Here is a 136,669-nt window from a genome sequence, read left to right on the forward strand (position 1 = left end):
CACAGAAAACAGATAAGACATGTCTGAAATCAGTGAAAGGAGTAGTACTTCTTTCACTTTTTTCTTCTTAGCTGGAATCAGGAAGCTGATTTTTTTAACAGCACTTTGAGTGTTTTTTAATGGAGGGAACTGCTCGCCATTACTGCTCCTCCACAGCTTCGTAGTCTGCCCGACGTGTTACAGTCTCTCCTTTGGATTCCCCTACGAAGCACAATCAACGTTCCAGTGCCTGTTTGCACAACAGCAAGTGTGTTTACCCGCAGCTTTTCCAACTCGTGCGCCCGAACACGAGCTGAGCCACAATCGTGAATCCCAAAGTCGTACAAGTTCAGGGTGCCGTCGTGCGGGAAAAGCTTCACCTGTCCTGAGGTGTGAAGTGTATAGTCTATGTACAGCACAATACAGTAGACTTTATAGTCTGTATAATATATTATGGTAGAACAATGTAGCTATCATGTAACATATAAAGTATAATAGACAAAAAATCTACACAGTAATATTTTGGTAGGCTATAGTCTGTAAAGTCTTTATCTACATGTGATATTCAGTCTTTGTAAACAGCAACACATCCAAAGTTCATACAACATGACAGAACAATCCCATTTAACATTTGAGTGAGAGAGCAGAGACTTCTGGGAACATGGATACGCCGCCACGCGATCCAGCAGTGTTTCAAGAGTAACTTAACACTCGTATGAGTTAATAAGCAACACCTACACTCGGTTAGTTCCAATCCCAGTCTGACGTGTTCATAGCCAGAGCCGTCATCAAACTGAACTCCTGTCCAAAATGTGCGTGTTGGGTGTGACTTTGGTGTTTATGTAAAAATACTGCAGTAAAACAAGTGGAAGATGATCCCAGAGGTACACGAGGACCTGCTGGATGAGAACGTTGAGGAGTTTGTCTCATCGCAGTTTGATTTTTATAGAGTATATATGCTGTTGAAATGAAGGGGACGTTGTGATCTCAGCATCTGATTATTAAAGATGTTGCAGTGAAAGAACGCAGGCGTGACGACAGGTGTGACTGATCAACAGAAACTATTTTAATGACCCGAAATGACAGCGAAACGTGTTAGTCTCGCCTTGTTAGTCACAGGAAATCCGCCTGCTTTTGGCGCTTGCTGGCTTTTTTGTCTGATTGCTGATAAAAATGACTTCAAATTATTTTTTTTCATATTAGATTTATATTTTGTATTAATAATTCATATGTGCAAAGTAACTTAACTTAATAAATGTAATGTAAAAGTATTTAGTGCAGTGAAGTGTAAAGTAGCAGAAAATGGAAATACTCAAGTACAAGTATTGTACTTAAGTTTGGCTAAACTGACTTGTTTAACGTTCAGTCCCCCGCCGGTTATCTGAAACTTTTACACTAACATTTTTTTATTTTCACCACAAATGCACACCAGGCCAAACCAGGCCCAAATGTGGCTTATCGATATCAGCTGATCCACCACACGTTTTCAGTCGTTGATCTCTAAAGCAGTTCTGGTGGCTGTTGACACTGAGTGAATATCACACTGATATGATTGTATTTAGAGTTTATATATTAACGGACTAAAGTCTACTGTACAGTCAGCGTCAGAACGAGCCGCGAGTCGTCGCTTGCTCTGCAGTGTTACAATAACAATCGGCGATGGATGTCATGTGACCTCCTCACCTCCGACCTCAGGTTCCCACTGGGAGTCCCTCTGTGAGGTCCTTCACCTGCTGTAGGATTTCTCAGCCAATCAGAAACCAGCCAACCTGCTGCTAAAATTTTTTTTAAAGCAGTCATCAGTGACATGATGACAAAGCTAATGTCCCTCCGCCGCGAGAAGTAGTTCCTCTTTCATTTTTCCCCCAGAAGTTCTGCCTTCTGTTACCAGTCACGGGTTAGACAGATTCTCTCCCACGTACAGAAATATGTTTAATTAGCAGTGGTCAAAAGTACAGTTACTACATTTACAGTGCTTGGATACAATTTTGAGGTACTTCAGTTAGTTTCAATGCCCTACCTTTCACAGAGAATTGTTGTACATCCCGCGTCACATTTATTTAGGATCTTTGGTTACTTGTCAAATTTAGATCCTGCACACAAAAGCCGAGTTCATGAGCTGATCAGTTTTTACAGATTAAAAAGTAAACGCCACCTTCATGTACTCACAGTGGCCACAAACTGCACTGTGAGTACATGATGTTAGTACTTCTGTGCTTCCTCCACCGCTGCTAATTCAAACACTGGAAAATGGAGACAAAATGGCCACCCAGTCTGAGCGTTAACAAAGAAGAGAACGATCGTACAAAAAGATGGAATAAAGAGCCAAAATGGCTGCCACAGCGATTACTGACTTTACCATCGTAACGCCTCAGCTTCCTGCTGATTGGCTGAGAATCCTGGCTTTCCAACCTGCTGTGTGAAACCTTCCTCCTCCTGATCTTCACCTGGTTTTAACAGTTTTATGATTACCCTCCTCCTCCACCTCCACCTCCTCCTCCTCCTTCTTTCTAGCTTCCTCTTTTTACAGTATGTTTGTAGTTTCTTCTGGAGTGAGTGGTGTGTGTGTACTTGTAGTTTTTTTCTTCTTCCCTTTTCTAAAATCTAAAGAGCACACAATGACAACTGATGAGCTCGGCAAGGCAACAGATTGTAATCTTTATAATAAACTGTCATTTATTACAAAGTTAAACGCTCACTTCCTGTGTGGTTCTTTCACATTAAGAGCTGCTGTGGGTTTGCTCTGGAGTCAACAGGTTTAAGGCCTCTGACCTCGTTTGGACATTGAATCTTAAAGTTGAGTTAATGAGTGACGGGTTTCACCTGAGCAGCAGACAGCAACACCTTGAGAGGACGTGACAAACAGCCATTTCATGTCCAGTATCGGCTTTGGACGAGCAGCTTGAAACTTTGAGGAATGTGCTGAAAGTCGGATGGGAATCTTGATTCCACCCTCATGTCTGCCAGTTAGCTTAGCTTAGCTTAGCACAGAGACTGGAAATGGGTGGAAACAGTTAGCCTGTCCGAAGGTAACTCCACCTGGCAGCAGCTCTAAAGCTCACCCTCCGATTGCAGGTGGGTCGTGAGCCAAATCTGCTGGTCCCCCGGCAACCACACAATGACAACAGTACAGTACAACCGCATGCGACTGACAAACGGAGGACGACGGCAGGACTTTACAGTTGGACAGGAAGTACACAATGGCTAACAGGAATACTGTAGTATCTTGGCAGGTGCAACTACTATCATCCTCTGTGCTTTACTTCTTTTTGTCACAGTTTTCAGTCCTAATTGATTACTAATGATCAGTTATCTGCTCTGGTCCAGGTGCACTAAGACGGAAACACACAGAGGTGAAGGACGCCTGACGTGTGGCAGCCACACACACACACACACACACACACACACACACACACACACACGCTCTGCAGCAGCAGGTGAACCTGACCGGGGAGTCGAACAGGATTTGGGGTTAAACCTGAGCTGAAACCTTATTGGCTGTTTATCACCTCCTCCTCCCTGCTCTCCGATTGGCCGGTGGACTGTTGACCTGAGGCCGTTTTCAGATGAGCTGCAGAGTCAACGGCACTTCACTGATCACCAGCCAAGGTAGGCCACTCTGAGTGTGTGTGTGTGTGTGAGCTTTGCTAAAACACTCACTTATTCAGCCAGTTTCTGTGATTTTATTGTTTGTTGGTCAGTGTTGGGAAATAACTAAGTACGTTTACTCAAGTACTACACTTACGTACATTTTTTTCCACTTTTCTTACTTGAGTATTGTAGTAATGCTGTACGACTTCATACTTCTACTGCAGTGTTTCTCCAGCTGACGGCAGCTTTAGTGTCTTTTCAGATTACGTCTTTCATCAGCTCAGTGAAAAACATGTTTCTCCAAGTGTAAAGTGTTTAAAGTGTTTCTCTTGAAGTACAAATACTGCTTCTGAACTCTCAGGTGTTTCAGTGGTTGGCCTTACAGTCTGGGCTCAGTTTTGAGCTCAGATCCACAGAAGGAACATCTGACTGCGGCATAAAAACATTAAACAATAAAACTCAGCTGGGTCTATAAAATGTCAGCAAATTGGCAAAAAATAAAATTATATCCCAGTCAGAAGTTGACACCTTCGAATGTTGAACGCGTCCAGATGTTTATTCTGCTGCCACAGAAGGCTGACGAACCTTCACCCTTCAGGACTCGGAGCCTTTCAAGGCGTCACGTTCGATGCTGCTGTGGAAAACTGAACTCGTCTGCAGCGAGTCGGGTTTGCGGGCTCATCAGTCCACTTTGTCGACATGTGACATCACTAACGTGCTAACGTTGGCGCAGTCTGACAGACGTGATGTTTGTTTCCAGGCTGACATGCTGTCCATCCCAGAACTGATCAAGAAGAAGAAGGACGGAGGAGCACTGAGTGATGAAGACATCAAAACCTTCATCCACACTGTGACCAACAAAACCATCCAGGAGGCCCAGATCGGTACGACCGGCTGAGGACAGACAGACAGACATACGGGCAGATGGACAGACAGACAGATTGATGGACACTTTCCTGAGGTCTCCCGTCACCTCCCTCTTTGATCTTCTCTCTCTTAGGCGCCATGTTGATGGCGATCTGGCAGAAGGGAATGATGGACACGGAGATCGAGACCCTGACCAGGGAGATGATGTCATCGGGGAAAGTGATGTCATGGCCGAAGGAGTGGGCGGGGCTGGTAGTTGACAAACACTCGACAGGAGGGGTGGGAGATAAAGTCAGCTTGGTGCTGGCGCCTGCACTCGCCGCCTGCGGCTGTAAGGTAAACACACACACACACACACACACACACATTTTCTCTGTGATGTCATAACCTCAGGTGTGTGCTTGTCAGGTGCCTATGATCAGTGGGCGGGGCTTGGCTCACACAGGAGGAACCCTGGACAAACTGGAATCCATTCCTGGATTCAACATCCACCAATCAGCAGCTCAGGTGAGACAGACTGGACGAAGTGTCAGTCAGTCAGTCAGTGAGTGTCTGTGAGTCTGCACACTTCGCTTACAGGAAACACACACAGTAAAACTGAAGGCGGCGAGCGACGACCCATCAAAACACAGAACCGTACCGCTGTGGGCCGGCAGCCGCGATGTCCCACTTTGTAACATTAAGGCCATGTTTTTAACTGAACAAAGTTCTCAGTACTGCAGTACCGTGATACTCGTGTGTACTGCGTGGGTGTGAATGTGCCGACTGTGCAGATTCTGGACATCCTGGCCTCGGTGGGCTGTTGCATTGTGGGTCAGACGGAGGCGTTGGTTCCTGCAGATCGGGTCCTGTACGCCCTGCGGGACGCCACCAGCACCGTGGACAGCCTGCCGCTGATCACCGGTACTGAAGCGGTCTTACCGCCACACGGCTGCTCGCGGTTCTGCTGCCGAGGGACTTAAGTGTGTGCTGGTGGTTTCAGGTTCCATCATCTCAAAGAAAGGCGCTGAGTCGCTGTCCGCGCTGGTGCTGGACGTCAAGTTTGGACGAGCTGCTCTCTACAAAGACCTGCGCAGCGCCAAAGAACTGGCACAGTCACTCGTGAGTCCACGTGGGTGGTTTAGAGCCCGCCGAGCCGGAGCGCCGCTCCAACACTGTTGTCCTTTTTGTTCAGGAATCAGCTGAAGTCTGGTGACGTTCTGTCAAATTCTTTTTCTTGTGTGTGTGTGTAATTCAGGTGGCTGTCGGAAACCGTCTGGGCATGCGCACGGGGGCGGTGCTCAGCCGTATGGACTCCACGATCGGTCGCTGTGTGGGCAACAGCGTGGAGGTGATCGAGTCTGTGGAGACCCTGAAGGGGAGGGGACCCGAAGACCTGATGGAGCTGGTCATGACTCTGGGTAACCCTGAAGTCCTCGTCTGGTCTGAATGTTGGAATGAAAACACATTCGGTTTAATTTCACCAGCAAACCCTGACGACGGAGAGGCTGGACTGATCGATGGACAGACGCTTTATTGATCCGCAGGGAAATTCAAGAAAATATGAAAAGATTTTTGCTTGAAAAAATGACTTAAACAGTGAAAATACCTGCAGGTTTACTCTCACAGTCACTCAGAGTGAGTTTGTTTAATCTCGTTAATTAACTTTTAAATTGAGCCTGTCGTCACAGAATGAAAAGCACTTCGTTACCATCCAGTTTCATTAGCGTTTCATCTGAAGTCTGTTTTCACGCAGTCCATCCGAGTTTGGAAAATCTGCTCGTCAAACTTCAGGAAACTGTGACGAACGTCTTCTGACGGTTTTGATCGGTTAATGAAAATAAAGATTAGCTGCAGAACTTGAACAGTTTCAGTCAATTAACCAACCAACCAATCGTCTCGGCTCACGTGACACGTGACGGCGCGTCCGCTGTTCAAATCGGTCGGGAAATGTGGTCACGCGCTTCGTGTCTGATTGGCTGGACTCAGACAAGATCACCACAAATAATCAATACGGAACAACCGACCAATGATGTCTCCGTCACGGAGCCGTCGGTCGGCATCCAGTCCAGCCGCAGTCCACGTGAAATGTCCAACATCCATTTGTCTCAACCTGACGACCCTCATCATCTTCACTTGCTAAAATAATTGGTTGTACTTAGAAAACTGTAATTTAAATATGTTATTATTTAATATTATTATATATTTCAATAATTTCTTGATAACTAGCTGCCTCACACACATGACATCCTTTTTGTTTTACCTGTCGAGAAAATGAAAAATGTGCTGTTCCTGCAGGCGGTTTGCTGCTGCTGATGACTGGACTGGTGTCCGACCTATCAGAAGGCAGACGACAGATTTCTGATGCTGTGATTGGTGGAGCCGCTCTGTCCAAGTTCCAGGCCATGATGGAGGCTCAGGGTGTGGCCAGTGAGACGGCTCGGTCGCTGTGCTCCGCCCACACAGACTACTACAGCATCCTGAGAAAAGCTAAGCATCAGATCCAACTGGAGACGCCTGCAGAGGGTAAAACATGAACAGAAAGCACGCAAATAAGCCATCCATCCATCATCCATTTTCCATAGCGCTTGTCCATCAGGGTCGTGGGGGAGCTGGAGCCAATCCCAGCTGACTACGGGCGAGAGGCGGGGTTCACCCTGGACTGGTCGCCAGCCAATCGCAGGGCCCAAATAAACCAAACTATCAAACAAATACTGTTCACGTCACTCCGCACAGCTCTGAGTGTGCTTCATTTATATTAAAATGACCTTGCAGACACAAATAGTTTAAGATATTCTTTCTTACTTACATTCTACATTTACTTACCTGCTTTTTTACTTTTTCAAGTGTGACGTTTTCTAGAAAAGGTACGACGTTGAAGGAGCTGCAACGTCTGATCGTTTGGATTGTTAGCGTCCATCACGTTTGATGGGACTGATGAGTAATCGATTGTGTCATCCTGTAGGTGTCGTCCTGGATGTCGACGGTTTGGTTTTAGCTGAAGTTCTTCATAAACTGGGGGCGGGACGATGTAAGGCCGGAGAAGCTGTCAATCACAGCGTGGGGGCGGAGCTACTGGTGTCCCTGGGTCAGAGGGTCAAGAAAGGTGAGAGGCTGACGATGATGATGATGATGAGTTCAGGGACGGCTTCCGGTTAAGCTCTTCATGGTGTTTGTTGTGTTTTAAGGCGTCTCCTGGTTGCGGGTCCACCATGAGGATCCGGCTCCGACTCCAGACCAGATCAGTCGACTGCAGAGCGCTCTGACTGTGGGAGCACACGAACACACACAAACACAAGAAAAACCGACTTTGGTGGAGGAACTACTGCTACCTCATCAACACACGTCCTAACTCTGTTATTTATTAACACATAAACACAAACAGTAACACCCTGGTGAGTAGCATCATGTGACCTAAGCCCCGCCCCCTCAGTTATTGTTGCTAACAGTGACGGGTTTACCATCTAAAATACCTCTCACAGCTTCTCCACGTGAGCAGTTAATTGTCGAGTTTGCTGTACAATCATCACAAATACGTGATGTATCCAAGTCCTGCATTCAAAACATATGTGAAGTACCTGAAGTAGAAGTACTCATGATGCAGAATGACACATTTCATAGTGTTGGATGTCATCAATGTGTTCATCACCTTAATGTTGAATCTGGTGAAGGTGGAGCTGATTTTGTTCCTGATTTTGATTACTCCTGGTGGCTTTTAAATGTGACAAACTACTCAGGAAATATAAGAAAATAACTGATAAGTGATTAACACATTAATGTATTTATAGTATACATTATCCTGAAATACACCTCTCTGCATACTGAGTACTTTTACTTTTAGTACTTTTAGTATCTTTTGATGCTGGTGCTTCTACTTTATTGCTTACTTTTGTTACATTCTTTTACTTGCTTTCACTTTTACTTTAAAAATTCAATCCTTGACTTTTTTACTTTGGGGAGTATTTCTACACTGTGGTACTGCGATGTTTACTTAATTACAAGATGTGAGTATTTCTGTTCTGCTTCCTGCTGAGACGAATAAAAAGCTTCCTGCATTGGCGGTTGGTCCCTGAACACAACACGTCAGTCTCAGGTTGTTCTGATGCGCGCGTTTCAACAGGTGGTGACCGCAGACGGTAACTGCTCACCTGCGGGACTACACGTTCACATTTAAGGTAAATAAATGAGTCGCAGCAGCGCCCGACAGTCCGGGTGGCTTTCGTGAAGCACATTTCGATTTTCATTTGAAGAAGAGATTAAAGCCTGCAGTCTTTAACGAGAAAACAGTTAAGATGATATTTAACCGCTTGATCAGCTCGAACTGATTACGAACTCGCTGAAAAACATCAGTCATCGCCACATTTTATAAACTCAGTTTATCAGAGCACAAATATTCAAGATTCCAGTAGTTTGGGTTTTTTCTATAAAGTTTTTAAGTAGATAAAAACATAATGCAAGACAAAGTATGACAGTAAATCAGTGAAGATCTTTCTAAAATAATACAAGAGGCATCAAGTTTAAATAAAACACCACATGAAGGCACAAAACAGTTAGTAGTTTGCATACACGTTAAAACAATCAGACCAAACTTCATAACCTTTCAGCACTTTTCGTGCTTATAGCAGGGCGGCAAGGTGGCGCAGTGGTTAGCGCTGTCGCCTCACAGCAGGAAGGCTCCGGGTTCGAATCCCACAGGGACATGTGAGTGGCTGTCCGTGTGTTGGCCCTGCGGTTGGATGCGATCCAGATGACCATGACGGATGAGCGGTATAGAAAGTGGATTCCAGCACACATGCGGCCAGCAGGGGGCGCTGAGCGCTCAGCTGGACACCACCTTAACTCATTTACAGAACTGACTCTGAGTACTTAGCAACCACAACTGAACAGAAACAGACTCAAAGCATAAAAAAGTTCATCTAACATCTCTAGGAATTCTTTATTTATAAAAAAATACAAACAAAAATAAATCACACAGCCATTTGTTGCCAAGGAGACAAGAGAGATTGTGTGTGTGTGTGTGTGTGTGTGTGTGTGTGTGTGTGTGTGTGTGTGGGGTCATCAGTGGACAACAGAGTTGAGCGGCTCAGCTCTGATGTTTCCTAAATCCAGTGTGGAGTCTGTCTCCTCGTCAATCTCCCCGATCACCGCCCTGAAACACACACACACACACACACAGAGTCAATAAACAGGTTAAACTTATAAAGTGCTTCAAATTCTTCCGTCTGCTAGAAAACCAGCAGTTAAAAACATGACAACGTTCAGTTCAAGTGAGAAAAGCAGCACGTGTTTGTTTTAAGAAGCTGAACCAGAGAACCTCCACGCTGCCATGATGGATTCACACAGTGCGGTAACAAACAGGTCAGAGGTCACTCACACGTTGTCTCCTCTGACGATGTACAGTCCCAGCACCACCTGCTCCACCCCCTGACTGGAGCTGAACACCCGCTCATGACTCTCATCCAGGATGAGGTTGATGGTCTGATCGAAGCCCTTCAGAGTGCCCTGCGCGCACACACGGTGACCCAAAAGTCATAAAGTTAGAGCCTGTAGAGCTTTACAACATATTAAAGTAAGAAGCTCCAATGTTTATGAACCCTGATTTTCTAAAGGTACAAGTTTCCAACAATGAGACTCTCGACACGCGCACAGGTAGTGAAGGATGTTTAACTCACCACAATCATCCTGCCGTCTGAGGTGACGATGGCCACAGTACCTGAATCACACCGAGTTAAGGGAACAACACACTTTTTCTGCTTAAAACACTCATTAAATTGACATTTTTAACTTAACAAAAAAACTAACCGCACGGCTGAACCTAACGACAACTACTAACGTCCATAAATACCTAAACAATTATCACTCCTAGCTTGAATGCTAAGCTGAGTAGCATTTATTCATTCATTCAGTTCGGAAATTAGCATGTTAGCCAGCTAGTGGCGGCAGCAGGATACGGTTGATGTAGCTCTCCAAGGCAGTAGACATGCTTCCTGCTGGGCTCGACGTTTATTTATCCAGCAGAAAGGTCGATTAATGTTTCCACTGGCTGGTAGGCGATGAAACGGCGCAGAATCGTCAAAGAAAAACAGCACCAAGGTGCTAACAGCGACAACACACCGGAGAACAGACCGAACTAATCCACCACCGATTCACAGGGCGAGCAGGCAAGGAGAGCACCGAAACGTCCGGAACGACTGGAACGTCACATCCGGTTTATGTTTAAAAGGAAATAATTTAACAAAAATTACTTTCGCTAAATATAATGCGACTGTTAATCACTGTTATTTGCATTCACATCATAATTTTTATAGGTAAAATTTAAAAAGTTTGTTCCACTCATAAAATATCATTGCATTAAAACCAACATTGAGCATGAAGTTTTCTTACATTTTAAATCCTTTGGCTCTAACAAATCAAGAAATTCGGTTAACAACACTTACCTTTGTTTTACGGTATTTCTAACTCTAAAATGTAAAAAGAAAAAAGAAAACCTGACCTGTTGTCCCCAAGCACAATCTAAACAAAGATGGCAGCCGGAAATCAGATCACATGTCCTGTGTTACAAGTGTAGTAGTTTACTTGAGTATTTCCATTTTTCTATTTCTTAATATTGTACTTCATACTCAACAACATTTATTTAATAATTCTGCCTGCTAGTTCGGGATACTTTTAGTATTCAGATTCAATAATATTCTGAAATAGTATTTTTCATTTTGGTACTGAAGTATATTTTGATACTATTACTTTTGCACTAACAATGCGTTTGCATGCAGGACCTTTACCTTTACTTTTAGTATTTTTAATTTTTTTTAGTATTTTTAATACTACTCTGTCGTATTAAAAGCAGACAGGATACTACAAAGTAGTATTAAAAATGATTATGTTGTGTTTATTTTAAGAACAAACATGGAGTCCAGTCCTCCCAGCACGTCTTCATCTTTATTGTTGCTCAGTAGTCGTCCATACAAAGGGGGGGTGGAGGAGAGCAGTGGAGCCCAACAGGACAAATACCAGGAACGTCATGCTACCAAAGTATTAAATTTGTACAAAAATACTTTACAACATCCCTGTTCCTTTAAAGAAAAATACAGTTTGGTTGGTTGGTGAAGCTACATGGAAACTAATCTGACCCACTATTTCAAATGGCAGTGCAATGCATTGTGTGTGTGTGTGTGTGTGTGTGTGTGTGTATGTACGTCTGTGAGTCTGTGTGTGTGGACGTCTTGCTGAGGTGAATCACTAGAGTGCAAATCCCTGCAATGTTACACACTCAAACACATGCACACACACACAAACGCACACTGTAACACACACACACACACACACAGTTAATACATGTGCACAAACACAGTGTGTATGGCTTTAGATCTCACTCATCAAACCCTCCTGAAGCCACATCCCTCAGCTCTGTGGCTTTTTCAACATTGGTGGAGCAGTTTATCTCAGCTAATAGTGTTTATCACCTGGCAAGGCTGTTTCTAGTTACCACTACCATGCTAACTACTAGCAGGTGTTAGCTCTGCTTTAGCCACACCCCACAACTATGAGCAATGTTTAACAGATGCTAGTTTTGAGATGGCTATGTGCTAGCCAAATATCGGCAATGTTTACCATGTGTTATCCCTGTATTAACCTTGCACTGGCCAAATTAGTCTTTCATTGGCCACCAGGTTTACCAGATCCACTCCTGTGTTAACCTTGTCTAAGGTGTGTGCTGACCACATATTGCCTATGTAAGCCAGATGTTAGCCCTGTGTTAGCTGTATGCCAACCAAATATTAGCTTTGTCTACTAGATGTCAGCCCTATGTTAGCCTTGTGCTTGTTCTGCTCATACACTGGCTGTGTTAGCCAGTTGTAGGCCTGAGGCTAGCTTTATGCTAACATCTAGATATCATCATTGGCTATATGTTATCCATGTGTTAGCTTTGTGCTAACTATATATTTGCCAGAGGTAAATGTATGTTTGCTAGTTGGTAACCATAGCTAGTGCTGGCCTTGTGCTGCAAGTGTTTACCCAAATGGTAACCACATGTTAGGCTTATGCTAGCCCTGTGCTCAGTATCTGCTAGCCACATGCTAACTACAAGATAGCACTTTGCTTCAGACTCAAAACGTCACAGTTAACAAAGTTTAAGACGGAGCCGAACAATCAGTCACAAGTATCCACACAGAAACAGCTGCTGCACAATCACAGCCAATCACAGTTCTCCAATCCAAATCACAGGACCTTTAGCACAGAGCTAATGGCTGAGGAGGGAGGGTTTCTACTGGTGGCTGATGCTGAGGGAGGGCTCTGATTGGCCAGTTTAAATAGTGAGTTCAGACTGAGGTGAGAATAGGAAGATGTTGACATCACTCCAAAATAAACACACTCACACTCACTCACACACACACACACACACACACACACACACACACAGATATTTACTGTCACAGGTTTCCTGTTATATCAGGATTTTTTTTCTTGTGTAACATTGTTGTTTTAGTGGTTATGATGTGAATGTTTTTAGGGTTTGATGGATTTGATGTGAACAGCGATGGGACTGAACCATTTTTTTAAATCTATTTTACATCTTTTCAGGTTCAGTCATCATGAAAACAAACAAACAGAGAAAACTGACAACAGTCAATCAAAAAACACACCAATCGATTAGCATAATAGATCACTGTTACTGGGAGGGTCAGGGGAGTTAGGATGGGGGCATGCTTGGCTTTTTTCTTGGAGTTGATTGATCGATCTGTGTGTTGGGGAGAACCAATCACAGACAGGCAGAGACCTTTTTTTTCTGATTGGTTCCAGCCAATCAGCTGAATCTCTCAGAACTGCTGTCTGTCATCCTGGCTACTTATTGGTCAAGGGAAGAAGTAGGGAACAGGACAAAGCCAAGACGAGGAGTTGAGGTGGGAGGGGCTTAACTGGCCTTGTGTTTAACACACACACACATAACATACAAACACACACACATACATACACACAGTGTGGCCAGTCCACCAGGTGTAAACAGTAGAAAAAGATTCTTATTGAACTGCTTAGTGTCATTATCATCATCAACAACATGATTATTATTACTCTTCCAACTTGCAGCTTGTTCATGGCACAGAACTAAAATCTTAGCAGTAAACCCTCAGTCTTTGATGCTCCGATCAGTATCAGCTGATGATTATTGGAAATTACTTGATTTTTGTTCTAAAATCATAAACTGTGTCAAAGAAATGACATCATCCACTGGTAGGTGGACTACAGTTTCGAAGCCTCGAGCCTCATTACGGCCGTTGCCATCTTGGTTTTCTCAGTGCTAAAAGTGACCTTATTTGGACAATAGGGTGTAGCTGGGGAGGCGCAAGGGGTGCAAGCGATTTATGCAAACAAAATACACCCACACTTGGTCATGTGCAAGAGATAAAAACAAACAGGTTATCCTAACAGTTTTTCTTGTCCAAATAATGTTTTGTGCCACTTGAGCATCACATAGTTAGCGTCAAAACTTTCAGAACTATCAAACCAGGAGTTGCCTATTGTGACTTTCAAAACAAGTACCAGCATTATATGCTCATATTTTTGACCAGTGAGATTAACATTTTTGATATAAATCACAGTGGTGGGCTTGTTGAAGAACTGAAACCAGTCAGCAATCAGTATCATTTCGGATGATCCCAATGGCATCAGCCACAGTTTGCCTGATCGGAGCATCCCTATTCTCCTTGGCAATCTGTCTGTCAGCAAGTTCTGAACCCTGGAGTCCCATCAGTCTTTGTGCTGCCGTGGTTCTTTGCCAGTACAGCCACAAGCCATGGTTCTGGTTCTTGTAACAGAAGACCAGGAGCCACACCTTTGGACTCATAGAAGCAGTGGCCATGGCTTTGGCTTAGTACTCACAATTCTGTGACCACTAAGACCACGGAGAAGAACCATTTCTTGGACCAGTAAGACCATTGGCTCCGGGTGGATCACTACCTATGGTTCTTTCACTAAGACGAGACCAGTGAGATCATTGACTTACTTCAGTGGGACCAGTAGCCTTAGTTATAGGCGTGTGAAACCGGTAACCTTTAATCTTACACAGGTAAAACCACTGACTGTGGCTTTAGCGAAATCAGTAGCCATGGCTCTAGGGGAACAGGACCAGTAGCTCCAGTGGTTTCACTTGGATCAGTAGTCATAGTTCTAGTTCCAGTGACACCAGTAGGACCAGTATGCGGAACTGGTTTAGATGCAAATATGAGGAGTTGTTCCAGTCCATTAATGTGCTTTCAGGTTGCTTTAGCAGTTCAAAGGTCAAACTTTAGTGGTCAAGGGTCAAAGTTCATCCAGAGGGTGTGTAGCACCATGGGGGTGGGGGGTCCACTTGGAACTGGTCTGGATAAGTCTAAACCACTTTAATTTGACTTATTTATATTGTACTCCTTTTGACCTCTCCAGTCCAGTCTGGTTAGAACTGGTTTAATCCAGTTTGATCCAGTGTTGTCTGCTATAAGGATTTATTATTCACCTGCCCCACCCCAAGCCCTGCCACCAGCCCATCTCCTGGTTGGCTCCACTTGATTGCTCCACCATCCTCTCCCTGGCCAGTGGAGAGCTCTGACGGGCCCAGCTCGCTGCCGATTGGCTGAGGGGAGTGACCGCTGTTGGTGTTGCCGTCAGTGTGATTGGCCAGCAGGGAGGAGGAAGAGGAGGTGGGGTTTCGGCTGATGACAAGCTCCAGACGGTTTGGAGACTCTGCGATCAGTGGAACAACGAGACAGCAGTCGAAGTCCCTGGTCCGTACATGGTTAATCTGGAAACCATAAAATATAAATGGTTTATGTGGATGGAAGTCAATGTCCTCTTTTGTTGAGGGATTCAGACAGTGTGTCCAAGAGGTGTGTTTCTCAGGGGCTAGTGTGTCTGCATTTACTTGCGCTTTTGTACCTGTAGTATTCGGTCATAAGCTCGGAGACCCCCCTGCTCGGCTGGGCCTCCTGGTCGGATGTTGCTGACGTAGACACCACGGTCCAACAAACCGTCAGACACACTGAAACCAAAATCCTCCAAATCTGAGGCTTTCTCTAGAGTCAGCTACAAACACAGAAACACACTTTGTTACGATCACAAGTAGTTTAGTGTCACACTGAAGTGTCAGGTCAAAGGTCACCTTATGGAGTTCCACAGGGTTTTGGTTTAGGATCTCATTGACTTCCTGCCTCATCTTCCTCATGGCAAAAGCTCGGCGCTGGGGGTCAGAGGGCAGAGTGTTGGACCGGGCTGTCACCTGAGAAAAGCACAGGAATAATCCTTTAAAGACACACACACTCACTCACTAACATATCTGATAAAATAACACAGGTACAGTCACGTGTAACAGGTACTCGTTAGGTCAAAGGTCAGCACGGGTTACCTGTGGTCTGGAGTTGCTGCGCTCTTGGAAGCTCGCCTGGCGGCCCAATGTGCTGCGCAAGGGGGCAGGGTCATGGTTCAGACTGAGGCTGGAGCCTGACATGATGGTTGCCTGGAGACAGCCAATCAAAAACACCCAAACACAGGCAGCCAGTCAAACTGCTGCTTTCACCCTTCAAAAACATGGAGGTCAAAGACATCTGGGGAGTCCGACCTTTTGACCCCAGTTTCTGTGATCACACAAGGACAGGTCCCTGCTGACTGGAGCAGATTCTACTGATTCTTCTTCTGGTAGAACAGATTCTCCTGCTGACTTCCTGTTTCTAGGATCTACCCTGAATCACTGAATTACTCGGACACTCAGAATCGAGGACTCATCAGACGCATGCATGACTTGACAGATCTGCTTCATGACTGGCAAAACAAACTACCCATCAGGCCTTGCACAAGCTTTCCCAGCATGCCTTGCTCAAACTGCCATGCCTGGTGCAACATGACTCTGCCACATGATTGGTCAGAAGCTGGGTAATGTCGCTAAGATGTCACAATGGCGTCACCAATGACCTGTGGCTTGCTTGCTGCTGGGGTGCAGTTAGAGTCACATTCAAAAACTGCTAACATATTTCACAACGCTAAGACTCCAGTGACAGAGAGGAGAGAGGAAAGGACAGGAGGAGAGTTAGTAGTGGAGAGGAAGGAGGATACCAGAGTGAGGAGGTGCGCTTCCTGTCCAGACTCCTGGAAGAGAAGGAGTCATTTCTCTTTTCAGCTTAATTACTCCAAACATGTAGTTCTTTCAGCATGAGAAGAGTATATACTGTTACAAATAGTACCTAAAATAAACTACTACTACTACTACTACTAATTCTACTACTGCGCCTAATGATTGTAACTTTAGCAGGACTTCTCACCTCCAGCTCTCTGAGGATGCCACTCTGGCCGCAGGTCTCCAGATCCTCCAGAGCCTGAGACCAGAAGTTCTCCTCCTGGTCCGGTTCTGTCCCATCATGCCCCACAGTGAACCTGAGGGAAAGGTCAAAGGTCAGCCAATCAGAGAGGAGAACATCACACACACACACACACACAGGAAGGAGGATTGGTGACAAACGGGTCATGCTGGTGAGTGTTTTTTCGACAGGTGGGGGACACGTGACAACACACACATCCATCAGGTGTTCGTGTGTGTCAGTGGGGTCAGAGGCCACCAGGTGAGGGTTTCTGCTGGAGGGGTGACAGAGGACTGTGTGGGGGTTGTTAAGGGTCGAAGGTCAGTTTGATACCTGCTGTCACTGATTAGACCGCTGGGCAGATTACAGGCTCTGCAGACAGAGACACACTGCTGTTACTGCTGTTAGCTCGCGGCTAGCAACTCCCACTAATTTGAAAGAGGAACGCTAACATGCTAACATTTGGCAGGGGATTCAGAAGTGTAACATAAATTATAATCCCAAAAAAAAAAAAAAATTATTTGTTGTTATCTGCTTAAGGGCTGCTTCTTTTAAACTACAGATGTGCCAGTCTGCTGAGAGAGTTATTTATTAGATTATTACTGAAGTATTATACACTAATCTGATCTCAAAGAGTACGTGTGATTTTACTGATCTCAGAAAATTAACGCTTTAATGTGTTTGGCAGCTTTGTATAGAACAAGTACTTCATAAGTACAGTACCTGAGTAATTGTACTTCCCCCCTCACACCTTCAACACCTCATGAATGCTGTATTTTCCGACATCCTGCTTCTATCCTTCCATATTTCTAATCATGCATTTTAATTCAGCTGCTTCTACCATCTGATAATCACTTTCATTTCCTGACTTCTGGTTTCTTCCTCCTGAACCTGATAAATCTCATCGAGTATGTTTTTGTATTCTGTTAGATATTTGTATTCCATATTCATGGCTGTATCAGCTTTGCTGTTTCTTTTGTAAAGAAACTTTCATTTGTTAAACAGCAGGTGTGATTTTGGAAGGTCAACTCTTTACCTGCCCAGTTTTTAACAGTGTCAGTAATCTGTTATGAGATACACTCCAGTATGATTTTGTGACTCCTTTTTTTCTCGTTTAATTTTTTGTGTCTTTACTGCTACTCCTGTTTCTGTCTCACCCGCCGAGAGGTGGGCGGTCCCAGTCGTCGTCACTCAAGCCCAGATCTGACAGCGGGTTGGCTCTCTGGCGAGTGGATGAAGATGATTGGCTGTTGGCTGTCTTGGCGTTGCGCCACTCGTGGAAACTGTACTGAGACGACTGAAAAGGTGGAGCTACACACACACACACACACACACACACACACACACACACACACACACACACACACACGGGAATATTTTATTAGTACGGTCATTAGCAGCAGTTTGTACTCAGACACAGTTGAAACATGCTGTTAGCTAGAATAAAAGAGTTTGACTTTTGCACGGCTCAACAGATTATATTCTCATTCAGAGTCATTTTTAGACATTTTAGTTTGTAAATGTTACATGTTAAGATCAGAAGGTCAGAGGCCAGTTCCCTACCCGGGATGGTAAAGCTGCTGTCCATGTTGGATCCGTCCCACGACTCCACAGCACTGTCCACGGACGGCAGCGTGCTGAAAGCCCTCTGGCTTGACAGAGGCGCCACCATGACCACAGGCTCCTCCTCCCCGTCCTGGTGCTCCTGACCAAGCCCCGGCCCCTGGCCTGGACCAATCACACAGGACTTCGGGCTCGACACTAAAGAGAGATAAAACGTGCTCATTAGCAACACAAAAGTTTAGTTTTGTGTGTGTTTGTTCTCTCAGTGTAAAATGGGAGTTTTGATGGGCCAGCTTGAGTCGTTTTCACAGAGTAAGTGTTTAACCACGTAAGATACACGATCCAAACGTCCCAGACCTTTGCATTCACTCTATGGAGGAGAAGCACCGATGCTCAGAAAAGTGTGAGGTATTTTTGCAAATACTTGGACTTTTTGAAGGCACTTTGTCTGACATGGACGTGAGCAGCATCTGGATTACCGTCAGCCATCACTTCATTCGTTTGCACGTTACGTGACTTTTTCTGTGTTAAAATCCAAGGAGTCTGAAATGTTGGGGGATGGTGGACTTCCTGAAACATGACGAGTGTGTGTGTGAGTGTGTGTGCATACGTTCTCCCTGCTTCTTGATCTTCAGTGTGACCGTCTCTCCTGCTTGTTGCAGCAGACTGATGGCTTCGCTCAGAGGTTTCCCCTTCAGACTGCTGCTGTTGATCGCCAGAATGCGATCTCCTACGTGGATGGCACCGGTCCTGCAGCGCACAACAACACACACGAACACAAACGCAGCACGTCTTCAGAATGCGAACATCGAACATGTTTTCTCAAGTGAAAAATACAAATAAGGTTTAATGATGTTAAGGTGTGTTATGGATCATGAACAGCAGAGGGCGACATTCTCCTGCTCTGACCATTCAGTCCGCCGGTCGCTGCAGGATCAGACAGTTAAAGTTTCAAGAGACAAAGTAAAAGTTCACGCCTCTTTGTTTGAGTGTAAAATAAAAACACAAAAACACTCTTCAACATTCTTCTTCAGAAAGCCACCGTGTTTGATGTTTCTGACATTTCTAAATGAAGGAGCTTACTGACTGTTTAAAAAAGGCTCACATAAATACATTTATTACAGGAACAAAGTCAAGACTGTGTTTGATTACTTAGTTATCAGACGGCTGTTAGTTTAATTTAGGACCCAAACGTACACAAGAGGCCCGCAAGAGCACTGCAACAGCCGTGCAGGAGACCACTTGTCTTAAAGTAAGAAAATACTGCGCTGTGTGTGTGTGTGTGAGAGAGAGAGAGAGAGAGAGTGTGTGTGTGCACCTCTCAGCCAGCCCTCCTTTGCTCAGTGAGGAGATGATGATGGGGTCAAAGGGCTCCTCAGTGCCAGAGATGGTGATTCCCAGCGGGCCTCCGTACCTCTGCAGCTCCACCGTGTAGATGATGCTGCCGGACACTTCCTGTTCATCTGAAACATTCGATAAAGTTTCATTCAACACAGGCTGAGCGCTGAATGCCAGTCATTAGCTGAGCATCCAAGTCGTTTGTTTACATTTATGCTCCAGTAGTCAGTCCCTGGCTCCTCCTTCCTGGTGACATCATACAGGTTGTGGAAGACCTGCGCGAGCTACGATTGGTCAGGGACCAGCAAGTCGTCTGTTTTGTCTCTTTTTATTATAATTCTGACTCTACAACCTCCCGATCCGACACAGGGACCATCCTACGAGACACAAACGTCGTGCAGCCTGAGCCCGGCGGGAGCCTTCATACCTGAGTTGTCTTCGTCTTTTCGGATCTTCAGTTTGACGAGCTCCTCGCACTGCTGGAGGATCTGAACAGCTTCCTCCATGGAGCAGCTCTCCACCCGGATGTTATCGATGGCCAGCAGCTTGTCTCCCAACTCCAACGTCCCCGTCCTGAGACACAAAGCAGAGACACACGATCAGATGCTTGAGTGTGTGAGAGACACAAACAGCTGTGACCTGCTGGTTCACCAACAGAAGCTTTCTGCTTCACACTCCAAATCACATGACCCATAAAACACACACACACACACACACACACAGACTCACAGACTGTGCCGGACTGTTAGCCTAATTAACCATCCAGCTACAGCCAGCTGACACTAGTTCAGAGTACATTCAGTACTGCACTGAAGTACAATCTTTGAGGTATTTCACTTGTGTGTTTCAGTATCCTGCTGCTTTCCACTTCTACTCCACTGCGTCTCAGTTGTACTTCATTACACGCATGTGTCAGCTGTGGTTACTTCACAGATTCACATTTTACACACAACATGCAATCGATTTATGCAGTAATGACTTAACAAGCAGCTGTGTGTGTGTGTGTGTGTGTGTGTGTGTGTGTGCGCGTGTGTTTGTACCTGTGAGCGACGCTGCCTTTCTTGATGTCAGAGATGATCAAAGGATCACCTGGCTTCCTGTTGGATGGAGCTGGAGACAGACAGATAGACAGAGAGACAGACAGGCAGGCAGGCAGGCAGACAGACAGACAGACAGACAGACAGAGAGACAGACAGGCAGGCAGACAGACAGACAGACAGAGAGACAGACAGACAGGCAGGCAGACAGACAGACAGAGAGACAGGCAGGCAGGCAGACAGACAGACAGACAAAGAGACAGACAGAGAGACAGACAGGCAGGCAGGCAGGCAGACAGACAGACAGACAAAGAGACAGACAGACAGGCAGGCATGCAGACAGACAGACAGATAGAGAGACAGGCAGACAGACAGACAGACAGGTAGGCAGACAGACAGATGTGATTAGAAGTGATTTCACACATACAGAAAAGTTGAAACAGACATCGGTGAATAATTTAGTTTGTTTACTCCTTGACTTGGGGTAATGATTAAATGTTAAATAGAAAAATGAAATCAAAGCAGGTTATGTATTATTGAACTGACAAATGTGTATCACAGCATGAGCACAAGGGCTGAATCTACTATGATGAAATCATTCATTTAAAATAAAACTTTTCATTTCCCAGACGTGTGCACATGATGTAAGAACAAGTTAAAAATTAACTTTCATGATTAAACCACAGTCCTGTAGGACTGTCCTGCGAGTTGAAGATCAGGATAAAACTGTTTAACAATATATTAAAGATCAGTTTTATGACACACTTGAATGCTCTGAAGTGTTGTTTATGCCGCACACACAGACGATCTTTTCAGCCTCTGCTCTCACTCTGTCTTCACTTACAGCTGATGGTGATTCCCAGCTCCACTCCTGGTTTCTTTGGAAGCTTCACATGAAAGGTTCCTGAACTGGGGATGACCGACTCTGACAGACACAAGCAAAGGCACAGATGGTGAGCAGCTACTCCAGCTGAAACAATATTATCCCCACTATTAGTCCGTTAATCAGTTAGCAAATTGACAGAGAATTAATAAACAACCAGTTTAATAATCGTTTTCATGAGTGTAGCCATAAAAACTGGCCTGCAGAGCTTTACATCAGATGTACTTTAATCACTGAACACATGAGAGCGATGGCAGCAGGCTAGTGTCCGTATACTTTTGGTTATATAGTTGTTTGTGCTGTGATGAGCATCAGTGACATCTCATACAGAAACTCATTCACTGAGTCTGACTCATTAACGACATGTTTGATTCAGCTCAAGCGTAGGTGGGTATTTATATCAGCCGGAGGACCTTACATTGACAAAGAGCCTGACAAATTACAGCGAGACAACACAGATGCAGCATTAAACACGGATGATAGACGACGTGTGTGTGTGTGTGTTGTGGTGTGTGTGTGTTTACCGGCCACATCAAACTCAATCTCCAGTGTGAGCTGAGCGGTGATGGATGAGTCTCTGAGCAGCTGATTGGTTTCTTCCAGAGTCGAGTCTTCAGTAGGGACTCCATTTATGGACAAAATCCTGTCCCCAATCTGCAGGATACCACATCTGCATGCACGCGTGCACACACACACACACACACACACACTCTGTGTTGAAAATGGAGCTGAACCTTGAACCTTACATGGTGCAACATTTGAATCAAAATGTATTCAGAGGAATGAAAAGATGAAAACACCTCTCAGCCGGGCTGTCGGGGTCGATGTAAGCGATGAGCGGCGGTGAGGAGAGCGTTTCCGTGGCAAAGACTCCGCCCTGCAGCTGCAGGCCGAACCCCATGATGCCGTCACCAAGCAACATCACCTCCGTGGTTTCCGTGTGAACGACCTGACCGGCGAGACCCACAGTGCTGGACGCAAGAGACACTGAGAGAGAGAGAGAGAGAGAGAGAGAGAGAGAGAGAGAGAGAGACCGTCCCAAAGAGAGTTCGAACTGAAGCGTTGTTTTCACGTCACTGTATGTTCATTTGTTGTGTATCGAGACTCACAGGAACTCTTGAAGTCCTTCTTCTTGGCCTTCCTCCTCATCAGCGTGCCCCGTGGACTCGTGGGATACATGTTCCTGGGCAGGGTGCTCATGTTGAGGGACGAGAGACTGTAGGCCGACATGGAGCCGGGAGAGAACGAGTGGCTGAGAGCTGCAGACAGACAGAGAGAGAGAGAGACAGATGACGAGCGGAGGTCTCTCTCTCAAAACAAAACATCAACTCCAGGAAGAGAGAGAGAGGCGGACGTACGAGGGTTGTTTGTATGGCGGTTGTGCGATCTGGCAGCTGATTGGTCGGGGTGGTACGTGTTGTAGTGGTAGGGGGGGAGATTGGGGGCGGAGCCTCCGGTCTCCCAGGGGAGAGGGCGGGGACTGCGCTGCACCTTGACTGCACACACACACACACACACACACACACAGGAGGGTGTTTAGGTTAAGACAGGAGGAGAGGTCAGAGGTCAGGATCGCCTGGATCGCAGCTCGATAAAAGATTACATGTAATCTTTTACAGTATGTTATTCATTTCATTGAAGCATTTGTTCGTATGTTTCTCTGTGGTGGTCACACGTCCACAGATGGAGACAGTGGGCTCCTCAGCACAGACATGAGCAAGACACCGAGACGAAAAGGTTTTCAGTGTAGTCACTTTGTGGTCATTTTGTGCGTTTCTGTGGCCATTTTCTCTTTTCAGTAGCCCATCCATCTGTGGACGGCACAGACTGCTGCCACTGGAGAAACAGAGACCTCTGGATGGTTGTGTTTGCAATGTAAAATACTACAGATGCCAAAATTTGTGTTTATATTGTGCAGCGGTGCGTTCAGGGCCATTCGTGTGTGTGACAGTACCGTGCTGCGGTGCGTTCAGGGCCGGACGGGCCTGGTGTTGTGGCAGGATCTCCATGCGGACGGTCTGACACGAGGCAGAGAGCAGCTGTGTGGCTTCAGCCAGAGAACAAAACTCCATCGACTTCCCATCGACAGACAGAATGTGATCTCCTGCATGAAGAGCACCACACCTACACACACACACACACACACACACACACACACACACAGACACACACACACACACACACACACACACACACACAGACACTCTGAATCTGCAATGGAGTAAAAATGTTGAATCGGTGTGTCACTGGTTAGGGGTCAGAGGTCAGGCACCTGTCTGCTATGCTGGCTGGTTTGACCTTGTCGATGATGATGACCTGCTTGTTGCAGAACATGGAGGTGGACAGAGCCACGCCCAGGCTGGAGCCTGTCGCCTTAGCAACCTCCACCAGCAGCGGCCCAGACGCCGTGGCAACAGAATCTGACAACACAAACGCACAGAGTTTTCAAATTATTTTGTCTAGCAACAGATTAGTTGGTTGGTTAGTTATCCGAGACTGAAGATAACATCCTGAGGCGTTCAAACAACCTTTTCTGTTCAGCCAAAGGTTGCTCAGTCAGATGTTATAGGTCTGGTTAATAGTGACTCAGCTTCAAACACTAAAAACACGAACAGAGAGTTTGAACTGACCCATCACTGAGACGTCATACTCGATCAGCAGTGTGGCTTCCTGCCCGCACTGCTTCAGGATGCTCATGGCCTCTGACAGGGTGCTGCCATGGAGACGTATCCCGTCGATGCTTAGCAACCGATCGCCCGGCTTGATGGTCCCTTCTCTGGACAGAGAGAGAGAGAGAGAGGACCGTTCCTACAGGGACTCCCGAGGGACAAAATCCTTACAGACCGACAGCGAGGACCGCGGTCACTCACCTGTCAGCCGGACCGCCCGGCCTGATGTTTGTGATGACGATGGGGCGAGACTTGTTCCTGTCTTCATGGGCGCCACCTGAAAACACACATGACATGTCATGACATGTTATCTTTTTTTAAAACAAACACACACACATACACACACTGAGGTCTTCTCACCTCTGATGACGAAGCCGAAACTGTTTCCTTCTTTGTGGAGCGTGACTTCTACGTTCTTAAACATGACCCCTGACCCCTGCACCGCTGCAACACACCAGAGCACCAACACGTCAACATCACCTCCGACCGTCACACTCGACACACACTCGCTGAACTGCTGTTCCACTGATATCACTGCCGCTGTCTCTCTAACCACCTCCGGCAGGACTTACAGACGGGCGGCAGCTCGTATTCGATCTCCAGTACGACTCGCTCCCCGACGTTCTTCAGCAGACTGATGATCTCGTCGTGTCTGAACTTGGCCAGGTTGATGCCGTTGACGGCGCGGATGTAGTCGCCCACGTTCAGCTGGTCGCTTCTGTACAAACAGAACAGAACAGATTTAATACACTGGAACGAGATAAAACGGAAGAATATCAGACACGAACAACACAAGAGACAAGTCAGACTCAGAGCGATGACCTGTTACCTGGCAGCGATGCCTCCCTGTCGCAGGTTCGAAACCCGGGGCTTCCCATCTTTGTCGATGCCGCCTGAAACTGTCAGTCCGAGCGTCGTCCCCTCCTTCTTCATCAGCTCCACCACTGAGCAGCCCCGAAACTCGTCTGCATCACACGAGAACACGATTGGTCAACACTCTGCACGACTGAACTCTTATTTCTTCCAGTTTATTTTCCTCTTTTCTATGTTCGCACTCAGACTTCACAGACTCCCCTAACTCTGTCTCAGCACAGAGAAGTAAAATAATAATCTGGGAAAAAGGGAGAAGTGAAGTCATCCTCTACTCTGTCAGCCATCAATTTTTCATCAAACGCCTGAAATATTTAACAGTGGGAGAGATGGATAGAGAGAGGGGATATTTCAGAGCAGACCTGATGTGAGTGGTCCTCAGGTGATGAAACAGAAAGCAGGATTTCATTAAAATGTTGTATTTTAATATTAATCAGGCAGGGCTTTGCCCTCTTTCATTCAGGCAGGATGAAGACATCTGATCTTTGGCAGTGACCATCACTGTCTTCTCTTCCTCCCTCATCTTCTTCCTCCAAAGAGGCTTTACAAAGAGCACCAGTGGCTTTTTCAACATCAGCTCTGACTCACAAACCCCAAAATCTTCTATTCTGATCAAATGTTCAATGAGCCAGTTTCCTGCAGTGAAGGGAAGAACTTTTTAAAGTGTTACTTCACAAACTGCCAGTAAACTTCACACTGGAAGACAATGAAGTACAACAAAAAGGAAAAGAGTTTGTTTGAGCTTCAGATGTTAAAACAAAACCGAATGAGCTCTCAGTTCTGTTGACCCGTTTCTAAATGCCAGTGGCTGGTTCTGAAGCTTCACCAGTTCCTCCAGCTAGTTCTGACGGTCAACCAGTTCCTCCATCAACTGGCTCCAAAGCCTCTAAATCTGGCACCTTAACGGGATCTGGATCTCAGCTCCTCTATCTGAATCTGAAGCTCCATTACTTCCTTACACGAGTTCAAAGCTTCCACTAGTTCCCTTTAAGGAGTCTGAGGTTGCACCACAGCCCCCCTCAGCTGGTCCTGCAGGCTGACAGTTAATCTGAGAGGTTCTGAAGCGCAGCGACAGACTGGTCGTCCGCCAGTCGACATTGTTCTGACAACTGCTGTGAAGTTCACTTGTTAGTGGAAACATAATATCGGAAAATTCTGATTGCATCATTCTGATAGAAGTTGCAAGTAGGCCACCAGCTCCAGGTGGGAGGAGATAAAGTGCAACTGCAAGCATCTTCCTGCAGGCCACGCGGATGGAAAGCAGCTAATGTTGGAGTGTGTCCTATTTTCAGCTGTTATCTTCACCGTTGTGCTTATTGGAACCTTCTGGACTCACAGCACAATGAAAAGACAAGGAGACAGAAAGGACGGATGGAAGGAGAGAAGTGTGTCCTACCTGGTATACTCTGCCTCCTGATGGCCAGCGCTCCATCTGGAGGGCGTGACCCGGCGGAGTGTTTGGTGTACGGCCCCTCGTCTGAAACACACACACACACACACACACATTACGTTGATTGGCTCATATAAGAGGTTCTGAAGCTCTTAACTGGTTTAGAAGTGCTACTGGTTCCTGTGTGAATCTGATTCAGTTCCTCCAAACAGTACCAGCCCTTTACCAGTTATTTGAACCAGTCCCAAGACTTTATAATTTCCTGCAACTGCTCCCGGCTTTTTACCAGTTTCTCTAACTAGTTCTGAAGCTCCATCAGGTCCTGGTTCTTCTGGATCTTCTGAACGGCTCTATAGCTCTATCAGCTCATTTAGTAAGTTCTGGACTGGTCTACCAGTTCTTTCAACAGGTTTAGAGGGTCTAGCAGTGCCTCTAACTGGCCTCTAACTTCTCTGAGCTTTCATTTGACCCTAGAAACAAATTATGACTTCTGAGTTCACAAACGAACAGACCGAAACCTCCAAACTTACAACATCAAGTCTTCTGATTGGTGCCATAGTGAAAAGTCATTGTCAGGCTCCCATAATGCATCTGTACTCACCATCATCAGACATCGCAGAGCTTCCACCACAGAAATACATCTCAAAGCTAAGATGCTAACCCACTTTAAAAACCGCTGATATGCTAGTTTAATCATCCCGTTCCAAGCTTCTGGCCTCACTAGCCAGTAAAGCAGCACATTAGCATCCTTGTTAGCATCTAACGAAACTGACTGAATGACTCTTTGTGACCAGTTCACTGTCTGGTTTGCTCTCTAATGCTGCTGCTGAGAGGCCTGTCAAGTCAGCCTGTTCTCATGAATAAAGAAACCACTGCCAGAGAGGTGAACTCATCATCAGTACAGCAGCCAATCCCAGAGGAGAACACAGTGGCCTATCTAAGTCTCAACCAATCTCAGCAGTCCATTGGGAGCCCCCCACCCCTTCCCAGGTGATGTCACCACACAGATGACAGAGCAGAGGCGGAGCTAACCATGACATCAGGTCCATTTGGATGTAGAGATCTGATAAGAGTTTTAATTGGATGACTGATGGAGAACTGGACAGATCTGGAAGCAAGTGGGGGGTTAATGTGTGGTACTGATACATCCACTGCAACTGACCCACAAACATAAAAACACACACACACACACACACACCGTAGCTAACTGAAGATGAAAGCCTCCTCCTCCACATGTAGGACAGCGGCGTCTCTCTTACTGTCTCCATCCACAGTACATACAGTATTCACACTACACACTGTGGTATGTTATATAAATTACTTGAGCTCATGTCATCGAGTTGGGACTGTTTAAACAAGGTCACACACACCAGTGGAGGAAGTAAAAGTATTCAGTATTTTTGCTTGTATATTTAATATCCACTGAGGCGCTGATGATCCATTTTTAATGATTTCTGCACTTTAATTAACAGAAGGTAATAGTGTGAGTGTAAAGCCTCAAAAACACACTCACATGTACACCAGAAAAAGTGCAGCTGTAACACTTAGTGCCTGCAGATGGTATAAAAGCTCCCACCTCAACAATTTCCACCCAACAAGAAATTTGTTTGAATGAATTTGAACGTAACACATCTGTTAGAGGTCATACAAATTAAATATTATCATGTTGATAATGTGTATAAATCTTATATATTCTTTTTCTCCAGTTTCTCCGGCTGTTTGGCAGAATGCTGCTATGCTGTTTCACTGTGAAGCTTCAAAAATGTTTTGTGAACAAAGAAACTTTGGCACGTTGGGTGAGTAGACAAAGACTGAATTTTCATTTTTGGGTGAACTGTTCCTTTACCATCAACGAGACAGAGCGACATCACGAGTGAGTCGAGTTAATGTGCTGCAGAGAGGATGAGCACAGATGAGAGAAGGAAGCGGAAACAAAACCGTAATTTCAAAATAAAATTTCAAAATAAAGGAACAAATGGATGTCATTGGCATTATCCATGAAAGCTGAAAACGATATTTTAGTACAGTTATCGTGGACATGTTGTGATGATGTTAGGCCTTCAGTCTGTTCATCTGGTTGTGTTTCAGGAGGCGAAGATTGGTGCTGCTCAGCTGCAGTGACTGCAGGGATATTAACAGAGGTCAATGATAATTAAGAGTTTGATAACGGGTTAAAGTCCACCGCTGTGTCACGAGGAAATTAAAATGATCTGTTTGGCAAGACCAGTTATTGGATATATATTTTTACAGCATCAAATAACTAATAAAACCAAACTTATCAGACAAATGAACACTTGAACAAACATCAGTGTGATAAGAATGACCTAAAATGACAGAAAACATCTTTGGGAAAAATTTATTTGACGTGTACTTTGAGTTTTTAGTTTGGCTCATGTCCCATCTGCTAACATGGAGGGGGAGGAGCTTATGAGCTGTACTGCAGCCAGCCACCAGGGGGAGCCCTCGTGTCATACAGCCAGTGTGTTGGACCAACAGTCTAAAACCCACAGTGAGAGAGAAGGAAAAGCAGCAAAGCTTCACTGTTGAGAGGACAAACTGCAAACTGCTGGGTGGTTTAATTTACAACAAACTATCACATTTTATAAACTCTTTATATGTTCTGTGTGTAAAAATCTGTAACTAAAGCTGTCAGTACTTCATATTTGTGCTGAAGTAAATGTATTTAGTTACTTTCCACCTCCTACAGCCTGATTGGACAGAATCTGCCTCAGGTCAACAAACAGCTGTGCGACCTTCATCGAGACCTTTTCATTTATCTGCTTACTTTGCAGATAAAGATTTTATAAAACATATAATCAGCTTATGTATGACTGAAGTGGGTGTCAGGAATCCTGCTGAAGTGCACAGCAGAAGATATTTTCCAGATATTTAGACTATTTTTTATACTTGTAGCACATAGCAAATTTTGAATGCAGGACTTAAACTAGTTTTAGTTTATCTTCAATGAAAGAGCTGAGCACTTGGTTCATTAGAATATGACCTGCAATGAGACTTTACCATCATTAATAAATCTGCTGGTTCAGCCTCTCAGACATAAAACCAGTATGACTTCAACTTATGTTATTATGGATTAAAGGGACAGTTCACCCCACAATGAAAAGCACACACTGTTCCTCTTACCTGACATGCTGTTTATCCATCACGACTGTTCTGGTGTCTCCCTGTTTCTCTAATGTAAAACTAGCATCTATGTGAGCAAAATACATGTAGTGAAGGAAAAACTATTTACCTCTGAAATGTAGTGGAGTGGACGTATGAAGTAGCATAAAAAGGAAATACTCAAGTAAAGTTCAAGTATGTCAAAATTGGACTTGAGGAAATGTACTTTGCACCGCTGTTTACCTGTACTGGAGTTTTTCTACACTGTAGTACTTTTAGACAAGACTACGAGTACTTCATCCACAGAGCCTCACAGTATTTCAAAACAAACACCTGAAGAGTCAAACTGCATTAGAGAGAGCTCAGGTCCTGAACACACACACACACACACACACACACACACACACACACCATTCACACTCTGTCCTGTTAACACACACCTTGAATGTTACATTCATGAAAATGCGATGCCACGTTCTCTCCCGCTCACACTCAGTCTGAAGGTCTCCTGTCCAAAGCTACCTGCAGCAATCGACTGAATAATCCATCTGGAGATCATTTTCAGTGTTACACACACACACACACACACACACACACACACACAGCTGGTCGTACACAACCTGCTCTCTCTCTTTTCAATGTCAGCAGTTTACACCAAATGAGTCTCGACCGGCCACACACACACACGCACACACGTATGTTAGACATGCAAACATGCTTGTCTCTCCATCTCACACACGCACAAACACACACACACACACACACACACACACACTCTCTCTCTCTCCTTCTGTGTTTCTCTGTGTCGCTCTACCTTTGTTCACCCTGCGAAGGATCTGGCAGCGACATTTAAACGACACAGCGATCATGGTGAAGCCGAGCCGAGCGTCGCCTCCCCCTCCAGCGCCATGCAGATTCAGCCACCACAAACTACACCTCCTACTCCTCCTCCTCTTCCTCCTCCTCCTCCTCCTCCTCCTCCTGTGCGAGCGACTGAGTGACAGACGAGTTCCTCAAGCAGAAACCATCACGGAGACGCTTCCTGAGGCTCGGCGGAACGAGGGAGAGGGAGCGCTGCAGATGTGAAGCTCCTCCATAAAATGAGGCAGCAGAGGAGGGAGGGGGGAGGGGAAAGGGGGGAGGCAGAGTCTGCGCAGATGGGAGGATGAAGAGGACGAGGAGGAGGGGGGTGATGGAGGGATGATGGCAAGGCAGAGGGAGGAGGGAGGCTGCTGTGTCCCTCAGCTGGTCTATAATGTGTTTCTGTGCAGGATGGATGGAGGGATGGAGGAAGGAAGTGGAGAGAAATGGAAGCATAATGCAGTGAATTGAGATAAATGGAGGAAATAAATGGTGCTAAAAGGAAGCAAAAGAATAATTCATGAGTGGAGAAGAGAAAGAAAAGGAAAGGAGGGAAAGGGAAGAAAGAATACAGAGGGAGAAAAAACAAAAGAAAAAGGAGGAAAAAATCAAGGGGTAAACGACAAAATACAATGGAAAGAAAATAAAAAAGAGAAGAAATGGTGAGGGTGGAGGAAAAGACGGAAAAACACAAACCAAAGAAGGAAAGAGATACGAACAGAAGCAAAAGAGAGAAGGGAAGGAGGGAGAAAGGATGTGAAGGTAGGAAAGAAGGAAACAGCACAGGCACTTTGAAGAAGTACATGCAGTTGTGCTTGTGTTTAAAACTTGTAGTCTCCCAGTGCAGGCTGAGCTGATGACATCACTATGACATCATTGGGGTTACTCCTCAGACGACATTTTACTGCTCCTCATAGTACTCCTCAGGTACTATGCTTCAAGTACTTGCTTGTGTTCAGTATTTATAACAGCCAGTAGAGTAAATATGTGTTGTACCATTATGATGTTTAAAGTACTTTGTTGTAACAAGTAGTATAGATTATGAGCTGGTATTATTGTGATCAGTTTCAGACAGAATATTGTCAAAAGCTACAGCAGTGAGTAGGATACAGTACACAGTATACAGTACAGGATTTTAAAGTGAGTACTACAGTGTTTTAACTCAAGGCAACACAGCCCAAAGTGTTATTGTTGTTTTCCTGACAGTGTATGAGCCAATAAGAAAAGAGCACTTCTGTCCTCTGTCACGTCATTGGCTGACTCTGGAGGAGGGCGTGTCCTGGTCCAGCAGGTAGTGAAGTCTGACATGTGGGTCAGTGTTCCAGCAGCAGATTACAGCAGATTAGTATGTGTGTGTGTGTGTGTGTGTGTGTGTGTGTTAAAGGTATTAACAGTGATGTTACCATAGCTGCAGCAGAATGCAGGTCAGCATGCTATGTTCATATGAAACACGTCTGCAGCCTCTCACACGATGATGATGAAGAATTTATTATATAACTGAAGTATGTGATCCGCTGCTCTGATCTCTGCTGCCCCCTGCTGTTCATACAGCTCAACAGCTGCACTCTGAGCCTTTCCTGCCCCCTGCTGGAGACAGCATGGCAGCACAGCAGGAAATCACCATCGCAGTACACTGTATTTATGTCTGTAGTACTGCTACATCGACTTTTAACTGCTGTTACATCATCTTTCTACTGAAGTACTGGAGATCAGAAACTTTAAGAGCAGACGTGGATACTCAGACATGAAGTCTCCTCCTCTGCTTCTACTACTAATACTACTACTACTGCTACCACTGCTACTGCTAATACTCCAAAAACAACAAAAACTGCTACTGTTTCTAAAATAAATGCATGACCAACAAAAACAGCTTTTGGTGCTGAAAAGAGTGTTGTTACTGCTGCTACAACTAGTACTACTGCTGTTGCAGCAAAACCGGTAACAACACAAGAAGTCAGAACCCGCCAAAACAGGTAGAACCACTTCGATCAGAACCAGCAGTCAGAACCAGATTCTCTACACCGGCTTATGTTTTCTTTCTGTTGTACAAAAACAGCAAACACACACGTCACATCCTGGATGAGAATATACAACTTAAGAAAACTGTTAAAAGTTGTTCCTTCTTGTGCTGCTGAAGGAAAATGGGAATCCTGGCAAAACTTTTTTCAAACATAGCAGGTACTTGAAAGTACTGGTACTACATGAGATATACAAACTGACCCTGAATTCAGAAAATACTGAAAAAATGAACACAAGCGAAGTTCCAGAGCAGGTGGTTCCCTGAGAGGGAGAAAATAATGTCAGTAAAAACTTGTGTTGTCACCAGCTGTAGTACTTCTACTGCGGTACTACTGCTTCCTGTTTACAGTCACAGAGGTCGAACAGGCGTTTCTGTATGCACATCAGATGTTATGATACAGTACAACGAGCCGATGTAGCCCATCTTACTGCTGTCAAATCAACCAGCCCCCAACGCACACACACACACACACACACACACACACGGCTGCAGCTGTTACCATGGAAACAGGCTGATGAATAATTGAGGGAAGAGAGCGGCCGTGCACCGTACAAAGACTGATTCTGAGAGATGAAAGAGGTTTTCACACACACACACTACAGGTTACCATCACAGCCTCCAGCACTTTCAAAATAAATAAGAATAAGAGTATAACACTGATCCTGTGTGTGTGTGCGTGTGTGTGTGTGTGCGTGCATGTCAACACCCACCGCCCAAAGTTAAACACGTGGGTTTGAGTCACCATGACATCTCCTTATGTAAGCACGCACACACACACACGCACAGTGCTAATAACACTGTTCCACAGAAGAAGAGCAGAGGAAGGACGTGTAAACCTTTAATTAGTGCTAACAGTCGGAGGCAGACTCACAAGTTTTCATGTGTGTGAGGACCAGATGGGACCAACTGACAGCACTGCAATCAACAGACCGAGAACACCTCAAATCATCACGTCAGCTGTTCTCAGACCAGCCTCCCTCCCGCTGAGAAACACAAACCTGGATTTCTACAAAACCCCCAAAGATTCTCCTCCCGTCAACAAATGAAAAGACCCAAACCAGCCTCATAATTAGAGTTTATGTTTCATTAAAAGTTTCAATAACTTCCTCAAACAGCAAAACTTTGAGACTATTTTCAGTTGTTGTTTTATTTTCTGTTTATGTCCACAGACAGATTCTTCAGCTGTTTAGCAGAACGCTGCAATGCTGTCTGGCTGTGAAGCTCCAGAAATGACGACTTTCCACCATCACGGGGTGATCAGGTAGTGGCTTCTGAATTTCTACTTTTGGGTGAACTGTTCCTTTACAGAAAGGAAGCCAAAGTTCTCATAATCAGGTAATACAGGAATCAGTTTTAGTCATTTTGCGCTCTTGTACTGTGCTGTACTTAAAGTGGCTCACTGTGATGCTGAAGAAGGAGAACTGGGCCATTCTGACCCGAGTCGCATCAGGTCAAATAATCACTTGAAGTGCCAATAAGCTCTAATGCATCCTTCAGCGTTCATGAGTCTTTGCTGCAGGACACAAATGGATTTTTATTTCATCTGTCCTGAATTAGGACCATGAAAAGCAAAAGCCGCTTCGCCCACTCGAAGGCCAGCTGACCCGAGAGGTCGGCAGGTCACAGAAGAAGTCAAACATTGTAATCATGTCAAAAACTGATGACAACCGTCCACCACACCGAGACGTGTTGTCTCCACCCCGAGACGTGTTGTCTCAGTGTGTGTATTAATCCTGGAAAGAAATCACTTGTTCTTTCATAATGAAACAAGCAAAGAGGAGCGAAACACAACACTTTTGATTCTCTCCAGCACCACAGGTTTTCCACATAGCGAGGCTGAACTCCTCGGTTTAGGAGGAATTAGCACAGAAAACAGGCAGTTGTTCTTTCATTTAGGAGAACTAATTAAACATCATGTCCAATAATGAGGGGAAAGTGCTCTGAATCCCGAGACGCTTACCGATTAATTAAGGTGAACTTGTGCATATTTCTGCTCTACTTTTCCTCCCTGGTTGTGTGTGTGTCTGTGTGTGTGTCTGTGTGTGTGTGTGTGTGAGTGGAGATAACTCAGCAGTGACGAACGCCGCCTCCATCTCAGCACCAATCGAATCACAGCAAACGGAAAAGTGGAAGCGCTGGGCCTGAATGCCAGCAGAGTCTGACACAGTCACACATGGTGACGAGTACAAAACGAGTGGGTGTGGTGTCTGCTTTGTGTCAGGGCTGCTGACGGCAGCCAGCAACAGACGGAAAGAAAGATGTTTTTACAGATTAGCATATTTTGTTTTTTTACTGACTCAGTTTTAGCCAAATCAGGAGAGAATTTAATAAAAACCACAAACAAAATGTTAAATTAGAGCCGAGGCGTCCTTCAGCCGCCCGTTTTCATCTTTAATCTCCCTCATGCCGAACACAGGACCGGTTATGCAAATGAAGTCCTTATTTAAAGCATTAATTAGCACGTTTTTCTATGTCAACTGCTGCGAACTGCACTGGTCTGAACTCTGTGCAACAGTCATTTCTCCTCATTTATGTGCAAATTTATGCCTCATGATGTTGAGACACGTAATGAGATCATCGAGCAGGCAGAGAGAGAATATGGCAGCCGGGCGGAGAAGCAGCTGAAAGATGACATCACTGATGGAGGCGTCGCCAGACTCCACTAAAAACTGCTCAGTTCGGTGAGTTGAGAAACTTTATAAACTTTTTCAAACAAATTCTATGAAAAAAATGTATTATTGTTATTACTATTCAGACCTTTTTGTAAATTCAAATGTTGTACGTTAAGTTATTTCTTCTTTGTGTATATTAAACATGCAGTGATGCACATGTTTCTTTGCATATAGAGGAAGTGATGCAGATGTAAACCAGGATCAAAACACACACCTGATGTGGTTTAAAGCCCTAACAACATCCCAAAAAACCAACCAGATCACATTTCATCAACAAAAACGTGTTTGTATTTTAAAGAACAGTTTCTGTTTATCACAACCAGCAGTCAGACGATCAGACATGTTGGTAACAAACCAACAGTTTGGCCAACACATGATCTGAACCAGGGGTCCCAGCTGGTCCAAACATGGGACCGTCCACTGCCTCACCAAACACCTGTTCACTGCGTTTCCATGAGTCCCATCTACCTGTCAGGACCCTCCTGCTGTGAGGTGAAACGCCAGGCTGCCTCCTCTGCTCATTTCCAAATGAGAACTCAAAGCAGCAGCTTAAAACAAATTATAAAAGCACCAGAAGCTCTGCTCCAAAGCCAACACAACAGGCAGGTGTGTCCACATGGCTGACGGAGAGTTCGCCAGCAGGCCACTTGTACTGTCAGTGGTCCAGTTGCATTGTGGGTAATAGGTGTCAGGTTTGTCATGCCCATCAGTGTTACAGGAGTTTCTTTAAGATGAATCTTAGTTTCAGATGCCAACTGACAACCAACACAGTTAAGAGGGAACCACGTGGGGACAAAAACCCATAACAAACATCATCAACTTTTAGCCTGAACATTTGGTTTAAGAATTTAGAATCAGGCAACATGAAAACATGACTCTGTGTGTGTGTGTGTGTGTGTGTGTGTGTGTCCGGGTAAGCCAGTCAACCAGCCTTTAATTGCCTTCATATAGAATCACACGCTGTGCTAAACACACACACTCACTGCTGGCTGGCTGGTCTGCTGGCAGCTCTGCCACTCGCAGCCATTTTCCACTCAGGAATAAAATTTACATTTACATCTACACACCAATGCTCGTGAAATGTACACAAACAGGGATTTTCCTCACAGAAAAACAGCCTGGAGTGAAGTTAATCTGCTGGTCCACTTCATTCAGAAACATGTGAGTCGACGAGGACGCACAACAAAGTCCTTCACAAAGTTCACAAACACTTTAATCAGCGTAAACAGTTTAGTGGACGGTGAGTTCGAGTCCTGTTTCAGTTCGGTTCAGTTCAGTTCCTGAATTTCATCTAGTCTCAGCTGACGACTATTTTCATTTTCGCTTTACCTGCCATTATTTCTGTTTTTAATCATTTAGTCTATGAAACTGGATTCTCTAGTTTCCTATAGCCCAAAGTGACTTCAGTCCAGAGTAAGTGGTCCCAATCTTTCTCTACTTACTGACACTTCATTGACCACACAACTGATTAATCAAGAAAATAATCATCACAAATGATCACTAGTTGCAAAGGACATAATTTATATATCTTATTGGTAAAACAAATGTAGGTTTTTCTCTTGACTTGAATGAATGATTTTTGTTCGTGCAGCTGATTGGTTTCATTGGTGGAGAAGCAGAGTTTAAACAGCAGACCAAACAGGTGACAGCTACAAGACAGAGCATGTTGTCGAGCGAACCACAACTCCCTCTGAGCTCTGCGGAGAAACAACATGTGATCTGAGACGGTGGCCCGGCGGGGTCAAGCTAAAAGCAGAGCTCTGCAGAGCTCGCTGGATAAACTCAGTTTATTTCATTTCACTCATATCGTACAGCAGGAGGAAGTGGAGACGTGTCGGCGGACACACCTGATGTGGGTGTGTTAAACTTACCCCAACTTTTGAAAACTGATTTTCCCTAAAGCTTTCAGATTCCCCCTGGAGGTTCCTTGTAAACAGACAAAAGTCATGGGTCACAAACTGAGGTTTTGAACGTATCGGCTGAGTTGTTAGCATAAAACAGAGACCCACTCATAAAAACACTGCTCTATAGCACCTCTAGTGGTCAGAAACTCCACAGGGAGCCTTTAATGAGTCTGCTTTTTTTATCAGAGTGTAGTCGTTTCCTCCGACGCTGGCAGAGTTGCTCTTTATTTCTCTTTATTTCAGGCGAGGCAGGCAGGGAATCTGGGTCACAATAAGATCATTAATCTTTAATATTAATTAAAGGTTAGGTTTGCTTTCTAATTAAAGCTTGTGGCGCCACAGGCAAAAAGCCTCGTTTGTACAGCTGAACCTGTGATTTAATTAATAACAAACTGGTGAAGAACATTCAGCTCCTCAGTGAAGCGATGATCCGTTCTGAGTCCTGCTTTTGTCTTGTTCCAGACGAGAACCTGGAACAAGACAATCAGACCAGTTTGTGATAAACCAACACAGCAAGTTAAAGCTGGAACCACTGTGTGTGTGTGTGTGTGTGTGTGTGTGTGTGTGTTTTCCCCACATTGTCAACATTCCTTTCCTCAGTCAACACTTCCTCCCTTATTATTACCCACAAACCACCCGGCCCCTCTGTCACCTGGATACCTGAGTGTGTGTGAGGGTGTGTGTGTGTGTGTGTGTGTGTGTGTGTGTGTGCACTGTAACTGAGCAGCGTTTGCTAACGACCTTCATCTATAATACAAGACCTTATACACACACACACACACACACCCTCACACACACTCAGGGCTACTTGAAGTGCCATAATCTGTTGATAAGCTCCTCTGGCTCTCTCCACTCATCTCTCCACCTCACTCCCTCCTCCAGCAGGACAATAAAACAAAGCCCCTCTCTCCCCCCTCTCTCTCAGTGCTCCTCTATGGGACTCACTCACTCACTCAGTAGGTGTGTGTTGTACTTGCTGGTGTAGTAGTAAACGTCTTCGTAGCCTTCCTGGTAATCGTCATCCGCCCGGTACCTCCTCCCTCGCCTCCTCCTGCCCAGCAGGCGCAGCAGGGCCAGGAACCGCTCCATCACCCCCACCACCACCACACCAGTTCCAAACTGGGCCGAGCCTGGCCGGGCCAGGCTAAGCTATAAGCTTACAGCAGCGACAAGGGCTAACGGAAAGCGTTATTCCAGAGAGACGGGGAGGGGGGGAGATCAGGTTTCCTCCTCGTTCACTTGCTTCTGCACACACACTCACTCACACACACACACACACACACCTCTGGATGTCACACATGCACATGCATGTACACACGCATTAGCTAGCTTGTACCAGACACACACACACTCTCACTCACTCTCTCACTCACTCACATGCTCTTTGTACTCCCTGCTCTATCTGCAGCCTCCCTCTCCTCCTCTGTTCCCGTCTTCTTTCGGCTGTTGGTGCATCTAGCCGGGCTCAGCCAATCACAGGGCTCACAGCTCACACACACACACACACACACACTCGCTTGCTCACAGCTCTCGCCCTCTAACACACCACTCCTCCATCTCAGCACTCCATTGTGTGTGAACGTGTGTGCTGTAAATGTGCACTTGAAGAGTCAGCAGAGAAGAGACGAGCTTTGTTTCCTTCATCGGCTCCTTCCTCCCTTTGTCACTTCCTCTCTCACATTTCCTTGCTTCCTTTATTCTACTGTTCGTATTTTCCCTTTTCCCTTCCTTCCCTCCTTTCTCTATTCATATTTTCCATTTTTCCTTTCCTACCATCCTTCCTTCCTTCTCCTCCTCTTCCTCCTCGTTCACACACTTTAATCCAGCGAGGGGGAGGGGAGCTCTTCAGGCATGTGTGTGTGTGTGTGTGTGTGAATTCCAGAGAGTGGTCTGTAATTGAAAACTGGGAGGGAGGGCAGGAAACGAGGAGATGAAACAAGGTGAGGGGAGGAAGATGAAAGGAAACGAGGGAAGGTGATAGGAGAGGAGGATGACACGAAATGTGAGGAAAGAGGAGAAAAAACTGGAGAAAATGAGGATGAAAGAAGAAGAGGATGAAAAAAGAGGAGAATAAAGAAAAGGATAGAAGGAAGCTACCATAGGAGACAAGGAGATGAGGATAACAGGAAAGGAGAGGAGAAGAAGAATTGGGATCTTTACTATTCATCTAATTCTGTTTCCTCTTGTCCTTCAGCCTGCGAGGAAGAGGAGGAGGAGGAGGAATCAGACAGCAAACAGACCTCACTCCAGTGACACGCAGGTGTACTCCAGGTGCATCAGAGCACACTGCTTCAAGTCTTGGCTCATTAAGGTAAAATGAAGTCCAAATTTGTCTCCTGTCCAGCTGCACGCTGACATAAAACCAACTTATTGCGTCTACAGTCTTTCACAGGCAAAGTAAATGTTTTATTTTAAAAATAATCACAAAGTTCTTTCTATCAGTGTGTAGCAGCAGCGATCAGACATCAGGTGTTTTTCCTGTGTCTCTCCCAAATGATGCTGCAGTCGGCAAAACAAATCCTCCACTGTCACTGGTCTGTGAGGAGCCCCGTTAGCCCAATGAAAAGCACTGAGAGAGGAGAGCAGAGGAGGCGTTTACTCAGACAGGAAGCAGCACAAAGCAGCAGCTGGAGCGTCAAAATGATCCAAAAACTACGCTGAAAAATGAGACACAAACATTTCGAAACTGTAATTAAATGACCCTGACAACATTCTCCTGCTGCTCCTGGAAGATCCACTTGGGAAATATAAACCGTCCAAGTCTAACCCTGACCCCAAGTCCACAACAGCTCAGCCGAGAGCCATCTCCTCACCCTGACCATAAACCCGGTACATTAAACTGTACGACTCATTAAACGCTGCTTCCTGACACTGAGGGATCTGCCCGGGAACAGAAGGACTCATATCTGCAGAGACAGCTGCATCTGGTCAGTGTGTTTGGCAAAGCTCTGAGATGGCCCACATCCTGATCTGAGTCCTTTAACAGTGAATATATCAGTCCTGATAGCAGCACTGTTGATACAATATGTATCTGCCACTCTGAACCACAACGTCTCTGAGCGCACATCTGACCTCTGCTGAAATACCCGACGCTATGACACACACAGAAATGCATCTATACGTTACTGAAAATAAGACAGAGGACATAAAGAGTTGTCTCGCTGAGCCCAGTCAGCTGCTGACCCAACCAACATGTCCATGTGGACCCCACATGGGTTAGTGATGGGTTGGCACCACAGTTTGGCTCCAGATGGACCCCATGTGGGCCGTTAATGAGGCTACAAGTCAGCCCTGTGAGGTGCAATAATCTCCAGGCCCTGACAGACCCTGAGTCTAATAACTGTCCAATGAACAGACCCGAGGTTAACGATTGGACAAAAGGGGACCACAGTTGGGATGCTACAAGTGTCAGTAATCACCCCATCTGATGGAACAAAGTTTGTTAACCATAAAACACCCATCTGAGACTGGTGATGACAGCAGTGTTCATGTGCTCAAGGTCCCAAACCTTTACAGAAAAGTTAACCTAAACCGTCTTCACAAAAAGCATCATGTTTTGCAGGATAATCTGTGCTTTCCCACACTGCACACTGGATGCTCTACATTTCGCTCCTCCTTTCCCAGTCCCAAACGAGGCTCCATTGGCAGCTCATCCAGGATGTTGGCTGAGGAAATGAGAAGCCAGCAGTCCGCCGAGAGCAGACTGTGACCAGAATATTCTGATCATTCACACATGAAGATGATTAACCAGGTTACCGAGTGTTTCATCTCCAGTATGATCAAAGAGGTTGATCTGTTTGTGAGCAGCAAAAAGACTCAATTCTCGCCAGCTTTTTAAATACCAAAACACTCCTTTCACATCTGACGCTTCAGTTCACACTGGAGCTTTTGTCTCTTTACTGTAGTTCATTGGCTTCTCTTTTTTAAAAGGTGTTAACTGAACTCTGAAGCGGTCACCTCACACACTCCATTTTAAGTCTGATAACATTAATGAATGTGCTGATGAACATGTGACACCAGACTTTGACTTCCCACGTGTTGTGGGGCGGCTGTGACATCACAAAAACTGTCCAATCACTGAGCTTCCTGTCGTTCTGGTAACTGGACAAATTGAAAACATAATATCCCGGTCATGAGTGCTGCCATCTTGTTCTGGTGACTTCATTTGGAGCCAGAGTCTGTGCAGTAGTGATGAGGATGTGAAGCCAGTGGCATCGAGTTCCCGCCCACACACCCGTCTGAGCCAATCAGGAGCACAGACAACTATTCAGTTCCCTGTAATCACTGCTAGTGTGTGTGTGTGTGTGTTTACTGTCTGTCATTTTTCCATCAGCATTTTTCCGTCTGTCAGGCAGCATGGAATCGTGGGATACGAGAGTTGTCAGGACATGACAGGGCTCAGAGGTCACACACACACACACACACACACAGTTTCCTGACTGTCACCGTACACCCTGCAGACCAGCTGTCAATCACGGCATCTCTGTCAGTTGCAGAGGTCAAAGTTCAGAGAGGTTTACTGTCTGTGTGTGTGTGTGTGTGTGTGTGTGTGTGTGTTTCCTGTCTGTTCTTGGACATGTTTAATCACACCTCAGGACACACAAACACACACAGGGAACCGAGTGTGTTCATTTGTGTTGAACCTCTTTACTGCCAGCATCCAACTCAGCTGTAGCTGTGGGAAGTCAAGCAGTCAAGCTGTGTGTGTGTGTGTGTGTGTTTGAACAGGTGAGCAGCTTAAATAGATTACATTTCATCCATCGGACATGCTGATGTCCAACAGAACAGTTGTTGGAGATGTTTTTGACAGGTTTCCTTTTAATCTCTGGATCAATATATTGATTCAGTGATCCAACATGATCAAAGCAAAATGGAAACACTGATCTTTATCAGCATTTTTAAGGCACTCCCGTATTCTGAAACTCCCAAGGCAAAGTTTCTTCATCCTTAAACATTCAAACAGCTTCGGCACCAGACATGTAGTGAGGAGAATATTTAGTCCCATCTCAGGATTAAATCAGACGTGTTGAAATATTCTGGATTAAGAAAAGATGAGTCATTACAAGTTTAGCAAACACAACACAAACAGAAGACAACCTGGCAGGACATCTGACTCAACAGCGTCTCAACAACGTTAGCTGCCCTGATTCAACAGTGTCAATGAAATCATATCATGGCACTGACTGACTGATGTCAGCAAATATCATACTGTTGTCTAAACAATCACTAGAATATCAGTTACTGCCATTTTATGACAAACAAGATCAAATAAAATCCTGGGAGCTGATGCTCTTATGCAAAGCTAATTCATTCTAGAAGTCACACAAATCACAAATAATTTAGGGTTCAAGGACGCTTTGACACGAGGAGAAAAACTAAACAGTTAATTAGTGGTCGACCTTCAGTAGCACGAGGTACAGAAGCCCCCACACTAAGAGAATATCACAAAGCTCATTCCATCTTGGTCTGTGTGGTGAGGTTACATTAGCTCCGCCTCCTTCGCCTGTCAGACACCCCTGAGGGCTTCGGCAGCCCATGAGCACACCTCACGGATGCTTCACGCTGACAGCACTGACAGGTGGGCAGATGGTCGAGTCACATTCGCTGACAGTAAAGTCAGAGAGAGAGAGAGAGAGTGAGCCTCGCTGCTAAAAATGACAAGTGTGGGTTCATTTGCATATCACTCTCAAGCCTCTGCAGCTCTGTAACACGATTGGACGCCTCGTCACTGTGTGTGTATGTGTGTGTTTAATCTGATTCTCCATGCTACACACACACACACACACACACACACACACACACACTGTTGATCCTCACACTCCCCCTGCTGGTCGTTCAGAGGAACCTTCAAAGGCATCAGCTGCATTCAGAACCATGGACAGAACAGAAAACCACAAATTTTAGACACTTCAGAGGTTCGAGTCCTGCTAAAAGAAATACCCATGAGTCACTGGGTCAGACAGGCAGACAGGCAGACATTCACACAGATGATGATTGATAAAGCCTGAGGCAGAGGAGACAGACAGCGAGACCTACAAACAAACTGAACAAAAGAGGCAGAGAGGAGTGAATCTATGGTCTTAATGGACTGCTGAGTGACTGACCTTGATTCCTAATGGACACACACACACACACACACACACACAAACATACACACACAAACCTACAAAGTTCCTAATTTTTCTAAAATCCCGATTTGACCATTCATAAAAGTGTGGTTTTTCATGTGATCTAAAAATGTCGTGTTGTACTGATACATATTTGCTCCAAGTGTCTTCTCCAAATAAGCTTCAGACCAATTAGGAATTTACTAAATCTAATCTTTGGGCACACAAAGGTCCAAAGAAAATGATCCCAATGAATGCAGCAGAAGGAGAACTTCTTCTTCCTTGTCTGAACCTGGTGCCAATGTTACCCAGAATGCAACTCCCCCTGCTGACCGCTGGGTGGGAGACCCAGGAGTAACACGTAAAACGGCAGTAAGAAGCAGCCAAAGAGGTCTGCTCAGCTCACGACTTTGTTTCACAGTATTCAAACGACGCTGGCTCAAGTGACATCACTTGAGGACGTTCGTCAGTCTGCACGCAGCGCCCCCTGAAGACAACTTTATTCACAGCACCTGCAAACACGGGGACAATCTGATTCCCTTCAATCTACCGTTTCAGCTCCTTCACAGCTGAGCGGAGGAGGAAACAAACTGGTGCTGGTGGTTTGGCACATCAGAAGACCTCTGCATGAAGTGGAAACAGCTCCTCCTCTCCGAGCCGCTCGTGAGCCTCCAACTGTCAGCACCAGCGTTAATAATCACGTCAGATTCGCAGCGGACGGCATCCCGTCACTTCCACAGTCTTTGACTCCGCGAGAGAAAAAACAGCTTTAAAGTGGACTTTGAGTCAGGCTGCGAAAACTTAGTTTCCTCCTCTACCTTCCTCCACCTCAGAGAGAGAGAGACAGACAGAGAGTTATCTTGAGGATGCAGCCGGTACAAGCGCACACACATACACACACATGCACACACACACACACACACACACACACACACACACACACACACACACACACACACACACACACACACACACGTCTGTGAGCTTCTCAAGGACAATACAAACAGATCAGAGAATAGAGTGGAAATACTCTCGTTTCTCTGCAGGTTTCAGTGTCAGACCAGACCAACTGCTGGACTGTGTGTGAGTGTGAGTGTGTGTGTGCGTGTCAAAGTGTATTAATAGTGTAAGCGTTGTATGTCAGTGTGCCCATGCTGGGCTTATCCAAGTAGAAAATGAGTGTATGTGTATGATGCCAGCAGCTTGGCAGTCCACCTGGACACTGCCCAGGGCTCTGTGTGTGTGTGTGTGTGTGTGTGTGTGTGTGTGTGTGTGTGTGACAGATGAAGGACAGTAAAAGCAGATTCTGTTTCCTGTTGAAGGATTCAAAATTCTGCTCCTGTTTCAGTGGTTTCATCAGTCAGTCGTGTCAGTTGTGCTGATGTTTCACATCAATTAAACTATTAATAAACTAAACTATTAAAGAACGATGTGGAGGAGCAAACAAAAGACAACATCACTAAAACTCTACATGTGCACACACCTCGATTCACTACGGCAAGCAAAGCACCCCAAAACTTTATTTTATAAAGTTATTTTCACTCCTCATGGAGCCAGCAAAGATATTAGCTAGAGCTGCAACAGAAGATTATTTTCATTCTCAATAAATCTCTGGATTTGTTTTCAGATTAAATGATTAGTTGTCAGTAAATAGACATAATTAGCTCACTAATTACACAGAGCCACATGGCACACAACCCTCCATAAACTTGTCATTTTTACACTTTGTTTTTTGTGAGGATTAAACAAAGAGGACATGAATCAGTGAGGTGCTGGTAGGTGTTTGTGTTTGTCTGCTCTTTCTTTTCTTCACACAAAACATTTGCTTGTTCCAGCTTCTTACACATCAGCAACTTCTACTTTTCTGGTCATTTCTGGTTTGGGTTTTGGACTGCTGGCTGGACAAAAGAGGCAACTTGAAGACAGCAGTTGAGGCTCTGGGAAACTGATGAGTTTTTGACATTTTATAGACTAAGTGTAACGTCTGTAGTTTGATCCCATCCCATCTGTTCTGCATGGTCGCCACAAACCCAGACTCTGCAGTCAGAAGAGTGACGGCTGTTACAGAATGAATCACATGCTCAACCACCACAGACTCGTGTCACATTTAGCCGTCCACATACTTTTGGCTATGTAGGCAGAGCGGCAAGAACCAGTCCAGTGATATACTGTGTGACGCAATATTTACACAACTCTCTCTCACACACACACTTAAAACACACACATTTAAATGGATAAAGTCAGCGTGAAACACACACACACACACACAGTCAGCAGTTTGTTCCACAGTCATTGTGAGAGAGAGAGAGAGAGTCACTTGGCAAAATGTGTCAGAGACGATAGGGATAATACATTAAGCTGGATACACACACACACACACACACACACACACACACGCACACACACACAGACGCACACACACACACTGTCCTTTAAGAGGTGCTGATGTCAGAACTCTGCTCATCTTTGTCCTCAGGATTACTGAAGCAGACCTGACTGTGTGTGTGTGTGTGTGTGTGTGTGTGTGTGTGTGTGTGTGGCAGCAGAAGAAAAAGAGCAGTTTGTGACACTGTGTATTACTGTGTGTCTTAGTGTGTGAGTTTGAGCCATTTTCTCTGCGTCTAAGTAAAAAAGCTTAAAACGGAGGGATGATGTCATGCTGAGACACACACACACACACACATTAAGTCCCTCTCTAGAGCCAGTGTTTTGTTTGTCTTTTCTGGGCTCCTGTAGAAACATGGCAGACCCCGCCAGAGGAGCTACTCCCTCTGTAGATATAAAAATCTCATTCTGAGGCAACAAAAGCACAAATATTCTCAGTTCAGCTGATTAAACACTAATGAAAACATGAATATTATATTCTGTCTCTGCCAGCAGATCCTCCTGAAGCCTACACACTGGATCTTTAAACAATAGTACTTGTACCACAATTTGAAAAATACTATGAAAGTAAAAGTCCTGCATTCCAAACCTTAATCAGCAGAATGTGCTCTAGCACTCAGCCAGCCTGATGATCTGTTATGTAAAGTCATTTTTCAAGAATAATACAAACTACCCATTTAGAAGCCAGGCTTAAGCATGAACCTTCAGAAACCACAGACAGATAGTCCATGACCACGTCTGCTCTCTGCTCAGGAAACTGCTGTCGTCAGACTCACTGCAGCCGAGGACGTGAGGACGTTTGTGAGAAGGACGCTCCTGTCGACCAGCAGCTCGCGCTTCACTGTGGCCTGGAGGCAGACAGGTGCTGGTCCCTTCTGGACTTGCCAGGTAAGAAATCAGGGTCGTGAACCTGACGCGGTCGTCTCTATGGTCATCCACGCCTTTCTAAAAGAAGGTTTCAAAGCCTCATTTGGGAAAGGAAAATTACAATACTACCCAGAAACACTGCGTGGAATACATAAAACGAGTCAGTCTCATTGCAAAATAAGTCTAATTAACAGTTACTATCTTGCCAGTTTCTCTATCTGTTATTTCCCACCTCCAGCTCCTCCTGCCCCCCGGAGAGGTGAGGAGGTGAAATCTTCTTTTTTAACTCACGTGTTAAGATTTAACGTCTTGTAATTTGACAAGCTGGAGCCCACTGAGACCCACTACAGTACATGATATGTGGCTACTCGATACGCAGTACTACAGTAGTAACAGTCGTACACTGTGTCTCTTACGGTTTGTGTATCTATTATTTACCTGTTATCTATTTTTACTCTCCCGCCTTTGGTCGTCTGATCTTTTCCATCTCGTGCTGCTGTTTCCGTGTTTTACTGTCAGGCTCTTAGTATTTCAACATATTGTTATTTCCCAGCATCCTGCTATGAAGCACTTTGACCACAGTTTAGCTGGAAGCTGCACACCTGAGGATTAGATTATTATTATCTCTCCATGAGCACCACAGACAGGTTTACAACACAGCACCGAATCAACTGTGTTATGTGTTTTCTAACAGCCTCTGGGACTGAAGCAGGTCGGCTTAGAAAACGGCGAACATCCTCACAGCCGTGCTGCACTGCACTGGACAACTGAGCTGAGTCCTGCCAACACAAATCATGTTTTAAACACACACACTGACAGCAGACTGATGAGCTGCAACATTCAGTCAATCAGCACAACATTAAATGCCGACCATTCTGATCAATGAGAAATCATCTCGCTGGTCTAATCGAGCAAAAGAGCCGATTAACCCAAAGGTGAAACCGTTTGTTTGTGTTGTACATCTTTGTAATTAGTACTTTTCAAAATGTTATGACATTTCATAAAGTAAAGAAGTAATCAGTCAACTGAAAGAAGAACAAAACAATTAAAAGTAAAGACAGTAACCAAACACCTGTGACAGAGACATGTAACAGCCTCAGGATCTTAGACAGTTTAACAATATATCTGCTGTCCAAAATAACCACGATGAACTGAGTAAACGAGGCTGGAAATTTAATAAACATTAATAAACATCTCCTTCTGCACCATGTGACAAATGTTATTCATACTTTAGTCGCTGACGCTGAAAGCTGAAAGGCAGCATGACTCAGGTAAAATAATGTTTTTAATGTGTAACTGACAACCTAATAATACATTAGCCCATATAAGACTTTAATAAGTTATGCATCACAGTATCCAAGACTGAGTGACAAGACTCAACCATCTGAAAAGTGTTTACCATCTAAGTTTAGTTTAAGTGCAGTCAGCTACAGTTAACCCATGTTATAATCATTACATAGATGGATTCTGTATGTATCGACTAAAACAACCAAGTACCAAGTAGTGTCAAAACGTCTCCAGTCATTCAATCCTTTTCGTACCCAGAACTAGAAAAAAATAACTATTTGTTTGGTTTTGTTCTCAGCCAATCAGTGCAGGGGTTCTTTGGTTTAATGGCGACGTGTGATTGGCCCACAGCCACAGCAGCTACAACCCATACAGTCTGTGACGTTCTGAAAATGTCTTTGATTGTTTTACGCTACTGAATGTTTCCATTCACATGATGGGTACCAAATGAAGTGCTCTGTTGGTGTCAGCCTTAACAGCATGAGGACGTACAGGTGCTCCTCACTTACATGTTCTTATTTGTCTATTAGGACAAACGAGAACACACATGCAGGAGCAGTCATGTACAGTTTGTAGTGTTCAAACCTTGTAAACGTGAGCTAAAAATGGTTTGTTGAACCTGACACCACGTGTAAAAGGAGAATAACTGACCCCAGTACAGTTTTGGTGGGTGAAGACGTGTCTGTGGATTATCAGCTTCATTTATCTGCATCTTGTTCTCTCTTAGTGTGTGGTTTCCTGACAGATTCACATTTTCAGCACAAGTGTTGTAAATCACGAACACTTGTGACCATTTTCACCATCTATTACACTTCTAATTATTTCACTCATTAAATGATTAACACTGTGGTCTAGAACGTGTCCAAAAATGTTGAAAAGGTGTCCAGCACAATTTCCCAAAGTGACGTTACTTATTTACTTTATTTTATTTGTTTGCTGCTATAGCAATTGTTATTTTCTTTGCTCAGACTGCACAGGAAGTCGTGCTCTGATGTTGGGTGTTGCAGTTACTATAAAACACTAATGAAAACATAATTGTGGGCGTTATCTTATCGTTTCTGCCAACAGAGCCTCCTAAATCCTACACACCTTTAAGGCAGCATTTCCAAATCAAACCCAAACATATTCTGTCAGCACTGATCTGAAACAGAGAAAAGCTTTTCAGAATCAGAATCAGCTTTATTGACCAAGTTTGTGTGTACAAACAAGGAATTCGAATCCGGTTAGACTTTGCTCTCAAGTACAAAACAGACACCTAGCACTAAGAACACAGGAGGTACTAAATACAGTAAGATAAGGATAAAAATAGAAAAATAGAAAAAATACTATATACAGTAGAATAGCAGTGAATCAGTATATGAGAGGAGTATATGGAGTATATGAGAGGCTTTAAGAATATTTGCTGCTGTGCTTGAAAAATGGCTTTAACAATTAATTGATTGCTGGAATGGTTGCCAATTAGTTTTGTTTATAAGTCTAACTGATTCATGGACTAACTTCTGCAGTTATTGTCTCAACAGTCGGTGCATCGCAGCAGTTTGTAATAACTACTTCAAGAATTTCATAAATCTGAAGCAGCTGCCGGGTTTCATGCGTTTATTGTCAATTAAAAACTGTTTGTGTCCTTTAATTATCTTATATGCTGCACTGTTTAATAATACACTAAAACCACCACACAAATGCTAGTACACAACATATTCCACTACACAGAGGATTAAAACACTGTAGGCCCTCTCCAGCACCCCACCATTCAGCGCTGTGTTATATCATTAGAGGGGTGTTATGAAAACACTAATGGGTGCTGCTATGTGCTGCCAGAAGCCGTTAGAGTCACACATTTTAGCGGCTGTGAGAGCAGAGGCTGGTGCCGGCAGCGCACAGGTCTGAATGTGGACCATTAAACCCTCAACTGTCAACGTTTAGTCAAACCGTCGGTGCTTTTTCACCACTTGACCCTTCGGCATCAAACTGAAGGGTCACACAATTTACTGTAACACCCGTACACACCGGGGCTGCTGCCGTCCGGTAACGGCGGCCGTTACACACACACACACACACACACACACACACACACACACAAGGGCAGACCCCCGGCTGACCAGCGCCAGTCGTTATTCCTCGCCCGGTTGAAAGCGCTGGTTAGCCTGTTAGCAGCCCTGCTAAGTTCGCCCCGCTGCTCGGTAACGGTAACCGGTGATCGCTCTTAATGGCAAACACGTTCGCACACGAGTAGCCCATAACGTGAAATCACCGTAACGTCACTGTAACCTCACCCGTTGCGTCAGATTAGCACGGGACAGCACACACATTCACACGCTATCAGTTACCAACTTTCACTAATTTCAAGACTGTCACCGTCTGCGCGAGCTCTACCGGCGGCGCCAAACCACGCTGCACACAGATTGCACCGGCGATAATTAGTACACGCGCTCACACACACTCACTCACTCTCTTTCACACACACACACACACACTCTCTCTCTCACACACACACACACACAAGTACGTACTAAAACACACACGGAGGGACACACTCGCCGGTCGGTATGAACCCGTGCGGGTCGGTCTGGTCCGGTCTTACCTCCCTCCTGGTCCGGTTGGAGACAGGCCGGGATGTTTTTCTTCCAGCCGGGCATGATGCACCTCAAGGCGGATAGGGAGTCCAGGGCGGCCCGCTAGCAGATACACACCACCAGCAGCGGGATGAGCAGCAGCAGCAGCAGCGACGGCAACATGGCTAGTTAGCTTTAGCTTCAGCTGCTACACCACACAGGGATCCACCTCCCCCTGCACTCGGAGCCTACCTCACTCTGCCGCCCTCTCTCTCCTTTTCAACCTCACACATGCACGCGAACCCCTCTCTCTCTCTCCTCTCCTTCTCTTTGTCTATGTCTCTCCACCCCCTCCCCCTTCCGTAACTCTACCCCTCGAGCCTCGCCGTGGTCTCAGCAGGAGTGTGAGCGAGAGGTAGGCTAGTGGGCAGGGCGGCAGGGAGGGTGACGTGATGACCGTGAAGGAGCCCCGAGCGGGTCATCGGTTCGAACCCCGCAGCAGCCTCGCTTCTCGTCAAACTCTTCTTAAATCTGGGCAGATTGTTTTCAGGTGTTCGTTGGTCATTTCCGTTTTAGCCCTTTAAGTGATTTGCCTGACGAGCACGCGCCTTCATTCATTCACAGCAGAGAGACGGAGGGAGTCTGGTGGACAGACGTAGGGGGAATACAGAGATGGGATCAATAAAACTCGCCCAAGCAGCCTCCCAGCAGCCGATACAAGACAAAGATAGACTCAAACTACAGGAGCTCGAGAGAAAATAGAAAATATATCATCAGAGTTCAGCTGCAGGCCACCTAAAGCGAGCGATGGGCTACCAGTTTGTCGTACAACACGCAATGAAGTTGTGTGTATTTCTGTCTCGATGAAAGAAATGTGTCTGTTGTGTGATTTAAAAAGACAAAACATTTCACCCTCTGATATAAACAAACAAGGTGGTCAGGAGTCTCACGTGTCCACCTGTGCACAGTTGTTGCTGCATGAGACAAAACTTCAGACGACAGTAGCAGTTGTGGTGGTGACAGTAATTACATTTTGACGTGGCTATCTGAGGGATACATTTAATAAATAAAAAAGACAAGTTAAATCCAGCAGGCTGAAAAGGCACATTTGAAAAGCACATACAGACTAATGTTACAAAGTGCAATCAACAAATGTACTGTTAGGTGTTATTAAGAAAGGATTTCTCAGCATTATTTTTGAAATGGGCAGTGAGGATGGTGATGATCCCACTCAGTGTTGTACCAGCAAACGTGTTTTCAGCTCCAGCAGTGAGGAGAATAAAACATGTTACAACAAAATGCACAAAAACTGTTGTAAAGACACATGGTTGTCTGAATTAACAGTCTGCTGTGTTACAGTAATGAGTCAGCAGACATATTAACCTGGAAGCCACACACACACACACAGGTATGTGAAGTCCCCCTCCTGTCCGGACTCGCCTCTGAGGAATTCAGCCCTCCACCTGGCTGTAGATTAAAGGGGAATTCCGCCAAATTTCAGTCTTTAATGTTTTTTGAAGTCAAAGTGGAGAGCAAAGCCGTGCAGGTGATGGCACACTGACATCACAGAACACGTCCACAGCACAGCAGCTAAGTGACCGACTGACAGGTAACAGGAACATTTGTTCTCTGTGACTCGTGACCTCTCACCTTTAACATGGAGTACATGGAGCAGAAAGATCAGAGCAGGACCATTAACATACATAAAGATGGCCGACGTGTCTCCACTTCCTCTCGCTATACAAAAGTGAAGCCAAATACCCCTGATATGAGCGGCACCATCTTGTTCTGGTGATGTCATTTGGAGCCAGAGTCTGTGCAGTAGAGATCGGGAGGTGGAGCCTTGGTCTTACCCAATCAGGAGCAGCACTCAGCTGTCAATCAAGATGTTTCCGCCCCTTTTTATGGCATCAAATTAAAACTAATTAAAACCAAACTGATCAGAAAAATGAACACTTGAACAAACATCAGCGTGATAAGAACTGCCTAAATGAAGAAACCATCTTTAGAAAACGTTTATTTGACGTGTATTTAGAGTTTTTAGTCTGGCCCGTGGAGGGGGAGGGTCAGTGGTTTGGAGATGATTCAACACATCAAATCAAAAACAGACTACAAGAGCAAAATTATAAGGATTGCATTGAACTATTATCAACAGCAAAGTAAATCTATATGTTTTGGATATCGAATGAAAGTTATTTAATTTTTCATTATAAAGATTTTTCATTTTCACTTTCATTCATTCCTGAAAGTGTTTTAAAACTGGACACTTTCTTTCTTTTACTGGATTTCTTTTACAGTTGACTGGTTTTGATGGTTTGACAGATGGTTAAAAAAAACAAACAAAACTGAATGAATAATTAATTGAACAACAAACTGGATCCAAACCACTGGATCTTAAACACCTGATTAATTGTCTGGCAGCATCAGTGATGGTCTGACAGCCTTCAACATGACAAGCATCCATCTCTCCTCCCCATGGAGCTGTGGAGGGAAGGGTGGAGGAAAAGACGCGGTGAAGTGGAAGAATGAGTCTCTGCAGGCTACAAGACAAAAAGCAGAGACTGACCTCAATATGAGGAGAGAGACAAGCAGATACAGTCAGAGAGACAGACGTGGTGAACGCCTGCAGCCACTCAGACCCAATTCAGTCCAGTTAATCATTGTAATTAATCATTAAGCTGAAAATTTAAGCTTACAACCTGATTAACAGGTTAAATGAATGGAGAATTAGTCTGTATGAACTGATGGCATGTGGGTGAACAGTGAAACCCAACTCATTTTATTTTTAATTCTGGTTAAGGTCCCTGCACTTCCAAAGACACTTTTACAGTGACACAAAAGACAGGACATGCAGATGTTCACATTCCCCTTTTTCCTCATACTTTTGGTTGTTGGATTCGACAGAATGAATGAGCTGGTCAAACTGAGTGATGCTCCACTTCCTCTCAGGAGTCCAAAACAGCCAACGTCAGCCAACAGAGCCACAGAAAGGTCTGAACGTCAGCAAACACCGAAGCCTGATTGGAAATGAGCGAGTTAGGACGCGTTTGTCCACCTGGACGCTTCGTGAACTCTTATCAGTACGTTCAGAGTGACTGCAGTCTCACCTGAGCACAGCAGCTCTTCTCTCAGGCTTCAAACAGTCCACGCTGACGTCCGCTCAGGTGTAACGTTTCTCTGTAACAGTTTCTGTATCAGACACACATGACGTGGCTAAAAGTTAAGCTAAAAGCTTTACTGACGCTACATTATACAGCAAGCTACAGTGTAGCTCAGCAGTTTTCAGCCTGAGGGGTCGGGCCCCTCCAAGGGGTCACACAGTGTGGACGGGATGTCCGTGTACTTTTGTCCATATGTTACAGATTTTATGTTCAGGCTCTTGGTAGAACTTAACAATATATTTATACAATTATTTACAGCTGTTCAAAGTATTTAAAAATATTTGCATACCCTATTTTAAATCCCACCAGATTTCATTTCATTTATAACACATCACATTAAAGCCTGAATTTCCAGCGCAGCATCCTGGCACTTTGTCAAACAGCGACCAGGTTTAATTAATAGGACTGGTGTGCATGGCCACAAATTGTCCATTTTCTTCTATAACAGTCGGCACGAGTGAAAAATGGAAAATTCTGTCCCGTGTACACAAATTAACTTTATGAACCAAAGTGCTTTTGTTCTAAACCTAAACCACAGACTGGGTTCAGATGGACGGGGTCCTGGTGTTTCGGTCCTGGTCTTTGAAGTGGTGGTTGTGACGCTGTGGAAGGTTCTTCCTCCAGACTTATGTTCTGCTTCAGAAAGAAGCTGAAAAGCCTCCGTCTGACTGGATGCTGTCTGTTTCTCTAACTTTGTGACTTTCTGAGATCTGTTGTTGCATGTTTCGTGTTTTCACTCGTGACTCTGGACGACCGCTGTGACGCTCTGTTGGGCTTTCATATAAAAAACCCACACGTTCATCATCATCGTCACAGTCATCAGCAAAATAATCTTCCTCGTCATCATCATCCTCTTCTTCTTTATGATTGCACTGATTTCATCATCCTACCCATCCTGGCTGTCATCTCTGCTATTGCCAGCTTAGACTGGAGTGCAGCAGATCTTTATTCATCCCACCTTCATCATATTTTGTATGATCATCATCTTCATCGTCATTGCAATCATAATCAAGATCGTTTCCTGCGAGACATCTGAAGAAGACTGCGAGTGTTGTGGTGCAGCTGGAGCCTCATTTCATAGATTACTGTCAAATGCTGTCAATGCATTAACACACACACACACACACACACACACACACACACAGTCGTCTTTCCATCACTTCTGAGGACATTACGTACACTTGGTTTGATTTCTAATCTTAATTTCTAATCTTAAAGCAAGTCTTCACCTTAAAATTAATAATTTACATTACAGGGACTTTCATAGGGCAGGTGAGTCTCCACAATGTGGATATCTAAACGGATTTATGCCCCTACAAAATAAGTTAGACACCACCAACACCACCTCACACACACAAACATAAATCTAATTCTAACCCTAACCGTAAAGTCTTAACCTTCAAATGGTTCTTTGAAGGTCTCTCTGAAAGCAAACAGCAGCCAAAATGTCCTCACCTTCCAAAAATTCCTTCAAACTCAAATTGGTTCTCACAAAGATAGAAGTACAAGCACACACACACACACACACAGACGAATCTCAGCATGCATATGTCAGTGGCTGCATTATGTGTCAACAGAGAGAGAGAGAGAGCGCCTGCGGGTTTGTAAACATCCCACTCAACTGATCTGTGACTCATTTCACACACACACTCAACAGACACGCACACACACACACACATATACACACAAAGCATTCAAACAGCATGAATAAACAACAACAGCATCCTGAATATCCTGAGTCTCTGCTGCATGTATGAATTTACTGTGTGTACTTTTATGTCCGTGTGTGTGTGTGCGCGTGTGGGTGATTCATTATTAAGCAGAGGATAATGTGCTCAGTATAGCTCTGAATGCATACAGAGAGGTAGAGATGAGGAGCATCAAACGGCTGTATTTGATTCTCTCTCACTTTAATTCATCCAGTAAACAGGAAGTCGCTCTCAGTGAGGAGTCTGAATAGAGACACCTGCTGCAGGTGATGCAGGCCATGATTCATATCAACGGAAGATTATGAAGCTAAATTATTTCAGCAGCAATTCAATTCACTTCATCCACAGTGCTTCAGAGAAGAGCAAAAACACAGAGACGCAGACACCCACAGACTCGTCATCAATCTGTGCACAAATTAAGAGGTCACACACTGTTTAAAACCTTTTAGGTTGTTTCCTAAAGTCATTAATAGACTGAGATAATGGAACAGAACAGCGAGAGAGCTTTTGAGGAGGAGGAGGAGGAGAAGCTACAGAAATACAAGCAGGGTTAAAACATGGATGATTTTACAGACTGCAGGCCCAGACGCAGTGACTATTTACTAAAGTGCTGGACTGAAGAACACTTCTGGGCTACTTGTACCTGCATCCTCCAAACTCACAATATAAGCTATAGGCTATGTGACTGGTTGTATGTGAAGTGAAGGAAACCTGAGGAGGAGTGGGAGAATTAATATGAGCTATTTTTGTGAGAGTCAAAAATCCTAAAATTGAAATACATGTTTAGAATTGAACATAGACTGCTGTGAATGCTCATAGGATGAAGGCTGTGTGTAATGTGCAAAAATAATAACTCAACATCTGCAAAAATATGGGTAAATGTCTCTTAAATATTTACAGATTTAATCAGATACATTCATATTGAAATGCAACGGTAAGCCTGCCCGTCAGACAAAAAAAAAAGCTCACACTCTAACCTTCGACCCCTTAGCGTCTATCCTGCTAACCCCGCCCCTCTGCAGAGAGAACGGGAGCTCCATTCAAACAAACCAAACTCCGCGCCCCGGGATGCGACAGTCGCTGTAGAAAGACAGAAAGGCGGCAGCAACAGCAGAAGAATCAGATTTCACATTTTACCCAAAAAATTAGACCACCAGGACAGTCAGACCGACAGCCAGAGACACAGACAGTCAGTCAGTTAGCAGCCGGAACACACACACACACACACACACATACTGAGCGCAGTCTGCTAGCAGAAGGCTAACAGCTAATAGCACCGACATGGCGAGCGCCTCGTACCACATCTCCAACCTGCTGGAGAAAATGACGTCCAGCGACAAGGATTTCAGGTAAAACAAACCCTCAGGAAAGCAAACTGACTGCACGGCTTATATTATCTGCTCAAGCCGTTTGTCTGCTATGTCAAGAACAGCAGCTGGACAGCAAACGGTGGCTCTCTCAGGCCTCAGGCTGTCATGCTAACTGCTAGCCTGCCACCTGTCTGATCATCGTCACATTGCAAGCTAGCCAGTTAGCTAACATCATTTGGGCTCGTTAGCGCTTGATTTGGCAGCGGTTTAAATTGGATGACAGCGTTGATAGCTGGTTAGGAAACTAACGTGCTGCACATCAGGCTAAACTGACTGTCGCGGTGCAGGTAATTACCGCCAGTTAGCGGTTAGCTTGCCCGCTAGCTGGCTGTTTTCCAGTACTAACTTCTGTCATGCCGCAAGCTAGCGTGATGTCAGCTATCGTTTGTGTATGGATTATCAGTGTGCACCTTGTGCTGTGGGTTTAAATGTGAAGTTAGCATATCAGCAAATTGGTACTGAGCCGTGCAAGTGTTTGATTCAAACAGTTGTTGTGGTTTGGTAACGTGTGTCATGTCGGCTAACTAGCATGACGGTTTTGGGGGTGTGGTAGCATCAGTAACTCAGGTAATAACAACATGTAAACAGATCGGAACTTCACACCATCACTGAGATGGATGTTGTCAGCGCTAGCAACTTGAACTTTAAGTTTAGATAAATCAGTTTCATGTGGAATCAATCAGTTTGAGATGATTGATGTGTTTAAACAGACTATTTTTAATGTCAGCGGTTTCCACTGTGAGCTGATCAGACGGACCTAAAGATGAAATCTGCCGTCTTTGTTTGGGTTGCTTTGGACTCCCTCTGTACTCTGCTGCTGAGAAATACAGATGAGGTGTTCTGTCAGTACCTACTTCATAATTTCAGGAAATGATATATTCACCTTAAAGACTATGTAATTAAACCTTTTGTCAATTGACAACTTTGGTAACTTTATAGTATTGGTGTAACTTTTCTGGCAAAAATGACAAAAACTCACTGGTCTGCTCATCATATTTGTGTGATTCAAATTACTGTTTGTCTTCAGCGATAGTAAATAGAAAATCTTTGTGCTTTGAACTGTTGGACAGCCAGACCCATGATTGGCATTTTAGCTCATTTTTGACATTTTACAGACCAAATCATCAACTGAGAAAATAATCAGAAATTGAATCAGTTGTTAAATCTGTTTGTTGCAATGCTAATTCATGTTTAATGTTGCCTGGCAGAGCAGTTCATCCACACTGACAACACATGTTTTCATGTGAGGAAACTTAGATGATGATCAAGACTTAGTACTCGGGTCTCATTTTTATCTTTTGTTCTATGTGGTATATATATAGATCTTAATTAAAGCTTGAAAGAGGTTGAAAGGTTGATAAGTTGATTAATCTTTCAACATGTAATAAATCTGCAACTATTTCTGTGACCAGTTCATTACTGAAGTCATTTTTCCAGTTCCACAAGTGTGAGGATTTACTGCTTTATGCATTACAAACTGAACATCTTCAGCTTGTAGATGGCTGATGGACAAAAATGAGAATTTTTTTAAGATATGAGGAAAAGAGTGAGGGACAGTATTCACTGTTTTCTGACATCTTATAGACAGAATGATAGGATGACAAAGTGAACGCTGATCAGATATCATTTTCCAAATTGTGAAATCAGCTCGTGGCATTTTGGGAAGGAAGTGTTTTTCTGAGGGCAGGGATTGCTGTGGAAGCATGTGACATCTGTGTTAAAGCTCCATTAGGACTGCATAATGTGGGAGTGTGACTGGCAGGTTGTAAGATGTTGTGCTTAATCTTATCCTGGTGATACAGTACGAGCTCAGCATTTTATCCCGCTACTGACTTCTCTTGTAGAAGTGAATGAATATAAACAATCTGTCATGTAAACTGAACACTCAGTGATTTTTTGGAATATGATCCTTCACCTTCAGCATTATCTGTTATTTCCCTTATATTCATTTATATATTATGCCTACATTTTTATCCATTTATTTGTGAAGGCCCAGCACATATTCATTTTCTGTTTTTGGATCTGTGAACACGTCTGTCTCCTTCTGTCTCTTTCTTTCTCTTTGTCTCCGTCTCCCTCTCTGTCTCTCTTTCTCATCTGCGATTGATTCAGTAGTGGACGGTCTTGCTCTGTCCTTCCCGTCTGCTGATAATCACACCTGCTCTGCAGAGCACACCTGGTGGCTGTGTTGTTATTTGGTACCACGTGGGTTTGATAGGATACGTCGCTGACAACAAGCCTCGTCCACACACGGTTCACCTTATATGAAAACAGAAGTATGGGTGAAAAAATCATAACAAAAGCACAGCAGAATCAAACAGTTTAGCCCCTCAACAAACTCCTCATATTTGACAGCTCAAATTCAGAGCAGAGCAGCCTCTTTTGTAAGCTGCTCGATGACGATCACACCCAAAGTTGGCAGCACAACTAATCAGTTTCAGCAGCCTTCTCAGTACAAGAAATCCGTGAAATTGTGAGACTTGTCAGAGTCCGCCCCCTCCCGTCACTGTAAAAATCACTGCTGACCTCCTACAAGAGGAAGAGGAAGAAGGAGAGTCATTTCAGTCCTGCTCATAGCCTGCATCAGCAGATGTTCTGCAAGGACAGATGATTACACTTTCTGTTTAGCTGATGTGTCTCTGGCACTGAGCTCACACCATCATTTTGGAGTATTTGGAGAGTATTGTGAAGTATTTAATGAATGTCTCCGTCTCTCTTTCTGTCCAGGTTTATGGCCACTAATGACCTGATGACGGAGCTCCAAAAAGATTCGATCAAACTGGACGATGACAGCGAGAGGAAGGTCAGTTTATACTGGTTCACTGGTTAAAACTGTTTGGATCGGGTTCATCAGCCTGAGTTAAAAATTAATTTATCAGATTGTCTTGAGGCTGGAGCGGCCAGTGAGGAGTTTTAGTTCTGAACAAACGTTAAGGGTTGATTGATTGATTGATTATATATTGATTGCCAGGTGGTGAGGATGATCCTCAAACTGTTGGAAGACAAAAACGGAGAAGTTCAGAACCTGGCTGTCAAATGGTAACAACGCGGCTGTTAATGTTAACGTCTGTGCTGTGTATTTATTGCTGTGTCACTGTGTATCTTTGAACTGGGGGTGCATTTGTTTTCGTCAGCTTGGGGCCCCTGGTCAGTAAAGTGAAGGAGTACCAGGTGGAGACCATCGTGGACACTTTGTGCACCAACATGCTGTCGGACAAAGAACAGCTCAGAGACATTTCCTCCATTGGACTCAAGACTGTGATTGGAGAGTTACCGCCTGCCTCCAGCGGTAACAATACAACAAATACTACTGCCATAAAACGTCCTGTCACATTTTACTACATGTACATTAAACTGAGCTCATGTAGAATGCACGGTCAGTCTTTTGGTAAACTTAGGACAGTAGATAATACTACAGTGTCTTCTTGTAGTTCAGAGGTAAAAAGACAAATGACAGCAGTGTAAATGCCACCTGTCTGTCTTCTACCTGTCTGTCTCTCAGGCTCTGCTCTGGCTGCCAGTGTTTGTAAGAAGATAACCGGTCGTCTGACGAGCGCCATTGCTAAACAGGAAGACGTGTCAGTGCAGCTGGAGGCGCTCGACATCATGGCTGACATGCTCTGCAGGTACCCGTCTGTCTGTCTGTCTGTCTGCCTGTCTGTCTGCCCGTCTGCCCGTCTGTCTGTTACAGCTGTACATACAGAGACTACAGAGGTTTAACGTTTGGTTGGTTTCGTGTTGCTGAGCAGCAATGTGTTAGAGTCCTTTGTGGTTGATCAAAATAAAAAATTATGGCGATACTGAAGGCCGGGGTGCATTCATGGTTCCCCCTGAGCGTGGTGTTGTCGCACCACTGACACAGTTGTCCTGCTATGTCTGTTATCGTGTGTGGAATGAAAGAAACCAAAGTTAACAGTTGACCTGTTTGTCTTTCTTCAGACAAGGAGGTCTGCTGGTGAATTTCCATCCCTCCATCCTCAGCTGCCTCCTCCCTCAGCTCACCTCCCCCAGACTGGCTGTCAGAAAGGTATCTTTATCATTTCACCAGCCGGACTGCATTCATTCTATCACTGTGCATCTGTGACACCTGTTTATTATTATGGAAATGTCTCAGAGGACCATCATGGCTCTGGGCCACTTGGTCATGTCCTGTGGGAATCTGGTCTTCATTGATCTGATCGAGCACCTCCTGACCGAGCTGGGGAGGAATGACAACATGTCGACCACCAGAACTTACATCCAGTGTACAGCCGCCATCAGCAGACAGGCAGGACACCGGATCGGTGAGACAGACGAGACATCCACACATTAACCTTCAAGACATGGAAGAAAAGAAATGAAAGAGCATTTGATTATTGTTTGTCTTCTGTATTTTACTTTTTTGAATGCTGTGGACTTGAGACTGTCCATCTTCATCGCTGAATGACATCTCACCTGCTGCCTGTCTGTCTGTAGGAGAGTATCTGGAGAAGATCATTCCTTTGGTAGTGAAGTTTTGTAACGTTGACGATGACGAGCTCAGAGAGTACTGCATCCAGGCCTTTGAGTCCTTTGTTAGGAGGTAATACACACAGTAATACTGCCAGGGTACTGATACAGCTGTGGTTGCTCTCGTTTAATGTTCTTATCGTTGCTCCAGGTGTCCGAAAGAAGTTTACCCCCACGTTCCCACGGTCATCTCCATCTGCCTGCGCTACCTGACCTATGACCCCAACTACAACTTTGACGATGAAGATGAGGATGACAACGCCATGGACGCTGAGCAGAACGATGAGGACTACCAAGGTACCCAGTTATCAGTCAGTACAAGTTAACTGACTTTATTTTACTGGTGTTTTTTAACGAAATACACACTGAGGTGTCACTGTGTGTGTCCAGGCAGCGATGATGAGTACAGCGATGACGACGACATGAGTTGGAAGGTTCGCCGGGCGGCCGCCAAGTGTTTGGACGCTGTCGTTTCAACCCGTCACGAGATGCTGCCAGAGTTTTATCGCTCCGTCTCTCCTGCACTCGTCTGTCGCTTCAAGGTACCATCGAGCTCTGCTGTCACTGCTTACTCCTCCATCACCTCCTCTGTCGCTTTGTTTTCCTCTCATCACTAAATCTGACTGGTAAACACCAGTAATTTTAAGAAGATCTGTACTTTTGCTTTAGCTGGAGAACATTACTATCTGTCAGTGACAGTCGCGCTAACGTCACTGAAAGAAATTAGCCTGTTGACTCAGACTAATCTGCTGATTGTTTATGTAATCCATATGTGTTGTTCTGACTGCACCAACCTGTCTGTCTGTCTGTCTGTCTGTCTGTCTGTCTGTCTGTTTGTCTGTTTGTTTGTAGGAGAGGGAGGAGAACGTGAAGGCGGATGTTTTCCATGCCTACCTGTCACTGCTTAAACAGACCAGACCGGCCCAGAGCTGGTTGGCTGATCCGGACGCCATGGAGCAGGGAGAGACGCCATTGACCATGCTGCAAAGCCAGGTCAGTCAGACTTCTGTCAGAACCAAAAAACATCAAAGTCAGTTGCAAAGCTGTTCAAAATTACAGATTTTCTCAGGCAAGTTCCATTATATACCTGATAGTCTTTTGTTGTAGGTCCATATACACAAATATAAATCTTGAGCTAAATCACAGCAGTGATGAGGATCCAGAGATACTGTGCTTCTCACCCACTGCTATTTTGTTGTTGTGCAGCAGATGTCACTGTTGTAGCTTTGATTTGGTTCTGTTCCGTTGTTATGGTGACAGGAAACCCTCAGCATCCTGCACCGTCAACCACAGGAAACAGGAAGTAGTTGTCACTCTCTTACTCCCGCTCTGTGTTTCTGTTGATGTCTCTTGCCCTCTGCAGGTTCCCATGATAGTCAAAGCTCTTCACAAGCAGCTGAAGGAGAAAAGTGTCAAAACCCGTCAGTGTTGTTTCAACATGTTGACTGAGCTGGTGAACGTCCTCCCAGGAGCCCTGACTCAGCACATCCCAGTACTAATACCAGGTAATACTACACCACCACTACTACTCCTGCTTCTTCCCTGCCCTGTCTGTGTCTCACAGGTCCAAGCTCCTTGCTTCCTACTGAAGATGTAAATGTTGAAAAACTTGATTTTAGTGACACTGGCAGAAGTTTTAACGTCAGCCAGTACCCGAGTCCATGCGCCAGTCCGATACCGCGACACCCTGCAGAGTCCTGTACACCTGTACGCAGCTTTACACATTACAGAAGCAGTTGATATCCATAAACGTCAAGCTACTTGTGTAACCTCAAGCACATGTCATGGTGATGATCATGCTGTGAAGTATAATTCGTATCAGTATTTGTGATGGCCGCATGTTTGGTTTTCAGGTATCATCTTCTCTCTCAACGATAAGTCGAGCAGCTCCAACCTAAAAATCGACGCCCTGGCCTGTCTGCACGTCATCATGGTCACACATCCCGCTCATGCCTTCCACGCCCACGTCCCTGCCCTCGTCCCACCTGTTGTGGCGTGCGTTGGGGACCCTTTTTACAAGATCACTTCTGAGGCTCTGCTTGTCACCCAGCAGCTCGTCAAGGTGGGAGTCAAACCTGCAGTCTGCGTGACCTCCAGCACCTGATGTCACATGATGAACTCACAGCTGATTCTTCCCCTCCTCCAGGTGATCAGACCTCTGGACAACCAATCAGAAGGCTCCGACAGCTTTGATCCCTCCCCTTACATCAACGACCTGTTCACCTGTACAATCAAACGGCTCAAGGCCGCCGACATCGACCAGGAAGTCAAAGAACGAGCCATCTCCTGTATGGGACAGATCATCTGTAACCTAGGTAACCACCGTCTGTCAGTCACAGTGATGTGATGTCAGCCATGGCCCAGCTTCCTGTTTGACTCTCTGGTTTGTCGTCTCATCTTCCCGTCTGGTTTTGTAGGTGACCGGCTGCCGGCTGAGCTTCCTGGCACGCTGTTGATCTTCTTAGAGCGCCTGAAGAACGAGATCACCAGATTGACGACGGTGAAAGGTAAACCCGCCCCCTGGTTCTTCACTGTAAAACATTAGTGCTGTGTGAGTTAAATGTTCACCACATCAGAACTTGCTTGAGAAAAATGCGTGAAATGAGCTTTTAGTTGGACATGTGCAAGTGTTTGTGAGGGCAGCAGTCAGGGTCGTCCACAACGACAACAATCTCTGCGGCCCGATTTGGTATTTTACTGCTGGCTCGCGCAGTATCTGTGTGTTTGTGTTTAGTTCAGCCTCTGACTGAACTCAGAAGTCACCAGGAACTCCAGTTCTGTGTCGTTTCTATCCAGTCGCTGTCTTCTCGTCTGTGTATGTTTGTGAAGCTCCAGGATGCGCATGGATTTTTCACTCAGGTCAAAACATGTCGAGCTCATGTTGACGCCTCAGGTTGCACCACCTCAGGCTGCACCACCTCAGGCCACTTTCTGATTTGTTTCGCCGCTGACGTGTGTGCAGTCATGCTGCCTCACATTGTGTTTGAGCAGTTGAAATCGCACGTTTGTTGCTGCCACATTTGTTTGTCTGACGGAGAAGCTCTGTCTATAGATCTGACCACACTAGAATAACAATCAAATTGAACAGTACAGCAATGTTTTTTTTTTTTGAATGAGGGTATTTTCTGCTGACTGTGTGTTTGTCTCCGTTGTAGCTCTGACGCTGATCGCTGGCTCTCCGCTGAAAATTGATCTGCGGCCGGTTCTCCCCGACGCCGTTCCCATCCTCGCCTCCTTCCTCCGCAAGAACCAGCGAGCCCTGAAGCTCTGCACGCTGGCTGCTCTGGACATCCTTCTCAGAAACTACAGGTAACACACACCTGTGAGCCATGGCCACAGCAGTCACTCCACCCTCTCCCTCCTGTCAGTAACACAGTGCCAATGTGTGCGTTTCAGCTCTGCTGTGACTCCCGTCATGGTGGACGCTGTCCTCGCTGAGCTGCCTCCTCTTATCTCTGAGAGCGACATGCACGTGTCTCAGATGGCGCTGAGCTTCCTGTCTACACTGGCGGTGACTCATCCATCCTCGCTGGGTCAGTTGAGTGGAGGGAACATCCTCCAGCAGCTCATTGCTCTGGTTCGATCCCCGCTGCTGCAGGGTGGCGCGCTTGCCGCCATGCTGGACTTCTACCAGGTACAACAGTAACACTGACTTTATTTGGACCTTATAAATTCTCTATTTATTCTGATGTACCAGTCAAAACAGGATTATAATCACTGTAGTAGAACCTTAAAGCCTCCTGCTCTGACAGAAGGTAATGAAAATAGGGTGCAAATCAGGAGCAATTAAATAAATTAATAAAAAATAAAGGGATAGACAAAGAAATGATACGTACAGAATGAATAGAAATAGAATAAGTGGATTTAGTTGATATGTTTGAGACTTTAATGTATTTTTTTTAAACATAAACAACCACATTAAACTCTTTGTGTGCATGTTTTCAGGCTTTAGTGGCTACAAACACTCCTGGTCTGGGTTACATGGACCTGCTGAGGATGCTGACCGGCCCGGTTTACTCCCAGAGTGCCGCTCTGCCTCATAAACAGGCCTACTGCTCCATCGCTAAATGTGTTGCCGCTCTGACCAGAGCCTGTCCCACCGAGGGGCCTGCTGTGGTCGGGCAGTTCATCCAGGTAACCTTTTTGTCTGCCTGACCTACTGATACTGCAGCTCAGCACACGTTAATGTACGTGTACCGTGTGGCAGGTTTAAATGAAGTTTGGTTTTCTTCTTCTTTTGGACAGGATGTGAAGAACAGCCGCTCCACAGACTCCATCAGACTGCTCGCTCTGCTCTCATTGGGCGAGGTGGGGCACCATGTGGACCTGAGTGGCCAACCAGAGCTCAAGACAGTCATCCTGGATGCTTTCTCCTCCTCCAGTGAAGAGGTATCACCCATCTGTCTGATCAGGAAGTGCCTTTCAGATCCAGGACTTCTCTCTAGCTTTAGGGAGTTCTGTGGAACTGGATTGTTTAGCCCCATGAAACGAGAGAATGAATCACAACAAGCTGTAAACCAAAGTCTGACTCGGTGAGGTCTTGGTAAATAACAACCTGTGTGTCTCCCAGGTGAAGTCAGCAGCCTCCTACGCCTTGGGCAGTATTGCAGTGGGGAATCTCCCGGAGTATCTGCCCTTCGTCCTGCAGGAGATCTCCTCCTCCAAGAGACAGTACCTGCTGCTGCACTCGCTCAAAGAGATCATCAGTAAGAACAGCTCAGATTCTTGATAAATACGTCTGTGTGTGTTTCTCCTTTGGTTGTAATGTGTGCGTCTGTGTCGAGGTTCGGCGTCTGTGTCCGGTCTGAAGCCCTACGTGGAGTTAGTTTGGTCTCTGCTGCTCAAACACTGTGAGTGTCAGGAGGAAGGAACCAGGAACGTGGTGGCCGAGTGTCTGGGCAAACTGACGCTGATCGACCCCGAAACCCTGCTGCCACGCCTTAAAGGATACCTGCTGTCAGGTAATCAATAACCTGATCTGATTACGCTGTGAACGCCTGGAACAGAATGTTTAGTGGTCATACAGATTTAAAAGTACAACCAACAGGAGCATTGAATGTTTTGCTTAAGCTCCGCCCCTTCTGCTCCTAACAGCCAATCAAACTGCCTCTGTCTCTTGCATCTGTATCTCCCTGATTTACAGATGGTTTATTGATTGATTATCTGTTTCTGTAGGTTCGTCGTATGCCCGGAGCTCTGTGGTAACAGCAGTAAAGTTCACCATCTCTGACCAGCCGCAGCCCATCGACCCACTGCTGAAGAACTGTATAGGTACAGCTGGGTTACACGCTCACCTACTGTGTTAACACGTGATGACTTCCTGTTAGCCACTTCGTGCTAGCCATGTTAGCACTGTGGTTGTGAGGACGGAAATTTCCATAACTTTGATCCACACTGTATATTTCAGAAAGTACTGGAACTAGAACTGCTTCACAGTATGAGATGAAGTGCGTGTGTGTCCTGCTTCATCTCTGATTGGCTGAATTTCTTCAGGTGATTTCCTGAAGACGCTGGAAGACCCGGACCTGAACGTGCGTCGTGTTGCCTTGGTAACGTTTAACTCTGCTGCCCACAATAAGCCGAGTCTGATCCGAGAGCTGCTGGACTCTGTTTTACCACAACTGTACAACGAGACCAAAGTGAGGAAGGAGCTGATCCGAGAGGTGAGAGGAGCTGAGAGACCAGAGTCCAGAGTCTGATGATGGACACACGTTTGTCAGCAGATCTTTGATGATTCTGTCTTTGTGTGTGTGTGTGTGTGTGTGTAGGTGGAGATGGGTCCGTTCAAACACACGGTGGATGATGGTTTGGACTTGAGGAAGGCTGCGTTCGAGTGCATGTACACTCTGCTGGACAGCTGCCTGGACCGAATCGACATCTTCACCTTCCTTAACCACGTAGAGGACGGGCTCAAGGACCACTACGACATCAAGGTCCAACCACACGCCAGCATCAGACTGAAGAGAGATGATTGATTTGTAATCAGACGATATTTGTTGCTCGGTTAAGATAAGACTTGATTTTGGTGGAAAAGGAAATTTTTACATTTCATTTTTGTCAAAACTGAAATGCGATTTGACGTGTTGCTATGGCAACGCACTGTGTTGCATTGACTGTTCCTGCTAATGACTGTTGTGTTCGTTGCGTTCAGATGCTGACGTTCCTGATGCTGGCCAGGCTGTCGTCTCTGTGTCCCAGTGCTGTTCTGCAGAGACTGGACAGACTGGTGGAACCACTGAGAGCCACCTGCACCACCAAGGTACAAAAACCACACACACGCGCACACACACACACACACTCCACCAAAATCACATGGTCAAAAGTCAGTCCACTGCTAATGTGTAGCAGTGCCAGTCCAGCCAGTGGAAACCAGTGGTCAAAATGTTGCTGGTGTTTCTCTTTATTTTTATGTTTTTTTGAAACAAATAATTTTTTTCCACATTTTGAGCAGAAGAGTAAAAATATCTCTGGTCTGTCTGCAGGTGAAGGCAAACTCAGTGAAGCAGGAGTTTGAGAAGCAGGACGAGCTGAAGCGGTCGGCAATGCGAGCTGTTGTGGCTCTGCTGACGATCCCCGAAGCTGAAAAGTCGCCGCTGATGTCAGAATTCCAGTCCCAGATCTCGGCCAATCAGGAGCTGGCAGCAATTTTTGACTCCATCCAGAGGGACTCCAGCTCTGCCAACATGGAGTCCATGGACACCAGCTAAAGAGATGGACAAACAAGATCCCACAATGTAACACGGCACCACGCCGCTGCTGGAGTGCTAACCCTGCAGCACGTTTCCATGACAACAGGACATAGACAGACACGCACATGCATACACACTCGCACACACACACACACACACACTTGTAGTGACACACCCTCTCCTAGTGATTGATCGTTCCATGATGCATTGCACTGAAATCAGCTGTTGGAAAAGAATGGAAGAAGACTGATGTATGGCTCACACACATGGACAAAAAGGACAAAAACAAAGAACAACAATAGCAACAACAACAAAAAAAAAATGCAGAAGAATAAGTTCCATATGAGGCTTGGAAGCTCCTCCCACTTCCTGTTTTTTTCCCCTAGTGAGGTCATCTGATTGGCTGATCTCTCTGTTCATCATCATTCTTCTTTTTGTTTCTTTTTCTTTTCGTTATTCCAGAAAGTTCCGCAGGTACTGTACTGTAACCTGATTGGCCGCTGCTGAGTGACTGACAGTTGGCATGTTAAAACTGACCAATGGATAAAAAACAGCCTTTCCTTGTCTGAGGCTGTGGTGACCAATGGGAGAAGGGCTTGATCTGTTTTGTTTTGGATTTTTTTGTTTGTTTGTTTTTTTTTGTGCGGATGATGTAGGCAACCAATAGGATGCCTGGAAGTGATGACGGGTGGGCTCAATTTTTCTGTTTGAGGACCAATCAGCTTCTTTGTTTCCCCCAGTTCAATAAACCTGCCTTCAGTCCTGTCACTTCCTTTGAAGGAAGGGTAGAGAGATTATTGGACCAGGTCCAACCTGACCAGGCCCGATTGGACCATACTGAAGTCCTGTGTGGCTGTTGCCACGGTAACGCAGTGTGTGACACAGTGTAACCACGTTCTGATGAGTTCGATGTTCCCGTCAGCTCGGCTGGCTCAAACCGGTTCCAGATGGTTCAGTTTGGTCAGGACTTGTTTCGTTTCCTCTGCTCTAGTCTGGTTTGACCTGGTGAAACCAGTCCAGTCCGGTTCAGTCTGGTCTAGTCAGGACAATCCACTGTTGTTTATCGCCCAAGAAAAATAAAAAGGTCCATTTCTGCCTGCCTTCATACTCTGATTTTGTCTTATTTCTTTTTGTGTCTGTAGTGTCAGTCACAAACGTTTTGTTCTGTCCTCATAACTGAAGCACTTGGTCTGTTCAATGGGGGTACATGCAAAGAGGAACCGCTAAGAGCTGATTCAGAAGACTTTAAATCGGACCGGTTTATCAACGTGCAAACACAAATATTAGCTCCAGTTGTGGCCAGCGATAAATCTTAGAGCCACTAAACAGAATGTTAGCATTTAGCTCAAAGCTCCGCTGTGTTTCACAGAGCTGCTTGTTTTTACGTGGCTTTTAAGAGACCCCATGAGTGTTGTGTATTCTACCTGTTTACTGTTGTATTTAGTAGAGTTTGAGCTAACTTGAACTATTTTATATACAGTCTGTCTAGTTTATTTTAAATTAATGTACCGTGTGCCAAGTTGATCTTTGTGTGTAAATAATTTACAAAGTGACTGAATCTGCAATTCAGTACAGTAGTTGAGTAAATGTACTTTGTTACATTCCACCATGTCCTGCTACAGAAAGACAGTAAGGCCTTGAAGTATAATTTGTAGCAACAGAGGGAGCCAGAATACACTTTCTTCAAAAGGTCTCACCAGCAACTTTGTTCCCTGAACTCAGCATCCCAGGCTCTTCTTGTTTCCCTGACAGCTCTAATTCAGGATCCACTGAACCTCTGGTCCTGTCGATACCACTGTGATGCAATGATGCCAGGTGGACCTGCAGATCCACAGGTAAGAGTTGAAATAAACAACTTCCTGTTCAGAGTACGTATCCCTGCAGTGATTGGCCGTCTCAGCGAGGCAGAAACTCATTACAGGAGCAAACAAAACAAGTGATGCTGGTTCATCTGGTCTCCTAGCAACAGCTGAATTGATGAGTTTGTATTACAGCCTGGCTGATCATTGACATGCTGATGATTTCTCCTCTTTGAGGTTCAGTAATGTATTCTTTGCTGATGGACTGATGCTGCAAACCTTCATGTTCAGAGACTCCCCGTCGCTAAAGCTCTAAGGACAAGAAAATATTTTCATAACTGTCTTTTTCTCAGCAGCGTTTAGTAGAACTGGGCTGCAGCTAACCAGCTCGCTCAGAAGCTGCTGCAAATGATAGTTTTGTAATGACAAAGTGAGAACAGTGCGTGATGTGTAAGGTGTCTGAAGGTGACGAACCATCAGGGCACAACCAGCTGATTCTGCTGTTCTCGGGTGGTTTTCTAAGGAAAAAGTAGAGCATTTAGCAGCTGAAGAGCACATATTCCCCTCAGGAACAGGTGGACCAAAAGCACACAGAAAATATTAATAATTTCTTTTTCTATTTCAGTGACATCTTTAAAACCTTTTGTTACAGAAGAACCTTCTTTCCATTTTTTGCAGCTGTTTGGTTTAGCCTCACTGACTTGTTCTAAACAGGTAAATTATTATTACATCAGCAGTTTTCCTGCAGATTGTGTGCTTCTACTTGAGACAAACAGCAGAACTTTCATTGGTGTTCTCATTAAGAGGAAGTGTGTATCAGTGAAAGGGAAGCTGGTAGGGTGGGGAGTGAATCTATTCTTGGTGACTCCTTCCTGTTTGGGTGTGGCTTCACAACACTGTATGTGTAATGGTAGTAAACACTGCATGTGTGTCTCAAGGCGTGTTACCATTAACACGCTCTGACATGCTCAGATGCTCCATGACTCTGCAGTAACACACACACTTTGTGAGATCTGTGTTGTCGTTGCTTTTCTTCACTCGCCTCAGGAGTTTGACCTTTGACCTCCGGTGTGAACAGACACATTTTATACCGAATAGGAGAGGAACATATTGATCACATGACAGAAACGAAAGGTAACATAGCATAAAGCTCACATGAGCACTTTGACACGAGTGAACAGAAAGAGCGCCTTCAGCGGTGAATGTGACTCAGCCTTATTGCTTAAGATTCGTTAGTATAGTTCAGATCGTTGACAAGCCCTCCTACTGTACAAAAGTAAAGCCAAAATATCACAGATACAAGTGCTGCCATCTTGCTCTGGTGATGTCATTTGGAGCCAGAGTATGTGCAATAGTGATCAGCTGTCAATCATGACGCTTGAGCATCAAGTAATTAATTAAAACCAAACTTATCAGGAAAAGGTGAGGTTCTTATCAGCGCGATAAGAACTGCTACATATTTATTTTTATTTTTCTTGACCTCCAACTGTTGAGCAAGGCAGCAGTGCAGACTGCAGCTGTGTCGGTTCATAAGAGTAAATGTGATGTTACGGGAGTAGAAACCCCAGGAAATTAAATTCTCAAGCGGTTCTACTCTGCGTGAAGCGGGAAGCAGCTGGGGAAGTTGAAACGTCACAGGAAAAAAAAAGAGCAGTGGAGCCAAAATGTGACGAAGTTACAGTGAGACCGGAAGTAAGGTTGGACTGTCTTCAATATAAAACTTCTTTTCTTGCTGTACATTCACCAAGTCTCATGAAACATTCATATCCACGAAGTCTTGAAAGAGACGCTGTGATACCTGATGTGTATTGGCCAATCATGTATTAATCCGATATCAGTGTGTTAAATTAAACAAACATGGAAATTGTTATCATTTTAACAGCCTCACTGTACACTGACTGTGTGTTGGATATGTTTGTTGTATGGCCTGGCTCAGGTTAAAACCTCCTTTAAAACATGAGCAAATACAGAGAATGAATTCCACAGAACCTTTGCTAAATATCTCGTTTGACAGTCATAACTGAAGAGAAGTGTTTGTTACACAAGTCGTTTGCCGTCTGTGAATATTGGCCACATGTGTATTAAACATCTGTCACGTTTCAGGTGTTCTGGACACTGCTGGGAAGGAGAGAAGTCTTGTTTCAGTGTGTTGAATCCACGGTGTACGCAAAAATATCGCCCTAAGGGACTTCAGGTGTCTTAACTTCGGATTTAGTAGGTCTACGAAACAACTCAGAGTCTTCTTCAGTGCAGTTTCTTACTAATTACGACCAACTTATCCCCGTGACTATTTTAAGACTACATGACATAACTTGACATAAATTAAAATAAATAAATATTTTTTATTTTGAAAGGATCGACAGGAAGCCATGGCGTTCACCGCGTTGAGCGTGCCGCCAGAGCGCAGCGGCAGCAGGAGGGAGCGGCTCTGATAGAGCGACGTACACAGAGAGCGGTAGAGAGAGAGAGAGAGGGAGAGAGAGAGGGAGCAGCGGAGCGGACGGGTGGATGACTGTGAGTACCGCTTCCTTTCTCTCTTTTCTCTCTTTTTCCCCTTTCCCCCTCTTTTCCTTTCTTTCTTCCCTCCATCATGTAGATGTAGGTTTACCCGGGACGGGCTGGGACAGATCATGACAGACAGACGGGGACAGACAGGCAGGCAGGGAGACAGGCCGGTGCCGTGCCGAGCTGGGCTGGGTTTGCGGAAGCGACCGGCGGACAGACAGACGGACGGAGAGGCAGACAGACAAGAGCTCCGCTAATAATAATGATACTGTTGGTATTATAAAGGGACAGATAGCTGGGCACCATCATGGCGGGTGTTTGTCCGTCCGTCTGCCTGTCTCACGTCCGCTAAGGTCTCTGTGTTCCAGCTTGCAGTTTGTCTCCGGTCCTCCAGGCAGCGGGGCCTTCTGCCAGAGCTGGCCGGGTTGGAGGCGTTCTGAGGCGGCCACAGAACTGCGGAACTCCCGCTGCTCTGCTGGAGGAATAAGAGAGGAAGTAACTTAAAGTGCGGAGTTGAGGAGTTTGGAGAGTCTGTCTGTCTGTCTGCCTGCCTGTCTGCTTACCTGTCTACCTGTATGTGTGATAAGTATATTGACAAGGCTTGGTTTTATTCCTCTGCTGTTTTACTGTCAGCAGCAAACACACACACACACACACACACACACACACACACACACACACACACACACACACACACACACACACACGCTGAGCATTGACAGGCCCCACCTAGTTCTGGTTGACTCAGGGATCTGTGTGTGTGTGTTTGTGTCCATCCTTCTCCTCCACCAACTTTACTTTAGTAGATTAACATCATGCTGCATTTGGTGCCTGTTGGAAAAAACAAAACTGCACACTTTGTGAACATATCTGCACACATTCTCATCACTTGATCAGATTGTGCCTTGATAGCTCAATAAAGGCCACACAGCGCTGAGATCATTTGAAGAATAACGTGAAGGCTGAATACCTGTTTGATTTTCACCTTTGTGACTTTCTTTCTCCATTTTCTGTGTGTGAATGTCCTCTGCAGGCTCTACCAGCCACATTGTTTCACAGCTCTTTTCTATGAAATTCAGTCTACTTGCAGCAAGAGCTGACATGATTAATGAGTTACTCAATCAGCAGATATTTATTTGACTGCACTGATCATGTTCGGTTAACTTATCAGTTGTCTTTGAAGCATAAAAGCAGACAAAAATCTCTGTTTCCAGCCTCTAAAATGTGTGAATTTTGTGATTTTATGTGTCTTGTGTGATTCTAACGTGAATAATTTTGTGTTTTGGATTGTTTACAAGGACCTTTAGAGGATAAAAAGCACTTAAACAAGACCGTTAATTACTGGTTTTGTATGTCTTCCAGTTCGACTTCAGACAAATTGTGGTGGATTCTCGTTTATCTTGTTAATCTTTTAGAAGCCAGAGATTTTTTTTCGAGGAAAAGGAAAGGTAATAGGAAGTTTTGGACTGTTGGACACCTGAAGATGTTACCTTTGATGGGCGGCATTATAAAGTATCAGCGCGATGGTGCAGTGGTGGTTAGTGCTGTGGCCTCATAGCCAGAGGGTTCCAGGTTCAAATCCCGGTCTGGGCCCTTCTGTGTGGAGTTTGCATGTTCTCCCTGTGCCTGCGTGGGTTTTCTCCGGGTTCTCCGGCTTCCTCCCACAATACCAAAAACATGCACATTAGGTTAATTGGCTGCTCTACATTGCCTCTAGGTGTGAGTGTGAGTGTGTGTGGTTGTCTGTCTTTGTGTGTTGGCCAGTCCAGGGTGAACCTCGCCTCTCGCCCGTAGTCAGCTGGGATAGGCTCCAACCCCCTGCGACCCTGACGGATAAGCGGTATAGAAAATGGATGGATGGATGTTAGAAAAAAAAAAAGATGGACGTTTTTGCTGGCAAAAATAAATCATAGATTAATACAAACACAGCTTATTTCATCGTCGATTAATCTGGAGTTTTCCTCAGCTAAATGCTTATGAAATGGCAGAAAACAGTAAAAACTGTCAAAGATGACATCGTCAAAGGTCTTGATTTGTCCCACCAAAATGTGACCAATCAAAGCAGCAAATCCTCACATTTGAGAAGCTGGGAAAGCAGAATACTTGTCATTCTGCCTGAAAAATGACTGAAATGTTCAGTTAGTCGTGTTTGCTTCGAGTCCTCTGAATGTCAGTAAATCAGAGAGTCAAAATGTGCCACCACAGTCCAGTGAGAGGAGACGCTTTCTTAATTTCCGGTTAACTTGTTGAACAAAGTTTGTTTTTGTTGTCGTACTGTGACTGTGTGTCACGTGGAGTCCAGCTGTGCACGTCTGGACTGCGGGTCCGGGGTCGCCCCTGTAGAGCCCAGAGAGGTTCAGGTGTGTCAGGTCACACTTTTCGCTTCCTCTTCATCGGCGCCGTCTGCTGCTGCCGCCTCAGTGTGCGCCTTCCCTGAACTCGCCTGGACTTGTTGTATCGCACTGAAGACAGACGCAGTGAGGCGGCCCCTGTTCACACCTCCGGGTGCAGAAATCCGCCTCTGGTGATGCGTTCACGCACAGCTGGGCAGCTAAAACTCCAGATGTAAACGCCTTTCAGTTTCATCAGGACTGCAGTCAAACAGAGAAAATCGACTTAGAAACGCCGACGTTTTCACAAATGTTTGCGAAACTGAACTTTGGACAGATGCTGATCAGATTTATTTTATTTTATTGAAACGATGAGTGTTTTCTTTATAGTATGGATATTCATTTTCATTTGAATGAGTTTTTAAAAGTCTAAAGCGTGTGGGAACATGAAGTTGACGCGAGTGTCGTGTCCTCCTGTGTGAACTGATGGATTATCAGCACAGCTGAAGCACATCAGCTCCTCTCTGGGGTTTGCTGGGTACAAACTGACAATTCTGGGTAAAGGAACACACAGGAAAAATGGCAGTTAGAGAGAGATGTTAATGTTCAGTCCTCACACCACCTGCTAAACCACACACACACTCTTATCACATCACCATGGTAACCTTGGCAGACCCTCATTAACAGAGATGAGTGTGTGTGTGTGTTGTCTCTGTCATGTTGCTTCTTGTTGCTGCAGCGACCCAGCGAGTTATGACTGGTATGCACACACACACACACACACACACACACACACACACCAGCATGCACTGAAACAGTGACCAAGAAGGATTCCACTGTTGTGACATCATCGCCAGCTGGGTGGTCACGTGACCTCTCTGTTTTAAGGAGCACACCCAGATGCATGCTGGGTAATTATTAGTGTCAGTGGTGAAATCTGTGTGTGTGTGTGTGTGTAACTGGTAGTTTTGAAGCTCCAGGTGCTCTGCAGCAGCAGACGGGGCTTACACTAATGCTGCTCTGTGATTGGCTGCTTGGAAATGATGTCCAGGAGTGAAGATAACGTGTCTCTCTCTCTCTCTCTCTCTCTCTCTGTGTGTGTGTGTGTGTGTGTCTCCACCAGCAGACAGACAGTCAGGATGCGTGAATACAAACTGGTTGTTTTAGGATCAGGAGGAGTCGGCAAGTCAGCTCTGGTGAGTTACTGAGGACGTTTCCACCAACAGGTCCTGAGTGTGTGTGTGTCACAGCCACACAATGTTGTTCCTTCATCACCATGCACACACACACACACACACATACCACAGTCCATCTTGAGTCCCACACACACAAAGTGGATTCATCCGCTGCTGAAAATAGTCCCCAGTTTGTTTGAGCTGCCGTTGACTCTTCGATGCGTTTCCTGTCAAGTTTGCGTCGTTAAGTCCGTCTGACAGTATCACACACACACACCAGTCTGTTCAGGGTGTGTGTTTACACCGCCAGCTTTCCATGCACGTGCAGCACAACTTTAAGAGTTTGAAAACAGATGGATGGAAACGCACCTGCTGAGCGAGATTTCCTCAAAGGTCAGCTCGACTTATCTGTAATCATAAAATACATAAATCTCCGTTTATGGATGAAATGCATTGACAATATGACAAACAGAGATTATTGCTCATTCTTAAAGACGCATTACAAAGAAGATGGAGGTGAAAAGTTCCTCCTTTCCTGTAAAATATCCTCTCACTAAAATCGCCTTTTCATGAACAGCAACAGTGAAAATGAGCGCAGCTGGCGTTCACAGAAGAGTCGGACACGTTTGATCAGAACAACAAAAGTCCTGTCACAAAGAGGGGAACATGAATTTAAACTGAAGCTGATGAAAACACATCAAATCTGAGTGTGAGCTTCTTCAGCCTCCTCCAACAGACAGACACTGTCGCTGTGTTTGTCTGTTCAGTCCTTACATTCCACACACACACACACACACACACACACACACACACACTGGTCTGAGTCTCATTACAATGAATTGCTTTAGTCCAGATGATATAATGGAGACGTGTCAGTGTGTCACATTAATTCCATTCTAATGACTTCCAATAGAGAACAGAGCTCCATTAACACAACTGGCCTACTTCACTTTCACTCTCTGCCTGTCTCTCTCTCTCTCTGCCTGTCTGTCTGTCTGCAGACTGTCCAGTTTGTTCAGGGAATCTTTGTGGAGAAGTACGACCCGACGATAGAGGATTCGTACAGGAAGGTAAGACAGCTGCGAGTGGTGTGAGACAGCAGGCCTGTCTGACTGCTCATGACAGCAAGGAAGAGAAGAAGAATCAAGAGAAGGAGAACATGGAAGCTGATTTCTGCCCTGACAGAAAAAAAAAGGATTAAAAGTTAGTCGTGATAAAATTAAAAATGTTAACCTGGTTAAACTATTAAATAATAAGTTGAAACGTGGAGAAAAAAGTCTAAACTGTGAGACTTTGTGTCATGTCCCGGCAGCGGGTCACTCGGCGGTCTCCACCCGCCATAGATGATAAATGTGGTTTAATGCCACAACACACAAATCTTAAGAGAATCTAACTGCAAGTGACACATGAATGCAAGGACTGGACATAACGAGCAGGAACGGATAAACGAAAAGTGAGAAACTTTAACTGCGAGGTTTGTTTGTGTTGTGTGTTTGTGGTGTGAAAGCAGCAGGATGTGAGGAGTGCAGTGAGTAAAAACCAGCGTGAAGGAGCAGATGTGTTTTCACGTTTTAAGTCTTCACGTTTCCGCTGACTTTTATTGTGAAATCTTGGCAAATATTTTGTAAGTGATGTTTTGGTGACGCTCTGAGGACTCACTCCGTCTTTGTCTCTCTTTCCAGCAAGTCGAGGTCGATGGACAGCAGTGTATGTTGGAGATCCTGGACACAGCAGGAACAGTAAGGAACTGTCTGTCTGTCTGTCTGTCTGTCTGTCTTACCCTTCCTGCCCTCAATCAGTTCATGTCTTTCTTTCTGTTCATCAGAACCAGGAAAATTAGACAAAAACCAAAAGGACTCTACAGTGGCGTCCACATACTTGTGTCCAGTATTTGTGTGTCTCCCTGATGCCCCGTCTGTCTGTGTGTGACCTGTCTGTCTGCAGGAGCAGTTCACGGCGATGAGAGACCTGTACATGAAGAACGGTCAGGGTTTCGCTCTGGTTTACTCCATCACGGCTCAGTCGACTTTCAATGACCTCCAGGACCTCAGAGAGCAGATCCTCAGAGTGAAGGACACCGAGGACGTACGACACACACTCGCACACACACACACACATCAGAAACACCTGTCAGCATAGAGAGCCAGAGTCATGATGATGTTCCTAAAGAACATGCAAACCTGTGCGTTCATCCAAAACACTATACTGTATATTGTATATGTACCTATAATAACTATAAAGTAGCTAGAAACGGCAATCAAAATTTCCTGGAGCTGAAGGTGATATCTAGATAAATCAAAGCCAAAATCCAAAAATATTTAATTTCCAGTGGAATAGAACAGCAGCAAACACATTTGACAGGCTGTGACAGAGCATGTTTGGCACTTGTGCTTGACGTTATTAATTGACTTGAAATAATTAATGACTAAAATCTTCTTGTTTCGTTGTCTTTCAATCAACTATTTGATTAACTGACTAATGGTTTAATTAAATATAATTATACACCTGCTGAAAATGGTTGGTTGATTTAAAGAGTTTGAGACAGTATAAACGGCGACACCTGCTGGCCAACCAGTGGGACTGCAGCGACATGGAAAGCCCTCAAAAATCAAAATCTGCTTCGAGCGTCACATCACTACATTGCTGCAATGTGAATGTGAATGTGAATACTCTGTTTGACGCCGCAGGTCCCCATGATCCTGGTTGGAAATAAGTGTGACCTGGAGGTGGAGCGTGTGGTGGCCAAAGAGTCCGGCATTGGTCTTGCCCGCCAGTGGAACTCCTGCGCCTTCCTGGAGACCTCGGCCAAGAGCAAGATCAACGTCAACGAGGTGACCACAAACATACTCAAAAAACATCCCAGTACCCAGTCTTTTAAGACCAGGGAGCATGTGGAGACATATGATGGTTATTATTCAGTTAGAACTCAATAACTTTATGGACTCTTACAGACCGATTTTGTATTACTTACCTTCAACTCCAACAGTCTTTGCCAAATTATTTGACAGGGCAAAAGAGGGCATTTTTTTCTGAAACTTGAGATATTTAACCCAAAATGCTGATTTGTTTGTGTGTGTGCAGATCTTCTATGACCTTGTGCGACAGATAAACAGGAAGAGTCCAGTTCCAGGCAAAGCTCGCAAAAAGTCCAGCTGTCAACTTCTCTAATGACATGTAGGTCTTTCATATGTTTATTTTGGTTTACCTTCATTACACACATACATAGTATTACACTAACTTTAAATGTGTCTTCTTCTTTTCAGTTTTCTGCTCACTTGACCAACAACCAACCAACCAACCAATCACACCACATCTTCCAGCTGGCCACGCCCCTTTAACACAGCCATGTCATCATCAACATCAGCCACCTCTGACCTCTGTTCCCGTGATGACCACATGTCCCATCAACTCACCTCAATGTCTGACAGACGGTTGCCTTGCAAACATTAAAACCAAACATCAAAAGACTGCAGCAGTGGTGATGATGATGATGATGATGATGATGATGAAGATAATGATTCTGCTGTTCTGCAGGAATGGGGGCTGTCCAAACATCTGCCCAAATTTAAACTACAGTTCCCATCATGCTCTCTGCTAGGCCATTTTGGGCAGGGGAGCAGCTTGTCGCTTTTAATTTTTAATGCTTCTTTCCTTTCCTTTCTTTTCCTTTTACTTATTTTTCCAGAAGTCCTGAGCCATTCACACGCAGTTTGACCACTTCCCTGTTCCCTGTCAGCCATGTTGTTGCCATGGTTACCAGGCTGACATCATGGCTAGCATGGCTGACTTTGTGTGTGTGGCTCTGGTAAAACCTGTGGATCCATACAGTAGTTATTATACAGTGATTATAATTATGTTTCTGTGTGAAAAGATATAAAAGTCATTTAATGTTTTTGATTATGATTTTTGGGGAGTGGGTGGGTGGGGTTGGGTGGTGCAGCAGGTCACACAGTCAGCTCACCACACTTTGAGCTACACTTTGAATTAGCCAACAGCTATGGGAGTGAATTGAATTGAGAGAATGCTAATTATCAGGATTTGTTGTTTGTTTGGTGTTATCTTGGTTAGCATATTTTTAAAGATGCTAATGTATACTCAGCTTACAGAACTGTAGAGTAGCTTATTAGCCCAGCAGTTAGTAAAATGCATTAGGAACGTTGCGGGAAAATGATGCTGTTTGTGGAATGATAGCATTCTTAGTAGAGCCCCAAAGAAACAGATGACAGCTGTTGGCCAAGGGCTAGCTGTTGAAAGGGAATGCTAACTATGCTAACTCACTGTTTGTGGAGTATTAGCTTTGTTGACATGTTCTTAACGGAGACGTATTTTTGTCTATGGGCCACCTCTTTAGCCTAGCAGGTAATTACATGCATATATCCACAAAGAAAGAAAGGCACGATGTTGCTGTGAGCTATCTTGTCAGCCTGCTGCAAGTTAGCTTGTCAGTTAGGAAAGGCAACAATGCTAAACTTTCTTTTTTGTAAAGACCAAGCAGAGTGTCTGTTAAAACAAGGATCGTAGTAGATACTGTTAGTGGTGGGCTAGCTTGACAGCTAACAGCCAATGCAACATATTTGGTATGCTATATTAGAATGCTAACACTTCCATAACCTCAAACAAACATATCAGTGACAGTAGCTGCATGCTAATTTGTTTGCATGCAGGGCGCGGTGAGCTGACTTGAGATTTGCTGCTCAGGGCAGACATGTTGCCTTTAGACAGCAGACTCACACTGGTCCAGTACCTTGTGTGTGTGTGCGAGCGTGCGTGTGTGTGTTTGTGCGTTTTTGTGTGTTTTTGTGTTTGTGACTGTAAGTGAGCTGCATAATCACAGTGAACCAGGCCAGTTTCCGTGGTGACCTTTTTGGCCCAGGCGGGTGAGAGGGGTGGGGTGGTTGTGTTGCATTAACTGAGCAGGGCAGCCCACAGGTGTTGTTTCTGTATTATTAACCTTATTATTACCAGATTATTAATGTTATTAACACATCTAAGAGGGAAATATTGAATTTGGTCTAACGGCCCATTGGGAAACACTCTTCAACTGATGGGCATAGATTGAACTGTCCAGGTATGGAGGACCAAACTTAACCACGAAGTTACAGCCAGACCTCCGTATCCTTGCATGGTTGTAGTATTTCATGCTAATACTTTAGCATACACTGGGTTGAGCTAACATCTTAGTGTTAGCATGTAGTACCACTGACACGTGGATAGTTTTGGTGTCAGTATTGTCATCGCTTTGAACAAAGTTGAACTGAATTCTCAGTGTTTCTTTTAACGGTAGCATGAGTTTGAAACCAACCAGAGGAGGATGAAGCCAAAGCCCCGCCCCTTTTGTGTTGGGGGCGTGGCCTGTGAAGCAGCCACGAAAAGCTTTTGAATATCTGTCTTCTTTTTGTAATGTGAGAGCGGCCATCTTACAGATACAGTGTGTTGGACCAGTGACCTCTGTGAGTACTGCTGTGCACAGTGTTGTACTATCAGGAGTACTGCGGTACAGTGTGGTACTGCTGTCGGTATTGTGGTTCTCCTCCAGTACGTTCAGTCATGTAGCATGTTGATGTTTTTGTCAGCGCTCACTCTGATCTCCAGATGGTGCTGCGACAGTTTGCATGCCGAGCAGAAGCTTCCGGGTGGAAGGTCTGCGCAGTCCCAGTGTTCTTGACAGCACCTGGATGTCCCACCTGTGCAGCCAGTCAAATCAACACATGACCCCGACTGCAGTCAGAGCTTTTTGCCCTCCAGGCTGCAGTGGCATCCGTCATTTCATCCGACTTCTGGGACTGTGGTGGTTGATAGTTTTGTCATAGACATTTGGCAGATCTAAAGGTGTCAGTGCGCCTCAGAAGAAGTACTTTGAACGATGTGTCTGACGGCAACGTTTGTGTAGCTGTTTGGCGCACACTTCCAGACAGTCTGTCCTCAAAGACACTTTCTATGTTGCACTCGGCGAGAGCTTGTGACAGAGTTAAGACTCGGCCTTACTTTCACACTTCCACAATCACTGCATAGAGCTCGTGTGACTCGTCTTTTTCGGAGAGTCAAAAAATTGATTTCACCATTGGAAAGTAGGTTTCAGATGCTGTCTGACAATCTGACAAGCACTTAGTTTGAACTGCACTGAGACCTTAACGTCCATGACAAACTGAGGTTGTTAAAAGGCGTATTTTTCCAGTCTTTATAGAGTGGGGATAGCAGGTTCACTCTGCTTCCAGTCTTTGTGCTAAGCTAGGCTAAATACATTCTGGACCTCTCTCAGTGCTGGACTCAGATTAAATTGATTGAGACCTTCTCATCTGAGTTTCTGTAAATCGCCAAATGGGTTGTAGAAGACGTGATGAAGTGATGAATGCAACTCCAGCCAAATGCAAACTGAAATAATTCATTCACAATGAGAAGAAATGATTTTACATTTGTGAAATAAATCTGCTTCTTTTTCTCTGTATGGCATGTTGACCAGTGAAATGTAAAAGAAACCAGTTCAGCCAGGATAAAATCCCATTTCCATTCCAGTGAATCATCACGGTTCACACGCTGGAGTAGAGAACTGGTAAATGAAATGGTCTGAACTGGTTTCTTCCAATGCAGAAACCCACAGCAGCAGCGGGAGGTAGGGGAGGGGAGGGGGGTGAAGCCAAATGTAAAGTAAAAACTAAAAAGCCTTAAATGAATAAAAGTGGTGCAATTTTGTAACAGCAACCTGCGATGTGGAATAATTCTGGACCAGATAGACAGATAGATGTATGAATAGAGCAACACATCGAGTCTGGTCATATGTGCATGTCGCCCTCTGCTGGCGTAGAAAATTCTGCAGCTTGTAACGCCACACTACAGCTGAAACAAACGCATAATTTATATCATATACGGATAAAATGGAAATAATAAATTCCAAAAGCTGGATAAATCCAGGTTAGAGAGAAACACAGAAAAGATTAGTGAAGAAAACTCTTCAACGCTGTAAAGTTTCAAGCTGTTCGATCTTGTAATTATCCAGAAAAGCTCAAAACAAAAGAAAAACCAAAATCGATCTAAAGTGGTAACATAAAACCAGAATGAAGGAGAGAGAGAAGGGACATTTTGAGCGTCACAGAGCTCCTGCACGGCTTACGTCAGTTGTCGCCGCCTGTCGCCAACGCGACTGCGCAAGCGACTAAACTGTCATGGCAACGGCGGCAGCTTGTTCAACTGAAGTTAAAAAGAGTTGGAGCGCACGGTTAGCACATTGGTTATGCTAGTTAACCAGACATACGATACTGATCAGCTAGTTGATAAACTGGCTTGTCGCGTCATGACCATGGAGTGACTTCTTGCAGTGTATTCAGCGGGGAAAGCGCCATGACCGTCCGCTTCAAGGTAAGCAACAGGTGTTAGTGTTAGCAACAGGTTAGCTAAACAAAGTGATGCTAATGAGCGTGACTTTTTCGCCCGCTGTATGAAATGTTCATGAGGTGGTCGTAACCAGCGTTAGATTAGTGCGGGCCGTGGCTGTAGTGGGTCCGTCTGCACGCGGTGCACCGGACTGCGGAGTCAGGACTAATGTGATTTAATCTGATGTAATGAGCTAATCCAGCTAATCAGTTTCAGATTGACTAACTGTCTGGGCTAACATTCGCCTGACTGTGCGATAACTGGAGTTACTGTTAAAGTTTCTAATGATATATTAAACTTAACTTCATCAGAACTACTCTGTAGTTAATATTACGCATTAAAACAATGATTGATGTGTAATACGATGTGTATTGATTATCATTTAGCTTTCTTTTGGCACATAATCACCCTGGGAAAGCTGGAACCAAAGATTTTAGTCGGTTTTTGTTGATTACTTGATTATCATAATTGCCTGAATTTAATTTCCTGCTGATTGTCGAGACTTTGCATCTTAACAAACGTGTCACTATATGGACTGAACTTAACATTTATGACCTAACGCTGCATTTCTCTAAAATTTCCAGGTAACTTGTTTCCAAACATTTGTGAACACATCATTATAATAGATGTCTTTGTGCATCATTTTATTTAAGCTTCTCTAAAGTTGTCTTTGACCTATTTGGTATCCCTGGAAATGTTTGATTCTGCACTAGAACGTGAGTCCGAGCTCTGTTGTGTATGTTTATGTGTTGGCTTCAGTGTCAGAGTGAATACCAGAAGAGCTACGGCCTTTCCCGCTCCAGAAGTGCGTCCCCTCAGCGCGGCGCTGCGTCGGCTGGCCTGCGCTCCGATCAGATGGGTAAGAGGTCTGATGGACGAGCTTTACTCTGAACACGCTCCAGATGTTTGTTCTTTTGTGTTTCTCTTGCAGCTGCTTGAATGCAGAAGGTTTCATCACCTCAGCATGTTTGAAATGTGACTCATTAACATGTTCAAAATTACAGCCTCATCATATCAGTCTCATTTAAGCTGATTTTTGAGCCAAAGTTTAAAAGCTTTAATTCTGACCTGAAGTTAGTTACCTCACCAATTAAAACTTAAAGTCAGAGTTGATCTGCAAATGCCAGGACTGATGTACAAATATATAAAAATGAATACAAACAAAGAATTAAAAGTCCCTAATTCCGTCTTGTCTTTGTCTCAGGTATCAGCAGAGAACCAGGCCTTCAACGTCGGAGGAGACTCGATCCTGGAGGTCTCACTCAGTCCTGCAGCTCTCTGCTGCCACCGGAGCTGGCCCCTCATGCACATAAAATAGCTCCCCCTGCTGGTAGGAAGTCATCACAAACTAATAAGGATCTTCTCAGACAGACGTTAGTGTATAAAACACAAGAACACCATCAAGTTATCAAGGAGATGTTATAAAGCAGATTTATCTTCTGGGTGTATTTTAATTTAAAGCTGTCAGGCACAACTAAACTTCGATGTCACAAGTCTCACCTATTTTCTGTCAGACTTATTGTCAGACTCTGCTATTCTTTTTCTGTTTTATCCATACCCTGTTGGCCTCTTGTGCTAACATTAACATGTTAGTGTCTTATATCTGACTAGCAAGATGTTACTTAAATGTTCTCTTTCTTCTTCATTACCAGCCTACAGAAGTCGCTCAGCCCACCGGAAGGAGCCAAAACCTCCAAGACCTCCTGGATCACAAGCAGACCCCAGAACTCCTGCAGAACCTGAAACTCCAGCAGGACTACGACCCACTGCAGGCCCAGGACCATGTCCTGCTGTAGACCCAGGATCTGCAGAAGAACCACGACCTGCTGCAGACCCAGGACCATCAGTAGATGGTACATACACATCACGTAACTCTGCTTTCATTATCCTCTTCCATGACTTTCTCACAGGGTCTTACAATGTAATGAACGCGTGTTGCCCGTGCTGTTACGTTATGGACTGTCCTTGTTGGTTTCTGTCTCTTCAGCGAAGCCGAACCCTTCCAAATCTGATGGCCAACCACAGCTCGGCCGACCTGTGACAGCAGCACCTGCTGGACAGCAGCGCTCAGCTGATAAGGTGAGACAAAATTCAGCTATCAATCGAGATTCTACCTCCACCACAGGTAAGTCTTTCTGTAAATATGTACCTTAACTGAGAGTGTTAATAGTATTGCCTCGCCTCGCCTGCAGGTTCAGCATGCTCTACGGTGGAGGGCAGGGCTGAGGTCAGGGGGTCAAAGGTCAGGAGGTCACAGGTCAGAGTACCACACACAGTTCAGCTGGAAGAAACCTGCAGCTGCTGCTTCACCAATTCTGACTGCAGAACAGGTATTACCCACGTTGTACCTCTGGAGGTTTGACCACACGTTGTACCGTGGAGCCGTGTTTCGATGAGCCTGTTTTCTTTGCCTCATGAACCTACATCTTAAATAGTCTGTCAGTTAGAGCATTAGTACTGCTGATTGATTCATTGAGTTTAAAGACCTGTAGTTCAGTGATGTGTCCACTAGGTGGAGGTAGACTCTTATTTTGCTGGAGGAATGACTGAGGACTTTCCTGGTTATTCAGTTGTTGATGGAACTCATGAGCTTTGTTTACGTGCCCCCCCTGCAGGTGCTCCACTCCAGCAGCAGATCTGTACCCCCCTTCAACAAGAACCCCGTTCCCATGGAGACGGAGTATGGCCAGAGCTTTCAGGGTCTGGCCCAGCCCACTGCACCCCACCTTTGGAAGCATCTGGAACATCAGAGGGTCCCGCTGTTCCACACACTGACGGTATATACAGCACACACACACACACACACACACACACACGCTCAGATAATTATTTCTGCAGTAATGAATACTGCCCCCTGCTGCTGACTGAGGTCTTCTGTCCTGTCACACAAATGCAGCACGTTTCGGTTTGTCCGAGACTGATAAACTGAAAAAAGCCTTTTTACGTTCCGCTGCCTTTTGGCTTTGTGTTTTCAGCTGCTCTGTCTCTTGGACTTGATATCTCAGGAACATCCTGGAGAGTCCACTTGGACTCAAAAATGAATTGATGGGAATTTTGAAGGTCAAAGGTCAGCTTCACTGTGACATCATGATGCTTTCCGTCCGTTATTCAGCTGCGGCACTCAGGAACAGAAGGGCAGATTGTGATTGAGTTCGCCTGTGGTCACATACTGAACTGGTGACTCTAATCTTGGGTGTCCACCTTGAAACTGTGCTGACTGTAGAGATCTTCTGTGCTGCCGTGTGACAGCAGCAGAAGTCCTGACTGAGCTGTTCTCATCTTCAGACCAACAAAAAGAGGAAGGAGGACTCAGAGAGGAAGCCCCGTCCCAAACTGGATGTCCCCAGCCTTCAGAGAGAGGATACCAAACCTCCTCCTCCGCCTCCTCAGGTGCGGAGAGGCCACAGGTGTGTTCTGTGTGCGTATGTTCAGATCTGAGTTCGACATCCATCCTGAGTCATCTGATCACATGTGGTCTCCCGAGGTGCGTCCGCACGTTCACCGACAGACTCAGGGATGTCCACTTGTGATCTGATCATCCAGGACGGACTCTGACACCAGGTCTGAGTGTTTGTTATTGTGTCCTGTGAGTTCATTACGTTTATGAGGTCGTCTGTCTGTCTGACAGGATGTTGACAGAGTATGAGACCAGCTTTCGTTCTCCTCTCTACAGGATCCCAGAGGAAGGTGGAGTCGTGGACGGCGAGGCCCCTCAGGTCAGGGTTCAGTCTCATTAAGCAGGCATCACAATGGAGGGCCGAGGTCCCTTAGAGGTTCACTCACTTTAATTTTTACTGCAAATGCCGGTTATTGATCTCCTTTGTTACTAATAATCGGAATCAGCCCTGTTTGTTGGAAATTTTTCGTTTTCTTTCTTGTGTTCCCCACCTTCACTAAAATGTCCACCATTTTGACTTTTGTAGTTAATATTAACAGCGCAGCACATCTGGGGATCAGCGTGTCCCTCGTTGGTTTCATTGAAGTGGTAGTCAGGTGATTTGCGCAGTGTGTGTGTGTGTGTGTGTGTGTGTGTGTGTGTGTGTGTGTGCGTGCTGATGGAAAACCTGAGTGCTGAGTGTCAGCAGTGCAACCACAGAGCTTCATTTCAGGGAAACAGCTCACTGTTAGTCACATACACACAGGTAGCTTCACACCAGCCTTGTGGAAAGTGTCACTGGGTGGGGGGGGGGGGTTGCTGCCTCTGCAAGATGAAGCACTTTTTTTGACTTTTGTACACAAAATTTCCAGATTTTAAGATTTTAGCTGACGTCAGTTCAGCTGAACGTGTAACTGGAAGATGGCAGGGACAGCACTTGGTGTTCGCTCGATCCTTCTGAATGTTATGTTTTCAGCTGATCTGGGACCGGCGTTCTTCCGTGCAGGCTTCTATGACATTTAATGGTGGACTAGAACACTTGTAGGTGTGGACGCTGTCCCCGTCAGGTCCGGAAGAACTGCATCCTCAGTACTTGTGGCGCTGTAGAAAAACGGGTCTGTCGTGTGTTTAGGAGCGAAGCGTCGGCTCTTTGTGAAGCAGACCCGATCACGATTATCAGTGCAGGACCTCACTGACGCGAATCCTGCAGCAGCTTCACCTCGTGCACATGAACGAATGAGGTGTTGCATCCACAGTGAGTGTTTGAGCTTCGCTGTGCAGAAAGATGTCTCAGTCTGGCACAGTCTTACTCGCTTTGTTCGTGTTCTTATATTGTCAGGCTGAGGCAGAACTAATGAAAACAAGCCTGATGTGCCTAATAAAATGGCCACTGAGTGTACAGTTTTGTGAAGTTCTTCTTTGTTCCTGAGACGCGCACATGAGTTTGTAGCGATGGAGCCAAACTGTTTGACTGCACATGTCCGCTCAAGTTTCCATCTCTGTGATGAGTTTGAGTGTGTGCTGGGAAGCTGACGTCAGTTCAGAGGAAATAATAAAAACTTTCACAGACCGAGCGGCTGTCAGTGCTGAGATGTGCAGCGTCAGGCTTACGGGTCGCACTGGGGTTGAGGTTTGGGTTAGACACAAGCTGAGGTTACCTTTGAAAACAGGGCCCGGGGTTTATCCAGGGCTTGGAGCAGGATCAGGGTCAGGTGAGGTTCACCAGACTCCACAGCCTCAAGTCTTTGCAACTCAGACAAATTAACTGAAAACTGAGCCAGTTTGACAGAACTGTCAGACACAATGTGGTTATCATGTCGCTCAGCATTTCCTCTCTGTGTTTGTTAATGTTTTACATGTGCGCTGAATCAGTCACCTGCACCCAACACGGTTTCCATCAGGGATCGACTGGTGCAGATATTGATTATTAGTAATCTGGGAGACTGATGACCGAATCTTAGTGGCGAAGATGTAGAAAAGTCAGTGACAGAAAGACAAGTAGAAGTACATTTTTTCTGCTTTGTGCTGCTTCTGCTCCACTACATGTTTGCAGGCTGCTACTCGTGACTCGTAACCAATCAGATTGTGTTGTGAGAATTCAGATAATCAGGCTGAATATCAGATCTGATGTCCCTGATCTCTGTGGGTTTGCTTCGTCCTTCGCTCTACTTCTGTTTCACTTTGTTTGGCGGGTGATTTGACCTGACAGACTCGACGCAGCAGAGCAGCACATGAACGTTTCTTTTGAACAGTTTGACACGTTTCTGCCAGTTCACTGAAGCACCAGCCAGTTTCTTTATCAGGACCGTGATGGAGGACCAGTCCGGGTTGATGGTCGATCAGTGGAGCTTAATGTCTCTCACCAAAGACGAAAAGTTGACTTCATGGAAAGGTCAGGAGGTCAGCGTGAAGTGAAAATAAAACAAAGCAGCAAAGATGAACCGAGAGAGTGGGTGAAAGAGTGAAATGAAACGTGGTTACAAACTAAACTAACCAGAAAACACTCAGCAGATTAATTCAGAGGCAAACTGCTTACAGATGCTATCAGGCTGTCCTGTGGTTTATTTCTGCGACTTCCAGTCAAGCATCAGAGGCAGTTAATGATGTGTCAGCACACGCAAAAACTGCATCAAACTTTGAATGCAGTATTTGTTTGATTCAGGGTTTTTGGGGGATGTAAACAGGAAATAAAATGTTGCCGTGATGTCACTGAGCCCCGTCATTTTAGCCTGTATCTGTTTGCATTTTAACAGATCAGCTCTGTTAAACGTGTGCTGAGTCAGTGGTTAGCAGGCCTGAGCGCAGGCAGCCGAGGGACGGCGAACGACGCTCGCTTACTTTGACACCGAAGGAAAGTCAAAATGCGGTGATTCTCAGGTGGAGCGTCTTCTTTCTCTGATTTCCGAGCTCAGACTCTCACTGGTCCCTTTCACCTCATCTCGTCCTCGTGTGCAGACTTCGTCTCTGAGACCGTGCGGTCAGACAGACTAAGAGAGCGTTTCACTTCCTGTCCAGGTGAAGGAGTTGAGGCAGCAGGCCTCGACGTACCGCCGTCGAGCCTGGGGGACTAATTTCTCCAGAGATCACCTGAGCCAGCTGTTGTCTGAACACAACGCTCTGTGGGAGCCGACAGACACCACAGACTCAGCGACTGACCCTCCGACCCCTCGCCCGACCTTTGACCTCTGTCACAACCCGGACAGCCGCAGCACGTCCCGCGTGGAGGCCCTGGACCTGCCCAGGTGAGACACGTGTCGGGGGCAGAGAACATCACCTGAACACGCTTCTAAGCTTCTAAACCCCCCGTTAAGACAGGTGCAAACACACACACACACACACAGGGACTTCCCCTCTCTTCTCTTCACTTCCTTGTCATTTTCTTTTCTTCCATCCAGTTTTCTCAACAGATCAGGTTTCATGTTTCAGCTGGAAAGCGTCAGCTGCCTGCCTGTCAGCTGAATTCATCAGTTTAATGCAGTGGAATAAAAAGTGTAAATATTTACCTCCAAAATGCAGTGGAGTGGAAGTAAAGCAGGAGAAAATTCAAGTACCTTGAGTACATGTACTTTTACACTGCAGCCTCTGGATGAGCAACTTCTCAGATCGACACGTTGTTCCCTCTGCTGTGTGTGTGTGTGTGTGTGTGTGTGTGCGCGCGCTTTGATTTCAGCCGCTCCAGTAAGTCCAGCAGGTCTTCGGTTGTGGGCTCGGCAGAAATCCACCACTCAGACAAAAACACACCAATAGAAGGAGCTGCTGAGAGGCAGACGGCCTGGGAAGAAGAAGAAGAAGAAGAAGAAGAAGAAAATACAGATGAGTAAGTGAAAACACTTTACGTTCTGCTCGTCTGAGCCAAACTGCTCCTGATTACCACATTCAACCGAGAGTGAGATGTTACTCAGAGAGCCAGGCCAGCTGCTTCCCTCTGCAGCCTCTATGCTAAGATAAGCTAAGCTAAGCTAAGCTAAATCCAGCTGTTGGAGTCCAGCTCCCCTTCAAAGAGCACACTGGTGTGTTTCCTAAACTGTTTCTTTACAACAGATTTGTGTGTGTGTGTATGTGTGTGTGTGTGTGTAGGGAGGAGGGGAGGTTACCGACTCCGAGGCTGAAGATGCTACCTGTTCAGAGAACTCACCATGACCTCACCACACCTGCCACGGGTACACACACACACACATGCACTTCTTCAGGTATTCAGGTTATTCATTTAAGTAAAAGTACTAATAACACACAGGTGAACGTGCAGGTGTTCTGATCTCCTCAGGTGATTCTGGCTTGAGACGAGCAGCTGAACCCACTGAAGGACTAATCACTTAAATCTCAATCTGATCACAGAACAGTCGCTGGTTCTTTTCAGGAGTCGCTAACTGGATGATTTTATCGTTTATGCTCAGTTTCATCATTTGGTCTGTTGTTTTTAAAGTTCTTCATATTTTTTTGGCAAATTTTAATTTGTGAAGTAGCTCTGGTGGATGATGTAGTGGAGTAGAAACACCTCAGAGTTCCCGTGTAGCACCTGATTAACAGTCACATTCCAGCACTGATGACGCCTGGTGCCTGTTTGTCCTGCAGGAGGCGCTCTGCTGGTGGGAAAACTGAGGAGCAGTGATGACTTGTCTCCATCCAAACAACAGGTGACATCAGGACCACACATCATTATCATTACATTATGTTGTGACACTGAGGTGTGTTTGTGTTCAGAGGTGTGGATCAGCTGTTTCCATGGCAGCGGGGGCGGAGACTGTGGTGGATGTTCCAGTTAGACATAAAGAGGCGTGGTCAGAGAACAACTCCACTCGCCGCTCCTCCTCCTCCTCTGGCCCCTCCTCCTCCCACAAACCAGCTTCCGGCTCTCCCTCTAAACCAATCAGGATGAAGCAAAGGCCTCCATCCCCTGTAGCCCCGCCCCCTCTGGCTCCGCCCCCACACTGTATCCAAGGCTCTCTGCGGCACCCCGACTTCCAACACAACGGTGAGAGCACCAATCACATTACGACTGCCTCTGATAATCACTTTTCGTTATTGGTTGATCTCGACGCCTCAGTCCAGCATCGCACTTTTGGCACTTTTTCTTTAAAAAGTGACGAAATGATTACATGATCAGTTAGCTAACAAAGAAGAGGCCACCAAATGTTGATATTTACTCAGTTTATTTTGGTTTCTAATATATAATATGAAGCACACTGATTTCAAACTGGGCAGAAGAGGATGAACCTGAAGCTGATGTAATTTTTTGGTCATGTAACCACACTGTAAAAGATGAAGGACAAACCCCCCGTTAAGACAGGTGCAAACACACACACACACACACACACACACACAGGGACTTCCCCTCTCTTCTCTTCACTTCCTTGTCATTTTCTTTTCTTCCATCCAGTTTTCTCAACAGATCAGGTTTCATGTTTCAGCTGGAAAACGAATTCATCAGTTTAATGCAGTGGAATAAAAAGTGTAAATATTTACCTCCAAAATGCAGTGGAGTGGAAGTAAAGCAGCAGAAAATTCAAGTACCTTGAGTAAATGTACTTTTACACTGCAGCCTCTGGATGAGCAACTTCTCAGATCAACACGCTGTTCCCTCTGCTGAGTGTGTGCTGTGTGTGTGTGTGTGCTGTCTGTTCTGCTCTGTGTTCACCGTGTCTGTTCTGCTGGTCGGTACTGATGCTGTCCGTGTCTCCTCAGGTGAGTTGGGTTTGAGGTTCAGGGAGCTGCAGTGTTCAGGCGGAGGCTGCGGCTCAGACGAAGGTGAAAAGCCGAATTGCTTCTCCACACCTCAAAAATGAAACCGTTTTACTTCTGTCGCTCACATCTGCAAAATCTGTCCTCCCGTTGCCCAGACGACCGGCTGTCAGCGATGTCGTGGCGTTCGGCGGCCTCGTGCGGCGTGGCGTCCGCCGTGCTGGAACGCGCTCAGAAGAGGCGAGAGAACTTCTGGGGAAAGAGATGACCCCGCCCTGCTGTCACCATGGAAACCAGCGTGTTCCAGCACTGCGAACGCCACGCCTCGTGCGGCGTGGCGTCCGCCGTGCTGGAACGCGCTCAGAAGAGGCGAGAGAACTTCTGGGGAAAGAGATGACCCCGCCCTGCTGTCACCATGGAAACCAGCGTGTTGTTTGCAGAGCCTTAGTGGATCAGTCGCTGTTATAGTGGGAACAATGTATTTTCATAGACGGAATCTCTACTGGTTATTTTTGCATTTTTTTGTATTAGATTGTTAGAGATGATTGTGTGTGTTTAGTCATCATGTCGCTCACCGTGTGATGGCTGAGATTAAAGTCATAAAAGTGACTTGAACGCCGACTGAATTTAGTCTTTATGTCATTACAGACGGACAGAAGTCAGTTTGGTGTCGGTTTCCTTTTCCACTGGAACAAAGCACACGGAGAGCTGCAGTACTCTGGAGTACTGCAACAGGTAGCAGTACTCTGTCGCAGTACGCCATCAGAGTAACACACAGCATATAAGTGGATTCCAACTGTTGAAGCTTTCATGTGTTCATCACTTCATGTCGCAGCTGGTCAGAGTTACGTTCTGCTGGGTATCAGTACAGTATTTGTGTACTTGTACTTGGCTGTCTTCCACCACTCAGCAGTAACACTCGTGATGTGCGTTTCCTCTCCGAGTCTAACCTGCTGTTGTTCATTTTCTGGCAACTTTATTGAGATGGGAATTCACGTCGGCAGCGTCAGCCGGGTGTGAAGTGGTGAAGCAGCTGACTGTGAATTCCCCTCGTAACGACGTACAGAACAAACAACGTAAACGCGAGGGACGGAGAAGACCGAGTGGAGCAACACACACGTCAAACACACCGCCAGGACTGGACTCACGTTCAGTTTTATGTCCTCATTAAATCTGATACATAACCCCGTACATTTACTCACCCACCGTGCTGAAGTATCATTTTGAGGTACTTCAGTATTTCCTTTTTTTTTTTGCAACTTTGTACTTTCACTAATATATAATATATTTTACTTATTTTGCAGATTTAGTTCAATGATACAGAAAATAATCACCTAATAAATTATGATGTAAAATCAAAGATCACAAGCTGCACCTGAACATGAACTGTATGAAGTGGTTAAACAAAGTGATTAACACATGAAAGCATCAGCAATCCAGTAAAAGCAGAACTTTTATTTGTAAGAGTATTTGTACACTTTTACTTAAGTAAAAGTTGTGAGTACTTCCTCCACTTCTGTACTCGTATAAAGTTCTTATTTCTATCATAACTTCTGACTTTTCACCTTTTTAACGCAGCACTTTTCACGGACAAAGAGGGAAAAAAATGCTAGAAATGAAACACAAAATACAATAAGATAAGTAAAATGAACAACTTCAATGTACTGAACACGCTGGAACTTAAAACATAAGATTATGATGCCGTCACTGATTCAGCCTCTCAGATCCGCACCCTGACGATCACTTCCTGGTTTCTGTTACGAGCAGGAAACGTCCTCTTTGTCCTCTGGGCGCACAGCGCCGAGAGGACGCGTCAACGTCCGTCATGCACGCTCACACTCAGGTGTGTAAATACAGAAACTTTAATTCTGTAATAGTTAATCTCTTCTCCCGCTTCCTGTTTGTGAACAGCAAACACAAACGACAGTCCTGACGGCTGCTGCGGCGAGTGGACAGTAAAACTAAAAAAAAGTTGGTTATTGGAGAACGACTTCCTGCGGTGAAATCCTGTCCGGCAGCTGCTCACCTCTCAGTCACCTCTGCTCATCTGTGTCACTGGTTATTTCCCTTTCATTAAGTGGGTCTTCCACGCCACATGAGTAAAGTCTGTCGTGCAGAGGTGATGTAACACCCAATATGATGAGTTTATGGAACCGATAAAAAAAAGAAAGCCACAGATTGATCAGAAATTACTGCAACAGACAGGAAATGAGTGAACATAAGTGAGAATGAGATGATTATTTATTTATCAAATGTATTTGAAGTATTTTAGTTGCGACTGATTCAAACAAAAAGTCTGTAAATGCAGTAAAAATCTGTCCGTGTTTCCGTTGCAAAGATGTGAAATGTCAGCTGATGGCGGTTTAAGGATACCTGCAGCTCCATTTCACTGGAGCCTTTAATGCTGTTGTCAGTCTCCGAGGGACTCACACACCCACACCTCACACAATAAGTAAGAAATTAAAAAGAAAACAGGACCCGGCCACTCAATCCTTTATGTCACACACTGAAAAACTGCCAGGAAGAACCAATCGTCAAAATAGTTACAGGAAAGACACTGGAAAAAAGAGCAAAGATGACTGCAGTAAATGTGATGTTCAGGTAACCGATACCTGTCGGATTGGACTTCCTCACTGCTGGTGTGACAGGTGGCCAGTTTTAGTGGCCTGCTCTGTTGTGGAGCCCCCCAGGGGTCTGTCCTGGGTCCTTTTGAATGCCTTGTGGGAATATCACCTGCAGACGCAGCACTTATTTTCACTGTTCTGCAGAAGCTGGGCTGCTGTAAATCCCCATGAAGCCTGCTGTTGCATAATTACCTGTATCTGCTTGTTTCTGTCTAAAATGTACAAAAATTTACTCAGATTGAAACACAAGCTTCTTACAGCCGCCTCTAGTCCAGATATTAAGATTGTTAATTACTTTTGTGCAAAACTCAAGCATATTTTCTCATAAATGTGCAGCTTGCTGTTGATTATCTCTGGACTTCAAAAGATTAGGATCTGAAAAACAGGCAAACTTTGTAGCAGAAAACATTCTTTAAAGATGATGTCCTGCTTCCTCCACACGACTTTATTGAACCTTGTGCTCACTAACACTAACATGATACTCCAAAGTGTGTGAGCACAGCTGCTGTCACAAGCAACAAGTTGGGTTTTGTTTGAGGAAGTTTATGCAGAGTGGAGTTCCAGCATGTATTCCACCAGGGACTACACACACACACACACACACACACACACTCTGACAAAAAGAACGGTCATAAATTCTCTATTAACAAATTAATGACAAACATCATTAGAGTTTGTCATCACAACTTGACTGACAGTTAATTTCCTCTTTATGTGAGTGACAGTAAACACAGCTCAGCACTGACCTGTGTGTGTGTGTGTGTGAGTGTGTGTGAGTGAGTGAGTGTTGGGGTTTTTTTGATGGTTACCTGTCCTATATTTCTGCAGAGGGGGCGGAGGGTTGATGTGTATAAAAAGACGGGACACAGAGACGTCTTCACAGCAGTGTCTCCTGATAGGTGAGGACTTGTGAGGAAGAGTTGAGTGTTTCATTTCAGAAGCTTCACATCAGATGGTTTGTAATAATCTGTATCCTGTTTCTGTGTTGCAGGTGAAAAACAAACTCAGGCTCTTTCTCCATTCTGAAAGGATTAAAATAATTCATCTCAGCAATGAAGCTCGCCGCAGTCGTCTCGTTCGTCCGCCCGGCCGTCGCCATGCTGGTCCTCCTGCAGCTGCTTCTGATTGGCTGGACCGAGCGCACAATAGCGAACCCAATCCACCAGGTGCTCAGCCAACCGCTGCGAAACCCGGAGACGTACCAGGCTGTGCGGGAAGTGTCACAACACGTGAGTGGTGGAATTCAGCTCTCTAGCTTCAGAAGGATACGTAATCACACACGTTCTGAATTTAGTTTCATAATTCAGACATTTTTATAAGCCTTTCATCTTTTGTCAGCTCTAATCAAAATGTAGTATTCTGATCCTGGTGTAAATGTAAAATCCAAATGTAAAAATTCTCCTGTGCAAGTGAAAGTCCTGCATTCAAAAGTGCGCTTCAGTTAAAACACAACAAATATCCTTTAAGTGTCGCAAGTCAAAGTTCTCACTGTGCAGCAGAAGAGCTTCATGTGATCAAACATCTCTGATCCTGCCTGTCTGTGGTTATCATGTGATGCTGATCTGGTGTTTCGTCTCTTCAGGCTCAGCGTTTGCAGACGCTGGAGGACACCAGCGTCAGACTGATTCCCAGCGTCACTAACCAGGTGAGAATCATTTCCAACGGTGCTTCCTTCTGTAAGAACATTCAGGTAACGTTTTCCAAACCCAGCATGACCTCTGACTGCTCCACCTCCTCCAGGACCACCTGAAGATCTGCTGCCTCCACGCCAACATCCTCGACTTCTACCTGAACAGCATCCTGCCTCACCATGACAACAGTCACCATCGGATTCACAGGCTGAAGATCGACCTGAGCCGCGTCAGCGAGGACCTGCAGACTCGAGGCTGCGTGAGTGTCAGGGCTGTCGATGGACGTCGCTCTCACGTCCGCACGCTAAATCTGAAGCTGAAGCACGCAGCGAACACGAAAACACACGAGCACATTTCTCAAAATGTCAGACTGCTCCTTTAAGGTTCGCTCGGTTGGGCTGCAGTGATTAGTAGTGACGGAGCAAAGCGAACATCTTTAGTCACACGCTGCAAAGACAATCTAATCTTCATAAGTAAACTCATTTATTTTAAGAATCCCGCCACTCATTTGTCAGATACTTTTAAACCAACAGCTGGCTCTGATGGAGCTGTTGTTTGGTGTGCATGTGTGGCGGCGATGTGGTTGATCGAGAATTTGATAAGGACTTTCGGTGGTTTCAGTCAGGGAAAGTGAGCACAGACAGACGAGAGATAAGAGAACGGCTGCTAACCTCCGGTCCTTGTCTGTCTCCCCAGAATGTGACTCACTACCACGACCATCAGCACGCCGTGGAGTTTCGCAGCAAGCTCGCCAAGGTGAGATCACACTTTCACAGACTGAGAAGCTGCCATTACTCTGAATCTTCAAAGTAAATGTCTTTTTTCCAACTGTGTTTGGTGCTAAATGTGAACATCTGACTTGCGCTCTTTTCACCAGTCAGTCAGAGCACTCGCACTTTCATCGCTGATCTCACTGATCTCAGTGGGAAGATCTGAACCGCTGATTCACGTCTTCTCACACAACATGCTGCATGAGCCTAAAGTTTAAATGATTAGTCCATTAATCGATCAAAATGCATCATCTGATTTGTTGTTTTATTTCATGAGCAGAAACACCAGAAAGCGATGACGATGAGATGATTTGCAGATTTTGTTTTGTCGTAATCCCTCACTGTCAGCACCTGTACACACACACCTGTACTCATACTGTGGGTGGGCGTGGTTTAACCATGACCAGGTGGCGGTTAAATCGTAAAGGGGCGGGGCTTCCACGAAGTTGATGTATTCATTATTTTTGAGAGAACATGCTCACAGCTGAGCGTCAGATCGATGTTACTGATCACAAGCTAATGTGTTTGTTTGTTTGTTTGTTTCAGATGGAGCACATGCAAGGCATGACCAAAGCCATGGGAGAGATCGACATCCTGTTCACGTACCTGCAGGACTATTGCATCCAGACAAGGAACTCCTCCGACGGGGACGTCTACTGAACACTGAGCCAGCAGCCGCCTTTTCTATTTAATGTATTTATCAACTTTTACACCAACGACTTTTATACCTTTATTTATTTATCTATTTAATTTGAGAGCATATTTAACATTTTTTCTAGAAACCTAAAATATTTTTATTGACTGGAGTGTGCCCAATTAGTCTTTGATCTATTTATTGATCAGAATGCTTTTGTACCAAGCACTCTGGTGTTGATCATGTTGCCACATTATGGCTGATTATTATGAAAAGTTTTTACTGTATTTAAGTTGTGAATGTTAAACTCAGACACGGCGTGTAAAAATGTTGAGTACAAATAAAGTTTGGTTTGAATATGAATGGTTTTTATTTTATTTCCCAACATTTTTGATTGACTGAAGATGATAAAATCCAAAGACAGACAAAACAAAAAGACAACATGTCAACAACAAAAACATAAAAAATCAAACAAAAAGAATTACAGACAACTATTTTATTTCAACAGCCACCACCGCACCAAATGAAAAAAAACAACATATTTACTCATCTAAAACAAAGTCCAGCAGAAAACAAAACAGATCATCAGTAGAACTGTTGGAAAATAAGAACTTGACACTATTTTTAGCACTTGTAAAGTCTGTGCAACAGCAGAACGAGGACGACAGCGTCTCTGTTTCTAGTTTTCATTTAGACGCTGTCGTAATGTTAAGTTAAAGGAGCAAACTTGTAAAATGCGGCTCCACAAATACATGCCGTCACGTTAGCTGCATGCTAGCTGTAGCTATGGCTACTGTTAGCTCCGTTAGCAGTGGAGCTAGTGGCCTTGTGGCTGACTGAAGTCTTCCTGGGCCGTGAGAGGCGATTTGCTGAGTTTGATTGTTTTTTGGTGAGTTAATGAGGCAGTTCAGCTCAGTAAAAGAGAGAAACTTAAGTTCAGAAGGTGTTGTATTGTATTTTTCTGTGTAGTAAGGATCATAATGGTACGAATGTTTCCTCTCTGGACATTTTGTGAGTTTGTTTTGATTATTTATTAAACGCTAAGAGACCTTGTGAAACTCATCTCTCAGCTGAAACTACAGAATTCATTAACAATTTAAGTCTTTGTTTTCCACATTCATAAGTTATTTTTATTCTTATTATTTAAGTCAGCAGTTGGAAAAACCTACAATGTCAGCGAGCTGTGGGTGATAACATCTGTGAAGTCTGCACATAGCCCTTCTATGAGAGCCCGTTCACACCATGCTGAAGCCATTGTACCGAAATCAGCTGCAGAGAAGAGGTCGTCTCATCTAACAAGAAGCTAAGTGGCTAAAATGATCATGTACACCCTCTTCTAGACAAAAGAGCAGGTATTGATGGTATATCAGCATTGAAAAGTAAAAACACTAAAGCCTGTTTGTCGTTCTTACAGGGCAGACGGCGCCTGCGTTCTGCTAATGTAGCTGATTGGTCATCTAGAGATTTACGACGACCAACGTTAGCGTTACGGTAAGCTAACCTCAATTAGCATTACGTGAACGTAACCACAACAATATGGTTTTGGTTTTTGTGTAGTCTGGTCCTGATGGATTTTCCTAACGAGAGCTACAGCTGACGTCAAAGCCTCGTTACCAGACGCCACGTGTTCCAACATGCCGTTAATTTACAGCACAACATCACAGCTAAATGTGGTGACGTAAAAGCACAACGTGCCCCTCTGAGATGTGGTGCAGTCAACCAGAATCAGACTACAACAAAGTCACGTGAGGCGCATTAAATTTACACTAAAGCATCATTGATCTTTGTGCCCTGAGACTCTGCAGAGTTCAGTAAAACACACTCTGGTCAGCTCACAGCTCGGCTGACACACACTCATAAGAGGAAGTTCAGGTTTACTGAAGTGGATGCTGGAAAGTAGGACAGCGTTGAATGAGGCGCTGCCAGCCTGCAGCTTCACATAGGAAACAAAGAGTGTGGGTGTGAAGTGGGTGAAACGCTGCCAGCGATGCCCTTTAAGAGCACTTACGACATTTCACCCCCTCATCTTATTATTATTGCATGTAATAATGCAGATGATACAGGTGCGACACGTCTGTGAGGATTCATGTAAAAGTTGTTTTAAAAAGAGGAATCTTCGCCGTCATTAGTTTCCATTCAGCTTTACTTAACCCTAGAACACTAACGTCGGGTGATTTTCACCCACACAATTTTGAAGTGATCGAATTTTACAACCAAATGAAGGGATGTGTTGATACTTTGGACCAAATGTGTGCTCAGTACAGCTGTGAAAGAAAAACCAAGAGGTGGCCACTGTGTGTCCTATATGGCCTGATGAACGCTGGTGTGATAAACTGTATTTTATCAGAGCTATTATGTCGGGTAAAATATACCCAACGTTAGTGATGGTGTTACTAATTTTAACGTTAGTGTTCTAGGGTTAATGCTAACGTTTCTCTGCGTCCTCGAGGGCCGAGATGTGAGACAGGAGCTCCCGTCTCTCTGCCCGATCAGTCACTCAGTCTTTTCCACTCTGGATGTTAAGAACACACGTCAGCCCCCTTTAGAGGGTTGATCACCATAAAGACGATTTGTTGTCTCAGTGTTGGCAAAGTAAAAGTAAAAGTGACTGAACAACTCGCTTTCCACGCCGTCCTGACTCTGTATACTCTCTATACATATACATATGAATAAAGGAATTCTGATTCTGGTACAGGTTTTCATGTAGCAGTCTGGACTTGAGCTGGTCCAGTCTTGGTCGCGTTTCAGGTGGACTTGACTGAAAAACACTAAAAAACGTGAGATACTGAAACTGCATGTTTACTGATATCTGATGTCATATTTGATAATATCTCAATAAATCGATTGACTATCAGACCAGATTAAATCTTATCTGATCACACACACACACACTGACCTATGGATTAAACTGGTGCAGAAATGTGCAGAAGCCACAAGTAGATGAGACCTACTTACCTACTTTCAGTGGTGTAGGTTTGGTTTCAGCTCCTTGTGTGCAGCGTGTCGGCCTGCAGGGTGAGTCAGTCGTCAGTCCGCGTCGACGCTAAAGATGCGGCATTTTGTTTTCTAATAACACATTTCAATATGAAACAATGCAAACACTCTGATGAGCGGAGGAGCAGAACGTGGTGGACGACGTGCTGAAGAAACTTACGTCATCTTCAGTTTCAGTAAAAGGGCGAATAAAATAAGCAGATCCTCTTAGTGCTATTCTCAGTTTCACATCATGCCATCAGTAACTTCTGGTTTTTAGGATGTCAAGTGAATAAAATTAGTTGTATGAAGACTCTCTGAACTCTGCACTAAAGACTACGACATTTTAACATGTCCAGTACTTTGGATTATGAGCAAAAACCCGTCAAACTATTGTCTAATCTTATTTAAACTGACTTATTATAAATAACTTTCAGCATCAAAATGAGCCCTGTGATACAGACGTTTTGAGGAGCTCTCACGTCGTCCGTCCTTTCTTACAGTAAAGTCTGGCCTTGTACTGCTCCAACACATCGTATGTGTCACATGTTGTAAATTATTTTGTATAAAAACACAGACGTAACGTGTTCCAGAACCACTAACACTAAGAACTAAATACCTGAACTCAACCTCAACTCTAAATTTAAAACTTCAAAGGATCATCTGAAATAAAGACTGGAAAAAAATGTCCTCACAAAGAGAGAATATCTCAACCTCACACACACACACACACACACACACACCTGCTTCTCCATCAGAGTGGAGAATGGGCTCAGCAGGGCTCTACCTGTGTGATGTCATCACAGGGGATTTCCCACACAGGTGGCACCAGGAAGTACAGAAAACAACAGCAAACTTCCCACTGTGTGTGTGTGTGTGTGTGTGTGTGAGATCAGGATCTATATTTAGCCCTTTGTGTTGACCAGGCAGGTCACTCAGGGAGCTTCGGCCATTTTTACTGTTTACCGTATTCCTGTGTGTGTCTGTGCAGTCGTAGCAGTTTGTGTTTTATTGGTGTGTGCCTTCCTCCTGTTTGGAGGAGAGTTCCCATCATGCTTTGGGGATGTCAGTAGGAAGGATGATGATGCCATGGACTCCAGTTAGTTCACTGTGGGCTTCAGCCTGAGCCTGTTTTTGTCCTTTATTCCGTCACTTTATGGCCAGTCGGCAGCATGTAAAGTAAGCCGAATTAGCTGTTAGCAGTAACTCTTTGTTGTGCAGCCACGGATGAACAGATTTCTGTCACTGGGTTCCTCTGACGCTGAGAAAACTTAAAAACATGATGATTCTCAGGCAAGTTCTGCAGTTGTAAGCAGCATCTTTTTTCTCTGATTTCTAAGCAAGATGATGACAAAACACACTTTGCTTCATGTCTGTGTGTTCAGAATAGACTGAGTTATGACAAGAACAAGAAGGGTTTTAGTGATGGCGGCTTAAAGGTCATTATATTAGTTCAGTATAAAAGTATGTCAAAAGCATTCACCTGTTCAGGTAAATGCCTTTGTACTCTCTGTTGTTTTTGGCTCTTGTGCTCCTGTGGTGACGCAGGCTGCTGGTTGCATCACATTTCTCTAATGATGATGCAGTAATAAAATCTCCAGTTCAGGTCGCGGTGACAAAGTGTAAGCTGAGCTCCTCCTGAAAAAGTCCAGTCTGCAGCCAACAAAGGCATCGCGTCTTCCTGTATCGTCTCCACTGAGCCTCGCAAAACTGGAAATTTTCCAGGTTTTACTTTCACTTGATGTCAGCTCCTGTCAGCGAGCTTCTTCTTTGCAGCCACGTGTCTGTGAGCTCCTGCATGTCACATTCATGGTGGCTTTGTGGGTTTTCTCCCACAGTGTAGAGGCAAAAGGACAATGAGCAAACTCCAGAAACCCTCCTGCTGTGAGCTGACGCCGTGTGTGTCGCAGGGCTGTGCAGAGACCTTCACTGCCTTACAGCGTCACCTCTCATCATCTCTATCTCATTTTCATACTGCCGGCTGACGTTGGGCCCTGATCAGACAGTCAGACGGTGACTGACAGACAGAGTGCAGTTTCTGCAGTCAGAGGCCTCCTTTTCTACGGGCAGTAAACGTTTTGTGTGCTGCTAATTCACCCTGAACGTCTTGTGTTTTTTGGAGGAGCCCCCTGAACGCCTCAGGTTAAAAACCAAACTTCAGCTGAATGTTTCATTCAATCAAACAAACTCTAAATGTATTTGCTGTCGCAAACTTTGTCGTACGGGAGACAGGGTTCCCTGGCGTGTTGTGTTTGTGGACAGTGGAAACTCTGAACCGAGAAGCAGAGCCGGTGGAATCAGAGCTGGCTCAGGAAACTCGTGGTTGACCAGAAGAAATAAACCTTGTGTTATTTGGGTCGAACTCTCTGAAAACTGCAGTGTGGAAAACAAACCTGCACAGTCACTGCTTCCTGGCGACGGCAACTCAACCACAACCTACTTTTATCAGAGCGCACACCTGAACACGAAGACCCGCTTACTGAAACAAACTCATTTACATCGCCAGTGATGTCATCACCACCAACCAGAGGCTCATAATCATTAAAGCTGTCTGGGATTTCACAACGAACTCGATAATTTCATCTCAAGAGTGAAAAACACCCATCACACCTTCAGCAGCTCAGTGAGACGTTTTCAAACCATCAGTCCAAAGCTCCAAATGTTCACTTCAATGTGATCTAAAACAGAGAAAATCCGACATTTCTTACTGATTCGCTGCTGATGACCAGCGATGGAGGGAGTGAGCTTTTATTGTCTCCTCAGCAGGAAGTCTCAGTTACAAGGTGCTCCAAACTTCTGCTGCAGAGCTTTAGACCACGTGACTCCACTTTGATTCCTCCACGCAGACTCCTCACCAAATCCAGTTCAAGGTGGGGGACACATGGAGCTCGACATGGTGAGCAACCAGGTGAGCTCTGCTGCAGTCCAGCATCACCTGCTAGTCAACCACAGGACATCTGGGCAAAAGGGTGCACTTTTAATCTGCTAAGATGCAGACAGACAGGCAGGCAGGTAGACAGACAGGCAGGCAGACAGGCAGACAGGCAGGCAGACAGGCAGAGCTGTGTTGAGGCTGATTGACCTCATTACTGTTCTGACTTCCAGGAACTGCCAACACACACAGTCGAAGACTCTTATGAAGTGAACTTAAGAAGCTGGAGGCTTTCGTCTTCTTCTGTGGTGCCAGCACGCTGACTGCTGACTGCTAACTTAAATCTGGGTTGTTCGGCAAATCAGCGCTTTCTGAAACCTGCAGAGTCACTGTTTCCTCGGACGAATCAGTCGGAGCCGCAACCTAGTTTTATCTGACTGCACATCTAAACAACCGAACAAACAGGTTAACACCGTCAGGAAGTGACAAAATCACCACCAGCGTGAGGCGAAAGGGTGGATGTGGGGGTGGGGGGTATGGAGAAGGAGAGAGGAGGTGAGGAAGAAGAGAGGAGACGGGAGAAAAAGGAGGAAAACTGGACAGATGTGAGAAAGAAAGGAGGAAAATGAAAGAGGAGATAAAGAACCAAGTTCAGGAAGTAGAAAGTGAGAAAAGATGAAAAAGAGACAAGAGAAGAAAAGTAGGAAGATGGAAGTGAGGAATGATGAAACAGAAGATGAGGACAGATAAAAGACACTAGAAATAAAGAAGAGGAGAGGAGGGAGAAAAGAGCAAAGCCTCAGGAGGAGGAGGAGGTATGGAAAGGAAGCCAGGAAGAGAGGAAAAAGAGAGATAAGAAGAGGAAAATAAAGGGTGAGGGCAGGATGAGAGAAGAAGAGGAAGAAGAAGATAAAATAAAGAAAGAAAAACAGAAAATCAAGTGAAGAGGCCAGGAGGAGGAAATAAAAGAAGGAAAGAAGAAAAATAACGGAGAAAATGGAGAGAAATATGAGAGAAATCATGGAAGGGGGCAGAAGGAGGAGGAGAGCAAATGAGCAAAGACTGCAGGTGGGAGGAGGAGAAGGAGGAAGAGTGCAGGAAAATTCACAACAAAGAAAAGGAGGAACTTTAAATAAAGGAGATGAAGAGAAGATGAGAAAGGAGGAGAAAAGGGAGAAAACAAAACACTGAAGAGCAGACACTGGAAGGAAGGAGGGAGAGAGGAGAGGAGAGGAGGAAAGAGGAGAGATAAGGAGGTGACTTCAGCTTTGAGACTCCTTGGAAATTTCAGTGAGTCAGCAATATTAGAAAAATTCTGAAAGAGGAGACAAGCAAAACAAAAGAGGGGGAGTGCCCCGAAAGAGGTGAGAGAGGGGAGGAGGAGAAGAAAGAGAAGAAGAGGACGGGGGAGGAGGTTGTATAAATGCAGCAGAGAGGAGAGAACCTGCTGCAGTCGAAGATGTTTCTCCCCCTCATCAGGACGTCTGTTCTCGCCCTGGTGGTCAGCCTCGCCGTGGCGTCCCAGCGAGACGTCACCTGTCAACAGGAGATCCCCTCCGAGCTGATCCGAGAGCTGTGGAAGCACACCAGACAGCTGAACGACAAGCTGCCGGTAAGATCAATAACCGCTGATCAGTAGCTGGACTGATGATCAGTAATCAGTACACTATCAATTTCTATTAAGACCACTTCTGTTGTTCCTTATGGGATGCTCACAGTGCGTTATGATGCATACATAATGCTTATGATGCACTAAGTCAACAATCGTAAAGCGTTATAGATGTGATACTGCAGGAGCTGTCATAGCTCACTATGAATCCTTCTGCAGCTGATGGATGAGGTGAGTATAGGCAGTCATAATGCATTGTAACCTCTATAAGCTAATGTATAGTTTACAACTCGTCAAGAGCCTCCATAAGACACCTGAACTTGTCTATAATGTGTTATAACATGTGCATCATAAGAGTTATGTGTTCTTATGAATGTAGTTGTAAAGCATTATAATAAGCTATGAATGCACCATAACAAGCTGTAGATGTGATCTTAATAGAAAGTGTTTGTGTCCAGTTGCTTCATGGTGGTGAAAAGGATGTTTGCACTTCACAATAAAGGGACCTAATGCCAGTTATTTAGCAATAATCAAAACAGAGAATCACTCTTTCAAAATAAAAGTCCCTTTCTTTCATTATGAAGTGTGAGCCCTGTTTGCTGTGACGTGATCTGTTGCAGATTTATACACAACGTAGTTTCACATCAGCATTTAATCATTCACATCCCTGAGTAACGAGTAACACTGTGATTTGTCCTCAGCTGATGTTGGGTATCAGACAGGAAGTGAAAGTGTGAAAAGCTGCAGTTTTTAAACCAGATCAAAGACTCTGATGGAAAACGTGTTAAGCACTTTTTTTAAATTCACAGATGAAGGAAGCAGAACATGAAGCAAAACTTTGACTGCCAAGAGACATCAATGACATACTACTAATATTATTACTCATGTTGAGGTACTTGTACTTTGCATGAGTTCTCCCATTTTATGCTCCGTCATACTTGTACTCCACTACACTTGAGAGGGAAATCTTGGATTTTATTCACTAATCACCTCCTAACGATGCATGAACGTGAAACATGTTGCTCGCTCTTAAACTGGAAATGCTTGAATATCAAGAGGTTTTCAATTTTCCTGGTGTGCAGCAAGAACCTTCTTCACTCTCAGTCAAATGTTAAAAATATGAAGACACTGCCAGTGATTTAAGACTCATGCGTTTCATGTTTTTATCTGCAGAGAGAAGAAAAATTCTCCAGACGGCTGCTGCCCAAGTTTTGCACCAGATGTCCTGAGGTCAGTAAACTCACGAGACCACCGTCAGTACCGTCTTTGTGTCTTCAGTCAAAACGAATCACTTTTTCAGTGAAATCTGGTGCTGGAGAGCTTGAGTGGAAGTTAATCTTTCACTGAGGTTTCATCTTCCAGCCATATTGGTGTCCGCTTGGTTTACCTCAACCACAACCACGCGGCACACTTAACCATCTCCAGTCTAATACTGTGACTGTACAGAACCTCGTCTAACCTGACACTGAAACACAAACACCTCGGCACACCGCTCATCCGGAATTTCTTCCCACAAACATGTCAAACCAGCGATTCTCCGGCATTCCTGAACAAAGTCATAGCTGACATTCCTGTGCGGTCACAGAGGAAATATTTTATTTGTGTCAGTGTCGCCTGCCGTCTTAGTTGGCAGCCACTGAACTCTGGCCATCCTGAACGCCTCGTCATTTTACACATCATGTGATTTTTTTATGTAATCAGTGAGACGATGCACTAGTGATTAAATCTGATGGGGAACAGTATCAGTCATGGTCCAGCCTGGTTATTGCCAGTTTAGCTGTCATGGAAAGAAAACCTCAGGACCGACTTTTGGATTTTGTGTGAAACTAATGAAACATCGCTGCAATGCGTGAGCGTTTGTCGTAGTCGCTGCTCGACTGTAAGATGCTCCTGTTGTGTACAGCGTAGACGCGTCTCAGCAGTTTGTTTAGCTTCACATGTGGAGCTGCAGAAGCTGTGGAGATGAGAAGAGATCATCTGGATGTCTGACTGGATGACCTTGGGGACATGCAAACATTGTACGTTATCATTATGGGTCGGCTCCTCCTGTTTGAAATCAGCAGCTGATTCACCATCTGGTTTTAATAACCGGGACTCCTGACCAGGTAATCACAACTGAAGAAGACTTTTGGATGAGAGGTGAAACACCTTCGCTTTTAAACTGAAGTCCAGTCGCCCCAACAGAAGCTCTTCGATGATTCACTTCGTAGTGCTGGAGGGAAGACGCATTCACTGAATACAAAGTAACTAAAAACAGGCAGAACACATCATGAGGTAGGAGGTTCAGAGGAGGACTGAGGAGGAGGTTCAGAGCAGGAGGTTCAGAGGAGGAGGTTCAGAGCAGGAGGTTCACAGGAGGAGGTTCAGAGGAGGAGGTTCAGAGGAGGAGGTTCAGAGGAGGAGGTTCAGAGCAGGAGGTTCAGAGGAGGAGGTTCAGAGCAGGAGGTTCAGAGGAGGAGGTTCACAGGAGGAGGTTCAGAGCAGGAGGTTCAGAGGAAGAGTTCCTCTGTGTTAACGTGCTCTCTTCTCCTCAGCGTGTGATTGGCTGGCTGGAGGTGCGGGAGATGATTGACGCGTACCAGAGGAGTGTTTTCAGCAGTGAGGTCGTCCAGAAGCTCCTCCCCCTCCACTACGACGACCTGCTGTACCGCCTGCAACACACGCTGCAGCACTGTGTGAGTACACGACTGTGTACACGACTGCTCATGTACGTCATAAATATTCCTTAATATGTACATATACACACTGGCTGATCCGCTTTTGTGTACTTTGTGTACTCTGTGTTCAGGTTTCTTCTTCTAAGCCTTCAAAATGGTTCAAAGTCATCAAGAAACTGGAGAGGAAAATTAAAAAGGTAAATACTTGTGCAACAACTACTGCAGCTGTTGATAATACTACTACTGCTCCTGCAAGTACGATTGGCTGTGCTGGAGTTACCACTACTATTACTGCTCTTTTGACCTGTACTATTGCTATTGTAATCCTAATGATACCACTAATGTCTTTACTATTACTACTGCAGCTAGTTGTAATATTATTACTAATACTTCTACTACTGGTGTTACTGCTGCTATGACATCTTTGACCACCCGTTTGTGAAAACAGCTGTTTCACTTTTTGTTCTGGATTGTTTGTATGATTTTTTTTAAGGATTTTTTTATTTGGTTATTTATAATACCATATACTGTCACATGGTACTTTAAAGTACACTAATAGTACTACCTGTACCTGTCTCCTCTGCAGAGGAGAGACAAACAGGCGCTGAAGGCTGTCAGAGAGTTCACCTTCGTCCTCAGATGGATTGATGAGCTGACCAAGAACCACATCCTGTAGATCATCTTTATCTTCATCATCATCATCATCATCACTGTAAACAACCTCATCACTGTCATCAGTGTTTTCAGTTTTTATTGTGACTTTTCAAAATGAGCTGAAATCATATTTTTGCAGCTCAAACTTTACTTCTTAATATTTTTTGTATTAATTATTAACTTCTCTGAATCATCAGCAGCTTGAATGAGTCTTGTTTCTGTTGTCTGGAAGTGATGACAGCGAGCTCTGGCTTCTCAGGAGGTCTGACTGACTGTTTTGAAATAGTATGAATGTAATTTTATTTACGAAATAATTTATTTTTCAGAAAATATTTATTGTATTTGAGTATTCGCTGGAAGATTCCAGAGTGTTAAACATATTTGAAAACTTTAATATATTGAATTTACACCAGTGAAGGAATTTATTTTTATATGAAATATTTTATCTATATTTATATGGATTTCTTATCAGATTCTTGGTGAAATAAAGCAGATTTTTATCTTTTCACTGCTGACTGCTGCTGGTTTCTAACTGGTGAACTTTGAGCTCAGAGTGTTTGTCTCCCTCTGATGGTCAGGACGTGGTACTACAATACATACAGTACACATACTGCATACGAGTACTGCGTCTCTTCGTGTTGAGAGAGAAATGGACAGAAAGGAAAGTGGAGAAAGAAGGCTCATGAAGGGGAGGAAAGTAGGATGAATAAACAAAGAAAGTATAAAGGAAAGAGAGAAGAGAGGATTAAAGCAGAAGAGGAAACAGGACCGAAAAGAAGAAGAGAAATAAAGAAGTTATGAGTGGAGAGAAGGAAAAACATTTTTTAAGAGTTAGAGGAGAAGAAATGACAGGGAATGAAAATCACCGGAGCGTAACGAAGGAAAGAAGGAAGAGAAAGGAAAAAAGCTGAGACAAAAGGAAGCAAGAGGATCAGGGATGTGGAGAGGAAAGCTAGGGGTCAGGAAACAAGGAGAAAAGGGAAGATCTCATCTCCTCGATGAAGATTTGCGGTGTCCCATTACAATTCAGTCAGAGGAAGGATTAAAGGAACAATTCACCCAAAAGCAAAACTGAGTCACGCTGATCTGTTCCCTTACCTGTGAGTGGAAACTGCTAAGTCGTTGGGACGACTGCTGACACGGCGAGATCTCTGCCCACGTGGCTCCGCCCCCACGCGCTGACACAACACTGAACTGAATGCACCATCATCACCGCCGTCACCGCCACTGAGTCAGCCCCACCGCGGCAAAGTCATATGACTCCTGTTCAACATGAAAAACCTGTCAACGAAAACGGTTACCTTTTCACTCAAGTTTTCGTGTTGCGGAGCATTTCCTGTCTGGTTCAGTCAGTAGTGGAGCTACATTCATAAAAGTGGAAATGGAGGACATGTTTGCTAAACTAATCTAATCAAAGTGTCCAAAATCCCCCCCAGTTTGTTTGTTGTCCATCCTACCCAAAGTAACATGAGGTGGATGGTTGATCTTTAAGTCTGATTAGCCTAGCTTAGCACAAAGACTGAAAGCGGAGGGAAACTGCTTGCCTTTGGAGCTGCTTTGTGTTCATTTCTTAAATTGACTCCATTTAGTTAAATTACTTAAACTGACTTCAGTTAGTTTCTTATTTCTGCAGCTGTCATTGTACGTGCATTTTAGTTGATTTTTTCGTGATTAATAAAGTGAGTAAAGTTGTACGACTGTTCTGCCCTATTGTGGCATAAATGATGAAAGTCAAATACTTTAAAACTGAAAAAGTTTGATACATTTAAAGGTCTGGATTCAAAGCGGACTGAAGAAACATGGGAATCAGGCCTTAAAACAGGACCGTGTGCTGTTTGCTAACCATTAGCTCCAACGCTAACTGCTGCTAAAACCACCACGTCTGTGTTTTGGTATTCATTTCCTTTTCCATCCACATTTCTCCATGAAGAACTGGCAACACGTCTGTCATCAGTGGGCCCAGTGATCATCATGGATCAATGAGGCTGATCAGGTTATCCCATCGGTGTGCTGTGTGTGGGTGTGGGTGTGTGTGTGTGCGTGTGTGTGAGGAATGTAATTCTCCACCACATGGAGAGGATGTGGTGTGTGTGTGTGTGTGTGTGTGTGTGTGTCTTTGTGGTGTCTATGTCGACGGTTGGCACACAGGAAAAGAACTGCTTGAGACTTCTAGGAAACACACACAAACACAACTGACTGCCTCAACCAGCTAACCAGATTTCAGTTAATTCCAGTTAATTAATGTTTACCTAGAAGGCCAACAGATTTTTATCATGAAGTCATTTGTTGCAGAATTAATCTGTTATGCATTAAATAGACTTTTTGGTTGTGAATAAAAATCCTCCATATCTTTTTCTCTACAAGATGTGAATAACTTTTTGAAAGGTTAAAACGCTCACTCAGGTTTAAAAGTCAGTGTTTCCTCTCCGCTGCCACCGACTGCTTGCTCAAAGGGGAATGTTGGCTTCTCTGTATTACAATTTAATTAAAGAGTTTGGTCTCAACCTGCTCTAATTGGAAAGTGTCATGAGATAACTTTAGTTGTGAATTGGCGCCATATAAATAAACTGAATTGAAATGAGGTTTGCATGTCTAAAATCTGTCCAGCACAAACTCTGCTGACCTCCAAAGTTTATTAGTGTAGCTGCACTCAGACCAGCACAGAGGAAACCTAAAGCAGTTTATTGTTCCCTGCAGGCATTTAGAAGCTAACAAGCCCTCAGGAAACAGCAGAAAGAGAGCCAAAGTGTGTGATGAACAACTTCACACGAGCATTAATGCTGCTGCTCTCTGACTCTTGGATGCCTTCTGCCTTGTGTTTTTTCTTAAGTGTTCGTTTGAAGTATTTTGTACCATTGATACGTGTGCCCTTAAGCCGAGAATCTTTACAAAATTTCGTTATGCTCGCACAATCACAATAAAGACTCTTGAATCTTGAGTCTTTATGAGGAGGGGCTCGTTTCTGCTGCCTCCTAGTGGCCGAAGAGTCCGCCGTTGCAGGTGAGCATATTAGGTTTGTCCAAACGTTTTGCTTTGCTTTACAGGTTGGAAAGACCAAAGCAAACTTTAATAAAAACTGGCGAGTAGCGAACGAGAGGAAGTAGACAGAGAAACAGCCAAACTTTCCTGCCACCGTTCAGGACAGCTAAAATTCAGCTAACGATTATCATTAACATACTGTTCTCTTTAAATTCACTGACGAACAAACTGTAATAAATAAATCACAAAAAACAAAAATTGAGTCTGATTTGGATTGAAGGCCAGTTTGTCGGGGAATCCCTGAAAGTGATTTTCTACTCATTTCTTCGGCAGCGATGATTCAGTTTTGGTTGTAGGCCTCGTGGTGTTTCCACGGGCGCGGATGATGCTGCAGTGACATTTCTGCCTTCTGCAACTTTTACCTCCATTTCCACATGTAACCACGATTATAAACGCACTTCCTCCGGTCGCAGTGATGAGTCTGCCTGCCACGTTTCTACACTGGGTGGCCAAAAGTATGCGGACACACTCAGCTTAAGCCTTTATGAAAATCACTGGGGGTTCGTGGGCCACACAGAATATTTGAACAACTAATGGCTAAAAAATTACTCATGATGAAAACAGATATTATATTGGTATGAATGAATGACACATATCCATTTTCTTTAACTTTAATACTTTCACATAAGGAGCTTTTTAACCAAGGTCCATATTTATATTTTGCTACATTCAAGATGGACAAAACAAAGCCAACAGACCAAAAATAAATGGACTGTTCACAACATAACGTGACATAAACAATTCCAAACACAGCAGGTCCATACCCACAGCCAAATGTATTAGAGCTGAACAGTAAAACAGACAGACAAAATAAGTAACATAAAACATAACTGTTGTCACAGAGACAGCATCACATTCCTCTGCTGCTGTCATCTTGAGCCTGTTCAATGGGGGAAATTACACTGCCGTGACTTTGCTGTTCCAGCAGAGTTTGGCTCATAGGTCGTAAGAACAATCCTAAGACACTCATGCAACTTCTCACTGGTCATGGAGCAACGTGCCTTTGTTTTGATGGCACTCGTGTGAGAAAAGCAAGACTCGCGTGTATAAGTGGAGCCAAACATCGTCAGTATGTTGCCACCTGACATCGTTATGAACAAGCAAGTCCGCATCATACGGGAAAGGCGGTGCTGTAGGCTGGAGGCTGGAGGCTGAGGTGTCCGTGGCGTTTTTCACGTCACCGCTCAGCTCTGCACACAACACAGACTGATGAATGATGCCGTGGAAAAGCTGCACACGTGGGGCTACGGTTGGTGGCCTCGCCTCCAGGCCTTGTAATCTACCGGTCATGGCTGGAGCGCCATCGGTAACCAAAAGGCAAACTTTCTGTACATCCAGCTCACGCTCGTTAACAAATGTGACGATATGGTGAAACATCACCTCACCTGTGGCGTGTCCCTCCGACGGAATAAGCCCCAAAAGCTCTTCTCTAAAGCGCACTCCGCCGTGAAATCTGACACAGACGCACAGCTGAGCCACGTCAGTACAGCCAGTCGATTCATCCACAGCGATAGACGTAACGTCAGCTTTCCTGAGGTTTTCCAAACGCCTCCTTCAGACATCCTCAGCGAGTAATTCCGCTCTGGAAGAGCTGGTGTGTCCGAGAGAGGCACCTTTTTAATGGACGAGGTAGCATACAGTCTTAACTCTCAGCCTCGGTAAAGGCCTCTTCCGCCTGGTAAGTGTCCAGGCTACACGAAGGGATGCTATCATAGCCCGACCGAAGGTGACTTGACTGTGCTGAAAAGACGCCAGCAGACGCCGTACTTTGCCTCTCCGTTCCGCCGAGCCCTCTGGAAAACCGGCAGAAAACGAGCCGTGATTTGTTTGACTTGTAGTGCCTCTTCACGTTGTATTCTTTCGTGACAGAAATGCATTCGTTGCACAGTAAACAGACCGGTTTATTACTCGTCGCGGCAGGCAAAACAAACAAATATTTGTCCATCCGTTCGCTCTGGAACTGGCGATTTTTGTGGTTTTGAGAGCGCCATGTTGTAAAGCTGTGTTAGCTTAGCCGAGTCTGACCTCTTCACCTCTCAGCCGCGAACTGAGTGCGAGTGCAGCAACCAATCACAGCGCATAGCGTAACGCATAACGTCGGTGCGTAGCATAACGTGACGGATCGGAGCCGTTGTTGGAGTAGATCTCTTATTTTAAATCAGTGTCTTCTTCTAAAAATAAGAAAGCTGTTAAAACTATAAGGATGTGCTCCCACTTTAATAATATTTTTCATTCTCCTATTTTACTTGTGACCCCTGGCATGTATTTATTTCTATTTTTCATTCTTATTTTTCAATTTACCTCTGTTCTTTTTTATGATCATTTTCCTCTTTCTCAATTTCATGTTGTATATTGTTCACCATTTATATACTGTTGTTTGTTTCATATATGATTGTTAAATAAAGCAAAAAAAAAAAAAAGTTGTTGAAGTAGATCAGAGCTACCTGTATGGCATAACTTCATTATATCACACGGATCACACACTGTGATTTACTGGCAGTCTTTCAAAAGGGCCGTATCTGGCCCGCGGGCCACTGGTCGACTAGGCTTCATGTATGGTCTGTATGATATTTTAAATTACTACATGCTGCAAACAAAGTTTCGCTATGAATTCCTGCAACTATCCACCTAAAAGGAAACTGTTAGCTTAGCAATGACGTCAGTCTGCCTTGTAAGAAACTGAACTGTGGCTTTCTAATGACTGAAAACCTCTAATGCAACATGTCAAGACCGGAGCTTTGAGGGTCTGCACACCTTCAGAGTGAAAGTTAACAGCAGCCTAAATGACCTTTTTACAACATCCTCGAGCTGTGCTGCATCTTCTTACTTCCTCTTATTTTATTTGTTGTGTAGAGATGACTGTCGGAAACAACTGCTCAAACGGACATTTTTGATGTGGTGTCACACTTTAGTTTCTTATGAAATGGCGTAGCATGTTACTCAGTCAAAGAGCTGCTGGTGGGCTGTGGAAAATAAGCTCTAGCTGGACAGTAAAATAGTGCATACATATTAACACGTCAGCAATTACAAGCCTGCAATGCAGCACATAATAACAGTAATTACACACGAGACATTTTAGTACACAGCACAAAGCTCATTTTCACATAATAATGATGTTTTGTTCCTGAAAACACACAAACAAACAAACAAAAGCTGTAAATGTGAAAGTGTCTCATCAGTGATAATGAAACATGTAACACGCTGTGGCTGGGACTGATCTTATGGATGTTGCACTGTGCTCATGTGAATGTGGACGTTACACCTTTCACTCCATTCGGTGGGCCGCAGTTTCAGTTTCAATAGGCTGCTAGCAAACACACAATAATGAGGGGATGCTTGAAAAAGTTGTTACTGCTAACACTGCACAGCCTGAAGCTTAATGTTTGGTAACACTACATGTTTGATGATGTTAGCTTTAACATTTGGCAACCAACATAACTGCTAGTCTCGACTAGCTAACGTTAGCGCTGATGTTAGCGCTGACTGTAGTCAAACACAGGAGGACATACTTAACACTACTGTCCATGAACAGATAAGATCAGAAAAGATAAGATCAGAAAAGATAAGATTAGATAAGATAAGATTAGATAATCCTTTATTAATCCCATAACTGGGAAATGGCAGTATTGCAGCAGCAAACAGGATATCGAGGGTGCAAAGTGTGTAAGGATAAGGGAAGGATGAGCATTCAGAAAGAGCAAATAACAGAGAGGCAGAATCAGATTTTCTTTTGCAAAAACAGAACAATTTAAAATTATGCAACGTTCACAAAATAGCCCAGTAGCCTCACTCCTTTGTGTTTTACACAGAGATAAACAAAGAAGAAAATAATTTTCCTTAAGTGCATTATGCATTGATTTTGATTGATCTTTCACACGTGTTAAACAAGACTGCAGCCTTTTAAGTAGAGCTTAACTTAGCTTAATGTTTGCAACATCGTACGAACAATTTGTGCAAACATTAATGGTGTGTGTGTGTTAAACAATATAATTTTAAAAGGTAAAAGTTCCAAATGCTAGTCCCACTAGAGGCCATCATTCCAGTTTCTACAATAGCAAGTGAATGTCTCGTTTTGGAAGACTTTTTATTCAAAGGGCAGTTTCAACAGCATTTCCACAAAGACAAAAAATAAAGTGAAAAAGTTGGTGTGTAATTTTAGGGCTGCAACCAACCATTATTTTCAGTATGCATTACTTTGCAAACTCTCAATTGTTTGTAAATGTCTTGTTTTGCTTGGCCAACAGTCTTTTTCTCTCTTGTTTTGGCCAATAATCCAACAGGCTTCACCTGACGCTGGAGAAACAAAAACCAGGCAAGAATTAATTATAGGCAATTAGTTTATCGGAATATCTGCTGATTGTTTGACTGATCGATCAAGACACTATGAACTACATAAAAACTAAAGCGAGCAGGGTGATAAATGTGCCTGTGAAGTGAGATGGTTTCATGACCTTTTGGGCCTTTTATCTTGATGAAGCGCCTGCAGGCAGCCCGTACAGGCAAACATTTACATGCACAAATGACTGCATACACAACTCAAACAGGTCTGTAAGGTTTCATAAAGCTTATCTGAGGTTTTATGCACTTTTGGAACTGCTCACACACACACACACACACGCACATCAATGACGTTACCAGCACAACGGGTTAACCTTAGTTTTGCTTGGCGTGCACAGCTACACACTCAGGTTTCTGCATAAGTTTTGATGAACTGGTCTCCCTCCAGTTAAACCACTCTGACCAGGGATTGTCCTCACTCTGTTCTTGTGTATGTGTTCCGTGGATGGAGTTAAATGGAAACGTGACCAGGGAGTCTCCTGTGTGTGTGTCTTTAGCAGCAGCACAGTGAGTTTTAGAGGAAAACTGTTGTCGTTGCTGCAGTTTGCTGCTGCTGAAAGCCCACAGACCACAGAGATGCACAACCACACACACACAGACACACAGACACACAGTGAGGCAGACAGGGATGCATGACAGCTATATATACAGACCCACAGGTCAACAGAGAGTATCAGTGATTAGACAAGACACTCGCACTGAACTTTCTCAGGCTTTCCTCGAGAACGATCTTTTTTGCGGTGTAATCTAAGGCAGTTCGTGAAGCTTTCCAGTATGTTTTCGTGCCGTGGCTCCGTGTGTCTACTGGTCTTACTGGGAGTCGTGTTTGCATCTGGTATTCCTCTCCACTTTGTCCCTGACAACCTGTTGCAAACCCACAAGTCCATCGCAGATGTGTTGGTGAGTTTGGTGTCCCACAGGGCTCGCTTTTAGATCCTCCGTAGTTTTCCTCTGCTTGTGTCTGAAAGGTTAAGTTCATGGTTCATTTAAGGAATCTGACTTTGAAGCTTTCGCAGACTAATTTCGCAATTAGAGTTCCTAATAACGGATGCATGCACAAATTAAGAGATGTTTAAAGCGTTTGTGAGACGTTTGGGTTACGCACCACAAGGCCTCCACAGCCTTTTACAGATAAACAGGTTTACGCTGCATTAAAATCACAGACATGCAGCGCAGTGATACACTTTTTCACTTTCATATATGACTTCATTTTTTGCTAGTTCCTTAATATGGTGAGTGATAATGAAGTGTGTAATTGTGAAATTGCACTTACAATAAGGTATTTTTACAAACAAATCCAGGTGGTTAAGACAAAATGTGATGATGCTGAGTACTGTTTTCTGACGATGATTCTGTGGTTTTTCTCCTGGAGGAGAACAGTGGACTCCATAACAGAAACTACTGACTAAAAGACTGAAGCAAACTTACTGGGTTTCACATTTTTAAAAAGTGCATTTATATAAGTAAAATTTAAATTTTTTTTTCACAGCTTGTTTTCTTGATTGTTTTGCGGCAAACTTCCTTTAGTCTGCTCTTGTAGGGATGCTGACACTCAGTCCAAGGAATTTCCTTGGACTAAAGAAACTAAACTGGTGATGACTGGAATCATCTCATCCTCTTCGCATAACTCAAAACCAAATGATTCAAACCTGGACACACATGATACTCACAGGGCCTGCACACACATGCTACAACAGGATGTTTATGTTGCTCTGGCTGACCTTTGAACAGCTACACAAGCATTCAAAAGTGTTTTTGTGTGTGTGTTTTAGAAGCTCACGCAGTCGGACATCATCACTAATAATGTCTTCAGTGCTGTCATCCGGAGCATCAACACCTCCTGCCAGGTAAGCAGACGCCTCAGAAAACCACACATTGCTGAATTTGATGATTTGCAGTCTTTATGGGCTGAGGATTCAGAGTTTCGGGAAGTGTTTTCCCCTTCCTGTCTGTGCTGATTCAAACAAAGAGCTCACAAGTTGGATTTGATACAAACTTGGTTTGCGATGAGGGTGTGAACACACTGGAACATCAGGTGGCAGATTAATGTGTGTTTCACAGCCACGACTACGAGCTCACCTGCGAAAAACCCGACCAATAGAAGCTTACTGCAGCCCCCTCACCTGAGTCTGTCTGAGGCTCAGATTCACCAAGTGACGCCTGAATCTCCGCTCATCTTTCACTGGTCAACCAACATCATGGACGCTGCTCGAGGCCCGAGATTCAGAAATACACAAATTCTTCTTTTCTTTAAAGAGAAGCGAGAAAACCATGTGAAACAAAATATTAGTGACAGCACAGTATTTTTATGTACTTTAAAGATAAAATAAGATGAACTTTACTGCTCACAAGAACAGAACGTAAAAAGCAAAAGAGTGTGCAAAACAGTTTCAAAAATAGAAAGAGTTATAAATGAACAGTTTTTAAATAATATACTGCCATACACATCACTAAGATGTCAAACAGCCAAGAGAAATCTGCATACGGAAAATGAAATAAGACCCAGAACAGAGCCATATATATACACATGTATATATACTGTATATATAAATGATTATATATTGATCTTTTTATTAGTGTGTTTTTTTATCATTAGTGTACTTGAAACTGTGATCCGTGTATGCTGACGTTCCCTCCCCTCACAGAGAAGAGATGAAGTACAGCTGATGAACGTGACCCTGGACGTCTACATACGAATCTTCTCCAGTATCCTGCATCAGTCCCACAACCAGCACTCCAACGAGGCCGGGACCCCGACTCTCCTGGGACACCTGTCCGCCGCCGAAAGGACTCAGGTGAGGTCGGACCTGCAGGGTCTCCAGCAGAAGATGAAGGACCTGAAGACAAGACTGAGCCCACTGAACCACCACAGAGAGGATGTGATCAGCAAGCTCAACAAAATAAGCGTAAGTGTGTGTGACATGACAGAACTTTAAGGAGTTTCCTCTCAGGAAGCTGAAGAACAGAGAGCTGAGTCAGTGAAGGCAGACACAAGGAGCAGCTGAGAGGACTGCAGCCCTGCACTGTCCAACCTTTTATTTCTGTTTGTATTTGACAAAACGTCAGGCAACACTGAGCGGTTGAATGTCAGTTAAAAGACGTCGCCCTCAAACAGGAGCAGTGAAGGCTGTTTGTTGTCACGGCTCAATGTGCCCCCCCATTAGCCGGCTGATGTGCCCGTGAGCAAGGCACTTAACCCCCAATATGCTCCCCGGGCGGCTGTGACATGTTGCATGTGTGTGTGTTTCAATCAGTGATGGGCTAAATGCAGAGAAGTCATTTCCCAGCTCGGGATTAATAAAGTACATTTAAATAAAAATAAAAAAGAGCTCCCTGTCGGCGTGAAGTTAGCGCTCTGTAAGACGGACAGCAGAACTGAACGGCAGTGGAAGATGAGCGTAAAGCCCGTAATGAAAGCATTTTAATCTCAGCCAGGGTTTGTCACCTTCCACCATGAAGGCGTGAGTTTGTGGCAGCTCCTGGATGTGTTCTGTCCTCTGAGCCTTTTTGACAGGTGAAGAACTGGACTTTAATCGGTTCTCCGTCCCTGCAGGTGGACGACCCCACAGTCCAGAGAAAGGCTCTGGCTCAGTACAAAGAGATCTACCAGGCTGCTTCTGTGATTGGCTCCTGCAGAAGTGGACCCGCCCACTTCTCCTCTGCTGAATGACCAAACACCGTCAGCATCGGTTGCTGGGATGTGGTTTCCATGGCGACGAATCCTCCCTCATCAGCATCTCCCACGTTCTCATCAAACTCATTTCTCTGTGTTTAGCCTCTTTTTACAGTTTGTTTTGCTCATCTTTTTTAGTTTTTATTTCATTTATAACTGAGTTAAGTTGTGTTAGGTTCCCATGACATGTTCAGACACACTTTTACAGGTCCTCATATTTATGTTGTTATTTAAGCTGTCACGTAACATTTCCCAATCCAGTCACTTAACTGAGTTATATTTATTTTTGTGATAATTTAATGTGTTTTATTTATGATTAATTTAACTTAATTTATTTTTCTTGTTATCAAAACTTTTTCTTGTTCATTTATAACAAATAAACGCAGACATCAACAGCAACTAAAAGCTTCTCTCTCTGTTTTAAGCTCTTAAAAGACGTTCACAAACGCTTTGCTCAGGTGTCTGACTGAATATCACAGCATGAGCCTGCAGCTTTCAGTGGTGAACAGGATTTACTGAAAGGCTTCTTGTTGCACAGATTCTCACGTTTTCACACCAGATAATCAACAGGTTTCGCACAGGCTGGCTTTGGTTTCGGTTGTAATGGTGTCAGTGGAGCTAAACTGAAACGAGATAAAAAGAGACCAAAACGAGGAGCGGCTCTGAAACACCTGGCGGGAAGCCTCCGGTCCAGATGTTTCACACAACCAGCGATTTCAATGGAAAACACGATGTTTTCCTCGGCCTCAGCAGCAGACCGAGACACCGCGGGGAATCAGAGACTGGTGGAGCCTGGCTGCTTCAAACAGGCCAATCACAGGGCAGCACCTGCAGCTCGTCACAGAGCCCGGCGGTCGAGGCGGATGGCCGCCCACACTGAGTCGGGGTCTGCTCACAGCTTTCTGCCTTCTAAAGGGAAGCTTTTCCTCTCCGCTGTGGCGCGTGTCTTCACCTGCTGGGTTGGAAAGTGTCACGAGACGACCCTTGCTGTGATTTGGAGCTAAATAATTAAATTGAACTGAAACGAATCGGTGACCGGTACGGTGGTGCAGTGGTTAGCACTGTGGCCTCATAGCGAAGAGGGTTACAGGTTCGAATCCCGGTCTGAGCCCTTCTATGTGGAGTTTGCATGTTCTCCCGCTGTACTTTTTCTCTTTCTCTCACAATACCAAAAACATGCACATTAGGTTAACTGGCTGCTCTTCATTGCCCCCTAGGAGCGAGTGTGTGGGTGTGTGGGTGTCTGTCTTTGTGTGTTGGCCCTGCGATTGACTGGCCAACTCAGTCCAAGGTGAACCCAGGGTGTCTCGCCCGTGGTCAGCTGGGACAGGCTCCAGGTCCCCCGCGACCCTGACGGATAAGCGGTATAGAAGATGGATGGATGGATGCTGAATTACATATTGATGCATTGCAGATGTACTTTGAAACATGTCCACATTAAAGTGTGTCATACATTCTGTTGAGTTGTGTGCGTACACCATCCCAAATGTTTCCAACAAAGTTCAAACTAAGAGAAATCTGTCGTTTGTTTCAGGCTGACTTGCGTTTCACTTCCTGTCACTGAAGCCTCCAGCAGAGTCGCGCGGTGCGGAAGGACGTCAGCGGCTAAACGGGACCCGACCGAAGCTTTCAAACCCTGAAACACCGTAGCTGTGCGTCTGCGCAGTGACTGGACCACTTGCTTAAATGCGCTCATTGTGCGTCACTCTGGATGAAGTGCAGCGCAGCCTGAAGACGGACCGGAAGAAGCTGAGAAGTGCGCGTCCAGCCGACATCCACGGACAGGAAGACGTTTGTCTGTGGAATCACTGGCGTGTCATTGTGACATCACTGACATCAACGTGTTCCCCGGCTCCCGGGCCAATCGTGCGGAGGAACTTCCCCCTCGACTCGTGACGTAATGAGACCGTGACGGGGTGGATCAGTGGATCAGTGGTTAGCGTCTGATCCCTGACTACGGGCCACGTGTTGTGTGTCCTGATCTGTCGGTTTGGCACATAAAATCACCATCCGTCACCATGGCAACCTAAACGCTTTGTCGGAAGTTAAAACAAAGCCGCCGATTCGCATTCGTTCATCCCTGCAGTGACTTTATTCGATCAAATCCACTTTGTTTCACTTCTGATCTGCACTGATCTGAAAGTGCGTGAAATCAATAAGCCGTGCGTGAGGAGCACAACCTCGAGCTAAAGCTCGTGAACAAAACGTAATCAATCAGCACTGCATCACTGCACACAGACGAGAGCTGAACCGTTCCTCGAGTCCGCATCAGCATCAGCATCAGATCGATACTTCCTCTCGGACAAAACAACAAAGGTTTCAGAATATTCGCCAGTTCATTCAGATTTCAGTCAGCTAATCGTTTCAGCTGCTGCTTTGAGCTCTTCATAAGTAACCAGTAAAGTGTCAGATAGAAGTAGAAAGTATTACATGAACAATTTAGTAGCAATAGTAGATGAGTAAAAGTATGAATGAGGTTGAAAGCAAAATACTCATTACAGTACCTCGTTTTTGTGTCTAAGTATAGCACACAAATAAACACAAATACACAAACGTTCAGTCCTGACGGAGAGCTGCGATACTTTCACGTGTCGTTCCTGAGCTGAACACCTGAGCTGCTGCCGGTTCAGGTGTGAGTGTGAGGGGCTTCCCCTCACAGCTGGTGACGGGACTTTTCTCACTCACAGGACAGAAAAGGTGACGCCAGCTGAAGAAAAAGGTCCAAAGTGTAGAAAAACTGAATCATCATGAAGGTGGACAGAGTGGAACATGTTTCCTCCTCGAGCAGTCCCCTCGAGGGGACACCAACGCTGATCCTGAAACGTCAGGAGCAAAATGTGAAAACATGACGTCACGTTTAACTCAAAGAAATTACACACTTCTTTGTTTTCCATGTGACAAAAAGCTCCAAAGAGTTCCTCCAAAGTGCAGCTACAGACAAGCACCTTTTACATCACCGCCCTTCACCTGTGAGGCTGATCATACATCACTTCAGATCTTCCCTCAGGATGTTTGTATCTTTTATTCTCATTGCTTTTTTTATATTTATATAGCGTTGTTTATATTTATTTTGCTAGATAATTGGGCTTAGACCGGACCGGGGAAACTAATTTTGTTCCACCTCATGTTTCTACATGTGTGAAATGACAATAAAGCTCCTGGAATCCTTAAGACGTTTAATGAAGCGTTCAGTGACACCATTGGTGAGGATTAACACTCCACTGAAACTCTCTGCAGCCGGCAAGCTGAAAACTAAAATGGCTTCACTGCATCACAAAAGTCTAAAGGTTGACTACAGTTACATTAAATAAAATATGCAACAAGTGCTCATCATCAAAAAGGGGGCACTTATTATTTTTGTAGTATTACCACTCAGCGGACTTTCACAGATTAATTGGAACTTCAGCAGAAGTTCAGAGGAAGTTAACTGAAGATCAGTCTGATATCTGAAAAAAAGCTGTGAATTCTCTCAAACAGAAAAAACTGAAACCTCTTCCTGTGTTTGTATGTGTGAACAGGGGATACCCGTCTGCTGTACATACACCTGAACATCAAGCCCAAAATCTACCTGCCTGCTTCCTGTTTGTCTACCTGTTTCCTGCATTTCTTCTTCTCCTCACTGCTGAGCTCGAACACAACACCTGCAGCCAGCAGGAGGTCAAAGGGCAAGCAGAGTTTTAGCTCTTGGCTAAACGTGTCCATCCAAACTTTCCTTTTTCTGTGTCCTGATTGTCCCCTGTAGTGTTTGACTCTGAGAAATATAAAATTTATGAATATTGTTGAACGAATCTGATAAAAACACTGAATGTCAAAAGGCCCTTTGTTAACTGGTCAGAGGGCTGAATCAGATTTATGGGTGTCGTTGCCATTAAGGTCCCGAATGACAAAACAGCTTCCGCTCGTTTACAATAAAACATTTTCTGTGAAGCACAGAAATGTCTCGTTTCACTTTCTTTCTTTGCTTGTTTTCTTTGATGCAGCTCACAGCAGTTTTTGTTCACACCTTTGTGCAGCATCAATATTTACAGTGTGCTTACTACTCAGGAATTCACTGCTGTGCGTTCATCACTTACTGTGAATAAAAATAGGTGCGCGCAGCTGACAAGAAAAGCCTCATATTTCGCCCATTTCCTTTAACGAGACGGCTCAGTCTGCACAGAACTCATGAGTGGCGCTTCACACCCAGCCAGGGTGGCGCTTCATTACAATATTTCCTGTCCTCTTTGAGTCTGTCTGTTTCTTGTGTGCCATCATCCACTACATCATTCAGTGCAGTATTATCTGGAACATCATAGGTTTTACCGTCACAGTATGGTCAGTCTTTTTGTCTGACGTACCCACTCAGGCACTGAGTGAAGCTGTTTCAGTTGTTTGTCCAATATCATTACAGCTGTTTATTACTCGCAGCTAATTTCGACTGTTTATCTGTTATTTTTTCCGGCCTTTGCCAACTACTACACCTGCTTATAACAAACTTCCAGGTAATCTTTAGCTAACTAGTTTGTTTCAACTGTTTATCCATTTCACCAGCCTTTGCTACCTGTTTTTACATTACTTTGAGCTAATCCTTAGCTAACTAGCCTATTTGAGCTATTTATCCGTTGCTTTTTGCTAGCTTTTGCTTTTCACTTTTTAACAAACTATTTCAACTCTGTGTTTAGTAGATGAACCTTTAATCCATTTCTTGTAGCTAAATATTTCACGTTTAGGTGTTTCACCCGTCTGCTCATTACTTTGAGCTACATTTCAGCTTCTTATCTAATAGCTGTTTCAGTGATTCACTACTTTGTGCTGACTAAAGGCTTCAGACTCTCCATTGCAGCATGTGGTGTCAATGTTTTAACATTAACTAACAACTAACTCAGATTGTTTACAATCCAATTTTACTTGTTTATTTTCCTCCATAACACAAACATGTGGATGCAATTATTTAATTACAATTTCCTCTTCTTAGGCTGAGTTGGCTAGCTGAGTAATTGATGTATCCTGGGACAAGTGATGAAGTACTTGGGGTACAAGTACCCTGTACAGAAAAGTGTGCCATGTCAATACAGTACATTGACTGACGGCAGGTTTTCTGATGATGTACAGCTGACAGTGAACACCACACTGAAATCTCTAAAGTCACATCAGCTGTTAGCTGGATAACCACAGTAAACATGTGATTAACACACGCTAACCAAAGCTGTGCTCCATTAGCCGTCATTCTTAAGAGTTTCTGATGGAGCTCCTGCAGTTTACATCACATTGTCCTTACGATTCCCAAATTCCACGAAAAGTTCCATCACCATCAACACACACTTTCTGTTCTCCTCTGTAAGTCTGGGGGCCATTTTGATCCGTTATAAACATTCTGCTCACAATGACCCAACATGATAACTCCTGCACCATCAGACACAATGCAGCTGTGCTTTTCAGAGGTGCTCTGCAGCCGAGAAAATCTTATCAAACATTTTGTAAACATGAAAAATGAGAATAAACATCAGGTTCTTACTGTGTCAGCATGCTGCTTGTTGCTCAGACTGAAACAAAACAGTGAAGATGCAGATAAATCAAATCCAGGAACTGAAATCTCTGCAGAGTCGGTGATCGTTATCTGTCACCGCAAGCACCGTTTCACATTTCACATATTTTTTAGAATAAAAACACTGATTCTTTCAACTTTAATTACAAAAGATACTGTTTTCCACAGGCTGTGGCCCTGTGGCTTTCACCTCCCAGACCCTGTCCAAGTGGCTTTAACAGTACTTCAATACCCTTCAATGCAACAACAAAACACCATTAGAAACCTTCAGTGTTCCCAATAAAACCACATGTTCGTCTCTGTCTTTGTCTCTGTCTGTCGTCCTTCCATAATTAAGGGAATAAATTTGCGAACTTTTCATTTTTGAGTTCCTTTGCAGTGTTTGCAAGAACCTGAAGTGACTAGAATGCACAGGCCTTTATTTGATTGATTATTTCCATGCATCTCCTACTTTCCTACAGATACAATTTTTGAAAACTCAGAAGCAGCTGAGGAAAGGTGGTTTCTTCCTGGACTTTTCCCTCATTCATCATTTCTCCTGTGCTGCCCTGAACATTGTGCTGATGTGTCTGAGGGCTCATCGCTGCACTGGCCTGACACTGCAGGTCAATCGCTTTGGCATTCAGGGTCCCCCTATTCACCAAATATGTATCAATCCACTGGTGAAAATAGTTCCTATCAAATGCACTGTTTCCTCCTGAGCAGCTGTTTCAGGAAATTAACGAACCGTTTTAAAACATGAGCCAAGATTTACATGTTCCTTCAGTGCACATACACACCAACGACCCTTTCGAGTTCCCAACAAAACCGCCGGTACAACAGGTAGCTCGGGGTTCGTAACGCTTTCCATTGCGTTTCTACTGGATCTTACGGTTTCCTACGCAGCCCAACAGTTTCTGCTAGAGCACTTTCCAGCGCCTTCTACTGGAAGCTCAGCACACTCCATTAAGTTGCATGCAGCACAGGCCTTTGTCAGACACCATTCCCAGTACCACCAGTAAAACCATTCTTTACATGGAAACCACTGCAGGGTGTGCAGTTCTGCAGTGAGCTCATGATTTGTTTAATATGCGTGAGTGGGAGACCCCTCACCCACTTCTATGAAGTTTGTTGATTTAAAGGAAACTGCACAACCACAGTTTTCACACCTAGATCATCGCTGCATCGCACACACTCTCTCTCCCCTGTGTGTGTGTCTCTCTGTCACACTGTCTCAGTTATAAATAAAAGCTTTCATGACAAGTCAAACAGTTCGAGCCAACTTCGGGGCAGAAGACACACGACTGTCAGACAGTCAGTAAGACCACTGCACAGGCGAGTCAGACAGACAGCTCAGTCTCCATCCTCTGCATCAGACAGCGACAGGCTTGCAGGCCGGGACAGACTTGGGAATTGAACCAGCGACTAGCAGACAGGGCTTTATTACAAGTGGTGACAAGATGGTTGCCAAGGTGAGGGCAGTGGTCTGTCTGTGTCTCTGGCTGACTGTGTGTCAGGTCAGAGGGTCCTACGTCTCTATGGAGATGAACAGAACCATCCAGAACCTCCTGCAGCACTATGTGAGTATTACTGCGAGTACTACTACTGTTTGTTCTACTGATGCTGGTATAACTCAGACTCGACACCAGCCTTGTGCTTCCTCCTCTGGTTCACACACACTGATGCTCTAACCACACACACACACACACACACACACAACTATGCACATATACACTTTTTTGTTTTGCATGCACAGTATTCATGTTTAAAGGACTGTTCTTCTGAGTTTGTCCATTTACAACAAATATTATCTGTCACGGTCATTAACTTTAGACAGAGCAGATCTGACTGTCCTACTGCTGATGGTGCATTCAAGAGCTGACAGATGCATGCTGGGCACAAACTTTTTAATGATGGTGCATTCAGTAACACTCTGACTGCTGACTTTCAATGGACACAAGCTGAAAGGAACGTTTTAATTTAATTTAAATTTCAAAAAGCATGTTTAGAAAAATACATTTTTTAAATTTTGATTTGATTTTTTTTTTTTTTTTGACAACATAGCTTGTCAGTGAAATGTTTTGCAACCGAAGACACTCTAATATCAGATGTGAGAGTGTCCTCTCTAATGTCTGACTGTCTTCGAATCCACCATTAATTAACTGATGTACATCAAACATGATCTGAAAAACATGTTTCTTTGTCGTTTCTGCAGAGTATTGAACCTGAGACGAGATTTGACGGGAAGCCCGTGTTCCCCAGAGAAGCACCGTCATCTAAAATGGAGGTAAATAGAAGCTTTAGGAACTTGTGTGTGAAGTCTCTGTGGTCAGTTTCTGTTGCTTTGGGCCTTTAACCTCACGCTCTCTTCTCTTTAAACGACCAAAGAAATACTGGGGTGTGTTCAACCTGAACGGGACCGCTAATGCAGGTTGCCACGTGCGGTTGGTGGGCGCAAGTTTTGGGACCAAACCTGGCAACCTCACTGAAACTGGTTTGAAATGGTGTTTTTGGTCATCGGCCGTTTTGACATTTCTGTTTGAGCACAGAGTGAACAAACGCGATGCACTGTGTTAACACTGCGTTCTCGAGGTGTTAGTAGAGTGTTTTTGAATTAGACCCGCTGGTTCATCTTTACGCCGACTCTAATGAGATTGGTGTCGTGAGATTGGTGTCGATTTTCTCATCCCAACCCTCACAAAGAAGGCAAATGAGTTTATTTCCCCAACATGCTGAACTCACTCATGTAAGATTTGGTGGAACTTGGGAGAGATCAGATCAGGATTCCTTTTGTTTTAATGTTCCTGAAAGACCTTCAGAGTGCTTTTCACACGTGAGGGTACAAAAAGTGTTGTGGTGTGCTTTCCACAGACTGGACTGCTTTCACCTGCTCTCCATGTTCACCTGTTGACGTTTACCTGACTGTTCGTCACTGAGTCAGCAGATGGCTGCTGTTTTCCTCGGCTTTCTGTCTGACGCTGTGAACTGTTCCTTTATCACTCTGGAGTCTGTGCTGAGGTTTTTGCGGCTTTTCTCTCCTGCTGGCTCAGCATTGTGCAGCTACTCTCAGGCTCCAAACCAAACTTTCATTCTTCAGCAACATAAAGCGAAGAAGCCACTTCATGGTTGGTTTCGAGTTCAGAGCACCAACACAACACAGTCGAGATACTAAACAGCAGCTGAAGACTCTTCTCATATCTTGTGTTCTTGATGAGATGAAATCAAGGGAAGAGAAGATCAAAGGATGTGCACAGCAAACGAGCTATAATCCTGTGGTATCGGCCATCTTTTCAGGCTGTAAACTCGTCCCTTTGAACATAAACCTGAAACCAAATGAATAAATGAGGTAGAAATCAGTAGTCATAAGTCATGTTTGCAATCCACTTCATGCTGAGGAAAATGCAGTCAGTGGTCATGTGAAAGCCGGTCTTAACTCTGAGAACGAGTCCACGTATCCAGACTGTGGCTGAGCGTCGCCACAGCTGTGGCTCAACAAGACCTTTAGGGAATCAGTGTCTGAACTGGTATCAGCAATGTGATGTTGTCTCAGCCCAACCCTGGCTTTGAATATTTTGTGCTTGTTTGTTTCAGAAAGATGTTGAAATTAGCTTAAGTGCTAAAAATATCATAAAGCTCAAATAGATTCTACTGTCAGGTGGAACTCGGATCATATTTTGGTATTTATGGCGACAGAAGGGGAACATATGCATACAAAATGTGTGTTTAGCATAGACTTTGCCACCCACCCCACACAACCCTCTGGGTTTTCCCATGTTGTTTTTCCTTGCCCACAGTGACACAGGTGTTTTACATTTCATCATCTTGTGTGGGTCACCAGGGACATCAGACATACAGTTTAACACAGGGCGTAAACCAGTTCAAATATCCAGTAGTTAGTGAGTCTTAAACTTGTGTCAGTCAGAGTTTGGTGGCCTGTGGCCTCTCCAAGTCTCTACATCCAGATGAGTTTCAGACTGGTTGTCAGTGCTGGATGACTTTCGTGTTTCACTGTCGGTGGGTGGCATTCCCCTTTAAGGCCTACTCTTCACTCAGTTTAACTCCTGTGTGGGGAAACCACAGAGATTTTCCACTGCATGAAAAGGCTTTCAGCAGCACCAGGCTGGTAAGAATCTGTCAAGCCACAGAGGACAACTACAAATTTGTACTTTCACATTTTTCACAATCAGTTTTTAGACTGAATTCCTATTTCTTTGAGCAGGCTTTGATTTTAAGTTAATTTATGTAAAAACTGGCTGGCAGCAACTCAAAACTTGCTGCAATGAGGGACAACAAAAGCATGTCCAGAATGACAAGCTCAAACCTAAACCATCCAGACTTTTTAGTTAAAGCAATGTGAAAATTACCAACCAGAAACAAAGTTTGATCCAATGTGTGTTTCTCTCTCAGGCAAAGATGTTCTTTATGGGGGGCATTCTGGACACATACGAAAAGCTGCTTGGCCGCATGTTGAAGCAGCTGCCCACCCCAGGACCCCAGACGGCCGGGAGGAACTCCGTCGTCACCCCCGCCCCCGGCACCGCCAGTAATCCTGAGAGGGCAGCAGGTGGAGACATCAGGACGCAGCTGAACTACATCCTGAAGAAGGTCCGGGAGCTGAAGGAGCGCCGTTACAAGGAGCAGGAGAAGGTTCTGCAGGGACTGCAGTCTCTCAGACACATCCAGGTAGAGACACAAGAGTCATGCTGAGAGAGAGAGCAAATATGTATTTACATGACTTTATATCTGCTTAAAGTAAGGCTGGACAACAGCCATGTATGTATTGTGTAGCACAGATATTTACTGAAGTTAGCATGCTAACCACTTAGCCCCAGGCCGTCCTGTCTGCAATACCACTTTGTACCTCAAGAGGTTTTCCTCGGCTTTCTGTCTGACGCTGTGAACTGTTCCTTTATCACTCTGGAGTCTGTGCTGAGGTTTTTGTGGCTTTTCTCTCCTGCTGGCTCAGCATTGTGCAGCTACTCTCAGACTCCAAACCAAACTTTCATTCTTCAGCAACATAAAGCGAAGAAGCCACTTCATGGTTGGTTTCGAGTTCAGCAGCCGAAGACTCTTCTCATGTCTTTCATGTCGAGATGAAATCATGGGAAGGTGTGGATAAATAGGACACAAATCGGTTCATGTTCAGGGCTGAAGATCTGAAACACGGATGCCGTTTGGAGCTACTTTTGAATTCTGACAGTATTTTACAAGTTGCTCCTTTAAAGTTTGGTTTGGGGAAGTTCATGAAGCCATTAAAGTGAATAAAAAGGTTGCAAGGCTTAAGTGAAACTGCGAACACAAACTGAATCTAAAACTTCTCTGCCTGCCTCTTCTCCTGCAGATGGATAACTTTATCATCCAGAGCAAAGCATTGTGGGATCTGCCGTGGTTCTACGAGGAGGCGAGCTCCTTGCCTGAGAACATCGAGAAGATGCAGAGGAGGCGGCGGCGGCGGCAGGCACAGAGGTTCAAAAGTCACGCAAGAGTCTGAAACACAACCGGGCACAAACAAAGATGTCAACAGCAACTGCGACAAAACTAAAATTCAAAAAGCAGCAACACGAAACATTATGAAGACCAAAAAAATATCCAAATTTAAGCCAGTGTGCTAACATTTTTAGATTTTTCAAGTTATTGTAGAGTTTATTTATTTTTTATGATGGTAAGAAACCAGCAGCCTAAGCCTAATAGATGTAGTAACTTTGTAAAATTCATATATTTTTAAAGCAAGTTCTGTACTGGATACTTGAAAGCAGTGTGGCGGTTGGACGCAGAGGGCAGATAAACTGTTCAACGTGGAGTTTCACTCACTTCATCAGTCACAGCATCCATCAGTATCACCTGGAAATACTTGATTTAAAAGCCTGCAGCTGATTTGTTGCTCAGAAATCAGTCAGGCAGTCAGATAATATTTTAAGCTCTCTGATTGGATGTTTTCACTGAGACTCGCACTTGGTTTCCCTCTACTGTACTTTTTATTGACGACAAATGTAAAAATAAGACTGTTTCCACCCCACAGTACTGCTTAAAAGAACTGATGACGATGTTTACAGTACAAAGTACACCATAATGCTGACGTACTTAAATGTACTACAGATCCTCTGAACATTCAGGTACAGCACTGAAGTACCTCACTGCAGCTGCAGTAGAAGTACTAGCCTATAGTCTTCAGGGGTTTCTTTACATTTTGTAATTTTCTATATTTATTTTATATTTAAAATGCCTATTTAATAATGAATTTTACTGCTGTGACTGATTATTGATTATTTATTGTGTATTTATTGATTGACTGGCAGACAACTGAATAAAACTGAATAAACTTGATTTTCATCATTCGTCTTTTGTCTTTTGGTTTTCAGAGTTGGATAAAAGATGTCCAAAATACCAGTACTGGAAGTACTCAGTCAGTGGTAAAATGTCTCCAGTGACTGATTTATTACGATACATCACATTTTTAGATTATTAATACTGACACATCAGCGTTAGAGCAGCATTTTACTGCGTTAGCTGCTCCACGAGCTCCTTTATAACAGTTAGTTAGTTTATCCCAGCGGGTCACGACGTGGGGGTTGAGCCCCTCTGAAGAGTCACCACATTAATCTGAGGGGTCGTAGGATGATAAGGAAGAAACTTTGTCTTTTCTGTTCAGCTCGCTTCATCTTTGTTTAAATGAAACCATGAGAGAAGTTTAGAGCAGAAATGAGTCAAAGCACTCAGACGTCTGAAATGTTTAAGCCAGTTTAAGAGTCTAAGAGGCCACAAATGCTATTTTAGTTTTAAATCAATTAAAGTAGTAACTGTTCAATTATTTTTTAAAATTAAAAAAAGGCAAATAAATACATGAAGAATCAGCGGACAGACTGCTGGTCAGTGAGGACACGTTGATGATGTTCAAACATGAACGCAGACAACAAGGTGCCGCCAGACCACGATGCTCTGCAGCTACACAAGCTCAGACCCCCACCCTGCCTCCAACCCACAGCTGCCACGTCACTTCCTGTGACATCACTTCTGGTAAGCTATAGCTGTCTTTTACTGTAACTGCAGTCCTTACCCACAATGCACCACGAGTGCTCTGTGTTGGTTGGTTGTGACTTCTAAGAACTTGCGCTGTGCTTCCGCAGGAGAGCAGCGCTGTGTGTTTGTGTGTGTGGTCAGTAAACAGTTTTAGAGGGACTTCACAACCCTTACAGAGGTAAAGAACTTTTTCTAGTTATTTTTTTGCGACTGGGTGGCAAGCTAAGCTTCACCCATCACAAGACCCAAACCAAAAACATGTTTACTTCCTGTCTGTGGCTCTCAACTCCGGGCCCATTGGTTCCTGCTGTAACTGTAAATTAACACTTCACATGCACATGTTTCATGTTTAATAAAAGCTCTGAAGTCTCCTCAACCTTCAGACTAACAGGAGGAAATATTTGCATTTGTCAGGGACTATTTTCAACGGCGGATTTATCCACATTTGTGAGTCAGGATAAACTTCAGTATGTGTGTCCATGGTGATGGAGGAGCAACAGCGCGGCTCACTGATGTGTTTTTATTGGACCTCAGAGGAAGAAGACCTCACATCAGTCACAAGAAACATCTAAGAAAACTCTCAAATACCGCTGGACTCTGAGATCCTACCTGCAACAACACATTTATCCTTCAAACAGCTCCATCTGCGACATCCTGCCACTTGCACACATCTTTCACCTTCAAGCACAACTACAGCCAAGCAACTTCAAGGTCAAACAAAGACAAGGCAGGAGGCACTGAAGGACGTGGCTGGCCAAGCGTCTTTAACCACATGTTTGTGCTGCTGTTGAAGGATTGGGGGTCACTGAGGGGGCGGACTGCAGCAGCAGGACAGCGATGGAAACCATGATGACACACAGAGAGACACTGAGAGTCAACTTTCACCCCCCACTTGTGTTTCTGTGGTTGCTGTCTGGGTGTGAGTGTGTTTCAGAGTGAATCAGCATTCTGCAGATGCTGCTGCAGGGGGGAGGAAACGAGCATTTTCATGGGTATAAATGACAGATCATCCTCTGCACTGCAGCTTCTGCAAACAGACTGCAGAGAAGCATCAGCAAACGCAAAGTAGGCCTCAGATCAGCAGGAAAGCAAACAACTACACCCATGCTAGCTGCTCTGTGAGTCTGCACGGCACTAACATCGACATGCTAACTACTGACACACATAAAGATGGCCGACGCGTCTCCACTTCCCCCTGCTGTACAAAGTGAAGCCAAAATATCCCTGATACGAGCGCCGCCGTCTTGTACTGGTGACATCATTTGGCGTTAGAGTCTGTGCAGTAGTGATAGAGAGGTGGAGCTGTCCTGTCCACACACCCGTCTGAGCCAATCAGGAACAGCGCTCAGCTGTAAGTCATGACGTTTAAGCCCCTTTTTATAGCATCAAATATCAAATCAAAAACAAACCAGACTCAGAAAAATTAACACTTGAACAAACATCAGCGTGATAAGAACGACCTCAAATGATATGTCGTTGGGACATGTCTCATGTCCCATTTGCTAATATGGAGGGAGGGGCTTATAAACCATACTGCAGCCAGCCACCAGGGGGCGTCCATCATTATATACAGTCAATGAAGTTAAGATGCTTACAATGACAATGCTAACATGCTGATGTTTAGCAGGTGTAACGTTTACCATGTTTGCCATCTTAGGTTAGCATTGTTAGCATGCTAACATTCACTAATTATCATTTGAATGAGTCAAAGGCAGGAGGATTCATCTTCTCTTTGTTGTACACATTTTCACGCCAAATCTGCCTGATAGTTGACAAGATATTTGAGTCATTTTCAGGGTGGCTGGAAGTCATGAACTACAAGTGATCGACAAAGTGCAGGATTTAAATTTTGTGCTCTGTTTTGTTTTTGTTTTTTTGGATCACAGAGCTGGCAAAACAACCCACAAACCCACAAAATGAGAATTCTTCAGAAGGAATCCAAATGGTGTTTCTGCTTTATAGTTCTTCAATGTGTGTGTGTGTGTCTCTCTCTCTCACACACACACACACACAGATCGCTATCTAACCACTGAAAGAAGATAAGATGAGAAGACGAAAATAACAAACATTTAAGAAATTGAAAGAGAGGAGGTAATTATACTTTATGTGTCTGTAGTCTGTCTGTGAAGCAGAAGAAGAGAGTCGAGCGCTAATAAATACTGAATATGATAATGAATCCAAAACTCTTTTAAAATACTCAGACTGAGGCGGAAAGTTTGTAAAATGAGAAAATGAACTAAGTTCTCATCCAAGAGGACGAGATAGTGAGACACAGGTGAGCCGGCAGGTGGGGAGGATTTGGGAATGCGAGCAGGTGAGCAGGATTGGTAGGGAAGTCCGGCCTCTAGTGGCCAGGTGGAGAACTGTTCAACATGAGGGAAGCACAGCCCGAGCAAACGGTAAGATCTAATCAGAAAACTGTTCTCTGAACTGTTCACAGTGAAGGATGCAACGTTTTTATGCACTGAGCTCAACAAAATAAATTCCACTTACCTGCACTGCATAAAGCTCATGACACTAAAAATATCTGCAGAGTTAAATATGAACATACTGAGTGTTATAAATGAACATGTTCTCCCCCAGTGATTCATAGTTTCAGTGAATCTGCTGACTGCTCGAAAGAAAGACAAAAAAAGTATCATAGCTCACACACACACACACACACACAGCTCATTAACATATCACACTGAAATGCACTGTGGCATTTCCATGAAGTGTTGCTTCTGGTTGCAAAGGAAGTTCTGAGTGAGTTCACACCAACCACGCACACACACAAACACAAACACACACACACTCGCAGTTATGTTATGTTTCGTATCAAAGTGATATTAAGCGAGAGCAGAAAGCTGAAACAAAAGAGAAGACAAAAGTTTGACCACAGATCTACTATAGTGTTTTCTAAACTTTTCTGTATCTCAGTTTTGTCTACAGTCCAAGTAAATTCACAATTCAATTCTTATAACTGATCTGACATTTTTCCAATAAATGTTTCTCTCAGATCAGTAACAGAGATGCATGCAGCAGTTTTTATTTTTCTCATTACGCTTTGGTTCAGTTTTGTTGCAGCTTATTATGAGCCAGTCACTGAAGATGAACTTGAGACTTTAGCGCCTCGTTTCCACTCAGTTTCGTTTTGTCTTCACAGACGTGTGCCCCCAGAGTTCAACACAAACGTGGGAGAGAAGATAACTTTCTGCACGAGACAAAAACAGGACAAACAAGTGAGGAGTTTGTTCTGCCAGGTGTGTGTGATTAGTTTGTGAAATACTCCGTCAGATGTATGAAGCTGTACTAAACACTATCACACTCATCAGTCAGTTAGCTTTTTGCTAACTTCCTGTGACTCACAGAGCCAACGGTCTGTCTGAAATTCTGCAGAAATATCAGCGACTGTCGGGTGGATCGATGTGATGGACTTCAGTCAAACTGTTCCCAGCTCAGCCACAGTGTGGAGTCAGGATCACCTCTCTGATGGAGAACCTAAACTGACAAACAGTCTCGACTTTCTGCTTGGAGAACTGTTTGTCCTGAGGGGGGCGCTAGAGGAAAGGTCACATGGGGTCATAAAAACTAAAGGGTAGATTCTGGTTGGGGTTCAGATATTTCACTCCGGGTCAGAGTTGTATGAATGGATGAATGTTCCCACCTTAAGGATTCTACTGGGACGTAAAAACACACCAGAATGGAGTCACTAACCAGTCACCAGGGTGGGAAACTCATTTCCTGTGGGAAATTAAGCCTCTGCTGACATCTGAAGGACAAAATGTGCAACTGCAGTCAGAACCTAGAGATTCAAAGGAGCAGGAGCCACTTCAGTAATACCAATTTCATGAGGAAAAGTATGTTTCAGTAGTTGCAGTAGTAGTAATAATAATAATGATGAAGGTTCACTTATTGCTGTAAAATTGTGGAGTTATTTTAGTTCCATTAGTGCTGTCTACATTCTGTCCTCTTTGTTCTTTTAATACATAAACATCTCTTTAATTTTGCAGAGCTTGTTTTATGTTTTTCTTTAACTTTGTTTATTGTTCATTTTGACTCTGAGTTCTGATTGATAAAGATAAACTCGCCGAGTGAGGGTCACACTGGGTGTAATGTTGCGTTTCAGTCACCAGTTGGCAGCAGAACATAACTTAGTCGAACACCCATGAGGCAACATGTACAACATTATCTGATTATTAATACGGTAACATTACTGTTAACTTTGTAGCTGATTGGCTTCATTTATCTTTTCTATTATTTATTCTACTCTACCTGTGTCATTTTGATAATAAAGTACTACATTTCCCTATGAAATGTAGCTGTGGATAATAGTATCTTAAAATGTAAGTACCCAAGTAAAGTAGAACTACTGCACAGCTGTACAGTAACTGAGTAAATGTACGGAGTTGATCTTTGGATCACATGCTTCTGTCCAGTGGAGGAAAGTAACTCAAGTACTGCACTTTAGTACAATTCTGAGGTACCACCATTTCATGTTACTTTACACTTTCAAACATTGTACTTTGTACTGCACTACATTTACCTGACAGCTTCTCAGATTAAGATTTTGAGAGCGAAAAGGTCATCTGTCTACATACTGACGCATCAGAAATAATCTACTGCAGTAAAAGTACTAATGTCACAGTGTAAAACTACTGCAATGAGAATGTTAGTTAGTTGTTTATTGAATAATAATCATGTCAAGCAGCAAGCGCGCGCGAGTGTGTGTGTGTGAGAGAGTGTGAGGCAGTTGTATGATGAAGAGAGACGCTAGAAATAAACT

The 136,669-nt window shown here is 44.5% G+C and overlaps 9 protein-coding genes across 23 annotated transcripts in view; 7 read left to right on the plus strand and 2 right to left on the minus strand.

Moving 5' to 3' along the window:
• Positions 1-2,671, plus strand: part of shank3b (SH3 and multiple ankyrin repeat domains 3b) — a 33,989-nt gene extending 31,318 nt beyond the window's left edge. Inside the window, exon 26 of the mRNA XM_046378629.1 lies at positions 1-2,671. This exon is cut by the window's left edge and continues 3,297 nt beyond it. The gene's annotated coding sequence lies outside the window, so the exon portion shown is untranslated.
• Positions 2,672-3,385: 714 nt separating this feature from the next.
• Positions 3,386-8,485, plus strand: LOC124053980 (thymidine phosphorylase). Its single transcript, XM_046379603.1, has 10 exons — positions 3,386-3,588; positions 4,331-4,454; positions 4,571-4,773; positions 4,846-4,944; positions 5,211-5,340; positions 5,420-5,538; positions 5,675-5,837; positions 6,715-6,942; positions 7,382-7,522; positions 7,605-8,485. Exons 2-10 carry the CDS (start codon positions 4,337-4,339, stop codon positions 7,766-7,768), a joined length of 1,365 nt encoding a protein of 454 aa, XP_046235559.1. The 5' UTR covers positions 3,386-3,588; positions 4,331-4,336; the 3' UTR covers positions 7,769-8,485.
• Positions 8,486-9,327: 842 nt separating this feature from the next.
• Positions 9,328-10,607, minus strand: lsm8 (LSM8 homolog, U6 small nuclear RNA associated). The gene is made up of 4 exons (XM_046379730.1): positions 10,368-10,607; positions 10,089-10,129; positions 9,791-9,918; positions 9,328-9,565 (listed from the first exon to the last, which is right to left on the minus strand). The coding sequence occupies exons 1-4, from the start codon at positions 10,396-10,398 to the stop codon at positions 9,475-9,477; spliced, it is 291 nt and encodes a 96-aa protein (XP_046235686.1). The 5' UTR covers positions 10,399-10,607; the 3' UTR covers positions 9,328-9,474.
• Positions 10,608-11,330: 723 nt separating this feature from the next.
• grip1 (glutamate receptor interacting protein 1) lies at positions 11,331-50,762 on the minus strand. 9 transcript variants are annotated; one of them, XM_046379074.1, is made up of 26 exons: positions 50,291-50,762; positions 26,493-26,573; positions 25,056-25,191; positions 24,799-24,944; positions 24,587-24,670; positions 24,428-24,503; positions 24,188-24,333; positions 23,830-23,977; positions 23,512-23,681; positions 22,916-23,053; positions 22,667-22,816; positions 22,358-22,544; positions 22,082-22,227; positions 21,519-21,599; positions 20,678-20,747; positions 20,065-20,210; positions 19,618-19,762; positions 18,910-19,049; positions 18,300-18,497; positions 17,894-18,047; positions 17,070-17,108; positions 16,701-16,812; positions 15,791-15,901; positions 15,548-15,664; positions 15,325-15,471; positions 11,331-15,190 (listed from the first exon to the last, which is right to left on the minus strand). In XM_046379074.1, exons 1-26 carry the CDS (start codon positions 50,343-50,345, stop codon positions 14,885-14,887), a joined length of 3,429 nt encoding a protein of 1,142 aa, XP_046235030.1. In that variant the 5' UTR covers positions 50,346-50,762; the 3' UTR covers positions 11,331-14,884. The 9 variants fall into 9 exon arrangements, with proteins under 9 accessions (XP_046235030.1, XP_046235028.1, XP_046235031.1 ...); XM_046379072.1 differs by lacking the exon at positions 50,291-50,762 and adding an exon at positions 38,017-38,420; XM_046379075.1 differs by lacking the exon at positions 50,291-50,762 and adding an exon at positions 30,421-30,526.
• A 5,369-nt stretch (positions 50,763-56,131) lies between these two features.
• On the plus strand, positions 56,132-68,791 carry cand1 (cullin-associated and neddylation-dissociated 1). The gene is made up of 26 exons (XM_046379649.1): positions 56,132-56,480; positions 59,229-59,304; positions 59,473-59,540; positions 59,636-59,790; positions 60,004-60,127; positions 60,441-60,528; positions 60,616-60,784; positions 60,957-61,062; positions 61,141-61,286; positions 61,380-61,531; positions 61,842-61,982; positions 62,353-62,494; positions 62,843-63,051; positions 63,136-63,304; positions 63,407-63,496; positions 64,145-64,298; positions 64,386-64,623; positions 64,935-65,123; positions 65,235-65,378; positions 65,560-65,695; positions 65,774-65,950; positions 66,165-66,260; positions 66,483-66,652; positions 66,758-66,922; positions 67,141-67,248; positions 67,472-68,791. The coding sequence occupies exons 1-26, from the start codon at positions 56,413-56,415 to the stop codon at positions 67,694-67,696; spliced, it is 3,705 nt and encodes a 1,234-aa protein (XP_046235605.1). The 5' UTR covers positions 56,132-56,412; the 3' UTR covers positions 67,697-68,791.
• Positions 68,792-71,905: 3,114 nt separating this feature from the next.
• On the plus strand, positions 71,906-81,932 carry LOC124054016 (ras-related protein Rap-1b). 4 transcript variants are annotated; one of them, XM_046379654.1, is made up of 8 exons: positions 71,906-71,991; positions 75,439-75,508; positions 76,489-76,557; positions 77,170-77,226; positions 77,432-77,572; positions 78,175-78,318; positions 78,569-78,661; positions 78,751-81,932. In XM_046379654.1, the coding sequence occupies exons 2-7, from the start codon at positions 75,452-75,454 to the stop codon at positions 78,653-78,655; spliced, it is 555 nt and encodes a 184-aa protein (XP_046235610.1). In that variant the 5' UTR covers positions 71,906-71,991; positions 75,439-75,451; the 3' UTR covers positions 78,656-78,661; positions 78,751-81,932. The 4 variants fall into 4 exon arrangements, with proteins under 4 accessions (XP_046235610.1, XP_046235611.1, XP_046235613.1 ...); XM_046379655.1 differs by having other exon boundaries at positions 71,923-71,991; positions 75,436-75,508; XM_046379657.1 differs by lacking the exon at positions 71,906-71,991 and adding an exon at positions 73,421-73,430 and having other exon boundaries at positions 75,436-75,508.
• A 652-nt stretch (positions 81,933-82,584) lies between these two features.
• Positions 82,585-93,525, plus strand: mdm1 (Mdm1 nuclear protein). Of its 3 annotated transcripts, none has more exons than XM_046379650.1 (17): positions 82,585-82,840; positions 83,615-83,714; positions 84,060-84,185; positions 84,508-84,708; positions 84,843-84,934; positions 85,048-85,185; positions 85,471-85,632; positions 86,141-86,262; positions 86,484-86,571; positions 89,247-89,473; positions 89,902-90,048; positions 90,309-90,391; positions 90,804-90,865; positions 90,933-91,203; positions 91,914-91,976; positions 92,069-92,150; positions 92,559-93,525. In XM_046379650.1, exons 1-17 carry the CDS (start codon positions 82,823-82,825, stop codon positions 92,647-92,649), a joined length of 2,073 nt encoding a protein of 690 aa, XP_046235606.1. In that variant the 5' UTR covers positions 82,585-82,822; the 3' UTR covers positions 92,650-93,525. The 3 variants fall into 3 exon arrangements, with proteins under 3 accessions (XP_046235606.1, XP_046235608.1, XP_046235607.1); XM_046379651.1 differs by lacking the exon at positions 92,559-93,525 and adding an exon at positions 92,334-92,399 and having other exon boundaries at positions 82,588-82,840; positions 92,069-92,204; XM_046379652.1 differs by lacking the exons at positions 91,914-91,976; positions 92,559-93,525 and having other exon boundaries at positions 92,069-92,207.
• il22 (interleukin 22) lies at positions 92,510-97,926 on the plus strand. The gene is made up of 7 exons (XM_046379653.1): positions 92,510-92,645; positions 95,363-95,433; positions 95,526-95,763; positions 96,117-96,179; positions 96,275-96,424; positions 96,862-96,921; positions 97,482-97,926. Exons 3-7 carry the CDS (start codon positions 95,587-95,589, stop codon positions 97,593-97,595), a joined length of 564 nt encoding a protein of 187 aa, XP_046235609.1. The 5' UTR covers positions 92,510-92,645; positions 95,363-95,433; positions 95,526-95,586; the 3' UTR covers positions 97,596-97,926.
• A 28,104-nt stretch (positions 97,927-126,030) lies between these two features.
• LOC124053988 (interferon gamma-like) lies at positions 126,031-131,187 on the plus strand. 2 transcript variants are annotated; one of them, XM_046379614.1, is made up of 4 exons: positions 126,031-126,467; positions 127,103-127,174; positions 129,295-129,570; positions 130,229-131,187. In XM_046379614.1, the coding sequence occupies exons 1-4, from the start codon at positions 126,348-126,350 to the stop codon at positions 130,376-130,378; spliced, it is 618 nt and encodes a 205-aa protein (XP_046235570.1). In that variant the 5' UTR covers positions 126,031-126,347; the 3' UTR covers positions 130,379-131,187. The 2 variants fall into 2 exon arrangements, with proteins under 2 accessions (XP_046235570.1, XP_046235571.1); XM_046379615.1 differs by lacking the exons at positions 126,031-126,467; positions 127,103-127,174 and adding an exon at positions 127,202-129,010.
• Positions 131,188-136,669: the final 5,482 nt, after the last annotated feature.

This window comes from Scatophagus argus, chromosome 22 (genome assembly GCF_020382885.2).
Source record: "Scatophagus argus isolate fScaArg1 chromosome 22, fScaArg1.pri, whole genome shotgun sequence".
Taxonomy (NCBI): Eukaryota; Metazoa; Chordata; class Actinopteri; family Scatophagidae; genus Scatophagus; species Scatophagus argus.

What these genes read in the sequence shown, in the direction of transcription:
- LOC124053980 (XM_046379603.1), top strand. Translation starts at nt 4,337, where the DNA reads ATGCTGTCCATCCCAGAACTGATCAAGAAGAAGAAGGACGGAGGAGCA. An exon ending in CATCCAGGAGGCCCAGATCG is followed by an intron (nt 4,455 to 4,570) that starts GTACGACCGGCT and finishes TCTCTCTCTTAG; the next exon opens with GCGCCATGTTGATGGCGATC. An exon ending in GGAGCTGGTCATGACTCTGG is followed by an intron (nt 5,838 to 6,714) that starts GTAACCCTGAAG and finishes CTGTTCCTGCAG; the next exon opens with GCGGTTTGCTGCTGCTGATG.
- lsm8 (XM_046379730.1), bottom strand. Translation starts at nt 10,398, where the DNA reads ATGTCTACTGCCTTGGAGAGCTACATCAACC. An exon ending in CTTGGAGAGCTACATCAACC is followed by an intron (nt 10,130 to 10,367) that starts GTATCCTGCTGC and finishes GGTGTGATTCAG; the next exon opens with GTACTGTGGCCATCGTCACC. An exon ending in CAGACGGCAGGATGATTGTG is followed by an intron (nt 9,919 to 10,088) that starts GTGAGTTAAACA and finishes GTGTGCGCGCAG; the next exon opens with GGCACTCTGAAGGGCTTCGA.
- grip1 (XM_046379072.1), bottom strand. Translation starts at nt 38,152, where the DNA reads ATGGAGCGGTTCCTGGCCCTGCTGCGCCTGCTGGGCAGGAGGAGGCGA. An exon ending in GTATGACGTCTCAGTGATGG is followed by an intron (nt 23,978 to 24,187) that starts GTCAGTTCAAAC and finishes TTGTGTTGTCAG; the next exon opens with ATTCTGTTGCCACGGCGTCT. An exon ending in CTTATGACCGAATACTACAG is followed by an intron (nt 15,191 to 15,324) that starts GTACAAAAGCGC and finishes TATGGTTTCCAG; the next exon opens with ATTAACCATGTACGGACCAG.
- cand1 (XM_046379649.1), top strand. Translation starts at nt 56,413, where the DNA reads ATGGCGAGCGCCTCGTACCACATCTCCAACCTGCTGGAGAAAATGACG. An exon ending in CAGAACCTGGCTGTCAAATG is followed by an intron (nt 59,541 to 59,635) that starts GTAACAACGCGG and finishes TGTTTTCGTCAG; the next exon opens with CTTGGGGCCCCTGGTCAGTA. An exon ending in CTCGCTCAAAGAGATCATCA is followed by an intron (nt 65,696 to 65,773) that starts GTAAGAACAGCT and finishes GTCTGTGTCGAG; the next exon opens with GTTCGGCGTCTGTGTCCGGT.
- LOC124054016 (XM_046379654.1), top strand. Translation starts at nt 75,452, where the DNA reads ATGCGTGAATACAAACTGGTTGTTTTAGGATCAGGAGGAGTCGGCAAG. An exon ending in GAGTGAAGGACACCGAGGAC is followed by an intron (nt 77,573 to 78,174) that starts GTACGACACACA and finishes TTGACGCCGCAG; the next exon opens with GTCCCCATGATCCTGGTTGG. An exon ending in GCAAGATCAACGTCAACGAG is followed by an intron (nt 78,319 to 78,568) that starts GTGACCACAAAC and finishes GTGTGTGTGCAG; the next exon opens with ATCTTCTATGACCTTGTGCG.
- mdm1 (XM_046379650.1), top strand. An exon ending in TAAAATAGCTCCCCCTGCTG is followed by an intron (nt 84,186 to 84,507) that starts GTAGGAAGTCAT and finishes CTTCATTACCAG; the next exon opens with CCTACAGAAGTCGCTCAGCC. An exon ending in CCTCACCACACCTGCCACGG is followed by an intron (nt 90,392 to 90,803) that starts GTACACACACAC and finishes TTTGTCCTGCAG; the next exon opens with GAGGCGCTCTGCTGGTGGGA.
- il22 (XM_046379653.1), top strand. Translation starts at nt 95,587, where the DNA reads ATGAAGCTCGCCGCAGTCGTCTCGTTCGTCCGCCCGGCCGTCGCCATG. An exon ending in ACCTGCAGACTCGAGGCTGC is followed by an intron (nt 96,425 to 96,861) that starts GTGAGTGTCAGG and finishes CTGTCTCCCCAG; the next exon opens with AATGTGACTCACTACCACGA. An exon ending in TTCGCAGCAAGCTCGCCAAG is followed by an intron (nt 96,922 to 97,481) that starts GTGAGATCACAC and finishes TGTTTGTTTCAG; the next exon opens with ATGGAGCACATGCAAGGCAT.
- LOC124053988 (XM_046379614.1), top strand. Translation starts at nt 126,348, where the DNA reads ATGGTTGCCAAGGTGAGGGCAGTGGTCTGTCTGTGTCTCTGGCTGACT. An exon ending in AGAACCTCCTGCAGCACTAT is followed by an intron (nt 126,468 to 127,102) that starts GTGAGTATTACT and finishes TCGTTTCTGCAG; the next exon opens with AGTATTGAACCTGAGACGAG. An exon ending in CACCGTCATCTAAAATGGAG is followed by an intron (nt 127,175 to 129,294) that starts GTAAATAGAAGC and finishes TTTCTCTCTCAG; the next exon opens with GCAAAGATGTTCTTTATGGG.